Here is a 144179-nt window from a genome sequence, read left to right as displayed (position 1 = left end):
TGGAGAGAGTTAGTACTGAGTGTCCATAGTGTTGCTGCGTACTCCAGTTTTGGTTTTGGTCCTATTAGTGTAACTAATATTTTCTTTAATCATTTCCTCATCCAAGTAGTCAAATCCCACTTTCATTGACCTTAATAGGTTGAAGGTTTCTCCGACTATTTTATTGATATGTTTGTCCGGTGTCATGTCTTTGCTGATCATCACTCCAAGGTCTCTTTCCGAGTTCACTTTTTTGACTTCAAAATTTTTTAATTTCTTTATATTCTATTTTCACTTTTTTCCAAACTCCATTATACTACACTTCTTGATATTGAAGTTCACTTCCCACTTTTGAGTCCATTTCCAGATTTTGCTTAGGTCTAACCGTAACGATTCACAATCCTCCTCTGTTCTTACTTTCTTTGGTATTTTTGCGTCATCTGCGAAGAAATTCATATAACACTCCGCTCCTTCATCCATGTCGTTTGTATATATGGCAAACATGATTGGAGCCAGTACCGAACCTTGCGGGACACCACTTATCATTTCTTCCCAATTCGAGTATTTGTCTCTAATTATTACCCTCATTTTCCTTCCAGTCAGGAAGTCTTCCATCCATTCCAGTGATTTTCCTTTGATGCCACCTATTGGTTCTATTTTTCTTATTAGTTTTTGTGTGTGTGTGTGTGTGTGTGTGTGTGTGTGTGTGTGTGTGTGTGTTTGTGTGTGTGTGAGTGTGTGCGCGCGCGTGTGTGTATACTGTATATATGCACACACACACACACACACACACACACACACACACACACACACACACACACACACTCACACACACACAGAGGCACACAATACACACACAAACACACACACACACACACACACACACACACACACACACACACACACACACACACACACACACACACACACACACACACACACACACACACACACACTCGGTGGCGCGGTTAGTAGAGTCCCAGACTGTCGCTACGGTGGTCCGGGTTCAAATCCTGCCCAGGGCTGAAATGATTTCAGTGTCGCTGCGCTTCGAGTCGTTACTCCAACTCTCCTGGGCGGGGAGTTGGGTGTGTGTGTGCGTGTGAGGTCACAGCATTACCCATAGATCGGTCATACGAGCTCTGAGCTGTCTTCCGGGAGGGAAATAGCTGTCGATCACGAGTCCAACACGTGATCCAAAAGAGCATGGTGAATACACACACACGGTGGCGCGGTTGATAGAGTCCCTGACTGTCACTACGGCGGTCCGGGTTCGAATTCTGCCCAGGGCTGAAATAATTTCAGTATCGCTGCGCTTCGAGTCGTTACTCCAACTCTCGTGGGCGGGGAGTTGTGTGTGTGTGTGCGAGTAAGGTCACAGCATTACCCATAGATCGGTACATGGAGTCAGAAATTTGCCTTACGATGAAAGGCTTAGGCACCTTAACTTACACTCTCTGGAAAGACGCAGAGTGCGGGGTGATCTAATAGAGGTGTTCAAGTGGATCAAAGTCTTTAACAAGGATGATGCAAACCAGGTCATCATATTAAAACAACTAGGCAAGACTCGCAGTAATGGTTTCGAATTGGAGAAATTTAGATTTAAGAAGGAAATGGGCAAGAAATTTGTTTTACTATTAGGGTTGTAAACGAATGGAATTGATTTAGTATACATGTAGTAAGCGCTGAAACTATCAGTTGTTTTAAGAAACGATTAGACAACTATATGGATGGGGATGGCAGGTGGTGATGGGTATGTTGGAGAACTTCTAGAACTCTTCTAGAACGACGCAGTCTACCTACATCTACCTCATCTACCGACTCTCATCCACAAGACGAGTACGCGCATGCATTGCACCACCACGGGCGTACGTCAAGACCTGACGTACACCAAGGGTCAAGTAGTGTCGCGGTCAAGTCTATTGTCCTGAGACTCCAAATTATCGGGGTCATGACCTCGGACGGGCACAGCTGTCACCAAGCCCTTGAATTCCTGCTAACGAAGATATTGCCACTTCGACAATAAATTTCCACAAGGTTATTATTTTCACCAGTCTACATTCGGACACACACACACACACACACACACACACACACACACACACACACACACACACACACTTCAGCGAATGGACGGCTTGGATGACGTTCTGAAGAAAACTGAAGTCTGTGGATCCCAACGCAAAGAGAAGTGCCTATTGTTTTTGCAGGGTGGGGGGGAAATTGCTCGTGGAGTAGTGGGAACGTAGGGAAAGAGGAAAAGGGGAGGGATTACTGAGGGAAATGGAAGGAAATGAGGAGGGAGTAGACTTTGCCCAGCCAGACAAGCGAAAGGTAAACAAAAGACTGAGTGAGGATGACATGTCTAATAAAAATGTAAAGATTAGAAGTATAGAGAGGAGCAATACAGAAGAAAGTGACGAGAATATGTTCCAGGGATTTAAAGAGGGTGGGGGGGACACAACCCCCCCCCCCGACTGATAAGACTAGAGGAGAGAGTTGATAAGGTGATCGAGGACTTGGAACGTAAGTTAGGTAATGTAGACTCCATTTTCCAAAGAATTGAAAGGTTGGAACAACTAGAGAAGGCTAACAGAAACTTAACTGAAGAAATAGAGGACCTAAAAAGACAGTTAGGAAATGTAAAGGAGGAGAATGAGAAATTGAAGAAGAATAGTAATGAAAACAGAGAGAAAATAGCTACAGAAGCTAAAAATTGGAGAATAACTCAAGAAGGGAATAAGGTTTCATTCATTGACATAGTCAAACAGCAATTGAAAGAACATAATGAAGACTCAGTTATTAAAGTGATGAGACAGAAGGAGAATATAGTAAGAGAATTAGCTGACAAAAAGAAATGTATAATTATATTAGGAATGGAAGAGAAACATAACCCAGATAGAACCGCAAGAATCAAGGAGGAAAATGAAAGAGTAAGCAGTTTATTAAAATTAGTCCAGGAAGATGAACCAGAAATTATAAAGGAAATTGAGGAAAAATTCAGACTCGGAAAATATAGTACAGATAAGACCAGACCAATTAAGATTAAATTCAGGTCACAAACAACGGCAGAGAAAATTCTATCCAAGACAGGGAAACTAGCAACAAATGATCAATATAAAAAGGTATTGATATAAAGAGAAATGAATAAGGAGGAAAGAGAGGCAGAAAAGCAGAAAAGAATTGAAGCTAAGGCAAAAAACGAGAACAGAACGGAGTCAGAGAAAGAGAGATTCTATTGGAGAGTAGTGAACATGAAAATAAAGCAGTTCGACATACTAAAGAAAAACATAAGGGAAACAGAGAACACAATGGAAGTGGCAGAAAACTAAGAGTGTCTTACACAAATATAGATGGATTGATAACAGGATTGAATGAAACTGAATGATTATTTGAAAGAAAAAGAACCGGACATAATGGGAATTGTAGAAACAAAATTAAAAGGCCCACTACCACCCAACAGTGTAGGACATGATACATACAATTATTGGATTAGAAACAGAGAGAAAAAGCAAGGGGGTGGAGTTATGTTCCTGACTAAGAAGGATATAAACGTGAAAGGTGTCATATATGGAAAGAATACAGTAGAGATGATTATGATAGAAAGTGGAAGACAGAGATAAGAAGAGCAGAAAATTTGTGATCAATTATGTTGCCTCCGAAAACAGCCTCATGGGAGGAGAGGTGAACATAAAAGTATGTTAGAGGACACAAAGATAGCATTAACTAAAATAATGGGAAGACGGAGGAAGAATAGTTATGATGGGCGACTTTAATTGCCAAAGAAATCTGCTGGGAAGAAATGACAGTAAAGAGTGGTGATGACTCATGGGGAAATGCTCTACTTGAGATGATTACTGACCATTCAATGACACAATGGATACAAGAGAACACTAGGTATAGAAATGAAGAAGAACCATCGAGGCTAGACTTAATAATTACATCTGAACCTAGAATAGTGGACAAGATTGAATATAAAACACCAATAGGTAAAAGTGACCACATATTGATTGAACTGGAACTTAATGAAGAAAAATATATGAAAAGAAATGAACAATATAGAAGAGGAAGAATGATGTATGAAAAAACAAACTTTGATAAAATAAGAGAATTCTTCCAACAAGAAAACTGGGAAGAAATATACAAAGAAGAAACATCAGTGGAAGAGAAATGGAATATTTTGACAAAAATTTACAAAAAAGGAGTGGAAAAGTATGTCCCAAGACAAAAACAAGAAAAAGAATATGTAAAGTGCTGGTACAACAAAAGCTGTAGGGAGTTAAAAGACAAAAGAGACAAAGCCTGGACCAGATGGAAAAAAAGACAGAAGACCTGAAAAATGGAAAATATATACTGGTTATAGAAATGAATATGTACAAAAGTGCAGAGAGGAAAAAAGAAAATATGAAAAAGATGTTATAGAAAAGTGTAAAGATCAACCAAAACTATTCTACAGATTTGTAAACAATAAACTGAAAAACAAACAAGACTTGGAGAAATTAAGACAAGGAGGAGTTGAATACACTGAGGAAATGGAAATGGCAGAAATTATGAACAAACATTTTAAATCAGTGTTTACAAGGGAAAATATACAACCTGAAGAGATTGAGTGGAAGGAAAAAGTCCCCCCTATGGAAGAAATAGAAGTAACAAAGAATGAAATATTGACACACTTGGGTAATTTTGATGTCAGAAAATCGCATGGGCCAGATGAAATAGCAAACTGGATTCTGAAAGAATGCAGGAAATGAACTGGCAGACAAAATACATAGCATAATAAGCAGTTCCTTAAAAGAAGGAAAAGTTCCAGAAGATTGGAAAAAAGCAAATATAGTACCTATATATAAAGGAGGAAATAAAGAAGAACCTACCAACTATAGACCAGTCTCTCTAACAAGTACAATAGCAAAAATATGTGAAAGAATTATCAAGAGTAGATGGGTAAAATATTTGGAAAAAAACAACGTACTAAATCCAAGGCAATTTGGATTCAGACAAGGACGATCATGCGTCACCAATTTAATATGTTTCTATTCAAGGCTAATAGATATAATACAAGAAAGAGATGGATGGGCTGATTGTGCATTTCTAGACCTAAAAAAAGCTTTTGACAAAGTACCACATAAGAAGTTGCTTAAGAAATTAGAATATGAAGGAGGAATACAAGGTAAATTGCTAAATTGGATGGAAGACTTTTTGCAAGAAAGAAAAATGAGAGTAGTGATAAGAGATCAGCACTCAAAATGGAATGAAGTAATAAGCGGTGTCCCGCAGGGAACAGTTCTGGCCCCAATAATGTTTGCTATATATATTAATGATATGGATGAAGGAATTGAAAGCTATATGAGCTTCTTTGCAGATGATGCAAAATTACTGAAAAGAGTGAAAACTGAAGAAGATTGTGAATCACTACAGAGAGATCTAAATAAAGTACAAGAATGGAGTAGGAAGTGGGAGATGGAGTTCAATACAAAAAAGTGTAGTATAATGGAATTTGGAAAAAGCAAAAACAGAATAACAGGATCATATAATTTGGGAGAAGAAGGAATAAAAAGAGTAGAAAATGAGAAGGACCTGGGAGTCATTGTTATGAATAATATGTCACCTGAGAAACATATAAATAAGATTTTTGGAGAAACTTATAATTTAATAAGAACAATCAAAGTGGCATTTACATACCTGGATGAAGAAATGGTGAGGAAAATCCTAATCACCCTGATAAGACCAAGATTGGAATATGCAGCAACGATATGGTCACCAAGTACAAAAAAATGTATAAAAAAACTTGAAAGAATACAAAGAGCAATTACAAAATTGGCACCAACACTCTCAAAACTATCATATGAAGAGAGACTACAAAAACTTAAACTACAGACACTAGAGCAAAGAAGAGAGAGAGGAGATTTGATAGCTATTTACAGAATCATGAAAGGCATAGAAATTACTGATAGAGAGAATCTGATAAAATGGGATGACAGAAATACAAGAGGACACGGAAAGAAAATAAAAAAAGACAGCTATAGAAGAGATTTGAAAAAGAACAGCTTTCCTCACAGAGCAATAGACAGTTGGAACAAGTTAGATGAGAAAGTGGTGTGTGCAAAAACAATACATGAATTTAAAAATAGTTTAGATAAAATGAGATATGAAGACGGGACCCCACGAGCATAGCTCCCCTTCCCGTAAAATACAACTAGGTAAATACAACTACAACTAGGTAAATACACACACACACACACATATATATATATATATATATGTGTGTGTGTGTGTGTGTGTGTGTGTGTGTGTGTGTGTGTGTGTGTGTGTGTTGAAGTACGTAGGACAGAATGAGTGGAAGGGTGGTGAGATAAACACCAGGAACCGTTGGAGTTTTTATTTCTAACGTTTCGTCCTGAAAGGACTTCCTCAGAGTGTGGCCATGAGACTCGTCTCTGCTCCCTCCGTCTTTTCTAGATTGATGTACAAGGTCCTAGAAGGACTCATAGGGAAAACAGTTTTCATTTACTTGGGCGACATAATCATTGCCTCAAAGTCACTCACAGAACACTTTTCCACACTTGAAACTGTCCTCTTAAGGCTAGCCGCGGCAGGTCTCAAACAAAAACTCAAGAAGTGTTCCTTCCCCAAAAGGGAAACACGTTTCCTAGGACACGTCATCAACTCTCAAGGTGTCATCATCACCTCTCAAGACAAAGTTAAGGCTGTACTAGACTTTCCACGCCCTACCTCCACCAAACACGTCAAGTCATTCTTGGATTTATCAGGTTTCTACAGGCGTTTCATTGAGGGCTATGCTCACACTGCAGCCCCATTAACAGCCCTTCTCAATGGATAATCCTTTAACCGGACGCCTGAACACCACACAACTTTCTACAACTTAAAACAAGTTCTCACAACAGCCCCTGTCCTTGCATTTCCAATTTTCTCAAAACCTTTCACACTTTGTACAGATGCTTTCTACAAAAGGACTTGGTGCAGTACTGATGCAACAGTACGAGTAAAAAATCTAGACCGATAGCATAGGCTAGCCGCGCGCTGAACAAACACGAACAAAACTACTCTGTGACTGAAATCGAAGCTCTTGCTGTCATATATGCCCTCAAACACTTTAGAGATATTATACTTGTCTATGAAATACATGTATACACAGACCATCAACCCATTCTCCACCTTTTGAAAGGAAAGAACCTCACTGGAAAACTCGCCAGATGGTTCCTCACCATACAGGAATTCATGCCTACATTCCACTACGTGCAGGGTCATGCAAACACGGTAGCCGATGCCCTTAGTAGACACGTAGCAACTATACGGCAGGTAGCACAGCCGCTTGACATTACACGAGAGTAAAATTTGCTTGACTCTAATAAGTTCTTGGTGTAGTAGTTGCCAACTGGAACAAATTTTAAAGGTTCTTGTTACATAGGCACGTATTACGCTCATCTTATATTTGGAGGGACATTCACTTTAGACATCTTCCAGAGTTAGTTGGTTTTCTATAGACAGTTGTGGTGAAAACGCCTTTTGTTCCATCTACCCAAACGTCTAGAAAGGGAATTTTATCATTGACGCTCCTTTCCACCGTAAAGCGTAGACAAGAATGTTCTTCCATTTTGTTTTTTATGTCATCAAGGTGTTTTTCTCCTTTTACATCTACAAAAATGTCATCTATATAGATATATAGATGACATTTTTGTAGATACAGGAGAAAAACACCTTGATGACATAAAAAACAAAATGGAAGAACATTCTTGTCTACGCTTGTCAAGGTGTTTTTCTCCTTTTACATCTACAAAAATGTCATCTATATAGATATATAGATGACATTTTTGTAGATATAGGAGAAAAACACCTTGATGAGATAAAAAACAAAATGGAAGAACATTCTTGTCTACGCTTTACGGTGGAAAGGAGCGTCAATAATAAAATTCCCTTTCTAGACGTTTGGGTAGATGGAACAAAAGACGTTTTCACCACAACTGTCTATAGAAAACCAACTAACTCTGGAAGATGTCTAAACGGCTCCATTTTGTTTTTTATGTCATCAAGGTGTTTTTCTCCTTCTACATCTACAAAAATGTCATCTATATATCTTAGATATATAGATGACATTTTTGTAGATGTAGGAGAAAAACACCTTGATGACATAAAAAACAAAATGGAAGAACATTCTTGTCTACGCTTTACGGTGGAAAGGAGCGACAATAATAAAATTCCCTTTCTAGACGTTTTGGTAGATGGAACAAAAGGCGTTTTCACCACAACTGTCTATAGAAAACCAACTAACTCTGGAAGATGTCTAAACGGCTCTAGTGAATGTCCCTCCAAATATAAGATGAACGTAATACGTGCCTATGTCACAAAAGCCTTTAAAATTTGTTCCAGTTGGCAACTACTACACCAAGAACTTATTAGAGTCAAGCTATGGGGGAATTAGTTGGTCTGCCTAATATTCCTCAAACAATTCAACATCAACTTAGTTTTCAAAAAATAACAATACTATAAAAAGTAAGATTGTAGTGACGTGATCCATCCTACGACCCGTCACACACTGATCAAATGAATCTTCGGAACTAGCCTTTCCAAGTTCCTGTAGTTGGCAAGCGTAGTTCGCAAGGGTGTCCCTGCCAGCCAGCGGTCAGCCAATCAGGAACTTGGAAAGCTCCTCACGTTTCCGCCAGCCTTCTTTAAAAGGTCGGCGTTTCGCCGAGATGGGCAGAGCAGTACCGACCACCACACACAACAACATCTCCTCGTCCAATCTTCTAGCCGTCCCATCGAGCCTCGCTGTCATCATCTGCTACCGCCTCGCTGACGTTTGGCTCCACGTCCAGCTACAACCATAAGCTCCACTAAGCTATGGCCTTAGTCCGAGCTTCACCTATATTTCTCATGTGACACTTCTAGTGTCGCACCTTGTGGCTAATTACCAAAAGAAAGAGATTAGATATTTTGTGTTGATTTTCATTTGTCCTTCCGTTGTTCCGAACTAAAACTACTACAAAGTGGTGACCCCGGTGAAGGACAACCAGGATTATGGAAAACATACAAGAGAAACTTCCCAGTTTTTCCCGTGACTTGGAGAGCTGGCTAGTTCACACAGAGGCCTATTTAGCCACTCAAGGTAACGTGCCGGACCTCCAAGCCTTCGGCGCGTACATCGCCGCTCTACCAACGGATGTCATCGCCCTTGTCCGTAACGTCGTCTCCTCTCCTCTGCAAGAAGGCAAATGTTCCGCCCTCAAGACTGCCTTACGGAAGCTTTACACCAAGCCCGACGACCAGCTGTACCGAGATATCCAGCATAGTGAACTCGGCGACATCACCCCGTCACAATTATACACCCGTATGGCCGCCCTCAACACCCGGGCAAAGGTGTCATTGCCCAAGGAACTCCTCCGCTCCATTCACCTCTCCAAGATGCCGGACGCCCTCCACTTACACCTGGAAGCTCTAGCCGGCGATAAGGACGACGAACAATACTGCGAAATAGTAGATAGATTGTTCCAACGTCATATCTCGGTACAAGTCCGGTCAGCCAGCAGCTTCCACCTCAGTGACAAACCAGTGCAAAGTGTTCAGTGTAGTGACGACCCAGGTGTTAGTGACAATAGTGCTGTGAGTGAAAACATTCCCGTGTCATATAGTGCCAGTGACCAAAGTGTGCAGCAGCTACGACAGGAAGTGGCCGACATGGAAGACTTTGCTCAACCAGTTTTTAGCCGAGAAGGGAAGCCATCAACCACCACGTAGCCCCGCTCCACGACAGGATACTACCTGCTGGTACCATACCCGCTTCGGAGCCAAGGCGCTCAGATGCACACAACCATGTAGCTGGTCGCAGGGAAACGCCAAACGCGGGGGTCGGTAACCACCCCTACCCCCGCTAACCATACCCACACCCTCCTCTCAGTGCATGATCGCCATTCTGGCCTATCCTTCCTGGTAAACACAGGTTCAGCCGTCAGCATCATACCCCCGACGGAAGAACCCAACCACGGTACACGTTGGCCATCCTACGACCTGCTTGCAGCCAAAGGTACGCCCATCGCAACGTACGGCAGCCACCACAGCGTCCTGGAACTCCACGATGTTAAGTTCCCTTGGACATTCGTTATAGCAGCGGTACAGCAACCCATCCTTGGCTACGACTTCCTCCAGCACTACAATATGGTAGTTAACGCCAAGGACAACTGCTTGTACCACGGCACAACAAGCATACCAGGAACCACCAATAACGCAACTTCCCACCAGATATCGTCACTTCAGCCCGATGGCGATTATGCACGCATCCTGCAGGAGTTTCCCCAGCTAACATCGCCAGACAAGACCAACACCACCACCACCCCTCACAACATCATGCACTACATCCAGACATCTGGACCGCCAGTATAGAGCAAGCCTCGACGACTTTCCCCATAAAAGTTGGCCGCTGCCAAACAGGAGTTCCAAGAACTCCTAGACCAGGACATCATCCAACCATCGGAGAGTGCTTGGGCATCACCACTCCACATGGTTCCCAAGCCAACCCCACCGCCCAACCAATGGCGGGCTTGCGGTGACTACCGTCAACTTAACCGCATCACGAAGCCCGACCGCTACCCCATCCCTCACGCTCAGGACTTCCACTTCAAGCTTCACGGGAAACAGGTCTTCTCTAAGATCGACCTGGTCAGGGCGTTTCATCAAATCCCTGTAGCGCCGGGAGACGTCCAGAAGACAGCCATAGCCACTCCGTTCGGCCTCTTCGAATGGAAGATGATGACCTTTGGCCTCCGGAATGCCGCCCAGACGTTTCAGAGGTTCATAGACCATGCCCTGAGAGACTTCGACTTCATCACCGTTTACATCGACGACATCCTCGTAGCCTCCGATACTCACGACCACGCCAACACCTCCGCCTCCTCTTCCGCCGCCTCCAAGATTATGGCCTCCGGGTACATCCGTCCAAATGTCTCCTCGGAGTTTCATCTCTCGACTTCCTCGGACACCGTATCTCAACGGTAGGCCTGTATCCTCTCCCTCAAAAAATCGACACCATAAAAGACTTCCCACAGCCAACATCCATCAAAATGCTCCGACGATTCCTAGGAATCGTCAATTATTACCATAGATTCGTCCCCGACGCAGCTGCAAAACTCGCTCCCTTGAACGACCTCACCAAGAACCATTCCAAGCGGTCGGTCAAACCTGTGAAGTGGTCTTCCGAAGCGATCCAAGCATTCGGGCAAGTCAAGGCGGCAATCGCTGAGGCCGCCCGTTTGTCCTACCCGGTAGCTCACGCCCCCACATTCCTTACCACCGATGCCTCCTCCTAGCAATTGGCGCCGTCCTCCAATAGAAGACCAACGGCCAGCTCCAGCATATCGCCTTTTTCTCCAAACGTCTGGACCCTCCTCAAATTCGCTACAGCGCCTTTGACAGGGAACTGCTAGCCATAGTCTCGGCCGTCAAGCACTTCCTTTACTTCCTTGAAGGCCGGTCTTTCGTCATCCTTACAGACCACAAGCCACTCGCCCATGCCTAGACAGGGTCTCCGACCATCACTTCTCAAGAGTCTCCCGGCAGCTGTCATTCCTCTCCCAAATTTGATACTCGAATTGAGTATATCAAGGGAGAGGATAACCAGGTGGCCGACGTCTTATCTAGAAATCACCTCCAAAATCCTCCCTGACCACAACATAGACTACTCACGCATCGCCGCGTCTCAGAATAACGACAGTGAACTCCGCCTCCTACGTATGCACGACACCTCATCCTTACAGCTAAGACAGCTTCCTAACAACCCCGTACCATTGTGGTGTGACGTCTCCACAGGCAAACCCCGCCCGTACATCCCCGCCTGCCACCGTAAGGACGTCTTCTCCTCCTTCCATGACCACAGTCATCCGGGCATCCGCGCGACACAACGCCTCATCACGGATCGAGTCGTCTGGCCAGGCATCAACAAGGATGTCAGACAATGGACCCGGACCTGCCTCCCCTGCCAGACGGCCAAGGTTACGCGCCACGTCCACTCACCACTCCAGCGTTTTCCTACACCCACGGCACGTTTCCAGTCAGTCCATGTGGACATTGTGGGCCCCCTTCCGCCTTCTCGTGGCATGCGTTACCTCCTTACGTGTATCGACAGGTACACCAGGTGGCCAGAAGCGATCCCCCTTCCGGATATATCCGCCGAGACGACCGCCCGTGCTTTCCTCTCCGGTTGGGTATCCAGATTCGGCGCACCTCACATCATTGTCACCGATAGGGACCCTCAGTTCGAATCTGACCTATGGTCCAGCCTCCTCAGGTTCCTTGGCACCAAACGCAACCAGACTACCGCTTACCACCCCCAAGCCAATGGACTCGTGGAACGGTTCCACCGCCAACTGAAGGAGTCGCTGAAGGCACAACCCTCATGCGACTGGGTCGACGCCCTTCCCCTGGTGCTTCTCACGATCCGCGTCACACCAAAGGTCGACAACGACATTTCCCCATCTCAGCTACTTTACGCTGAGAACCTTCGCCTCCCTGGGGAAATCGCCACGCCTGCCGTCGGCGATCCTGACCGTCACGCCCTCCTCCAACTTATCAAGGAGACATTCGCCAACACCCGTCCAACCCCTCCTCGCCCACCACAACCTCAACTGGAGCACCTTCCCCCGGCCCTGCCTACAAGTGACTACGTCTTCCTCAGGCGAGACTCCAAACGAACTCCTCTTCAACGCCCATACGATGGCCCCTTCCGAGTCCTCACCAGATCAACAAAACACTTCGTGATCAACCGAGATGCCAAACCGGATCGTGTCTCCATCGACAGGCTCAAGCCGGCCCACCTCCCCACCACTCCCCCTACCAAACCTCCAGGGCCACTGCAATACCTCTTACAACATGGTCCTAATCCCATCCTCACCACCGAACCAAGTCATTCCCCACTCCCGAAAAATTCTCCCCTCCAAACCAATACTCCCCTCCTGCCCCTAACTCCCCACCACCACAGCACCTGCAGCAGCCCCCAAACTCACACAGATCACGCGTACGCAACGGCGAACCCTTATCCTTCTCCTATCCCACAACCACACCCTTCTACAACTGTTCCCGGCACTCCCCAAGATCCTCCCCACCCCACGCCCCCGCTCGACCATGCAATGCAACAATTCTCACCCAACCTTATGTCTCCACAGCTCCATACTCAACCGACCTCACATCACCAGGCCTCCGACCTCGACAACACCACCCTGCACTCGAGTCCCCTCCATCAAGGCCCTCCTCGCCAGACATGCCCCCTGACGGCATGACCACTCGTTTGGGGCGATTGATCCGAAGGCCAGACCGGTTCAAGTACGTCGCGCGCCTCGCTCCCTATCCTCCTCGACGCCCGCTTTCGAAGAGCGGGGGGGGGAGTGGTGTAGTGACGTGATGCATCCTACGACCCGTCACACACTGATCAAATGAATCTTCGGAACTAGCCTTTCCAAGTTCCTGTAGATGGCAAGCGTGGTTCGCAAGGGTGTCCCTGCCAGCCAGCGGTCAGCCAATCAGGAACTTGGAAAGCTCCTCACGTTCCCGCCAGCCTCCCTTAAAAGATCGGCGTTTCGCCGAGATGGGCAGAACAGTACCGACCACCACACACAACAACATCTCCTCGTCCAATCTTCTAGCCGTCCCATCGAGCCTCGCCGTCATCATCTGCTACCGCCTCGCTGACGTTAGGCTCCACGTCCAGCTACAACCATAAGCTCCACTAAGCTGTGGCCTTAGTCCGAGCTTCACCTATATTTCTCATGTGACACTTCTAGTGTCGCACCTTGTGGCTAATTACCAAAAGAAAGAGATTAGATATTTTGTGTTGATTTTCATTTGTCCTGCCATTGTTCCGAACTAAAACTACTACAGTCTGCCTAATATTCTCAAACAATTCAACATCAACTTGGTTTTCAAAAATAACAATACTATAAAAAGTAAGCTCATTAAAAATTCACCTGAAGTAAATGAGGGTTGTGTTTACTCTACTCTATGCCTTAAATGTAACAAATTTTATATCAAACTGGTAAAGACTTAAAAACTAGGATAAATCAGCACAAATATAGTGTAAGGAGTGGGCAAAGTTCCAGTGGCCTTTTTATCCATGTAAGAGACCACAACCATCCTATTGACTGGGATAATTCTAATGTAATAATTTCTTGTAGATCTTGATTAGAAAGAAACATTATCGAATCCAGGCACATTAAGCAAACCTTTGACCATAATATTAAGTTTAGGATTATATAAACTTGATGATTTTATTATTGATAAAATTGTAAATAAAAAAAAAAAAAAAAAAGTTCTCCAAGTGTTACTAGGCCGGGGTGACGTAACGTTATGTGACCAAACGTCCTTAAAGTAAGCATACGTCTCAACCTGAGTATGAAGTATCTTGTGTGTCCTTCCCATGTTCCTAGCTTGTCTACTACTTTATGTACACACACACACACACACACACACTTCAACGAATGGACGGCTTAGAAGACGTTCTGAAGAAAAGTGAAGTCTGTGGATCCCAACGCAAAGAGAAGTGCCTTTTTGTTTTTGCTGGGTGGGGTTAATTTGCTGGTGGGGTTGTGGGATGGTGTGTAACGTGGTGTGGGGGAGGGATTGCTGGGGAAATGGAAGGTAATGAGGTGGTGGAGGAAATGGCCCTGACGGGCCGCCGTAAGGTAGACAAACGACCCCAAGACGAGCTGGATGATGACATGTCTAATAGGAATGTGAAGATTAGAGGTATAGATAGGAGCAATATAGCAGAAAGTGATGAGAATATTTTCAAGGGATTTAAAGAGGGTGGGGGGGACACAACCCCCCCCCCCGACTGACAAGACTAGAAGAGAAGGTCGATAAGGTGATCGAGGACTTGGAGAGTAGGTTAGGTCATATGAACACCATTTTACAAAGGGTTGAAAGATTGGAAGAACTGGAAAAGGCGAATAAAAACTTAACTGATGAAATAGAAGACCTAAAAAGACAGTTAAGAGAGGTAAAGGTGGAGAATGAGGAATTGAAGAAGAATAGTAAAGAAAACAGAGAAACGATAGCTAAAGAAAGTAAAAATTGGAAGAAAACCCAAGAAGGAAATAAGGTTTCATTCACTGACATAGTCAAACAGCAATTGAAAGAACATACTGAAGATTCAGTTATTAAAGTGATGAGACAAAAGGAGAATATAGTAAGGGATTTAGCAGACAAGAAGAAATGTATAATTATATTAGGAATGGAAGAGAAACACAACACAGATAGAACCACAAGAATCAAAGAGGAAAATGAAAAAGTAAGCCAATTACTAGAATCAGTTCAGGAAGATGAACCAGGAATTATGAAACAAATCGAAGAGAAATTTAGACTCGGAAAGTATAGCACAGACAAGACCAGACCAATTAAGATTAAATTCAAGTCACAAACAACGGCAGAGAATATCTTATCCAAAACAGGGAAACTAGCAACAAGTGAACAATACAAAAAGATATGGATAAAAAGAGAAATGAATAAAGAGGAAAGAGAGGAAGAAAAGCAGAAAAGACTGGAAGCCAAGGCAAAAAACGAGAACAGAACGGAGTCAGAGAAAGAGAGATTCTATTGGAGAGTAGTGAACATGAAAATAAAGCAGTTCGACATACAAAAGAAAAACATAAGGGAAACAGAGAACACAATGGAAGTGGCAGAAAACTAAGAGTGTCTTACACAAATATAGATGGATTAATAACAGGATTGAATGAGCTGAATGATTATTTGAAAGAAAAAGAACCGGACATAATGGGAATTGTAGAAACAAAATTAAAAGGCCCACTACCACCCAACAGTGGAGGACATGATGCATACAATTATTGGATTAGAAACAGAGAGAAAAAGCAAGGGGGTGGAGTTATGTTCCTGACTAAGAAGGATATAAACGTGAAAGGTGTCATATATGGAAAGAATACAGTAGAGATGATTATGATAGAAGTGGAAGACAGAGATAAGAAGAGCAGAAAATTTGTGATCAATTATGTGCCTCCGAAAACAGCCTCATGGGAGGAGAGTGAATATAAAAGTATGTTAGAGGACACAAAGATAGCATTAACTAAAATAATGGAAGACGGAGGAAGAATAGTTATGATGGGCGACTTTAATTGCAAAGAAATCTGCTGGGAAGAAATGACAGTAAAGAGTGGTGATGACTCATGGGGAAATGCTCTACTTGAGATGATTACTGACCATTCAATGACACAATGGATACAAGAGAACACTAGGTATAGAAATGAAGAAGAACCATCGAGGCTAGACTTAATAATTACATCTGAACCTAGAATAGTGGACAAGATTGAATATAAAACACCAATAGGTAAAAGTGACCACATATTGATTGAACTGGAACTTAATGAAGAAAAATATATGAAAAGAAATGAACAATATAGAAGAGGAAGAATGATGTATGAAAAAACAAACTTTGATAAAATAAGAGAATTCTTCCAACAAGAAAACTGGGAAGAAATATACAAAGAAGAAACATCAGTGGAAGAGAAATGGAATATTTTGACAAAAATTTACAAAAAAGGAGTGGAAAAGTATGTCCCAAGACAAAAACAAGAAAAAAGAATATGTAAAATGCTGGTACAACAAAAGTTGTAGGGAGTTAAAAGACAAAAGAGACAAAGCCTGGACCAGATGGAAAAAAGACAGAAGACCTGAAAAATGGAAAATATATACTGGTTATAGAAATGAATATGTACAAAAGTGCAGAGAGGAAAAAAGAAAATATGAAAAAGATGTTATAGAAAAGTGTAAAGATCAACCAAAACTATTCTACAGATTTGTAAACAATAAACTGAAAAACAAACAAGACTTGGAGAAATTAAGACAAGGAGGAGTTGAATACACTGAGGAAATGGAAATGGCAGAAATTATGAACAAACATTTTAAATCAGTGTTTACAAGGGAAAATATACAACCTGAAGAGATTGAGTGGAAAGAAAAAGTCCCCCCTATGGAAGAAATAGAAGTAACAAAGAATGAAATATTGACACACTTGGGTAATTTTGATGTCAGAAAATCGCATGGGCCAGATGAAATAGCAAACTGGATTCTGAAAGAATGCAGGAATGAACTGGCAGACAAAATACATAGCATAATAAGCAGTTCCTTAAAAGAAGGAAAAGTTCCAGAAGATTGGAAAAAAGCAAATATAGTACCTATATATAAAGGAGGAAATAAAGAAGAACCTACCAACTATAGACCAGTCTCTCTAACAAGTACAATAGCAAAAATATGTGAAAGAATTATCAAAAGTAGATGGGTAAAATACTTGGAAAAAAACAACGTACTAAATCCAAGGCAATTTGGATTCAGACAAGGACGATCATGCGTCACCAATTTAATATGTTTCTATTCAAGGCTAATAGATATAATACAAGAAAGAGATGGATGGGCTGATTGTGCATTTCTAGACCTAAAAAAAGCTTTTGACAAAGTACCACATAAGAAGTTGCTTAAGAAATTAGAATATGAAGGACCAACACAAGGTAAATTGCTAAATTGGATGGAAGACTTTTTGCAAGAAAGAAAAATGAGAGTAGTGATAAGAGATCAGCACTCAAAATGGAATGAAGTAATAAGCGGTGTCCCGCAGGGAACAGTTCTGGCCCCAATAATGTTTGCTATATATATTAATGATATGGATGAAGGAATTGAAAGCTATATGAGCTTCTTTGCAGATGATGCAAAACTACTGAAAAGAGTGAAAACTGAAGAAGATTGTGAATCACTACAGAGAGATCTAAATAAAGTACAAGAATGGAGTAGGAAGTGGGAGATGGAGTTCAATACAAAAAAGTGTAGTATAATGGAATTTGGAAAAAGCAAAAACAGAATAACAGGATCATATAATTTGGGAGAAGAAGGAATAAAAAAAGTAGAAAAGGAGAAGGACCTGGGAGTCATTGTTATGAATAATATGTCACCTGAGAAACATATAAATAAGATTTTTGGAGAAACTTATAATTTAATAAGAACAATCAAAGTGGCATTTACATACCTGGATGAGGAAATGGTGAGGAAAATCCTAATCACCCTGATAAGACCAAGATTGGAATATGCAGCAACGATATGGTCACCAAGTACAAAAAAATGTATAAAAAAACTTGAAAGAATACAAAGAGCAATCACAAAACTGGCACCAACACTCTCAAAACTATCATATGAAGAGAGACTACAAAAACTTAAACTACAGACACTAGAGCAAAGAAGAGAGAGAGGAGATTTGATAGCTATTTACAGAATCATGAAAGGCATAGAAATTACTGATAGAGAGAATCTGATAAAATGGGATGACAGAAATACAAGAGGACACGGAAAGAAACTAAAAAAAGACAGCTATAGAAGAGATTTGAAAAAGAACAGCTTTCCTCACAGAGTAATAGACAGTTGGAACAAGTTAGATGAGAAAGTGGTGTGTGCAAAAACAATACATGAATTTAAAAATAGTTTAGATAAAATGAGATATGAAGACGGGACCCCACGAGCATAGCTCCCCTTCCCGTAAAATACAACTAGGTAAATACAACTAGGTAAATACACACACACACACTATATATATATATATATATATATATATATATATATATATATATATACATACATATATCAAGGCTTTTTCCCCCTTACATGGGAGGTAGCCAAAAAGGAAAAGGCATAAAATCATTCCCACCCATTCCATCCCTGAATACACTCCACACCCCTCCACCCTCCCTCTTATCTTAGCACCTCCTGGATGACGGGTCATCCCTGCACCTTGTCCACTGCCCTGGGTCAGAAGCAATGTCGCAAGACACAGCATATTCACAGCAAGGCCGCTTCATTAAATCGGCGACCCCCCTCTCTCCGTCCCCCCCATGCATAAAAGGAGAAGACAGGGAGAAATCCCTTTGGGCTGCGTCAAATTTTGCTCACACATACTACCTCACCCCCCCATCCCCCCACCCATTCCACCTCATGCATCACAACATCATCCATATACAACCATTCTCCATTCACCCCTGTCTTCTGTCCTCTCCCGTCCTTCCTCAACAGACATTCCCCTCTTCCCCAAAGCCCCTTTCACCCCATCCATCCACCTCATCCTAGGATGTCCCCTCATGTTCACTCCCTCCACATCTGCCTTCCATACCTCTTTTACTAGTCTTTCTTCACTCATTATTTCCATGTGTCCAAACCATCCTAATATTCTTTCGTCAACCCTGTCTCCCAACTCCCTTTCCACCCCCATTCTTCTCCTCACCTCCTCATTTCTCACACTATCTAGCCTAGTAACCACCATCATACTTCTCAGACACCTCATCTCAAACACATTCAAACTCCTTCTCTCTTCCTCTCTTATGTTCCATGTTTCTACCCCATACAGTGCTGTTGGCACAATCACTCCTTCATACAGTCTCCTCATAGCATCCATTCTCAAATGTCTATTCCTCATTACACTCTTTAATCCACCAAGGCATTTACTTGCTTCTCTTAATCTACATTGTACCTCCACCTCCACTCCACCTTTTCCTGCCACATTTGCACCCAAGTATAAGCTGAGAGGAATTTGGGAGTTGGTGAGGGCTAAAAGGGAAACAGGCTGTAGAAGACATGGTTTTTCAAGGAAGAAGTGACAAAGTTGGTTTTGTGAGATGAGGTTTGGAGGGGAGAGAGGGATAGGTAGTGAATGGTCACAAGCTTTGAGACACCATGATTGATATTGTTTGTTGTGGGAGGTGAACTAATGGATGTCTGAGAATGGACCTATCTTGAATAAGATGTCATAAATGAGGGTTGAATGTGTGGAGTCGACAATTTTCTGAAAGTGAAATATCCATGGCCAGAATGCAGCATGAACTGCCTTGTAGCTTGGGTTGTTGGTCATGTCAGCATATCCAGGGTATATCAGAAATCTTAATTAATATCTCAAGATTGATTACAAAGGCGGAGCATGCTGACATGAGACCTTTTGGCCCATAACAAGGTCGGATGTGGAAAAAAAATGATAATGATAAATAAAAGAAAAATAAATAAAGATTATTATAATATGAATAAGAAATAAGATAAACAGGTAAGTAGTAAATAATGACACAAATAATATAGAATAAATGATGTGGCTGCATGCTTTCAAGATAAGTCTATACTCAAGACTTATATTGTTTGGACTATATAATATAAAAGCACAGCATAAGACAAGCAGGAGCTCAGTTTTGTGACAAATTGTGGTGTTTTCTGTTTTCATTCTGAAAGGTCTTGCACAAAAATAATCAAACAGCACTCCAATTAAATTGCATTATGCTCCATTTTGTGACAAATCTGTTTTGATTCTGTAAAACTGGTCCAATTCGTTATTCTTACGAACCATGAATGGTGTTATGAAGCGGTGAAGGTGGTAGTAGATATTTCAGATATATGGGAATGGGATTGAAAAGGGTAAGTGATTGGCTGGGAGTGGGAGGAGAGCTAGTTATTTGCTAGAGATATTGCTTGTGGAGGGAAAGTGGGGCTATGTCAGGGTTGTGTTAGTCACCATAGCTATTCAACTAGTATATGGATAGGATAGTATGGAAGAGAAATGTGAGGGTAGTTGAAGGGAGTGGCAGGGGAAGCAGCAGTAGTGTTTGCTGGTGGCTGTGCTTGTGACTGGGTCAGAGAGGGTCCAAGGCAGTTAGTGATGAAGCTTGGGAAAGTATGTGAGTGAGAATAGATAAGGCTATTAATAAGGTGTATAGGTATATGGATAAAGTACGGTACAGAAGTTTGGGTCCAGGGTGGAACAAATTTGTTAAGAAAAAATGGTAATGTTGGTGTGATTGGGTTTTGCCGTAAGTTTGGGCAGGTTACATGGCTTTATAGCATTCCACTGCTTGCCATTGGCAGGTAACCATTTTTTTTGTGCTTGCTTAGCTGCAGTAATGACAGGTGAATGTTTGCTCCTGGCCTTGCCTTTATTTCCCCTTTTCCACTTCAGATAGTCAATATGGGGAGTGGGAATTACTTGTCAGAAATTCTTGCCCATATTATAGTTCTAAAGGAGGCAGGGAATCAAATTAGGAAAGGTGGATAGTATGCCCAAGATCATTATATGTGTGTGAGAGTCGGTCAGTTGCACCTAAATAGTGGTGCATATATCTTTACAAGTAGGATGACTATATCCCTAAAAAAGTTGGTGTTTTACAATATTTGGGAAAAGAAACTTAACCCTTGATCCCATTAGATGATAAGTGTCTGCATTGTTTGAAGATGTGGAGGATGATGGGGCAGCAGGGTCAGAACCTGAACCAGAGCTTGTTGATTAACCTGGCTCTGGGGACGAGTTTGAACAAGAGCCTCAAGCTGAACATGAATCAGAATTTGTTGATCAAGAAGTTGAACCAGAACAGGAAAGTGAGCATGAGCAAGAAGAGGAGGAGGAGGAGGAGGAGGAGGAGGAAGAGGAAGAGGAGGAGCCAGAGGAACCAGAACAGGAACAGGAACAAGATGTGAAAGATGTGCCAGCAGAAGTTGAGGAAGAGGAAGAAGAGGTTGTACAGCAAGTGAAAGAAGAACTACAGGATAAGGATATGCCCATGACTGCTGTAAAAGATGAACCTTGTGAAAGGAATGACAAGGAAGGGTTTGAAGAGGCCCCAGTAGAAGGTTTGTTAATTACCGAGATACCTTTCAAGTGACAAGAAAGTTTTGACTTTGTTACCAATGTTATTCATTGTTGCTATACCAATCAATGTTTGCATTTCCATCTTTTAACAGAAATTGACATGAATATGACAATGGGGAATCCATGGATATAAAGGAGGAGCCAGTAGAAGTTAAGGTAGAATCTACTGAAGAGGGGCGTAGGGGTGAAAAACGGGCATCAGAAGGAACAAAAATGACACCTGCAACGAAGAGATCCAGACCAGATGTTGAGTTAGTTTGTGTAGATTGAATTCGAGTTTGACAAGAGCTTGGTAGTACTTGACTGGTGTAAGTTTTTCATGTTTTCCCGTGTTCAGTATCTGGTGGAATACATGTTGCCTATTTGGCTTGAATTGTCACATTTTAATGAGTGACATTATTGCAATTTTCAGATAATTCAGATATGAGTCTCATCATAAGCAAGGAAGATAGATTGTCAGCATATCCTTTAACTGGACAAGGCTTTGGTTATGTGTGGCATGGAGTGAGAGCAACATATGGCTTCACCAAAGGAAAGGTGGTTTATGAAGTGAAAGTGATGGAGCATCTTAGTGTTCCTCATCTGGAAGCTGATGAACAACATCCTCATGTTATTCGAGCAGGCTGGTCAGTTGATGACACGATTAATGCTCGGAGAGGAACCACTTAGTTATGGTTATGGAGGCACTGCAAAAGCTTCAAGCAATCTCAAGTTCAAGGTTAGAGTTTGCTCGATGTCTTACTTGTATTTTAGGTTGGATATCATGCTGTGTTGTATTAATGAAAAGACAATGTTTAGTTTTTCTTTCATTTCAGGATTATGGCATCAAATTTGGAAAGGGTGATGTTGTTGGATGCTTCCTTGATCTGGATGTTCATACATACATACATATACCAAGGCTTCTTCCCTCTTACAAGGGAGGTAGCCAAAAAGGAAAAGGCATAAAATCATTCCCACCCATTCTATCCCTGAATACACTCCACACCCCTCCACCCTCCCTCTTATCTTAGCACCTCCTGGATGACAGGTCATCCCTGCACCTTGTCCACTGCCCTGGGTCAGAAGCAGTGTTGCAAGACACAGCACATGCACAGCAAAGCCGCTTCATTAAATCGGCAACCCCCCCTCTCCGTCCCCTCATGCATAAAAGGAGAAGACAAGGAGAAATCCCTTCAGGCTGCGTCAAATTTTGCTCACACATACTACCTCACCCCCCATCCCCCCACCCATTCCACCTCATGCATCACATCATCATCCATATACAACCATTCTCCATTCACCCGTCTTCTGTCCTCTCCCGTCCTTCCTCAACAGACATTCCCCTCTTCCCCAAAGTCCCTCATCCTAGGATGTCCCCTCATGTTCACTCCCTCCACATCTACCTTCCATACCTCTTTTATTAGTCTTTCTTCACTCATTCTTTCCATGTGTCCAAACCATCCTAATATTCTTCCATCAACCCTATCTCCCAACTCCCTTTCCACCCCTGTTCTCCTCACCTCCTCATTTCTCACTCTATCTAGCCTAGTAACCACCATCATACTTCTCAGACACCTCATCTCAAACACATTCAAACTCCTTCTCTCTTCCTCTCTTATGTTCCATGTTTCTACCCCATACAGTGCTGTTGGCACAATCACTCCTTCATACAGTCTCCTCTTAGCATCCATTCCCAAATGTCTATTCCTCATTACACTCTTTAATCCACCAAGGCATAGCATATGAAATTCGTCATAGAGAAATTGGTGATGCTGCTCTGTTCCCACACATTGTTACCAAGAACTCTTCATTCCAGGTAGGTTTTGGGTGAAAGAAATTGGTTGTTGATAAACTTACTGTTCCAATTTGATTTTAAGAGACATTGTTGTGTTTTTGTTCTTAGGTAAATTTTGGACAAGAAGATCCATGGTTTGAACCATTAACTGGCTATATAGCAATACAAAATGTGCCATTAGAGGAATGGGTACTAGCAACACAGGGACCAGAAAAGCATGAGGATTGTGAGGTAAGATTATTGCATGGTTACTTTTAGATAATGTTTAGGTTTCTTATGTACAGGTGTTACCTGTTCTGTATTAGAAATTTTTTGTATCCATAGGTGATTTAATTTTTATTTATGTTTTCCAGTTTTGTATAACAGGTCTGATACTATTAGTGTTTTTTGTTTACCATATCAGTCTGCAGCAAATCCTCACATACTGTAAGTGTTGAAATGGGTATTATCCTGGAGCTGGTGGCAAAATGTTTGCTACAAACAATACATATTGCTATTGTACAACTGGTGTTCTGTTCATGATAGTGACTCACAGGTGAGCATGATTATAATGTTATGTCATAAAAATCATGACGTGTGTGTGTGTATAAGGCCCCGTCCACACGGAGCATCACGCATCAATGACATGATGCAGTAGTGGTGTTGAAAAATTGACTCTAGCGTCAAGATGGGCTGCATCATTGCAAATCTCACCCTTGTGCGAGCAACTAGATCTCAGTCATCACTTGGCTTTCACGGGAGGAGGATGTCTGCCGATGCTCTACTCTGCCAAGAAACTGCACTGTGGAGTATAGTTGCTGTGTGTGCAGCTAAAAAACTTTTGAAAAAGAAACGTCGGACTTTGTGGTGCAAACAGTGGCTTTCTCGGCAGCCTCTGCAAGGGAGCTTTAATCAAATCTTTTTAGAGCTACAGGCAGAAAATCAGACAGACTTTGAAAATTATACGCAAATGCCATTCCATGCATTTCATGAATTGCTGAAAAAGATACATCCATATATTAGCAAGCAGGACACCGGGATCCGAGACAGCATACCACCTGGTGCTCGTCTTGAAGCAACACTTTGCTTCCTTGCCGCTGGAGGATCCTACACAAGTCTCCAGTATTCCACTAGAATTTCAAAACAAGAGCCTCAGTCTGATCATCCCTGAAACATGTGCAGCCATCTATAATGTCCTTAGGGAGGATTATCTTAAGATAAGTTACAAAGTACAGTGATAGTTTTCATTTCTTTATTATTTTTACATATCACATGAACAATAATTTTTGTTCTTAATAGCTATGTAAAATTGTGCTTTGTATGGCAATATGCTGTAACCTAAATATATACCTTTTCATACCATGAATTTGTCCGAACCTTCTACTCGTAATATCTGATGTTCCCTAGTAAGATCTCCCATGTCACCCATGCTTATAGCATCAAATATTAGCTTATTGGCTAATCTCCGCTGGTCTTCACTCATATTCTTAAGTCCATTATACACTAACTTTGCTACACTGTCTAGATATGGATCTACATCCACATGACTGGGAAGGGATGAGAGTTTACTAAGAGCAATTTCCAAGATTTTATCAGTTTGGTCAACTGCCTTCCTCTTCGTTGAGTCCCACTTGAACTACATGCAGAGAAGTGGGAGGAGGACGGCAAGGGGTTAACTGAAGATGCAGATGTCAAGCTGGGTGCTGGTGATGGGGTGAATGATGAATAATCGTTGGTCTCCTCATTCCTTGGCAGAGTTGCCAATTCACCTATCTGTGGAGATTTTATTTTATTTATTAATAATCTACCCATATGTACAAGGAAAGAACAAAGTTTATTTATTTATTTATTTATTTTACATTTTCTTTACAGATGCCAACAACTCCTGACGAGTGGAAGGCAGTGGCGAAATGCTTTGAAAAGTGGAATTTCCCGCACTGTAGTGGAGAGGTAGATGGGAAACACATCGCAATACGGCCTCCAGAAGAGAGTGGTTCCTACTACTTCAACTACAAGGGTTCGCACAGTATAGTTCTTATGGCTGTAGTGAACGCAAATTACGAGTTCCTCTATGTAGATGTTGGAACAAATGGGAGAGTTTCGGATGGTGGTGTGTGGGCAAACACGAACCTGTGTGCGCGCCTGCAAGAAGGAACAATAGGGCTTCCTGCAGATGAGCAGCTGAGTGACAGCCACAGAATACTGCCATACATCTTCATTGGTGATGATGCCTTCCCACTCGAGACACTTTATGAAACCATATCCTTTAAGCATCAAAATAATGAACAAAATTTTTTTTCCTACAGGCTTTCAAGAGCGCACCGAGTTGTTGAAAATGCATTTGGCATTATGGCAAACAAATTTTGTGTTCTCCTAAGTGCAATAGATTTATCCCCTCAAAAGGTGAAGAAAATCATTCTTGCCTGCACGGCCCTGCACAATTTCTTAAGCAGGGAACACACATCAACCTATACACCAGTGGGTAGCTTCGACAATGAGAATATTGATGATGGAGTAGTAACGCCAGGGGCATGGCGTGATAACAGGCAGCTTCTGCCTTTGGATCGAGTATAGAGACATCCTACAAAAGAGGCAAAAGACATCAGGAAAGTTTATGGACTACTTCAATGAGGAAGGAGCTGTTCCTTGGCAACAATATATGTGTGGAATATACTAGAGAGAGAGATTAAAATATTTCATAGGGATATTTTAATTTGTATACAAATTTTAATTATGCTGATGCACTTATAATAAAATTATGAACTTACTTGTGTGTTTCCTCCGCCATCTAAGTTGTAAAAAGTGGACGCACGTACATGGTCACCCCCCTAGAGAGAGAGAGAGTGAGAGAATAATAATTTGTTTGGCAGATACATCTTTAGTATATGAATTATGGTCATGCTTATGTACACACATTTGAATTATCAACTTACTTGTTGAAGGTTTTCAGTAGTTTCTACATCTAAACTGGAAGTTGAGGCACGTATGATTTCTCCCTCAGCAAGGAAAAGTAAATTATTGAAGCACCACAGCTTTGGAGTATATATACCTTCCGTGCCAGCACCAGACTTCTTTGATGCTTTGATGGCAGTCATTTCCCTGTGAAACTGTGTTTTTAGTGTATGAAGTTTTTTAGTTATGTCTTCATTCTGCACATTACATTTTGTAAAAGAATATAAGTCAGCTTTTAGAGTTTTGATGCTAACACTTTTACTGTTTCTCTTAACACTTTATATTCCAAATGGCTGGGTGCTGCTTCAGTAGCTCAATGAAATGTAATGTAATACTTTTGGTCCACTCGAATGGCTTTGCAGAAGTTGATTGTTCCATTGTCTGAAAATATAAGAAAGAAGCAGAACATGTGTGTCCTTACCCTTCCACTGTCATTGACACACAGGCTCAGCAATTCAAAATCGGTTCGCCCAAATCACTGCTTTCATCACATTGCGATGAACGAAATGTCACAATTTCAATTCATCGCTTCAATACATTGCGCATCAACATGCTCCGTGTGCACATGGCTTAAGTGTTGAAATGGGTATTATCCTGGAGCTGGTGGCAAAATGTTTGCCACAAACAATACATGTTGCTATTTTGCAACTCTGTTCATGATAGTGACTCACGGGTGAGCATGATTATAATGTTATGTCATAAAGATCATGATGTGTGTGTGTGTGTAAGTTTCCCTGCCCAATCATCAACTAAAAATAAATGAAATTGTGAAGGTGTATGTTGCTGGTTCAATTAAAATTTACAGATCAGATTACTAATAATAGATTGGACTCTAGAAAACTTTGACACTAGTTCATCCAATAATACATAAGTTCTAAAAGGCGTTTTTTCCCATTATAAGTAGGGTGTGGTTAAGTCAAAGCATACACCTACCTAGTTAATTCCACACTAATCCAATAGCCATTCATCCCCCCCCCATGCACACACACCACCACCAAATTGTGGATGAAGGGTCATCTGTGTCTTTCACCATACCACTTGGGTCAAAGGTACTGCAGTGTGACATGGTGCTTCCACAGCAGGCCTGAGAATTGGAATTGGTTGATCTCCACTACTTCGTTAGGATCATGTAGATTATGGACAAGACCATACTATTTGACAATGTCATTTCTTCATTTGCACCTCTAAGGTAGATCACACACACACATACACTATAATGGAGTGGAAAAATGTGTATCAAGACAAAAAAAGGGAAAAGCTGTACATTAAGTGCAGGATGGATGGATGTCATGCAGAATGTCTGAAAAAGGGAGATACAATGATGATGGACTGGCTGGTGAGGTTATTTGATGTTTGTTTAAGAGGGTAGAGTGTCTGAAGATTGGAGGAGTGCCTGTATAGTTCAACTTCACAAGGGAAAAGGGGACAAGTGTGGAGTGTAGTAGTTTCAGAGGGATCAGCTTGTTAAGCTTGTTGGGAGGGCTTATGGGAGGGTCTTGATTGAGAGAATTAGGAGATGAACAGAGGGAGTAATTGGTGAGGAAGAGTGTGGGTGTAGGACAGGTAGGGGTTGTGTAGATCAGATTTTTGTGGTAAGACATATGAGAAAGCTATAGGAGAAGGTAAGGATGTGTTTTGGGCTTTTATGGATCTGGAAAAGGCTTACATGGGAGACAGGAAGGCACTTAGGGAGGTACTGCAGATATATGGGATAGGAGGACAGCTGTTATGAGCAGTGAAGAGTTTTTTATGATAGTAGAGCTTGTGGTAAGATTAGAAATGGAGAGAGCGAGTGGTTTGAGGTAAGGGTGGGACTTTATCAGGTATGTGTTATATTGCCCTGGCTGTTCAATTTATACATGGATGGGGTGATGTGAGAGGTAAATGCAAGGGTAGTGGATCAGAGATTGGAGATGGTTAAAGAAAATGGAGAAAAGTGGGAGAAGAATGTTGTTTGCTGACGACTGCTTGTAGTAGGATCAGAGAAGGGATTGAAGTTAGTGACAGAGTTTGGGAAGGTGTGCAAAAGAAGGAAGTTGAAGATAAATGTGGGTAAAAGTAAGGTGATGAGATGTATAAGGGGAGAAAGTGACAGCAGACTGGAAGTGAGTATTAAGGGAGAGACTGGAGGAAGTGGATAGTTTTAGATACTTGGGTACAAATGTGGCAGGAAAGAAGAGTGGAGATGGAGGTAGAATGTAGATTGAGAGAAGTAAATGCCTTGGGGGGGGGATTAAAAAGTGTAAAGAGATGTAGACATCTGGGAATTGATGCTAAGAGGAGATTGTATGGATTGTACCAACAGCACTGTATGGGACAGAAACATGGAACATAAGAGTGGAGTGGTTTGAATGTGAGATGAGGTGCTTGAGAAGTATGATAGGGGTTACGAGGCTGGATAGATCGAGTAAATAGGTGAGGAGAACAGAGTTGGAAGGAGAGTTGGGAGATAGGGTTGATGAAAGAGTATTGGGATGGTTGACACATGGAAAGAATGATTGAAAAAAGACTAGTAAAAGAGGTGTGTAAGGCAGAGGTGGAAGGAGTGAGCATGATGGGGCACCCTAGGATGAGAAGGATGGGATAAAAGTGGCATTGGGAGAGAGGGTATGTTTGTTGAAAAAGGACAGGAGAAGACAAAAGATAGCGGTGAATGGAGAATGGTTGTGTATGGATGATGCTGTGATGCTTGAGGGGGATTGGGTGGGGGATGAGGGAATATGTGTGAGAAACAAATTGATGCAGCCCGAAGGGATTTCTCCCCGTCTTCTCCTTTTCTGGATGAGGGGACAGAGAGGTGGGGTAGCTGATTTAACCCTTTACCACCTGAATTTTACAGGATGAATAAAAAAAATCATGGCACACATTTCTTTATTCATTATAAGGAAATACATCCTGTTGTAATGAAAACTAATGAAACCATTTTATATATGAAATTTTTAAAGGGGACAAATTTGTCTCTTCAGGCACACAGTCCTTTTTTTGACACACTTAAAAAAAAAAAAAAAAAAAAAATGAAACAATGAAAGAAATGCACTTTTGGTGAAGAAATTATGGCACACAGGTGCAAAGACAAACAAAGAAAAAAGTAGTAACATGAAAAAAAAAAGAGTCTGATATCAAACTTATTATTCAAAGTCTCTTGAAAAATCTACTTTGTATGAAAACTAAGGAAACAGTTTCTCTTTGTATCACAGCACAAATGTACATTGCATTTGATGCAGTACATCTGTACTTTGCCATTGCACCCTGGCAGTTTACATTTGGCTCTTTTTGGAGAAACTGCTGGAAAGTGGCCTACAGCATCTCCTCTGATATCAATATTTGGAATAGGCTTTGTTGCCCTTCCACTTTTCTTTTTGGCTCTAAAGGCACTCTCAACAGAAATGCTAGGTCTCCCTCTCTCTTTATGGACAGTTTTTCCAAACATCATCAACGAATTTGCTATCTTGAACTTAAACTCATAAAGAGGAGTCTGCTTTTGTTTACTCAGATTCAAAGCCTCTGCATCACGCCTATACAGCATCCAACTATTTACTACTGTCAGATCTATGAGATGGAAGATGAGCTTATGGTAGTACTTCTTTGATCTGAAAAATGTTCTATAGTAAGCTATCATCTGATCACAGAGATCAACACCACCTATGTAGGTGTTATACTGTTTCACTATATTTGGCCATGGGACTTCAACTTTTTCTTTGACTTTCTTATCATATCTTTGACATTTATTAATATGGGAACTGTCTAAAAATGAGGAAACTAAGTGAACAGATCTTTTGTCCATCCATTTTACTGCTGTTACTTTTACATTGTCACCCTGAGTTTCCCACTCATCATAAGAACCACGACCTTGTGCTGTCAGCTGCTTGTCTGTTTTGAATGTTAGGTTTTGCAGTCTCAAGGGTTGCACAGTGCCACAGCACCATATACCTCTAGAGGCCAAGTGTTCAATGAGAGGCAGACTTGTAAACCAGTTATCTAAGTATAATTTGTGGTTTTTAAAACTAGGAATACTTTCAGCAAGCTGAAGGACTGCATTTGCACAAGGCTTTAGGTCTGGTACATTTACATTATCCACTCGGCTTATCTTTCCAGTGTATGGGAAAAAATCATAAACATAGCCCTTATGGTCAGCCAAGACAAAAAGTTTATATCCCCATTTGTGTATTTTTTTGGGAAGATATTGCTTCAAGCCAGAAATACCCTTGAATGGAACCATTTGCTCATCGACACACAAATGTTCCAACATTGGTGTCTGCCTAAATGAATCTCTTAGCTGATCAATGAGTGACCTTATTTTGAATAACTTATGTGTATCATTATTTGTGGTGTTATCTACTAAATGAAGGATAAATCTTATTTTCTCCCATCTGTCTCTACTCATAATTGATACTACAGTTTCATCCATTCCTGACCAATGCAGCCTAATATCAGGAAGTCTGCCAAGCGACATGCGTTAGCACAAACCTAACCATTGCTCCATGTAATTTTTGTCTATAGCCAGGGGCTTCCTTGGATCTTGCTGTACTGCATAAAGGTTGGACTGCTCTACAAGTAAGTCTATGATGTCAGAACTGATAAAATTCCAAAAATAGTCAATAGGATTTAGCAAAAGCTGGTCCTCCTCATCCATTCTTATGTCAAAAATTAGTACAGTGCTTGGACAGTCCCCCTTGTCTATATGGTTCCAGTAAAGATAACGCTTTTTCTTACATCAACTCTCCATTTGTTCTGGAACTGGTGTTGTAGCAACAATCTCAACCACCACTGGAATCATCAGCCTCATCTTCACTATCATCTTTAAAAAAAAAAATAATAATAATAATATGTATATGTGTGTGTATATATATATATATATATATTTATATAAATTAGAGTGCTATATGTTAGGCTTGTTTAATTTGGGGAAGGTTGGTGTAGTTGATAGCTTTTCTTTAGACTGCTTACTTAGGCTAGGCCAGATTAGTTTTCATATAACTAGATCAGTTTAGAACAGGTTAGTGTTGATGTAGTTAGGCATGATTACTGTAGATGAACTTAGTTTCTGTTAGGTTGATAACAATAATTAGATTGCAAGGCTAGTTTAGGTAAATGAACGAGTAAGTGTGGAGGAGGAATGGGGATGGTTCAAGGAGGGAGTCTTAAAGTGTGCAAGGATGGTGTGTGGAACAAGAAGGACAGGGGGAAATAGAAGAAAGGGTAGTGAATGGTGGGATGAGGAAACAAAGAAGGTTGTAGAAGAGAAGAAGCGAGCATTCACAGATTGGTTACAAAAGAGGACGGGGGAGTCATATGAGACGTACAAAGAAAAGAAAAGAGAAGTAAAGCAAAAGGTAAAGGTTGCAAAGAGGAGAGCAGATGTGAAATGGGGTAGGAGTATGACAGAAAATTTTGAAAGTAATAAAAAGATGTTTTGGAAAGAAATAAAGAGAGGAAGAGGAGGCGAATCAAGTAGAGAAGAAAAGGTAAAAGGTACAGATGGAGAGATGATAATGGAAGAGATGGCAGTAAGGGGAAGATGGGCAGAATATTTTAGGGAGTTGCTAAATGTGAAGGAGGATAGGGAAGGAAAGACAGCTGCAGTGGGAAATGCGAAGAAAATGAGAGTGATGAGTGAGGAGAATGGAGGAGAAATAAGGAAGGATGAGGTGAAGGCAGTTGTAAAGATGATGAAAGCAGGTAAGGCACCTGGTCTGGATGGATGCCATGCAGAATGTCTGAAAAAGGGAGGTTCAGTGATGGTGGACTGGTTGGTGAGGTTATCTAATGTTTGCTGGAGAGAGGGTAGAGTACCGGAGGACTGGAGAAGTGCCTGTATAGTTCCTCTTTACAAGGGAAAAGGGGACAAGTGTGAATGTAGTAGTTTCAGAGGGATTAGCCTGTTAAGTGTAGTAGGGAAGGCTTATGGGAGGATCTTAATTGAGAGGATTAGGAGAGGAACAGGAGTAATTGGTGAGGAACAGTGTGGATTTAGGACAGGTAGAGGTTGTGTAGATCAGATCTTTGTGGTAAGACAGATATGTGAGAAAGCCATAGGAAAGGGGAAGGATGTTTTTTGGGCTTTTATGGATCTGGAAAAGGCTTATGATAGGGTAGACAGAAAGGCACTGTGGGAGGTTATGCAGATTTATGGGATAGGAGGAAAGCTTCTCGGAGCTGTCAAGAGTTTTTATGAGAGTAGTAGAGCTTGTGTCAGGATTAGAAATGGAGAGAGTGAGTGGTTTGAGGTAAAGGTGGGACTTCGTCAAGGATGCGTTATGTCGCCCTGGCTGTTCAACTTATACATGGATGGGGTGGTGCAAGAGGTGAATGCTAGGGTAGTGGGTCAGGGATTGGAGATGGTTAAAGAAAATGGAGAAAAGTGGGAGGTGAGCCAGCTATTGTTTGCGGACGACACTGCGCTTGTGGCAGGGTCAGAGGAGGGATTGAGGAAGCTGGTGGCAGAGTTTGGGAGAGTATGTGATAGAAGAAAGCTAAAGATAAATGTAGGTAAAAGTAAGGTGATGAGATGTACAAGGGGTGAAAGTGGCAGTAGACTGGAAGTGAACATTAAGGGAGAGCGACTGGAGGAAGTGGATAGTTTTAGATACTTGGGTGCAAGTGTAGCAGGAAAAGGTGGAGTGAAGGTGGAGGTAGAATGTAGATTGAGAGAAGTGAGTAAATGCCTTGGTGGATTAAAGAGTGTAATGAGGAATAGACATTTGGGAATGGATGCTAAGAGGAGACTGTATGAAGGAGTGATTGTGCCAACAGCACTGTATGGGGCAGAAACGTGGAACATAAGAGAAGAAGAGAGAAGGAGTTTGAATGTATTTACCTAGTTGTATTTACCTAGTTGTATTTTGCGGGAAGGGGAGCTATGCTCGTGTTGTCCCGCCTTTGTATCTTGCAGTGTCTAGTTTGTTTTTAAACTCATGAATGGTTTTTGCGCATACTATTTCATTGTCCAGTTTGTTCCAAGTGTCCAAAACTCTATGAGGAAAACTGTTTTTCTTCAGTTCTCTTCTATAGCTATGTCTTTTTATTTTCTTTCCATGTCCTCTTGTGTTTCTTTTGTCCCAGTTAAGTAAGTTCTCACTATCGAGTACCTCTGTGCCTTTCATGATTCTGTAGATGGTCAATAGGTCACCTCTCTCTCTTCTTTGCTCCAGTGTCGGTAACTCCAGTTTAGCCAATCTCTCTTCGTATGATAGGTTTGCAAGTGCAGGTGCCATTTTTGTAGCTGCTCTTTGGATTCTTTCTATTTTCTTTATATTCTTTTTGGTACTGGGGGACCACAATGTCGCTGCATACTCTAATCTAGGCCTTATCAATGTAACCAATATTTTTTTCATCATGTCTTCGTCCAAGTATGTAAACGCCACTTTTATTGATCTTAGCAAGTTGTAAGTCTCCCCGACAATTTTGTTAATCTGTATATCATAGGACAAGTCGTTCGTGATAATTACTCCCAAATCTTTTTCGGATCCTACTTTCTTTACTTCTTTGGTTCCAATTGTATATTTTCCTGATATTCTGTTTTTGCTTTTTCCAAACTCCATTATGCTACACTTCTTAGTATTAAAGTCCACTTCCCGTTTCTGACTCCAGTTCCATACCCTATTTAGGTCTTCTTGCAGTGCTTCACAGTCCTCATCAGTTTCTATTTTCCTTAGCAGTTTGGCGTCATCGGCAAAGAAGCTCATGTAGCAGTTCACGTCCTCATCCATGTCATTCATATAGATAGCAAACATTATTGGTGCCAGCACAGATCCTTGCGGTACTCCACTGATCACCTCTTTCCAGTCTGAATATTTTTCTCTGAGCACTACTCTTATCTTTCTACCAGTCAGAAAGTCCTCTATCCATTTTAGTAGGTTTCCCTGTATTCCTCCTATGTGTTCCAGTTTTTTTAGTAGTTTTCTGTGTGGTACTTTGTCAAAGGCTTTTTGCAAGTCTAGGAATGCACAATCAGCCCATCCATTTCTTTCTTGCACTATGTCTATTAGTCTTGAGTAAAAGCATATTAAGTTTGTGGAGCATGATCTTCCTTGTCTGAATCCGAATTGTCTTGGGTTTAATATGTCATTGTCTTCCAGATGTTTTACCCATCTATTCTTGATTATTTTCTCACAAATTTTGGCAATGGTGCTTGTTAGTGAGATGAGGTGTCTGAGAAGTATGATGGTGGTTACTAGGCTAGATAGAGTGAGAAATGAGGAGGTGAGGAGGAGAACAGGGGTGAAAAAGGATTTGGGAGATAGGGTTGATGAAAGAATATTAGGATGGTTTGGACACATGGAAAGAATGAGTGAAGAAAGACTAGTAAAAGAGGTATGGAAGGCAGATGTGGAGGGAGTGAACATGAGGGGACGTCCTAGGATGAGGTGGATGGATGGGGTGAAGGGGGCTTTGGGGAAGAGGGGAATGTCTGTTGAGGAAGGAAGGGAGAGGACAGAAGACAGAGGTGAGTGGAGAATGGTTGTATATGGATGATGATGTGATTGCATGAGGAGGAATGGGCAGGGGGGTGGGGTAGTATGTGTGAGTAAATTTTGACGCAGCCCGAAGGGATTTTCTCCCTGTCCTCTCCTTATATGCAAGGGGGGACGGAGAGGGGGGGTCGCCGATTAAATGAAGCGGCCTTGCTGTGGATGTGCTGTGTCTTGCGACACTGCTTCTGACCCAGGGCGGTGGGCAGGGTGCAGGGATGACCCGTCATCCAGGAGGTGCTCAGATGAGAGGGAGGGTGGGAGGGGTGTGGAGTGTATGTAGGGATGAAATGGGTGGGAGTGTTTTTATGCCTTTCCCTTTTTGGCTACCTCCCTTGTAAGGGGGAAAAAGCCTTGGTATATGTATGTAAGTGAACATACCTGAACCGACATCCAAATTTTGGACATATTCTGGGTTATCATCTTCATCTATGTCACTTGTAGCCAGTGATTCATATTTTGGCTGCCTCCCATAAAACCGTGAAGTTGGATGGGTGTGGGATGGTTGAGATGGAGACGTGACTTGGCTAGCTACATCCTGTATTATTGAGAAGAAACCTATTGCTATACAAATATGGACATATATTCTGTACAAAACAACTGTAGCACCAATAACACATATTTCATTATAATTTTGTAAACCTAGTCTCCTAACCCGACAATTCAGTTTTTTTTTTATAAGATTTCAGCACACTACAACCACAACCACCACCACTGAACTACCAATGGCATACAACATGCTGCACTTTTAACTACAATAAATGGCATTTTAGAATTGTATTTTACGGGAAGGGGAGCTATGCTCGTGGTGTCCCGTCTTCATATCTCATTTTATCTAAACTATTTTTAAATTCATGTATTGTTTTTGCACACACCACTTTCTCATCTAACTTGTTCCAAATGTCTATTACTCTGTGAGGAAAGCTGTTTTTTTTTCATATCTCTTCTATAGCTGTCTTGATTTTCTTTCCGTGTCCTCTTGTATTTCTATCATCCCATTATATTAGACCCTCTCTATCAATAATTTCTATGCCTTTCATGATTCTGTAAATAGTTATCAAATCTCCTCTCTCTCTTCTTTGCTCTAGTGTCTGTAGCTCAAGTTTTTCTAGTCTCTCTTCATATGATAGTTTTGAGAGTGTTGATGCTAATTTTGTAATTGCTCTTTGTATTCTTTCAAGTTTTGTTATATATATTTTTTGTACTTGGTGACCACATCGTTGCTGCATATTTCAATCTTGGTCTTATCAAAGTGATTAGTATTTTCTTTGCCATTTCTTCATCCAGTTATGTAAATGCCACGGTGACATATTATTCATAACAATGACTCCCAGGTTCTTCTCATTTTCAACTTCTTTTATTCCTTCTTCTCCCAATTTATATGATCTTATTATTCTTTTTTTGCTTTATCCAAATTCCATTATACTACACTTTTTAGTGTTGAACTTCATCTCCCACTTCCTACTCCATTTCCATACTTTCTTGAGATCACTCTGCAGTGACTCACAATCTTCTTCCGTGTTTACTTTTTTTAATAGTTTTGCATCATCTGCAAAGAAGCTCATATAACTTTCAATTTCTTCATCCATATCATTAATATATATAGCAAACATTATTGGGGCCAGAACTGTTCCTTGTGGAACACCACTTATTACTTCATCCCATTTTGAGTGTTTGTCTCATATCACTACTCTCATTTTTCTTTCTTGCAAAAAGTCTTCCATCCATTTAAGTAGTTTGCCCTGTATTCCTCCACTTTCTAATTTCTTAAGCAACTTCTTATGTGGTACTTTGTCAAAAGCTTTTTTTAGGTCTAGAAATGCACAATCAGCCCATCCATCTCTTTCTTGTATTATATCTATTAGCCTTGAATAGAAACATATTAAATTGGTGATGCATGATCGTCCTTGTCTGAATCCAAATTGCCTTGGATTTAGTACATTGTTTTTTTCTAAATGCTTTACCCATCTACTTTTGACAATTCTTTCACAAATTTGTGCTATTGTACTTGTTAGAGAGACTGGTCTATAGTTGGTAGGGTTTTCTTTATTTCCCCCTTTATATATAGGTACTACACTTGCTTTTTTCCAATCTTCTGGAACTTTTCCTTCTTTCAAGGAACTGTTTATTATGCTATGTATTATGTCTGCCAGTTCATTCCTGCATTCTTTCAAAATTCAGTATGCTATTTCATCTGGTCCATGCGATTTTCTGACATCAAGATTACTCAAGTGTTTCATTATTTCATTCTTTGTTACTTCTATTTCTTTCATAGGGGGGACTTTCTCTTCCCATTCAATCTCTCCAGGTTGTATGTTCTCCGTTGTAAAAAAAAAAAAAAAAAAGGCATTTTGAAACAAATAACTGTTGTTTCTGTCTTTATTTGGGACATGTAATCCCTACAGAGAGAAATATAATCAAAATTTTACATCCTTCACATATTTTTGCAGTTTGTGCCAAATTTGTCCCATCAGTCCTTTGATCAAAATCATATGTATGAGCCCTTTTAGCAACTTACTTCTTTTTTTCATCAGAGTAACATTTTTTAATCGGAGATATTTAGTTTTATGTTGCATATCCCACAAAGCTCTTATAAATGAAAGAAATGTATCCATGGGTTAACACAATAGTTGCAATATAAAAGGCTTAATGTGTGTGAAATGAAAGAAAACAGTTGGATTGCTTGTTCAGGCACAAATGAACTTGACACTTGGAACATTTCATGGTTGCTTTTCTCTTGCATCCTGGAAATTTGCATCGCTGACAATCAGACGGGAGAGGCCAGTGTCCAACACTATCCATTCGTATGTCCTTTGTTGGCACTGGGGTGACACGTCCCTTTCTCTTCTTGGCTATAAGGCCTTTCTCTACTTCAGATCTACTCTTTCGTGATCTTTTTCTTGTAACATCCTTCCTACATTTGGTCAAGGCTTCTGCAACTTGAGATCTAAATGCTAACCCATCCATCAGCTTCTTTGATGGTATTTCAAGGCTATTCCCATCACGCCTATACAGTAACCAGCTGTTTACAGTGACCATATCCAAAAAATGGAAGAAGAATTTCATGTAATACTTGTTTGATTTGAGCTTGATACGATAGTAGGCAACAAGACCATCCAGCAAGTCTACACCTCCCATGAACTTGTTGTACTCAAGTACGACATTAGGACATGGCACCTCATCATACTGTTTGTCCTTTTTGTTCCATCTCTCCACGATACCGTATGGCTCTCCAGCAGCGTAGGTTGATACAAATGTCACACATTTTGTGTCAAACCACTTCAGAACATCTACTTCCACTCCTTCTACTGTAGCACATTTCTCTTCATAGGTTCCACGTCCAATTTTTCTCATATTCTTGTCATCAGTGAACCTGCAACCCTTTAGTCTGTTCTGTCTGACGATACCTAGTGAATATATTCCCTTTTTGTGTAGCTCTATCACAAGTCTTAGGGATGAGAACCAATTGTCAAAGTAAAGAAGGTGAGACATGTTGATCTGAACTATACTGGCAAGTCTCAGTACAATATTTGAGCTTGCACCGAGGTCTGGCTCATTTGGTGCTGGATCTATTTCCCCTGTATATATCTCAAAATTATGCACTAACCCATTAGTATCACACATCACAAAAATCTTGTAGCCCCATGTTTTTTTTTTTTTGGGGTTATACTGCTTCAGACTGGATTTGCATTTGAATGGCACAATCTGCTCATCAATGCACAACATTTGCTGCTGAGGAATGGCCTGAAACTTTTGGAGCAGTCTATCAACTAGTGGTCTGATTTTGAAAAGTTTGTCCCTATTCTCATCTGTAGGTGCAGGCACGTTTGAGTTATCATTGAAATGCAAGTATTTCTTAATTTCTTCCCATCTTTGCCTTGAGAAGACCTCGGCTATTTGTGGAACCCAACATGCTTTGCTCCAATACATATGCATTCTTGGCAAATGGACAATGGATGTATGTAATACAGTGCCAATGAACTGCTCTAACTCTTCAACTGTGAGATTCAAAGAAATTCCTCGCTGCTGAGTTGAATACAAATTTGACTGATCAACAATCATTTGTAGAAGATCCTCATCAAAAAACTGTTTGAAATACTCTAGTGGGGTTTTCAGGGTTGTAGCTTCAGGTAGTTTTCCTTTCCATTTTGGTACCTCAGTGCTCTTTTGGCCTATATCCACAGTCCTCCAAATAATTGGTCTCTCTTTGATGTCCCTTTTTGATGTCTGTGTGTATTCTTTCTTCAAACTGCTTGTTTCGTTTTCTGTAAAGATAATAAAAATGTAGGTAATTACATCTGCTAATCAAGTGTATCTTATTGCAATATATAGCTGTTACACTATAACTGCATTTACCTTGGTAAACTAATTTTGTTTAGTATGATTAGGTTTTGTAATTCGCTAATATATAATTGGTATTGAATATTTTAAAACACACTAATATATATTGGAATATAAATCATAGCTTACCTGATTCAGACTCATCTGAGGTGTCAGATCCTTGATTTGGTTGGTAAAGTTCACCATCACTAGATTCTTCATCCTCACTTTCATATGGTAGCTCTTGAACTGCAACATCCTTTCCTCTTGTTTTTCGTGAATAGAACATATTAGGCTCCATTTCCTAGAAAAAAATATCATTAGTTACATGTTACTCAGAATCCAAGGTGTATGTGCCATTTACGACCCACGTAAATTTTCAGCACCAATTGCCAGATGACCCAAATATGGCTCATACTAAAAAATCCTTCCATATATCTATGATTTACTGCAAAATAACATGTATTTATATTCCAAGTAATCAGTAACATTTCACAACCTATGAAATATGTTATAAAGACAAGTATCTATTGTAACAAAAGAAATATCAGCAAAAGAAATGCAGACAGAACTTATGTGACTCCTTCACATGCTGAGCCTCACTTTGTTTACTTGTAGTAGATACACGAAAGATCTGTAGATGGCAGTGTTTACAGAAAACGGTAGGACATTACGTGCCACAAATGTCCCACCAGGCAGTTGGTCCATAAATAAATGTTTGGAGCAATAGGGGCAATGAGAATGGTATGTGCCAAATACGGCCCATGAGGCTGTATTTGGTACATACCATCAGCCCATCCATCTCTTTCTTGTATTATATCTATTAGCCTTGAATAGAAACATATTAAATTGGTGATGCATGATCGTCCTTGTCTGAATCCAAATTGCCTTAGATTTAGCACATTTTTTTTTTCTAAATACTTTACCCATCTACTTTTGACAATTCTTTCACATATTTTTGCTATTGTACCTGTTAGAGAGACTGGTCTTTAGTTGGTAGGGTCTTCTTTATTTCCCACTTTATATATAGGTACTATATTTGCTTTTTTCCAATCTTTTGGAACTTTTCCTTCTTTCAAGGAACTGTTTATTATGCTATGTATTTTGTCTGCCAGTTCATTCCTGCATTCTTTCAAAATCCAGTTTGCTATCTCATCTGGTCCATACGATTTTCTGACATCAAGATTACTCAAGTGTTTCATTATTTCATTCTTTGTTACTTCTATTTCTTTCATAGGGGGGACTTTCTCTTCCCATTCAATCTCTCCAGGTTGTATGTTCTCCCTTGTAAACACCGATTTAAAATGCTTGTTCATAATTTCTGCCATTTCTATTTCCTCTGTGTATTCAACTCCTCTTTGTCTTAATTTCTCTAAATCTTGTTTGTTTTTCAGTTTGTTGTTTACAAATATGTAAAATAGTTTTGGATGATCTTTACATTTTTCAATTACCTCTTTTTCATATTTTCTCTTTTCCCCTCAGCACACTTGTACATATTCATTTCTATAACAAGTATATATTTTCCATTTTCAGGTCTTTTGTCTTTCTTCAATTTGGTCCAAGCTTTATCTCTTTTGTCTTTTAACTCCCTACAACTTTTGTTGTACCAGCACTTTACATATTCTTTTTCTTGTTTTTGTCTTGGGACATACTTTTCCACTCCTTTTTTTATAAATTTTTGTCAAACTATTTCATTTCTCTTCTACTGTTGTATCTTCTTTGTGTATTCTTTCCCAGTTTCATTTTGAAAGAATTCTCTTATTTTATAAAAAAAAAAAAAAAAAAAAAAAAATCATACATCAATCTTCCTTTTCTATATTGTTCATTTCTTTTCATGTATTTTTCCTCACTTAGTTCTAGTTCTATCAATATGTGGTCACTTTTACTTATTGGTGCCTGGTATTCTATCTTTTCCACTATTTCAGGTTCTGATGTGATTATTAGGTCTAGTCTCGATGGTTCTTCTTCATTTCTACACCTAGTGTTCTCTTGAATCCATTGTGTCATTGTGTGGTCAATAATCATCTCGAGTGGAACACTTCCCCATGAGTCTTCTCCACCCTTTACTGTCATCTCTTCCCAGCAGACTTCTTTGCAATTAAAGTCACCCATCATAACTATTCTTCCTCCATCTTCCATTATCTTGTTTAATGTTATTCTTGTGTCTTCTAACATACTTTTATGTTCACTCTCTTCCCACGAGGCTGTTTTTGGTTGATTGATTGATTTATGGAATTTTTGGCTCGAAGGCCAAGCGCCGGAGCCGGTAGGCCATTCAGCGCATATTTATCTTATACATAAAAATTCAAGTAAAACAGTTAAAACAATAAACATTCACAAAAACACATCTACAACATACACTCTCAAGCATTCATATACCGTGTCATTCCGTGTCCTCTTGTATTTCTATCATCCCATTTTATCAGATTCTCTCTATCAATAATTTCTAAGCCTTTCATGATTCTGTAAATAGCTATCAAATCTCCTCTCTCTCTTCTTTGCTCTAGTGTCAGTAGTTCAAGTTTTGCTAGTCTCTCTTCATATGATAGTTTTGAGAGTGTTGGTGCCAATTTAGTAATTACTCTTTGTATTCTTTAAATTTTTTTTTTATACATTTTTTTGTACTTGGTGACCATATCGTTTCTGCATATTCCAATCTTGCTCTTATCAGAGTGATTACAATTTTCTTCACCATTTCTTCATCCAGGTATGTAAATGCCACTTTGATTGTTCTTATTAAATTATAAGTTTCTCCAAAAATCTTATTTATATGTTTCTCAGGTGACATATTATTCATAACAATGACTCCCAGGTCCTTCTCATTTTCTACTTTTTTTTATTCTGTATTCTCCCAATTTATATGATCCTGTTATTCTGTTTTTGCTTTTTCCAAATTCCATTATACTACACTTTTTAGTGTTGAACTCCATCTCCCACTTCCTACTCCATTCCTGTACTTTATTTAGATCTCTCTGTAGTGACTCACAATCTTTTTCCGTGTTCACTTTTTTCAACAGTTTTGCATCATCTGCAAAGAAGCTCGTATAACTTTGAATTCCGTCATCCATATCATTAATATATATAGCAAACACTATTGGGGCCAGAACTGTTCCTTGTGGAACACCGCTTATTACTTCATCCCATTTTGAGTGTTTGTCTCATATCACTACTGTCATTTACCTTTCTTGCAAAAAGTCTTCCATCCATTTAAGCAGTTTGTCCTGTATTCCTCCTTCAGTTTCTAATTTCTTAAGCAACTTCTTATGTGGTACTTTGTCAAAAGCTTTTTTTAGGTCCAGAAATACACAATCAGCCCATCCATCTCTTTCTTGTATTATATCTATTAGCCTTGAATAGAAACATATTAAATTGGTGATGCATGATCGTCCTTGTCTGAATCCAAATTGCCTTGGATTTAGCACGTTTTTTTCTAAATATTTTACCCATCTACTTTTGATAATTCTTTCACAAATTTTTGCTATTGTACTTGTTAGAGAGACTGGTCTATAGTTGGTAGGGTCTTCTTTATTTCCCCCTTTATATATAGGTACTACATTTGCTTTTTTACAATCTTCTGGGACTTTTCCTTCTTTCAAGGAACTGTTTATTATGCTATGTATTATGTCTGCCAGTTCATTCCTGCATTCTTTGAAAATCCAGTTTGCTATTTCATCTGGTTCATGCGATTTTCTGACATAAAGATTACTCAAGTGTTTCAATATTTCATTCTTTGTTACTTCTATTTATTTCATGGGGGGGGGACTTTCTCTTTCCATTCGATCTCTTCAGGTTGTATGTTCTCCCTTGTAAACACCTATTTAAAATGCTTGTTCATGATTTCCGCCATTTCAATTTCCTCTGTGTATTCAACTCCTCCTTGTCTTAATTTCTCCAAATCTTGTTTGTTTTTCAGTTTGCTGTTTACAAATCTGTAAAATAGTTTTGGTTGATCATAACATTTTTCTATGATATCTTTTTCATATTTTCTCTTTTCCTCTCTGCACGCTTGTACATATTCATTTCTATAACAAGTATATATTTACCATTTTTCAGGTCTTCTGTCTTTTTTCCATTTGGTCCAAGCTTTGTCTCTTTTGTCTTTTAACTCCCTACAACTTTTGTTGTACCAGCACTTTACATATTCTTTTTCTTGTTTTTGTCTTGGAACATACTTTTCCACTCCTTTTTTTTTTTTTTGTCAAAATATTCCATTTCTCTTCCACTGTTGTTTCTTCTTTGTATATTCCTTCCCATTTTTTTTTTTTTTTTTTAAAGAATTCCCTTATTTCATCAAAGTTTGTTTTTTCATACATCATTCTTCCTTTTCTATATTGTTCATTTCATGTATTTTTCCTCAATTAGTTCCAGTTCAATCAGTATATGGTCACTTTTATTTATTGGTGTTTTATATTCAATCTTTTCCACTATTCTAGGTTCAGATGTGATTATTAGGTCTAGTCTCGATGGTTCTTCATTTCTATACCCAGTGTTCTCATGTATCCACTGTGTCATTGTATGGTCAATAATCATCTCGAGTAGAACATTTCCCCATGAGCCGTCTCCACCCTTTACTGTCATTTCTTCCCAGCAGACTTCTTTGCAATTATAGTCGCCCATCATAACTATTCTTCCTCCATCTTCCATTATCTTATTTAATGTTATCTTTGTGTCCTCTAACATACTTTTATGTTCATTCTCTTCCCACGAGGCTGTTTTTGGAGGCACATAATTTATCACAAACTTTCTGCTTTTCTTATCTCTGTCTTCCACTTCTATCATAATCATCTCTACTGTATTCTTTCCATATGTGAAACTCTTCACGTTTATATCCTTCTTAGTCAGGAACATAACTCCACCCCCTTGCTTTGTCTCTGTTTCTAATCCAATAATTATATGCATCATGTCCTACACTATTGGGTGGTAGTGGACCTTTTAATTTCGTTTCTACAATTTCCATTATGTCTGGTTCTTTTTCCTTCAGATAATCCTTCAGCTCATTCAATCCTGTTATTAATCCATCTATATTTGTGTAAGACACTCTTAGTTTTCTGCCACTTCCATTGTATTCTCTGTTTCCCTTTTGTTTTTCTCAAGTATTTCGAATTTTCTTACTTTCATATTCACTACTCTCCAATAGAATTTCTCTTTTTCTGACTCTGTTCTGTTCTCGTTTTTTCCCTTAGCTTCTTGTCTTTTCATTTTTTCCTCCTCTCTTTCCTCTTTATTCATTTCCCTTTTTATATTGTTCACTTGCTGCTAGTTTCCCTGTTTTTGATAAGATATTCTCTGCCGTAGTTTGTGACCTGAATTTAATCTTAATTGGTCTGGTCTTATCTGTACTATACTTTCAGAGTCTAAACTTCTCTTCAATTTGTTTCATGATTTCAGGTTCATCTTCCTCAACTAATTCTAGTAATCTGCTTACTTTTTCATTTTCCTCATTGATTCTTGTGGTTCTATCTGGGTTGTGTTTCTCTTCCATTCCTAATATAATTATACATTTCTTTCTATCTGCTAAGTCTCTTACTATATTCTCCTTTTGTCTCATCACTTTAATAACTGAGTCTTCAGTTTGTTCTTTCATTTGCTGTTTAATTATGTCAGTAAATGCAACTTTACTGTTTTCTTGGATTGTCTTCCAACCCTTAGCTTCTTTAGCTATAGCCTCTCTGTTTTCTTTATTATTCCTCTTTAATTCTTCATTCTCCTCTTTTACTTCTCTTAACTGTCTTTTTGGTTCTTTTATTTCCTTAGTTAAGTTTTTGTTCACCTTCTCTTGTTCTTCCAATCTTTCAACCCTTTGCGCAATTTTTGACATTCTACCAAACCTACTCTCCCAATGTTCAGTCATTTGTTCAATTTTTTCCTCTAGTCTTGCCAGTCGGGGGAGGTTAGTATCCGCCCCCCCCCTCATTAAATCCATGGAAATTATTATCCTCACCTGCTATTGTGCTGCTCATATCTATGTTTCTAATCTTTACATTTTTGTTAGTCCCTTCATCATCACTAAATTGATCCGGCCCGCATTTGTTTACATGGCGTCTGCCTGCCTGGACCAAGTCCTCTCCTTCATTTCCTTCCATTTCCCTCAGTAATCCCTCCCCTTCTCCTTTTTCCTCACTTTCCCACTACACCACGAGCAATCCCCTTCCCTGCAAATACAATAGGTACTTCCTTTGCATTGAGAGCCACGAAAATTGTGTCCCCCCCACCCTCTTTAAATCCCTGGAAAATATTCTCATCACTTTCTACTGTATTGCTCTTATCTATACTTCTAATCTTTACATTTTTATTAGACATTTCGTCGTCACTCAGTTGGTCGGGGGGCCGTTTTTTGGTGTTTACATTTCGTTTGTCTGCCTGGGCCAAGTCTTCTCCTTCCTCATTTCCTTCCATTTCCCTCAGCAATCCCTCCCCTTCTCTTCTTTCCCTACTTTCCCACTACCCCACGAGCAATTTCCCCCCACCCTGTAAATACAATAGGCACTTCCTTTGCTTTGGGATCCACGAAACTTCACTTTTCTTCAGAGCGTCTTCTATGCTGTCCGTTCGTTGAAGTGTGTGTATTTACCTAGTTGTATAGGTTTACCTAGTTGTATTTTACGGGAAGGGGAGCTATGCTCGTGGGGTCCCGTCTTCATATCTCATTTTATCTAAACTATTTTTAAATTCATGTATTGTTTTTGCACACACCACTTTCTCATCTAACTTGTTCCAACTGTCTATTATTCTGTGAGGAAAGCTGTTCTTTTTCAAATCTCTTCTATAGCTGTCTTTTTTTATTTTCTTTCCGTGTCCTCTAGTATTTCTGTCATCCCATTTTATCAGATTCTCTCTGTCAGTAATTTCTATGCCTTTCATGATTCTGTAAATAGCTATCAAATCTCCTCTCTCTCTTCTTTGCTCTAGTGTCTGTAGTTCAAGTTTTTCTAGTCTCTCTTCATATGATAGTTTTGAGAGTGTTGGTGCCAATTTTGTAATTGCTCTTTGTATTCTTTCAAGTTTTTTTATACTTTTTTTTTTTTTGTACTTGGTGACCATATCGTTGCTGCATATTCCAATCTTGGTCTTATCAGGGTGATTAGGATTTTCTTCACCATTTCTTCATCCAGGTATGTAAATGCAACTTTGATTGTTCTTATTAGATTATAAGTTTCTCCAAAAATCTTATTTATATGTTTCTCAGGTGACATATTATTCATAACAATGACTCCCAGGTCCTTCTCATTTTCTACTTTTTTTATTCCTTCTTCTCCCAAATTATATGCTCCTGTTATTCTGTTTTTGCTTTTTCCAAATTCCATTATACTACACTTTTTTGTATTGAACTCCATCTCCCACTTCCTACTCCATTCTTGTACCTTATTTAGATCTCTCTGTAGTGATTCACAATCTTCTTCAGTTTTCACTCTTTTTAGTAGTTTTGCATCATCTGCAAAGAAGCTCATATAGCTTTCTATTCCTTCATCCATATCATTAATATATATAGCAAACATTATTGGGGCCAGAACTGTTCCCTGCGGAACACCGCTTATTACTTCATCCCATTTTGAGTGCTGGTTTCTTATCACTACTCTCATTTTTCTTTCTTGCAAAAAGTCCTCCATACAATTTAGTAGTTTGCCCTGTATTCCTCCTTCAGTTTCTAATTTCTTAAGCAACTTCTTATGTGGTACTTTGTCAAAAGCTTTCTTTAGATCTAAAAATGCACAGTCCGCCCATCCATCTCTTTCTTGTATTATATCTATTAGCCTTGAATAGAAACATATTAAATTGGTGACACATGATCGTCCTTGTCTGAATCCAAATTGCCTTGGATTTAACACTTTGTTTTTTTTCTAAATATTTTACCCATCTACTTTTGATAATTCTTTCACAAATTTTTGCTATTGTACTTGTTAGAGAGACTGGTCTATAGTTGGTAGGTTCTTCTTTATTTCCTCCTTTGTATATAGGTACTATATTTGCTTTTTTCCAATCTTCTGGAACTTTTCCTTCTTTCAAGGAACTATTTAGTATGCTATGTATTTTGTCTGCCAGTTCATTCCTGCATTCTTTCAGTATCCAGTTTGCTATTTCATCTGGTCCATGCGATTTTCTGACATCAAGATTACTCAAGTGTGTTAATATTTCATTCTTTGTTACTTCTATTTCTTCCATAGGGGGGACTTTCTCTTTCCATTCGTTCTCTTCAGGTTGTATGTTCTCCCTTGTAAACACTGATTTAAAATGTTTGTTCATAATTTCCGCCATTTCCATTTCCTCAGTGTATTCAACTCCTCCTTGTCTTAATTTCTCCAAGTCTTGTTTGTTTTTCAGTTTATTGTTTACAAATCTGTAGAATTGTTTCGGTTGATCTTTACACTTTTCTATGATATCTTTTTCATATTTTCTCTTTTCCTCTCTGCACATTTGTACATATTCATTTCTATAACAGGTATATATTTTCCATTTTTCAGGTCTTCTGTCTTTTTTCCATCTGATCCAGGCTTTGTCTCTTTTGTCTTTTAACTCCCTACAGCTTTTGTTGTACCAGCATTTTACATATTCTTTTTCTTGTTTTTGTCTTGGGACATACTTTTCCACTCCTTTTTTGTAAATTTTTGTCAAAATATTCCATTTCTCTTCTACTGTTGTTTCTTCTTTGTATATTTCTTCCCAGTTTTCCTTTTGAAAGAATTCTCTTATTTTATCAAAGTTTGTTTTTTCATAAATCATTCTTCCTTTTCTGTATTGTTAATTTCTTTTCATATATTTTTCTTCATTAAGTTCCAGTTCAATCAATATGTGGTCACTTTTACTTATTGGTGTTTTATATTCAATTTTGTCCACTATTCTAGGTTCGGATGTAATTACTAGGTCTAGTTTCGATGGCTCTTCTTCATTTCTATACCTAGTGTTCTCCTGTATCCATTGTGTCATTGTATGGTCAGTAACCATCTCGAGTAGAGCGTTTCCCCATGAGCCGTCTCCACCCTTTACTGTCATTTCTTCCCAGCAGATTTCTTTGCAATTAAAGTCGCCCATCATAACTATTTTTCCTCCCTCTTCCATTATCTTGTTTAATGTTATCTTTGTGTCCTCTAACATACTTTTATGTTCACTCTCTTCCCATGAGGCTGTTTTTGGGGGTACATAATTTATCACAAACTTTCTGTTCTTCTTATCTCTGTCTTCTACTTCCATCATTATCATCTCTACTGTATTCTTTCCATATGTGACACCCTTCACGTTTATATCCTTCTTAGTCAGGAACATAACTCCACCCCCTTCCTTTTTCACTCTGTTTCTAATCCAATAATTATATGCATCATGTCCTACACTGTTGGGTGGTAGTGGACCTTTTAATTTTGTTTCTACAATTCCCATTATGTCTGGTTCTTTTTCTTTCAAATAATCATTCAGCTCATTCAATCCTGTTATTAATCCATCTATATTTGTGTAAGACACTCTTAGTTTTCTGCCACTTCCATTGTGTTCTCTGTTTCCCTTTTGTTTTTCTCTTGTATGTCGACTTTCTTTAGTTTCATATTCACTACTCTCCAATAGAATCTCTCTTTTTCTGACTCCGTTCTTATCTCGTTTTTTTCCTTTGCTTCAAGTCTTTTCTGTTTTTCTTTCTCTCTTTCCTCTTTATTCATTTCCCTTTTTATCCATACCTTTTTATATTGTTCACTTGTTGCTAGTTTCCCTGTTTTGGATAAGATATTCTCAGCCGTAGTTTGTGACCTGAATTTAATCTTGATTGGTCTGGTCTTGTCTGTACTATATTTCCCGAGCCTGAATTTCTCTTCGATTTGTTTAATTATTTCTGGTTCATCTTCCTGAACTAATTCTAGTAAATTTCTTACTTTTTCATTTTCCTCTTTGATTCTTGTGGTTCTATCTAGGTTATGTTTCTCTTCCATTCCTAATATAATTATACATTTCTTTTTGTCTGCTAAGTCTCTTACTATATTCTCCTTCTGTCTCATCACTTTAATAACTGAGTTTTCAGTTTGTTCATTCATTTGCTGTCTGATTATGTCAGTGAATGCAACTTTGCTATTTTCTTGAATTTTTTTCCAACCCTCCTTGTTCTCCTTTAAGACTTTATTGTCATCTTTTACTTCTTTTAACTGTTTTTTTTAATTCTTCAATTTCCTTAGTTAAGTTTTTGTTCGCCTTCTCTAGTTCTTCCAATTTTTCAACTCTTCGTATAATATTGTCAACATGACCGAACCTACGCTCCAAGTCCTCGATCATCTTATCGACCTTCTCTTCTAGTCTTGTCAGTCGGGGGGGGGTTTGTGTCCCCCCCACCCTCTTTAAATCCCTGGAAAATATTCTCATCACTTTCTACTGTATTGCTCTTATCTATACTTCTAATCTTTACATTTTTATTAGACATTTCATCGTCGCTCAGCTGATCGGGGGGCCTTTTGTTTACCTTTCGCCTGTCTGCCTGGGCCAAGTCTACTCCTTCCATTTCCCTCAATAATCCCTCCCCCTTTCCTCTTTCCCTACTTTCCTACTACTCCACGAGCAATTTCCCCCCCACCCTGTAAATACAATAGGCACTTCTCTTTGCGTTGGGATCCACAAACTTCAATTCTCTTCAGAACGTCTTCTAAGCCGTCCATTCGTTGAAGTGTGTATTTACCTAGTTGTATTTTACGGGAAGGGGAGCTATGCTCGTGGGGTCCCGTCTTCATATCTCATTTTATCTAAACTATTTTTAAATTCATGTATTGTTTTTGCACACACCACTTTCTCATCTAACTTGTTCCAACTGTCTATTACTCTGTGAGGAAAGCTGTTCTTTTTCAAATCTCTTCTATAGCTGTCTTTTTTTATTTTCTTTCCGTGTCCTCTTGTATTTCTGTCATCCCATTTTATCAGATTCTCTCTATCAGTAATTTCTATGCCTTTCATGATTCTGTAAATAGCTATCAAATCTCCTCTCTCTCTTCTTTGCTCTAGTGTCTGTAGTTTAAGTTTTTGTAGTCTCTCTTCATATGATAGTTTTGAGAGTGTTGGTGCCAGTTTTGTAATTGCTCTTTGTATTCTTTCAAGTTTTTTTATACATTTTTTTGTACTTGGTGACCATATCGTTGCTGCATATTCCAATCTTGGTCTTATCAGGGTGATTAGGATTTTCCTCACCATTTCTTCATCCAGGTATGTAAATGCCACTTTGATTGTTCTTATTAAATTATAAGTTTCTCCAAAAATCTTATTTATATGTTTCTCAGGTGACATATTATTCATAACAATGACTCCCAGGTCCTTCTCATTTTCTACTCTTTTTATTCCTTCTTCTCCCAAATTATATGATCCTGTTATTCTGTTTTTGCTTTTTCCAAATTCCATTATACTACACTTTTTTGTATTGAACTCCATCTCCCACTTCCTACTCCATTCTTGTACTTTATTTAGATCTCTCTGTAGTGATTCACAATCTTCTTCAGTTTTCACTCTTCTCAGTAGTTTTGCATCATCTGCAAAGAAGCTCATATAGCTTTCAATTCCTTCATCCATATCATTAATATATATAGCAAACATTATTGGGGCCAGAACTGTTCCCTGCGGGACACCGCTTATTACTTCATTCCATTTTGAGTGCTGATCTCTTATCACTACTCTCATTTTTCTTTCTTGCAAAAAGTCTTCCATCCAATTTAGCAATTTACCTTGTATTCCTCCTTCATATTCTAATTTCTTAAGCAACTTCTTATGTGGTACTTTGTCAAAAGCTTTTTTTAGGTCTAGAAATGCACAATCAGCCCATCCATCTCTTTCTTGTATTATATCTATTAGCCTTGAATAGAAACATATTAAATTGGTGACGCATGATCGTCCTTGTCTGAATCCAAATTGCCTTGGATTTAGTACGTTGTTTTTTTCCAAGTATTTTACCCATCTACTTTTGATAATTCTTTCACATATTTTTGCTATTGTACTTGTTAGAGAGACTGGTCTATAGTTGGTAGGTTCTTCTTTATTTCCTCCTTTATATATAGGTACTATATTTGCTTTTTTCCAATCTTCTGGAACTTTTCCTTCTTTTAAGGAACTGCTTATTATGCTATGTATTTTGTCTGCCAGTTCATTCCTGCATTCTTTCAGAATCCAGTTTGCTATTTCATCTGGCCCATGCGATTTTCTGACATCAAAATTACCCAAGTGTGTCAATATTTCATTCTTTGTTACTTCTATTTCTTCCATAGGGGGGACTTTTTCCTTCCACTCAATCTCTTCAGGTTGTATATTTTCCCTTGTAAACACTGATTTAAAATGTTTGTTCATAATTTCTGCCATTTCCATTTCCTCAGTGTATTCAACTCCTCCTTGTCTTAATTTCTCCAAGTCTTGTTTGTTTTTCAGTTTATTGTTTACAAATCTGTAGAATAGTTTCGGTTGATCTTTACACTTTTCTATGATATCTTTTTCATATTTTCTCTTTTCCTCTCTGCACATTTGTACATATTCATTTCTATAACAGGTATATATTTTCCATTTTTCAGGTCTTCTGTCTTTTTTCCATCTGGTCCAGGCTTTGTCTCTTTTGTCTTTTAACTCCCTACAGCTTTTGTTGTACCAGCATTTTACATATTCTTTTTCTTGTTTTTGTCTTGGGACATACTTTTCCACTCCTTTTTTGTAAATTTTTGTCAAAATATTCCATTTCTCTTCTACTGTTGTTTCTTCTTTGTATATTTCTTCCCAGTTTTCCTTTTGAAAGAATTCTCTTATTTTATCAAAGTTTGCTTTTTCATACATCATTCTTCCTTTTCTGTATTGTTAATTTCTTTTCATATATTTTTCTTCATTAAGTTCCAGTTCAATCAATATGTGGTCACTTTTACTTATTGGTGTTTTATATTCAATTTTGTCCACTATTCTAGGTTCGGATGTAATTACTAGGTCTAGTTTCGATGGCTCTTCTTCATTTCTATACCCAGTGTTCTCCTGTATCCATTGTGTCATTGTATGGTCAGTAACCATCTCGAGTAGAGCGTTTCCCCATGAGCCGTCTCCACCCTTTACTGTCATTTCTTCCCAGCAGATTTCTTTGCAATTAAAGTCGCCCATCATAACTATTTTTCCTCCCTCTTCCATTATCTTGTTTAATGTTATCTTTGTGTCCTCTAACATACTTTTATGTTCACTCTCTTCCCATGAGGCTGTTTTTTGGGGGCACATAATTTATCACAAACTTTCTGTTCTTCTTATCTCTGTCTTCTACTTCCATCATTATCATCTCTACTGTATTCTTTCCATATGTGACACCCTTCACGTTTATATCCTTCTTAGTCAGGAACATAACTCCACCCCCTTCCTTTTTCACTCTGTTTCTAATCCAATAATTATATGCATCATGTCCTACACTGTTGGGTGGTAGTGGACCTTTTAATTTTGTTTCTACAATTCCCATTATGTCTGGTTCTTTTTCTTTCAAATAATCATTCAGCTCATTCAATCCTGTTATTAATCCATCTATATTTGTGTAAGACACTCTTAGTTTTCTGCCACTTCCATTGTGTTCTCTGTTTCCCTTTTGTTTTTCTCTTGTATGTCGACTTTCTTTAGTTTCATATTCACTACTCTCCAATAGAATCTCTCTTTTTCTGACTCCGTTCTTATCTCGTTTTTTTCCTTTGCTTCAAGTCTTTTCTGTTTTTCTTTCTCTCTTTCCTCTTTATTCATTTCCCTTTTTATCCATACCTTTTTATATTGTTCACTTGTTGCTAGTTTCCCTGTTTTGGATAAGATATTCTCAGCCGTAGTTTGTGACCTGAATTTAATCTTGATTGGTCTGGTCTTGTCTGTACTATATTTCCCGAGCCTGAATTTCTCTTCGATTTGTTTAATTATTTCTGGTTCATCTTCCTGAACTAATTCTAGTAAATTTCTTACTTTTTCATTTTCCTCTTTGATTCTTGTGGTTCTATCTGGGTTATGTTTCTCTTCCATTCCTAATATAATTATACATTTCTTTTTGTCTGCTAAGTCTCTTACTATATTCTCCTTCTGTCTCATCACTTTAATAACTGAGTTTTCAGTTTGTTCATTCATTTGCTGTCTGATTATGTCAGTGAATGCAACTTTGCTATTTTCTTGAATTTTTTTCCAACCCTCCTTGTTCTCCTTTAAGACTTTATTCTCATCTTTTACTTCTTTTAACTGTTTTTTTAATTCTTCAATTTCCTTAGTTAAGTTTTTGTTCGCCTTCTCTAGTTCTTCCAATTTTTCAACTCTTCGTATAATATTGTCAACATGACCGAACCTACGCTCCAAGTCCTCGATCATCTTATCGACCTTCTCTTCTAGTCTTGTCAGTCGGGGGGGGGGTTTGTGTCCCCCCCACCCTCTTTAAATCCCTGGAAAATATTCTCATCACTTTCTACTGTATTGCTCTTATCTATACTTCTAATCTTTACATTTTTATTAGACATTTCATCGTCGCTCAGCTGATCGGGGGGCCTTTTGTTTACCTTTCGCCTGTCTGCCTGGGCCAAGTCTACTCCTTCCATTTCCCTCAATAATCCCTCCCCCTTTCCTCTTTCCCTACTACTCCACGAGCAATTTCCCCCCCACCCTGTAAATACAATAGGCACTTCTCTTTGCGTTGGGATCCACAAACTTCAATTCTCTTCAGAACGTCTTCTAAGCCGTCCATTCGTTGAAGTGTGTGTGTGTGTGTGTGTGTGTGTGTGCGTGCGCATGTGGGGGGGGGGGATGAATGACTATTGGATTAGTGTGGAATTAACTAGGTAGGTGTATGCTTTGACTTAAACACACCCTACTTATAATGGGAAAAAATGCCTTTTAGAACTTATGTATTATTGGATGAACTAGTGTCAAAGTTTTCTAGAGTCCAATCTATTATTAGTAATCTGATCTGTAAATTTTAATTGAACCAGCAACATACACCTTCACAATTTAATTTATTTTTAGTTGATGATTGGGCAGTGAAACTTACACACGCACATGTCATGATCTTCATGACATAATATTATAATCATGCTCACCCGTGAGAAGTGGCGTAGCTAGTGCTTTTGCCGCCGGGGGCTGCTCTCATGTTTGCCGCCCCTTCTCACAAGGAATTCAATAATTCAATATTACAAATGCACATTAACTTCTTAAAGTATATATATATATATGTGTGTATGTGTGTTTGATTGACAGTTGATGTTAATATATCCTTTAAAAGGAATGATTTAATACTAATCATTATTCATTAAGATCTTTATTTCACCATAAACAAATCAAGTATAAAATATAATAAAATATTATATACATGACTTTACATGACATAAATTACAAACAAAAAAATACAATACGTAATTATATATTACATTATGATTCCTTGAATAATTTTAATCAGTTTGAAATTATCACAGCTTTCTACAAAGAAACTTTCTTGCTATTCTGTTAACAAAATCATCAACATTTTTGTCAAATTCAGATTTTAATCACTTTAAAATTGTCACCTCTTTCTACAAAGAAACTTTTTTGCTTTTCTGTTAGCAAAATCATCAATATCCTTGTTAAAATCATATTTTACTCACTTTAAAATTATCACCTCTTTCTTCAAACAAACTTTTCTTGCTTTTCTGTTAGCAAAATCATCAATAACATTTTCAAAATCTATTTCATCTGTAAGTTGTCTTTCTATAGACAATATGGCAAGATTGCACAACCTCAAGGTACTCATAGTAGACCTTAAGTAATTTTTTATTAGTTTTAGTTTAGAAAAACTCCCCTCGCAGGTAACAACACTAATAGCAATTGTGAGGAAAATTCGCAGCATTACTACTATATTTGGAACCGAATTCCCAAGTGTATATTTATCAATAAACAGCAAAAGCTCCAAGGGGCCTTCTTCCCACCTATTTGTTTCACCTTGACTAGTAGCAACTGCAATAAAATGCTGCAGTCTTTTACTTTCAAGCAGGGATTCATCTTTATCAATGTCATTATGATCTAGTTGATTAAGTTTACATTCGTATTGATCATCAATTAGATGTGTTGGGGGTAAGAAAAGCATATTTCTCTGCTAGTTCATGAAGCTGTTTAAATCTCAAATTTATTTCTTGGGTCACACTATCCAGTGAAGAAAACATTTCTCTTTTCAATTCAATATCATATGTTAATCCAACATCTTGTGATCCTTCACCGAATACTTGTTTCTTCTTTCTGGTCCGACGCTGGCGCTCCACGACTATACCTAGATCATCACAAACTTCTTTGGCATAGTTAAATCCATCATTTACTAGTTTTTCTCTGTTCTTAATCAGAAATTCCTCCAATGCCCCGAGTTTTATGTCACAATGTTGCAAGTTAAGTCCTTTGGTTTGGAGGTAGGCCTGCGTGTCATTAATTTCTAAGAGGACAGGTTCCCACAGTCCAAGAAAGCACAGAAAAGGAAATGACTGCAAAGCACCAAGTAGCACACCAGCCTCTGACCTCGTAACTATATTTTCTTCTGCACAAGTTAACTTTTCTAAGACACTTATAATTTCAGAGAAATGTTCCTTCACAACACATACAGCATCTCCCCTTGCACTCCATCTTGTTTCAATTATGCATTTCACGCTTTTACCAGTGGCAAAACAACAAGGCAAAACAGCCGTTAACCTGCATCGCTGGGGCTACAAAGACTCCCCAATGTGCCCATCTTGTCATAACTCACCCCAAGATACAGACCATCTCGTACTGCACTGCCCAATCACAGCAGTGCCTGGGGGTTACCAGACTATCTATGAAGCAAATCAAACATTCATAGACTGGCTAGCAAATACAAAGTTGGAGGTGTAAGAAAGCCATACGATACTACTACTACCAGTGGCAGAAGTTAGAACATCCCAACGATAAGTTGATGATGAAAAATATGTGAAAACACGCTCCACAGTTCCAAAAAATGTAACAGAATTAACTGCAACAGAAGCTGCATGAATTCCTGCTAGATTCAGAGAGTGATTTGTACAAGCAACAAATTCTGCTTTTGGATTAGTTTCCTTATTCGCTTCTGAACACCAGAATGTTGACCAGCCATTACTGCAGCATTATCATATGCCTGCCCTCTGCAATTTTTAATATCAATTCCATTATGTTCTAATTTTTCCGAAATTACAGTTGCAATATTTTCGGCAGTTTTACCTTTTGTTTCAATGAAATCAACAAATGATTCCACAACCTTCACTTGATCTGCATTGATTACAACATAGTGAATAACTTGGCTCATTTGATCTTTATGTGAAGTATCAGGAGTGCTGTCGAATATCATTGAAAAGTACTTGGCCTCTTTTACTTGGTTGATAATTTTGCTTCTTACATTTTCTCCCAAAACCTCTATAAAACCACCATTTGTTAAATCCATCTGCAGAATTAAAAATTGAGTCAGTTCCTTTTGGAAAGATTTTGCAACAAAAACAGTAAAGCGCTTTTTTGGAAGGGGAGTACACCATCCATGATCTTAATATATTTTCACCCTTTGGCAAAGTTTGAAAAAAACACTCATGTGTTAGATGTCTAGTTTGTCCTTTGGTTGATGCACCTTGACGAATTACTTCAGTGACTTCACCAAAAGTAGAATCTATATTTTGAATCTTAGATGCACCTTGACGTACCAGTAAGATCCGTGTGTTACTGTCAATCTTGCTTGGCCATAGACCAAGATCCTTTAAGTCCACTCTGTCCATATCAGGCACATCTAGAATATTTTCTGCCTCATGAGTCTCATGTTCGACATCACTTGTATTTGGCAAATTGCTTGGACTTGAATCGTTTGAATCTGATATTGGTTTGGATTCACAAACGTCTCCAGTTTTAGTAGTAGTTTGGACCGTTTGGTCAATGTTAATAGTAGTTTCTGTAGGTTTGATGTATTTTAATAGTGCCCCTTTATGTGTCTTTATTAATTCTTCTCTTGCTTTTCTCTTTTTTCTAAAAGTTGCGCCACTTTCCTTCACTCGCTTCAACTAGGGAGAGCGAAAATAATAAAATGTTAGTGAATTAAAAGTTGAAGTAATAGGCAAACTTCAATGATAGATCTCTATTTATGATCCATTTAAGCAGCTTTCTTATAATTAGTAAAAGACAAAATTAATGGGAAAGTTAGACTTCAAAGTCTTATGATAAATTACATATACAGGTCTATTTTCTTATGGAAAATTTGAGTTTATTTCATTTAATTGTACTATTATATTATAAATATAAATTTTGTATTGTTCATATATTCTTACCTCTTTATAGAAATGAGAAAGTATAAAAGTAAAACACTTTTAATGGTTTTAAACTATTAATTTCAAATTACTGTCCGCTCTAATAAAAATCACAATGTGTTTGCAGACCTATAGCGCCTTTGTTCATCACAGGTAGATACTGTTACAATGCGAATAGCTTGAGCAAATATTGTTTAGTATGAGCACACAGATTCTAATCTATAGTTAATTTTACCTTATAATACTTCCTCTCAGCTCTCCACTGCACTGTACTGTACACCCCACTGTACTTGATCTGTCTAAAAAAATCTGGCTTTTTGAGAATGTACCCCTCTCAAACAGGGCACGTGGACACTCATCCAATCAAGGATAGGCCGCCTGCTGAGGCGCGTACATAGCTTAGAAATATGGTTTCGCTCCGATCATCGGGGGTCTATTTTCTGTTAACACCACCTAATACAATAGAATACGCTTTATTATAAAAAGTTCTCCATTCAAAATCCTGCAGTTAATTTTTAATTGCCCTCATAATTGCGAACTACTTAATGCAGAATGTGTTCAGCGTCAAGCGCAAGGCTATCTTAAATGAACCAATCACCTCTGTTTTCATTCTTATTTGTAAACATCCACGAGAAGCTCCTAGCTGAAGATTTTAGCGTGTATTTTTGCCCTCATCATCTGGGGCCAACTTTCTGTTAACACCACATAGTACAATAGAACACACTTTATTTATAATAAAAAGTTCTCCATTCAAAATCCTGCAGTTAATTTGTAATTGCCCTCATAAGGCTGTCGAAAGGGAACCAATCACGCTGCCTTCGTTCCTGTATATAATTTGTAAACAAATAAATTCACATCTGTCACGTGTATGCATGCATGCATGCAAGCGCGCACATGTGTGTGTGTGTGTATTTACCTAATTGTATTTTGCGGGATAGGGAGCTATGCTCGTGGTGCCCCGCTTTTATATCTACATCCAGTTTATTCTTAAATTTGTGTATCGTCTTTGCACACACTATTTCTTCTTTCAAATTGTTCCAGACGTCTATTGTTCTGTGTGGGAAACAGCTTCTACTGTCTACATTATAATATTCAATGGTTACTAAACGTAGTTTAGCCGAAAAATTTTTCAGTAGCCTATACATATTAACTTTTCTTTGTACGTCTCATATGACTCCCCTGTCCTCTTTTGTAACCAATCTGTGAATGCTCGCTTCTTCTCTTCTACAACCTTCTTTGTTTCCTCATCCCACCATTCACTACCCTTTCTTCCATTTCCCCCTGTCCTTCTTGTTCCACACACCATCCTTGCACACTTTAAGACTCCCTCCTTGAACCATCCCCATTCCTCCTCCACCCCCATCTCTGCTCTATCCTTTACTCCCTCCCACTCCTCCTTCAGCTTCTTTTCGTACTCCTTCTCCTTTTCCTTTTCATTCAAGGAGTTCACTCTAAGAACCTCCCTACCTTTTGTCCCTTTCCTCCTTCTCCATCTATCCTCCACTCTCAGCTTACCTTCCACCAAAAAATGATCTGATATTCCCCCACCCTCTCCCCTTAGCACATGTACATCCTTAACTCTTCCTATCATAATCCTATTTACCACTACATAATCCATTAGCGCTCTATCTACCACCCTTCCCTCCACCACCCTCTCCCATGTGTACTTATGCTTGACTTTCTTCCGAAACACTGTATTTGCTATCATCAACTCTCTTTCTAGACACATTCCCACCATCAACTCTCCACTACGATTCTTTCCTGGACTTCCACACTTCCCAACCACTCCATCGATTGGACCATTTCCCACCCTAGCATCAAGGTCTCCCAGTACTATTACAAGAAAAGAAAAGAGAAGTAAAGCAAAAGGTAAAGGAGGCAAAGAGGAGAGCAGATGTGAAATGGGGTAGGAGTATGACAGAAAATTTTGAAAGTAATAAAAGATGTTTTGGAAAGAAATTAAGAGAGGAAGAGGAGGCGAATCAAGTAGGGAAGAAAAGGTAAAAGGTACAGATGGAGAGTTGATAATGGAAGAGATGGCAGTGAGGGGAAGATGGGCAGAATATTTTAGGGAGTTGCTGAATGTGAAGGAGGATAGGGAAGGAAAGATAGCTGCAGTGGGAAATGCGAAGAAAATGAGAGTGATGAGTGAGGAGAATGGAGGAGAAATAAGGAAGGATGAGGTGAAGGCAGTAGTAAAGATGATGAAAGCAGGTAAGGCACCTGGTCTGGATGGATGTCATGCAGAATGTCTGAAAAAGGGAGGTTCAGTGATGGTGGACTGGTTGGTGAGGTTATTTAATGTTTGCTGGAGAGAGGGTAGAGTACCGGAGGACTGGAGTAGTGCCTGTATAGTTCCTTTTTACAAGGGAAAAGGGGACAAGTGTGAATGTAGTAATTTCAGAGGGATTAGCCTGTTGAGTGTAGTAGGGAAGGCTTATGGGAGGATCTTAATTGAGAGGATTAGGAGAGGAACAGAAGGAGTAATTGGTGAGGAACAGTGTGGATTTAGGACGGGTAGAGGTTGTGTAGATCAGATCTTTGTGGTAAGACAGATATGTGAGAAAGCTATAGGAAAGGGGAAGGATGTTTTTTGGGCTTTTATGGATCTGGAAAAGGCTTATGATAGGGTAGACAGAAAGGCACTGTGGGAGGTTATGCAGATTTATGGGATAGGAGGAAAGCTTTTGGGAGCTGTCAAGAGTTTTTATGAGAGTAGTAGAGCATGTGTTAGGATTAGAAATGGAGAGAGTGAGTGGTCTGAAGTAAAGGTGGGACTTCGTCAAGGATGCGTTATGTCGCCCTGGCTGTTCAACTTATACATGGATGGGGTGGTGCGAGAGGTGAATGCTAGGGTAGTGAGTCAGGGATTGGAGATGGTTAAAGAAAATGGAGAAAAGTGGGAGGTGAGCCAGCTGTTGTTTGCGGACGACACTGTGCTTGTGGCAGGGTCAGAGGAGGGATTGAGGAAGCTGGTGGCAGAGTTTGGGAGAGTATGTGATAGAAGAAAGCTAAAGATAAATGTGGGTAAAAGTAAGGTGATGAGATGTACAAGGGGTGAAAGTGGCAGTAGACTGGAAGTGAACATTAAGGGAGAGAGACTGGAGGAAGTGGATAGTTTTAGATACTTGGGTGCAAGTGTAGCAGGAAAAGGTGGAGTGAAGGTGGAGGTAGAATGTAGATTGAGAGAAGTGAGTAAATGCCTTGGTGGTTTAAAGAGTGTAATGAGGAATAGACATTTGGGAATGGATGCGAAGAGGAGACTGTATGAAGGAGTGATTGTGCCAGCAGCACTGTATGGGGCAGAAACATGGAACATAAGAGAAGAAGAGAGAAGGAGTTTGAATGTGTTTGAGATGAGGTGTCTGAGAAGTATGGTGGGGGTTACTAGGCTGGATAGAGTGAGAAATGAGGAGGTGAGGAGGAGAACAGGGGTGAAAAAGGATTTGGGAGATAGGGTTGATGAAAGAATATTAGGATGGTTTGGACACATGGAAAGAATGAGTGAAGAAAGACTAGTAAAAGAGGTATGGAAGGCAGATGTGGAGGGAGTGAACATGAGGGGACGTCCTAGGATGAGGTGGATGGATGGGGTGAAGGGGGCTTTGGGGAAGAGGGGAATGTCTGTTGAGGAAGGAAGGGAGAGGACGGAAGACAGAGGTGAGTGGAGAATGGTTGTATATGGATGATGTTGTGACTGCATGAGGAGAAATGGTGGGGGGTGGGGTGGGGTGGTATGTGTGAGTTAATTTTGACGCAGCCCGAAGGGATTTCTCCCCGTCCTCGCCTTATATGCAAAGGGGGACGGAGAGGGGGGTCGCCGATTAAATGAAGCGGCCTTGCTGTGGATGTACTGTGTCTTGCGACACTGCTTCTGACCCAGGGCGGTGGGCAGGGTGCAGGGATGACCCGTCATCCAGGAGGTGCTCAGATGAGAGGAAGGGTGGGAGGGGTGTGGAGTGTATTTAGGGATGAAATGGGTGGGAGTGTTTTTATGCCTTTCCCTTTTTGGCTACCTCCCTTGGAAGGGGGAAAAAGCCTTGGTATATGTATGTATATGTATGTATGTATACATATTAACTTGTAACAGTAGCCTAGTCCAATTTCTGTGCAGAGCATGTTCATTTTCACCCATGTATACCCATCCAATCGGATCAATGTTAACACGCTTGCAAACTGTCATGCTCTATTATGCTTAATAACCAGAGGTGGGCGCACAAACCTTTTTTTGGGTTTCGAATCCAAACCCGAATCTTCGCCGGTTTTGGGTTCCGAACCTCCGAATAGCGAACCCGATTTTCAAAATTTCGGTGCAAACATTTATTCCAAACATTTGTCCGCAAACCTCCGAATCTTTAAAAAATAGCAAAGCGAACCTTAATTCCGATACCTTCCCAACATTTCCAAACCTAAATTTTACTCATTCCGAATCTCCGAATCTAAATTTAAAGCTTTCCAATTAAAAAAAGTGTTTTTTAAGATATCTACATTATTTATTAAACAAATTATTACTAGAAAAACAAATTATTAATACAAGACAGTAAAAAGTAAAAACAAAAGTTCACAAAACAAAACAGTAAAAACATTAAAAAAAAAAAAAAAATTCAGAACATTTCAGTCTTCACTCTTCACAGATTCATTCTAACTTGTCGGCCCTCTCTCTCTCTCCCTCTTAACCAACTTCAAGTTTCCCTTCATGAAGGTCAGGTTCTCAAAGTTCAGATTGGTCAGAGAGGCTTGCTTTGGCCTCAAAATGTCTGAGCCGAAGCTGAAGAGTCGTTCAGCTGAGGCAGATGAGGGCAGGGGAGTGTTATACTTGATGAAACAGTTCACCCAGTGCTGCCTGTGCTCCTTGGGGAAGTTTGCCGGGGAGATCTTCATGATGCTTGTGCCGAGAATGGCGCCCCCAGTGTCTACTTCCTTGCCGACCTCCTCCTCCAGGTTGGCCACCACCACAGGCTCCTCCTCATCCTCAAGAAGGAAGGCAAACTCGTCGTGCTCACTGGTGTGGCTGGCCACAGACTGTGGCCTGGAGGTGGGCTGGCTGGAGGCGGAGGCCACATCCCCCTCCTTGGACCTGATTTGGGTCACAAGGTCCGACACCATCTTGTCCCTCACCAGGTTGTACAAGTCAGGATTTGTCCTGCATATGTACTTGACCATCTTTAGACGAAACCTGGGGTGGAAGGCAGTTGCAAGGAGCTTCTCCTGGTCCTCAAACATGTGTTGAAACCTGAAAAGATTAAGATATGAGTTAATTTAATTATTGATTAATGATTATTAATTTTTTTTTTTCATTTCAATTACTATAAAATATTATATTTTATTATTTATATATGAAGGAGTGATTGTGCCAACAGCACTGTATGGGGCAGAAACGTGGAACATAAGAGAAGAAGAGAGAAGGAGTTTGAATGTGTTTGAGATGAGGTGTCTGAGAAGTATGGTGGGGGTTACTAGGCTGGATAGAGTGAGAAATGAGGAGGTGAGGAGGAGAACAGGGGTGAAAAAGGATTTGGGAGATAGGATTGATGAAAGAATATTAGGATGGTTTGGACACATGGAAAGAATGAGTGAAGAAAGACTAGTAAAAGAGGTATGGAAGGCAGATGTGGAGGGAGTGAACATGAGGGGACGTCCTAGGATGAGGTGGATGGATGGGGTGAAGGGGGCTTTGGGGAAGAGGGGAATGTCTGTTGAGGAAGGAAGGGAGAGGACGGAAGACAGAGGTGAGTGGAGAATGGTTGTATATGGATGATGTTGTGACTGCATGAGGAGGAATGGGCGGGGGGGTGGGGGGTGGGGTAGTATGTGTGAGTAAATTTTTGACGCAGCCCAAAGGGATTTCTCCCCGTCCTCGCCTTATATGCAAAGGGGGACGGAGAGGGGGGGTCGCCGATTAAATGAAGCGGCCTTGCTGTGGATGTACTGTGTCTTGCGACACTGCTTCTGACCCAGGGCGGTGGGCAGGGTGCAGGGATGACCCGTCATCCAGGAGGTGCTCAGATGAGAGGAAGGGTGGGAGGGGTGTGGAGGGTATTTAGGGATGAAATGGGTGGGAGTGTTTTTATGCCTTTCCCTTTTTGGCTACCTCCCTTGGAAGGGGGAAAAAGCCTTGGTATATGTATGTATGTATTATTTATATAATTATATCATATTATTATTATTATATTAAAATATTAAAAATATCTACCTTTCAGTGAAGCCCTTTTTGTCTCTTCCATGGTGCTCCTGTGTCCCCAGGAGGTAGGTGACGAGGGGCTTGGCATGCTTAATGCTGTTGTCGTCCCTAAGCAGGTTCAAGCTCTGGAGCACCATCAAGTTGGGAAGGAAGTTCCCCATGTAGGCATGCTGGTCTGACTGCATTTTGTCCAAAGCATTGGCAACTGGGGCCATAACTTTAACGTACTCGGCGATGACCTCGTTGTCCTTGTCAACAAAGGCGGGGATCGGGTTGGGGCGCATGCTGGTACAGAGATCATTGATCTTTTTACGGGTGTCCAGGTCCTGTAGCAGGCCAGAAAGCATCTTATAGCTGTCATAGCTGGAGTTCCACCTCGTCGCGCCAGGGACTTTTTTGCCGATAGCATCCTTTATCTCGTTGGCTGCGACAGTTCGGCGGCCCTGGGCATTCCACAAAGACTGTGCCTTGGCAGCCGACCTTCTGAAGATATTCCTGCCACCATGGTTCCATAGTGGGAACTTGAAAAAAGATAGAGTGAGAAATGAGGAGGTGAGGAGGAGAACAGGGGTGAAAAAGGATTTGGGAGAGAGGGTTGATGAAAGAATATTAGGATGGTTTGGACACATGGAAAGAATGAGTGAAGAAAGACTAGTAAAAGAGGTATGGAAGGCAGATGTGGAGGGAGTGAACATGAGGGGACGTCCTAGGATGAGGTGGATGGATGGGGTGAAGGGGGCTTTGGGGAAGAGGGGAATGTCTGTTGAGGAAGGAAGGGAGAGGACGGAAGACAGAGGTGAGTGGAGAATGGTTGTATATGGATGATGTTGTGACTGCATGAGGAGGAATGGGCGGGGGGGGTGGGGTAGTATGTGTGAGTAAATTTTGACGCAGCCCGAAGGGATTTCTCCCCGTCCTCTCCTTATATGCAAAGGGGGACGGAGAGGGGGGGTCGCCGATTAAATGAAGCGGCCTTGCTGTGGATGTACTGTGTCTTGCGACACTGCTTCTGACCCAGGGCGGTGGGCGGGGTGCAGGGATGACCCGTCATCCAGGAGGTGCTCAGATGAGAGGAAGGGTGGGAGGGGTGTGGAGTGTATTTGGGGATGAAATGGGTGGGAGTGTTTTTATGCCTTTCCCTTTTTGGCTACCTCCCTTGGAAGGGGGAAAAAGCCTTGGTATATGTATGTATGTATGTATGTATATTTTATTACAATTCACAAATTAAAAAATAATAAATAATAATTTACATCTTTTTAGTTTTTACCAAAAGAACAATAAATTATTAATTTATTAAATTTAAAAAAATAAAATTATTATACTCACTTTGGAAACATCCTAAGACGCCAGGAGGTTCAGTGTGTGTGCACCGCACCTCTGGTGTTTAGGCAGGCTAACCTTGGCTTCGTCAGCCTGGTCCAGGGCCTCCTCCATAAATATGACCTGAGGCTCGTCAGCCAGCTCTTCGTCAGGCTTGTCCTCGCCAGGTTGTATGACGATGTCCTCTTGTGCAAAGTTGACAAATGCACTTACATAGTTTGTGCCATTGTCTGTGGTTGTGCAGAGAATCTTGCTGCTGATGCTGAAGTCCTCATGCAGCTTGCTCAAGGACCTCGCCAAGTACTCGGCTGTCTGGCTCTCCTTCACCTCCTTCATGCCCAAGACTGCAGTCATCCTCTCCAGGGTGGCCTTGTCCAACCACGAGACTGTGGAGCCTATGAAGGCCCGGTTGTGGCTCGACCAGCTGTCGGCAGTGGTGGCCAGGTAGTCCTGCTTGGACATGATCTGGGTGAGCTCATTTTTGGCCCTGGCGCTCATATGCTTGATGTCGTCGCCAAGCTTTTTCCTGGACGGCAGCTTGAACTGAGGGTTCAGGTAGTTGAGGAAGGCCCTGAGCGCCTCTGACTCTGTTGTTATGGTGGGCAGCATGTCGCGGATAATCCACTGAAACATAAAAAAGATGTGTGAGTATTTGAAGTTAAATTTTTGTTATAAATTATTTTTATTTATTAAAGTTAATTAATTCATTAAATTATTTTCATACTAAAACAGTAGAAATTTTAAAAGTAAAACTTACCTCATAAAACAGGTCAAGGGCCTTCTGCTGGTCAAACCTCTCAGCCATAGCCTCCTCAATACAGCCCTGCCTGAGGCTTTTGGCATCCCGACCACCACCAGAAGCAGAGCGGCCACGTTTGCTGCTGCCATCTAAGGCTGCTTTTAAGGCAGGACTATCTAAAGGGTGCTTGGTGGCATAATGCTTCTTTAAGTTGCTGTTGGTGTCATTCTGAAGCTTCAGCCTCGCAGTGCAATTTTTCTTGGCGCAGAGGGCAAACCCGGCGTCCCTGCCGACACCACACTTGAAGAAGGACTTGAGAATGTCCCAGTTTGGTCGTCTTCGTTTTTTTCGAATTTTTCCCGGGATACGGAGGTTCGGATTCGCGAAAAAAAGACGTTCCGAACCCGGAAGTCCGAATCTTTTTTGATGTCGGTCCGAATCCGAACCTCCGAACCCAAATCCGGGATGTTGCCGGTCCGAACAAATCCGCGGATAAAGGTTCGCGAACATTTGTTCGGAACGCCCACCTCTGTTAATAACGTAGAAAAAACTGACATCTATGAGAGACTGATTAACGTAATTTTATATCAATCATACAAGGACCAAAAATGCCGCCCCTCAAAAAGTGCCACCTGGGGCGGACCGCCCCTACCGTGTGTTGGCATGGTGTGTAGTATAAAATTATCTTATGTTGTATTGTTTTATTATTTATTGCGATTGTGTGTGTAACATGTCGTACAGTCGTGTTGGTGTGTTGCGTGTTTGGGGAGTTGTGTATTTCCCCCTTTTTGTGAAGTTGGAGTATAAGTTATTATTCATTGTTTTATTATTTATTGTATTCATATTTACATTATGTATAAAAATAACTTGTATGAGATATTGCAAATGCGATGGACGTTCTTTTGCCCCGTGTAAAGCGGTGATTGTGACTAGTATTGAGCAGCCTTGTGGCATGTGCACCGGTGCACGCATTAGTTTGTCCGTGTTGTAAACAAATATATTAATTCTTAAAAGCTGTAATTTCGTACTCATTTAGCCACCCAATACAACCGCCCCCCCCTTAGCTACGCCACTGCCCGTGAGTCACTATCATGAACAGAACACCAGTTGTACAATAGCAATATGTATTGTTTGTGGCAAACATTTTGCCACCAGCTCCAGGATAATCCCCATTTCAACACTTACAGTATGTGTGGATTTGCTGCAGACTAATATGGTAAACAAAAAACACTAATAGTGTCAGACCTGTTATACAAAACTGGAAAACATAAAAATTAAATCATCTATGGATACAAACAATTTCTAATACAGAACAGGTAACACCTGTACATAAGAAACCTAAACATTATCTAAAAGTAACCATGCAATAATCTTACCTCACAATCCTCACGCTTTTCTGGTCCCTGCGTTGCTAGTACCCGTTCCTCTAATGGCACTTTTTGTATTGCTATATAGCCAGTTAATGGTTCAAACCATGGATCTTCTTGTCCAAAATTTACCTAAGAACAAAAACACAACAATGTCTCTTAAAATCAAATTGGAACAGTAAGTTTATTAACAACCAATTTCATTCACCCAAAACCTACCTGGAATGAAGAGTTCTTGGTAACAATGTGTGGGAACAGAGCAGCATCACCAATTTCTCTATGACGAATTTCATATGCTATGCCTTGATGTTCACCATTAACTGTGAATGAAATAACTGCTGGTTGAACATCCAGATCAAGGAAGCATCCAACAACATCACCCTTTCCAAATTTTATGCCATAATCCTGAAATGAAAGAAAAATTAAACATTGTCTTTTCATTAATACAACACAGCATGATATCCAACCTAAAATACAAGTAAGACATCAAGCAAACTCTAACCTTGAACTTGAGATTGCTTGAAGCTTTTGCAGTGCCTCCATAACCATAACTAAGTGGTTCCTCTCCAAGCATTAATCCAGTGTCATCAACTGACCAGCCTGCTCGAATAACATGAGGATGTTGTTCATCAGCTTCCAGATGAGGAACACTAAGATGCTCCATCACTTTCACTTCATAAAACACCTTTCCTTTGGTGAAGCCATATGTTGCTCTCACTCCATGCCACACATAACCAAAGCCTTGTCCAGTTAAAGGATATGCTGACAATCTGTCTTCCTTGCTTATGATGAGACTCATATCTGAATTATCTGAAAATTGCAATAATGTCACTCATTAAAATGTGACGATTCAAGCCAAATGGGCAACATGTATTCCACAAGATACTGAACATGGGAAAACATGAAAAACTTACACCAGTCAAGTACTACCAAGCTCTTGTCAAACTCGAATTCATTTTCTACACAAACTAACTCAACATCTGGTCTGGATCTCTTCGCTGCAGGTGTCATTTTTGTCCCTTCTGATGCCAGTTTTTCACCCCTACGCCCCTCTTCAGTAGGTTCTACCTTAACTTCTACTGGCTCCTCCTTTATATCCATGGATTCCCCATTGTCATATTCATGTTTAATTTCTGTTAGAAGATGGAAATGCAAACACTGATTGGTATAGCAACAATGAATAACATTGGTAACAAAGTCAAAACTTTCTTGTCACTTGAAAGGTATCTCGGTAATTAACAAACCTTCTACTGGGGCCTCTTCAAACCCTTCCTTGTCATTCCTTTCACAAGGTTCATCTTTTACAGCAGTCATGGGCACATCCTCATCCTGTAGTTCTTCTTTCACTTGCTGTGCAACCTCTTCTTCCTCTTCCTCAACTTCTGCTGGCACATCTTTCACATCTTGTTCTTGTTCCTGTTCTGGTTCCTCTGGCTCCTCCTCATCTTGCTCAGGCTCATTTTCCTGTTCTGGTTCAACCTCTTGATCAACAAATTCTGATTCATGTTCAGCTTGAGGCTCTTGTTCAAAGTCGTCTCCAGAGCCAGGTTCATCAACGAGCTCTGGTTCAGGTTCTGACCCTGCTGCCCCATCATCCTCCACATCTTCAACAAGACTTGTTTCACCACCTGTAAGTTTGAAAACAATGCAGTCACTTACATCTAATGGCATCAAGGGTCAATCTTCTTTTCCCAAATATTGTAAAGCACCAACTTTTTTTAGGGATATAGTTATCACACTTGTAAAGATATATGGACCACTATTTAGGAGACTGTATGAAGGAGTGATTGTGCCAACAGCACTGTATGGAGCAGAAACATGGAACATGAGAGAGGAAGAGAGAAGGAACTTGAATGTGTTTGAGATGAAGTGTCTGAGAAGTATGATGGGGGTTACTAGGCTAGATAGAGTGAGAAGTGAGGAAGTGAGGAGGAGAACAGGGGTGGAAAGGGAGCTGGGAGATAGGGTGGATGAAAGAGTATTAGGATGGTTTGGACACATGGAAAGAATGAGTGAAGAAAGACTAGTAAAGGAGGTATGGAAGGCAGATGTGGAGGGAGTGAACATGAGGGGACGTCCTAGGATGAGATGGATGGATGGGGTGAAGGGGGCTTTGGGGAAGAGGGGAATGTCTGTTGAGGAAGGATGGGAGAGGACAGAAGACAGGGGTGAATGGAGAATGGTTGTATATGGAAAATGTTGTGATGCATGAGGTGGATTGGACGGGGGAATGGGGGTGAGGTAGTGTGTGTGAGCAAAAAATTTTGACGCAGCCCGAAGGGATTTCTCCCCGTCCTCTCCTTTATATGGGGGAACGGAGAGGGGGGGTCGCCGATTTAATGAAGCGGCCTTGCTGTGGATGTGCTGTGTCCTGCGACACTGCTTCTGACCCAGGGCAGTGGACAGGGTGCAGGGATGACCCGTCATCTAGGAGGTGCTAAGATGGGAGGGAGGGTAGAGGGGTGTGGAGTGTTTTCGGGGATGAAATGGGTGGGAATGTTTTTGTGCCTTGTCCTTTTTGGCTACCCCCCTGGTAAGGGGGAAAAAAGCCTTGGTATATGTATGTATGTATTTAGGTGTAACTGACCGACTCTCACACACACACATAATGATCTTGGGTATACCATCCACCTTCCCTAATTTGATTCCCTGCCTCCTTTAGAAATATGGGCAAGAATTTCTGACAAATAATTCCCACTCCCCATATTGACTGAAGTGGAAAAGGGGAAATAAAGGCAAGGCTAGGAGCAAACATTCACCTGTTATTACTGCAGCTAAGCAAGCACAAAGAAATGGTTAGATGCCAATGGCAAGCAGTGGAATGCCATAAAGCCATGTAACCCGCCCAAACTTATGGCAAAACCCAATCACCCCAACATTACTATTTTTTCTAACAAATTTGTTCCACACTGGACCCAAACTTCTGTACTGTACTTTATTCATATACTTATACACCATTAACAGCCTTACCTATTCTCACTCACATACTTTCCCAAGCTTCATCACTTACTGCCTTGGACCCTCTCTGACCCAGTCACAAGCACAGCCACCAGCAAACACTACTGGTTCCCCTGCCACTCCCTTCAACTACCTTCACATTTCTCTTCCATACTATCCTATCCATATACTAGTTGAACAGCTATGGTGACTAACACAACCCTGGCATAGCCCCACTTTCCCTCCACAAGCAATGTCTCTAGCAAATAACTAGCTCTCCTCCCACTTCCAGCCAATCACTCACCCTTTTCAATCCCATTCCCAAGTATCTGAAATATCTACTGACCACAACTCCTTCCGCTTCTTTACTACCACCACCTTCACCTCTTCATAACACCATTCATGGTTCGTAAGAATAGCAAATTGGACCAGTTTTAGAGAATCAAAACAGATTTGTCACAAAATGGAGCATAATGCAATTTAATTGGAGTGCTGTTTGATTATTTTTGTGCAAGACTTGTCAGAATGAAAACAGAAAATACCACAATTTGTCACAAAACTGAACCCCTACTTGTCTTATGCTGTGTTTTTATATATAGTCAAAACAATTTAAGTCTTGAGTATAGACTTATCTTGAAAGCATGCAGCCACATCACTTATTTTATATTATTTGTTATTATTTGCTTGATTTTCATTTATTATTAGTTATGTCAATTTATTATTAATTACTACTTACCTGTTTATTTTAATTCTTATTTAAATTATAATAATCTTTATTTATTTTTCTTTTATTTATCATTATCATTTTTTTCCGCATCTGACCTTGTTATGGGCCAAAAGGTCTCCTGTCAGCATGCTCTGCCTTTGTAATCCTTTGTAACCAATCTTGAGATATTAATTAAGATTTCTGATATACCCTGGATATGCTGACATGACCAACAACCCAAGCTACAAGGCAGTTCGTGCTGCATTCTGGCCATGGCTATTTCACTTTCAAAAAATTGTCAACCCCACACATTCAACCCTCTTTTATCACATCTTATTCAAGAGAGGTCCATCCTCAGACATCCATCAGTTCACCTCCCACAACAAACAATATCAATCATGGTGTCTCAAAGCTTGTGACCATTCACTACCTACCATTTCTTCCTTGAAAAACCCTGTTTCCCTTTTAGCCCTCACCGACTCCCAAATTCCTCTCAGCTTCTCCTGGTGTTCTCTCTTTATTCTACTTGATCAATCTTACTCTCATCACCTCTACCTCCCTCCCCTTTTCTCCTTAACCACTTCCATACGGTGACGCCTACGTAGGCGTCATGAGGAGCAAGTGGGTACGCGATGATGCTGAGGTCGGCGTCTTGATTATATTTATTGTAGTCGTACCTGCATGACCCTCATTCTCTCTAAACTGGCTTCATCATATTTTCTATGGTTATCAAAATTCACGGGGGAAAGAGAACGAGTGATTGAGCAGACTTTATTTTTTATAATGCGATTACTATGACGCAACATCGCATGTCTGGCAGCTAATGCTGCCAGACGTGTGATGTGCCCCAGTGTGAAGAGGTTAAATAAACTTCCTCCACTCTCAAGACAATTTCTACTAAAACATTACCTGACACTCCCCAACTATCTCCCCTGAAACTATGTACATCCTGAACTCTCCAAATCCTCCATTTGGGTACCATTACATAATCAATGCCCTAGCAAAATAGTGGTGGTATTGGGGGGAGGAGGAGGAGAAGGAGGAGAAGAAAACATTGGCAACCTATACTGACTATTTGACAGTAAGGCAACTTTTCTTCTAGCTTCGCCATGCAAATATTTCTCATTATCGAGCTTCCCTTCTTTCTTCATAAACCCTAATTGTTCCCATGTATACCAGTAACAACTCTTCCTTCTTATTTTACCTGGCATATCTTTCAAATATTTTACAAATATTCCTTTCTTCACAAATTCAAAGTGTTCCCCCACCCAACTCCGGTTCCCATTTGGAGTTTTGTATTGACTATTTTCACTAGATTCTTTCAATGACTTCCAGCAATTTCATGAAAAAAGTATCTCCACTGTGTGTATACTGTGTATGGTAGGATATGCCTTTTGTTATTTAAAAATTACTAAATAAAACAAATAAATAGAAGAAAAAAAGTTGAGCCTCACAGTACTGATACAGTTGCTTTATCACTTCAGGATCCCTGTGGTGGGGGAAAAGGGATCACATGAAGAATTGTCACTCCAATCTTTGTCAGGGTGACAATTCTTCATGTGTGCCATCCTGTGTTTATGATTCTTCAGTTGTACAAGTTGATAACAATAAGCATAACCATCATTCAACCTAGCCTAACAGCATACTGGGGTGACGATTCTTCATGTGGGCATTCTGGGGTGACAATTCTTTATGTGACCCAAGAATTCTACCTCATTTCCTATTTGCATTGTAATTGGGAAAATTTCAAAGAACAACAGCAAAAGTAACCCCAACATGACAGACAAACCATACAATGAAACAAAAAAAGTGGGCCTACCATCTAAAGAAGACCAGAGAAAGAGATGACCCGATTCTGGTTTTTAGAACCCTAAAAGTTTTAGGCAAATTCAGAGATGTTCTCTGGCAATAGAACCTCAAGATACACAAGTCAGGTGAACAACATAAATGACAATATAAATTAGGAGAAAGTATGATAAATGGTTAGTGCCTTGGGGGATTAAAAAATGTAATGTGAAATAGACATTGGGGGATGGATGAATGAAGGGGCAATTGTGCCAACGGCACTGTATGGGGCAGTGAAGAAGTGTGAGATGAAATGTCCAAGAAATATGATAGAGGTTACAAGGTTGGATACCGTGTGAAATTAGGTGAGAAGGAGAGTGGGGGGTAGAAAAGGATTGAAAGTGTTGGGATGGTTTGGACACATGGAAAGAACAAGTGAAGATTAGGGAAAGAAGTGGAGGAGATAGATGGATGGGGTAAAATGGGCATTGAGCAGGAGGGGGATATCTGTTGAGAAAGGAAGGGAGAAGACAGGGGCACATAGAGAATGGATGTGTATGGATGAAAGTGGGGGACATGGGGATGGAGTGATTATGTGTGAACAATGTTTTGACATGGTCTGAAGGGATTTCTCCCCATCTTCAAAGTTCCTGCAGGAGGGGACAGGGTGATTTACCAATTAAATGAAGCAAGCCTTGCTGTGGATATGCTGCATTGCTTCCGACCCAGGGCAATGGGCAAGAGACATGGATGCACAAGCTATATATACCAAGCTTTGTATATTTTGTACAAACAGTAGGCCCTCATTTTTTTTTTACTTTGGATCTTTTTGGGTTTATAAAACAGGATGGGAGATGGGATTAGGAGTCCTGCTACCTGTAGTCCCAAAGGGGACATTCCTAAAAAAAAATTAAAGGCATAAAGAGGGTCTGGGAGTTATCCAACAAGTACCCTAAGGCTTGGGTCTTTAATGTGCGTGGATGTGGTACAGATGAGAGTAAAGGGGAAGAGATAGGCAGTATGTTTGCAAGAAGATAGACATGCTGGCTTTGTGTGAAACTAAAATGAAAGGGAAGGGCGAGTGTGAGTTTGGGAGTGTAGCTGGGAGGTACTCAGGAGTGAAGAGGAGACGAGGGAGAGAAGGGGTGGCTATACCAGTAAGTGTGTATTGGAGTGGAAGGAGGTTTCATCAAGGTTGATGTAGATGAAGGTGAAGCTGGGAAGGGAGATTTGGGTTTTTGTAAGTGCATATGGGCCTGGTAGTGAGAAGAGTGTAGAGGAAAGGGAGGCTTTTTGGGTAGATATGAGTACATAGAGGGATTAGGGAGAAATGTCAATGTAGTTGTATTGGGACACCTTAATGCTAGGGTAAGAAACCAACCAATAGATGGAGTGATTGGGAAGTATGGAGTTCCAGGTAAAAATTGTAGCGGAGAATTGATGTGGAGATGTGTCTTGAAAGAGATGATGATAGCAAATACAGTGTTTAGGAAGAAAGTCAAGCATAAGTACACATGGGAGAGGATGGTGGATGGAAGGGTGACAGATAGTGTTAATGGACTATATTGGTGACCAGGAGTATGGTAGGAAGAGTTAAGGATGTACATGTTCTAAGGGGAGAGACTGGGGGAATATCAGATCATTTTCTGGTGGAAGGTAAAATGAGAGTGGAGAATAGGTGGAGAAAGAGGAAAAGGGCAGAAGACAGGGGGGTTACTTATAGTGAACTGCTTAAATGAGAAAGAAATGGAGAAAGAGTATAAGAAGAAGCTGAGAGAGGAGTGGGAGGGAGTGATGATAGAGTAGGAGGAATGGGGGTGGTTCAAAGAGGGAGTCATAAGGTGTGCATAGACGGTGTGTAGAACAAGGAGGATGGGAGGAAATAGAAGGAAGAGTAGTGAGTGGTGGGATGAGGAAGTAAAGAAGGGTGTAGAAGAAAAGCAAGCATTTACAGATTGGCTACAAATAAGAATGAGGGAATCATATGAGAGGTACAAAATATAGAGAAGTTAAGCATAAGACAAAGGAAGCAAAGAGGAGAGCAGATGTGAAATGGGTAAGAGTATGACAGAACATTTTGAAAGTAATAAAAAGATGTTCCGGAAAGGAATTAAAAGAGGAAGAGGAGGCGAATCAAGAAGAGAAGAAAAGGTAAAAGGTCCAGATGGAGAGATGATAATGGTAGAGAGGGCAGTGAGAGGAAGGTAGGCAGAGTATTTTAGGGAGTTCCTAAATGTGAAGGAGGATAGGGAGGGAAAGATAGTTGCAGTGGGAAGCACTAAGAAAATGACCGTGATGAGTGAGGAAAATGGAGGAGAAATAGGGAAATATGAATTGAAAGCAGCTATTAAGATGATGAGAGCAGGTAAGGCACTTGGGTTGGATGGATGCCATGCAGAATGTCTGAAGAAAGGAGGTACAGTTATGGTGGACTGGCTGGTGAGGTTATTTAATGTTTGTTTAAGAGAGGGTAGAGTGCTGGTGGACTGGACGAGTGCCTGCATGCTTCTGCTTTACAAGGGAAAGGGGGACAAGTGTGAGTGTAGTACTTTCAGAGGGATCAGCTTGTTGAGTGTAGTTGGGAAGGCTTATGGGGTCTTGATTGAGAGGATTAGGAGAGGAACAGAGGGAGTAATTGGTGAGGAACAGTGTGGATTTAGGACAGGTAGGGGTTGCGTAGATCAGATCTTTGTGGTAAGACATATGTGAGAAAGCTATAGAAAAAGGTAAGGATGTTACTTGAGCTTCTATGGATCTGGAAAAGATTTACAACAGGGTAGATAGGATGGTTCTGTGGGAGGTACTACAGATATATGGGATAGGAGGAAAGCTGTTAAGAGCAATCAAGAGTTTTTACGATAGTAGTAAGGCTTGTGTTAGGATTAGAAATGGAGAGTGAATGGTTTGAGGTAAAGGTGGGATGTGTTATGTCGCCCTGGCTGTTCAATCTATACATGGATGGGGTGGTGCGAGAGGTGAATGCAAGGGTAGTGGGTCAGGGGTTGGTGATGGTTCAAGAAAATGAAGAAAAGTGGGAATAAGCCAGTTGTTTGCTGACGACACTGCGCTTGTAGCAGGATCAGAGGAGGGATTAAGGAAGTTAGTGACAGAGTTTGAGAAGGTGTGTGAAAGAAGGAAGCTGAAGATAAATGTGGGCAAAAGTAAGGTGATGAGATGTACAAGGGGAGAGAGTGACAGCAGCACATCCACAGCAAGGCTGCTTCATTTAATCGGCAACCCACCTCTCTGTCCCCTCATGCAAAAAAGGAGATGGGGAGAAATCCCTTCAAGCTCCATAAAAATATCATTCACACATACCCCTTAACCCCTTCCATCCCCCACCCACTTCCTAACATGCATCACAGCATAATCCATACAGAAACTTCTCCACTCCTATTTTCTCCCTTCCTTAATACCCCTTTTACCCATCTATCCATCTCATCTTTGGTCACCCTCTCATGTTCACTCCCTCCACCTCCGCCTTCCACACCTCTTTACTTTCTTCACTTATTTTTTCATGTGTCTATACAATTCCAATACTCTTACAACCCCATCTCCCAACTCCATTTCCACCCCCCACTCTCCTCCCCACCTCCTCGTTTCTCACACTATCCAGCCTAGTACCCCTACCATACTTCTCAGACATTTCATCTCAAACACATTTAAACTCTTCTTCTCATGTTCCATGTTATCTCAAACTACTTGTCCTGTGATAAACAAATAAACAAAGTTGTCAAAGAATCCTATATCTTGCCAAGATCAATAAAAGTGGCATTTACTTATTTAAAAAAAAAAAAAAAAAAAAAAAAAAAAAAAAAAATTAGTCACACTGATAAGGCCTAGATTAGAATATGCGGCGACATTATGGTCACCCAGTGCCAAAAAAGAATATAAAGAAAATAGAAAGAATCCAGAGAGCAGACACAAAAATGGCTCCTGCACTTTCAAAATTGTCTTATGAGAAGAGACTGGCTAAATTGGAGTTACCGACTCTGGAGCAAAGAAGAGAGAGGGGCGACCTACTGACCATCTATAGAATCATGAAGGGCACAGAAATACTCTATAGAGAGGACTTGTTAACCACTACACTACGGGCCAAAATATCGCGGGCAGCATTAACTGCCAGACGTATGATGTTGCGTCACAATACTCGCATTATAAAAAATAAAGTCACTGCTGTATCGATCGTTCTCTCTTTCACCCATGAATTTTGATAACCATAGAAAATTTGATGAAGCCAGTTTACAGAGTATGGGGGTCACGCAGGTACAACTACAATAAATATAATCAAGACGCAGACATCGGCATCCTCGCATACTCACTTGCTCCTCATGACGCCTACGTAGGCGTCACCATATGAAAGGGGTTAAACTGGGACAAGAGAAACACAAGGACATGGGAAGAAACTCAAAAAACGTAGTTATAGAAGAGATCTGAAGAACAATTTTCCACAGAGAGGTGGACACTTGGAACAAACTGGATGAAAAAATTGTCTGTGTACAAACCATTCATGAATTTAAGAGCAAACTAGACACTGCGAGATACAAAGGTGGAACACCACGAGCATAGCTCCCCTTCCTGTAAAATACAACTAGGTAAATACAATCTCCTCTTGGCATCCATTCCCAAATGTCTTTTCTTATTACACTCATTGATCCCCCAAGGCATTTACTTGCTTCTCTCAATCTACATTCTACCTCCACTCCTCCCTTTACTGCCACATTCACCTCAAAGTATCTAAAGCTATCCACTTCCTCCAGTCTCTCTCCTATAATACTCGCTTCCAATTTGCTGCCATCCTCTCTCCTTGTACATCTTGCTTTTACCCACATTTATCTTCAACTCCCTTTCACACACACCTTCCCAAACTTCATCATTAACTTTCATAATCCCTCCTCTGATCCTGCTACAAGCAGTGTCATCAGCAAACAACTTCTGGCTTATTTCAAATTCTTCATTTTCTTTAACCCCTTCCATACAATGACTCCTACGTAGGCATCATGAGGCACAAGTGGGTACATGAGGATGCCAGTGTTGGTGTTTTCATATTCATTTTGTAGTTATAGCTGAGTGACACCCATATTCAGTAAACTGGCTTGATCATATTTTCTGTGATTATTAATATTCAGAGTGAAAGAATAAGTGATACAGTTGTAACTATATTTTCTAACATGAGTATTGCAATGCATCATCAAATCATTGCACATTAGGCAGCTGATGCTACCCATAAGAATTTTACCTACATTGAAGAGGTTAACTATCTCCAATCCTGGTCCCAACTTTGCATTTACCTACCACATCACCCCTTCCATGTTTAAATTGAACAGCCATGGCAAAATGACATCCCTGGCAAAGTCTCACCTTTACTTCATACCACTCACTGTCCATTTCAAATTCTAACACAAGCTCTACTACTCTTATTAGAAATATCATTTGTCTTTATTTAGTCAGGAACATTAGCAAAAATACTCAAATTTTGTGATGATTATAAAGATACTTCGCAATGCTTAAAGCCTTCTCTAAACAAATGAAGTAGAATAAGATCACGTATCTATAACTTATATTGATATTGTGTGCTATATATAATGGAAAAAATCAACCATTTAAATGGGAGTTAGATATATTTTTGATAAACAAAAAAGTAGGAATTTTTCCCACTAGGTGAGGAAAACTGGGTCACCCACTTTTTTGTCAACCCTGACCCATACACCACCATTTCCTCCCATTTACCTTAGTTCCTCTTGGATGATGGGTCATTCCTGTATCTCAACCACTTTCCTGAGTCAGCAAGCATTCCAGTATTCATAATTTAGTTAAAATTTCACCCACCCCAATCACAGGATCAGAAACCCTGTCTTACAATTCCACATGTTAACTTGATACTGACCTACTATAAATAATTTGTTTTCAGATATACTCAACACTGGCTGGAGATTGTCGGAAAAAAATTATTGAGCAAAAACATTAAAATCAAACAAATCTGACATTCTGTGGCATAAATTACCCTAATCAATCTATTCCCAACCCATGTCATGTTGAAAAGTTCACAAACAAGTCTTGTTTATTTCTAAAGGGCAACATTTTTCTAAGAAATTCTAAAAACAATATCACTACAAGTAGATTATAACTGTGACAAAGGGCAGCACACATACATCAAGTGGACACATGAAATTTGTATCATGAATACCATGAAGCTTCAGAATAACTTCCTTCAAGACCAATCAGTGAAGTTCCCATTAACATTATTAGTTCTGCTCATACTTCTAATTAAGAAATTGTGCAAATCATACTCAAACTTGAAACCTTGCTACTGGAGATCAAACAATTTCAACAATATGGCAAAACTGGTTAAAAAGATTGCAAACAGCAAAACCTATCTATGAAATTAAGGTTGCCAGACAAGTGAGACCCAACCCAAAGGGCTCCTATCATCTCTACAGAACAAAAAATAAGGAAAGGATAGGCCCAATTCAAAATGACTAAAATGTCATGATAGAATCAAAGGAAAAAATCAGGGAGGCTTTTAACAAATATTTTCTCTCAGTGCTTACTAAGGAGAGGTTAGATAAGGTACCTCACTGCAATCCAATTTTCAGTGGGAATGAAGAAAGTAGACTAATATCAGTATTAGTAAGGTTAAGTAGTCAAGCAGATTGAAAGGCTTGAAGCTACAAAATCCCTGGGTACAGGGTGCTTAAGAGAGTAAATTTGAAATCTGCAACAAATTAATAGAAATATTTAACAAGTCTGTAGATTGGGTTTGTGCCTATTGCTTGGAGGCAGGAAAATTTTCCAGTTTTCAAAAAGGGAGATGAATAGTCTATATGCAACTACATTGGACACCAAATTAGGTCAGGAGACGACATTGAGATTCTGCAGGATGATCTTTAACTGTTCATGTGGTTGGTAAAATGGGAAATGGTCCTCAATATATCAAAGTGCAGCATGTTAAATATAGCCTACACAACCCCAAAAATATATATAACTTAGATAACATGTTTTTAGAAAAAAACTGAGTACAAGATCGACTTGGGAGTTCTAGCGAATCCTGACCTTAAATCCAGGAAACAATGTATTAGTGCCTGGAATAAAGCTAACTGAACATTTGGTTTCATTGCAAAGACAATTTTGAATAGGAGTGCTGAGGTAATTATCAAACTATCTAGTGTTGGTTAGACACATCCTTGACTACGCGGTATAGTTTTGGTCTTCCTATTAGGGAATGCACATCAATTCACTAGAGTCAGTGCAGAGGACCAAAAAGATACATGGGCTCAAATTTACCTTACGAAGAGAGGCTTAGGCACCTTAACCTAATCTCTGGAAAGATGCTGAGTGCAGGGTGATGTAATACGTGTTTAAGGGGATCAAAGGCTATAACAAGGGTGACACAAACAAGGTCATCATATAAAGACAATAGGGCAGGGCTCACAATAATGGATTTAAATTGGATAAATTTAGATTTAAGGAAATAGGCAAGAATTGATTTACTAATAGGGTGGTCAACAAATGGAAGAGACTTAGTACCATGTAGCGAGCACTGAAACTATCAGTTGTTTTAAAAAATGGTTAGACAAATTTATGGATGGGGATGACAGGTGGTAATGGACATGGAACTTCCTAGTGTAGGCCTCACGGTCTCTTGCAATCTCCTTCATTCTTATGTTCTAGGTGCACATTTGCTGGCCCCATTTAACGGTATCTGGTCGTTTTGGTACATGGTGAGTTCACTACCAACCATTTCGCTACATTGTTCCAGTTGTTTTGCTACAATGTTCAGACCATTTTGCTACACTTTTTTAGCATTCGTGATCTGAATGTGATAAAAAATACAATGTATGCAGGTTTATAAAGAAACTTTGTAGACGACAGAAGAAAAATATGCCCAATGGGGCAATTTAGTAAGATAATTTTTTTTTTATCAGGCCTTGTTTTATGCAATCATTCATTTCACTACATTTTCTTTTTTTAGCAATTGAGATCCGAATATGATAAAACAATATGAAGTGTGCAGGTTTTTAAAGTAAATTTGTAGGTGATAAGAAAAATTTGCCTAATGAGGTCATTTGGCGAGATAAAATTGTTTTTATTGGGCCTTGTTTTATGCAATTGTCAGGTAGATAATTATAAAACAGTGACTTATGCACATTATCAGAGCTGGGCGCATTACTTGGTACATTCCGCCAGTGTAGTATGTGGCCTACGAAATTTTTCTTTGGTATAGTATGTGGCCAACCGGACTTCTATTTCGATATGAACCATTGAAAATCCATTAACTTGGTACATGATATGTCCATCCAAACCAGAGCATATGTCTTTTCTTTGCAATAAAGTTAATTTGTACCCACCGGTAAAACCTGACCCTAAACTGGTCGAATATGAGCTAGACACCGTTGGCATTCTGAGCATTCTATGATCATTTCCTGGCCATGTTGGTACTAGGTCTCGTACTTTACCATAACAATATGTTCATTTCGAATAAAAGAAAAATTAATTAAAAATTAAGAATTATCCCTCCCAGTATTAAATTACTTTAGGTCCCCCAAATTCCAACTGAATTAAAGATTAGAAAATTTCATTTTCGAATGCCCGTTCATTTCACACACATGACATATAAAGTAGAATGTCATGTGCATAAGTCACCTATAATCATCTGCCAGATAATGTGCCTGAGAATTGCATAAAACAAGGCCCGATAAAAACCATTTTATCTACCACCAAATCGCCTCATTAGACAAATTTTTCTTCTGTCACCTGCACATCTCGTATTTTTTTATATTTGGATCTCATACATACATACATATACCAAGGCTTTTTCCCCCTTACTAGGGAGGTAGCCAAAAAGAAAAAGGCATAAAATCATTCCCACCCATTCCATCCCTGAAAACACTCCACACCCCTCCACCCTCACTCCCATCTTAGCACCTCCTAGATGACGGGTCATCCCTGCACCTTGTCCACTGCCCTGGGTCAGAAGCAGTGTCGCAAGACACAGCACATCCACAGCAAGGCCGCTTCATTAAATCGGCGACCCCCCCTATAAAGGAGAGGACAGGGAGAAATCCCTTTGGGCTGCGTCAAAATTTTACTCACACACACTACCTCACCCCCCCATCTGTTCCACCTCATGCATCACAACATCTTCCATATACAACCATTCTCCATTCACCCCTGTCTTCTGTCCTCTCCCATCCTTCCTCAACAGACATTCCCCTCTTCCCCAAAGCCCCCTTCACCCTATCCATCCATCTCATCCTAGGACGTCCCCTCATGTTCACTCCCTCCACATCTGCCTTCCATACCTACTTTACTAGTCTTTCTTCACTCTTTCTTTCCATGTGTCCAAACCATCCTAATACTCTTTCATCAACCCTATCTCCCAACTCCCTTTCCACCCCTGTTCTCCTCCTCACCTCCTCATTTCTCACTCTATCTAGCCTAGTAACCCCCATCATACTTCTCAGACACTTCATCTCAAACACATTCAAGCTCCTTCTCTCTTCCTCTCTTATGTTCCATGTTTCCGCCCCATACAGTGCTGTTGGCACAATCACTCCTTCATATAGTCTCCTCTTAGCATCCATTCCCAAATTTCTATTCCTCATTACACTTTTTAATCCACCAAGGCATTTACTCGCTTCTCTCAATCTACATTCTACCTCCACCATTTCCTGCCACATTTGCACCCAAGTATCTAAAACTATCCACTTCTTCCAGTCGCTCTCCCTTAATGCTCACTTCCAGATTACTGCCACTTTCACCCCTTGTACATCTCATCACCTTACTTTTACCCACATTTATCTTTAGCTTTCTTCTATCACATACTCTCCCAAACTCTGTCACCAGCTTTCTCAATCCCTCCTCCAATCTTGCCACAAGCGCAGTGTCATCCGCAAACAACAGCTGGCTCACCTCCCACTTTTCTCCATTTTCTTTAACCATCTCCAATCCCTGACCCACTACCCTTGCATTTAACTCTTGCACCACCCCATCCATGTATAAGTTGAACAGCCAGGGTGACATAACGCATCCTTGACGAAGTCCTACCTTTACCTTAAACCACTCACTCTCTCCATTTCTAATCCTGACACAAGCTCTACTACTCTCATAAAAACTCTTGACAGCTCCTAGAAGCTTTCCTCCTATCCCGTATATCCGCATAACCTCCCACAGTGCCTTTCTGTCTACCCTGTCGTAAGACTTTTCCAGATCCATAAAGGCCCAAAAAACATCCTTCCACTTTCCTATAGCTTTCTCACATATCTGTATTACCACAAAAATCTGATCTACACAACCTCTACCTGTCCTAAATCCACACTGTTCCTCACCAATTACTCCCTCTGTTCCTCTCCTAATCCTCTCAATTAAGATCCTCCCATAAGCCTTCCCAACTACACTTAACAAGCTAATCCCTCTGAAACTACTACATTCACACTTGTCCCCCTTTCCCTTGTAAAGTGGAACTATACAGGCACTCCTCCAGTCCTCCGGCACTCTACCTTCTCTCCAGCAAACATTAAATAACCTCACCAGCCAGTCCACCATCACTGTACCTCCTTTTTTAAGACATTCTGCATGGCATCCATCCAGACCAGGTGCCTTACCTGCTTTCATCATCTTAACTGCTGCCTTCACTTCATCCTTCCTTATTTCTCTTCCATTTTCCTCACTCATCACTCTCATTTTCTTAGCATTTCCCACTGCAGCTATCTTTCCCTCCCTATCCTCCTTCACATTTAGCAACTCCCTAAAATATTCTGCCCATCTTCCCCTTACTGCCTTCTCCTCCATTATCATCTCTCCATCTGCACCTTTTACCTTTTCTTCTCTACTTGATTCGCCTCCTCTTCCTCTCTTAATTTCTTTCCAAAACATCTTTTTATTACTTTCAAAATTTTCTGTCATACTCTTACCCCATGTTACATCTGCTCTCCTCTTTTCCTCCTTTACCTTTTTCTTTACTTCTCTTTTCTTTTCTTTGTACGTCTCATATGACTCCCTAGTCCTATTTTGTAACCAATCTGTGTAAGCTCGCTTCTCTTCTACAACCTTCTCCATTTCCTCATCCCACCATTCACTACCCTTCCTTCTATTTCCTCCTGTCCTTCTTGTTCCACACACCATCTTTGCACACTTTGTGACTCCCTCCTTGAACCATCCCCATTCCTCCTCCACACCTACCTCTACTCTATCCTTCACTCCCTCCCACTCCTCCTTCAGCTTCTTCTTGTATTCCTTCTCCTTTTCCTCTTCATTTAAAGAGTTCACTCTAAGCACCTCCCTACCTTTTGTCCCTTTCCTCTTTCTCCATCTATCCTCCACTCTCAACTTACCTTCCACCAGAAAATGATCTGATATTCCCCCACCCTCTCCCCTTAGCACATGTACATCCTTAACTCTTCCTATCATAATCCTATTTACCACTACATAGTCCATTAAAGCTCTACCACCCTTCCATCCACCACCCTCTCCCATGTGTACTTATGCTTGACTTTCTTCCGAAACACTGTATTTGCTATCATCAACTCTCTTTCTAGACACATTTCCACCATCAACTCTCCACTACAATTTTTTCCTGGAACTCCACATTTCCCAACCACTCCATCAATTGGATCCTTTCCTATCCTAGCATTAAGGTCTCCCAGTACTATTACATTTACACTTCTCCCTAAACCCTCTATGCACTCATTTAAATCTATCCAAAAGGCCTCCCTTCCTTCTACACTCTTCTCACTGCCAGGCCCATATGCACTTACAAAATCCCATATCTCCTTTCCCAGTTTCACCTTCATCGATATTATCCTTGAGGAAACCTCCTTCCACTCCACTACACGTTTACCTATTTCTTCACTTACTAGTATAGCCACCCCTTCCCTCCCTTGCCCTCTCTTCACTCCTGATGACCTCCCACTTACACTCCCAAACTTATAATCGCCTTCCCTTTCAGCTTAGTTTCACTCAAAGCCAACACATCCATCTTTCTTCTCACAAACATACTATCTCTTCCCTTTTACTCTCATCTGTACCACATCCATGCACATTAAAAGACCCAAACCTTAGGGTGCTGGTCCGAGAACTTCCAGACCCTCTTATGCCTTTGCTTTTACTTTTACGAATGTGCCCTGTGGGGCTACAAGGAGAAGGATGCCTAGTCCCAATCCCCGTCCCTTTATCTCATCTCTTACGATCCAAGTGCAAATACTTGGTGGCAGTATTCTTTTCCCCCACCACAGGGAATATATGGATCTCAAATGGAGGAATAAAAAAAAAAGAATAATTGTAGAGAAATGACCAACTACATAAAAAAGGCACAATATAAACGTCCAAAACAATGTAGCAAAATGACCGAACAATACTGCAAAATGGTTGGTATAGAACTGGCCAAACACCCTGTAACCCCATCAACCACTTTAGTATGATGATGCCTACATAGGCATCAGGGAGTACGAGTGAGTACACAAGGATGCTGTATTGGGATGGTTTGGACTCATGGAAGGAATGAGTGAAGAAAGATCAGTAAGAGGTGTGGAAGGCAAAGGTGGAAGGAGTGAACACAAGGGGGCAATTGAAGACGAGATGGATGGATGGGGTAAAAGGGGCACTGAGAGAGGGGAATGTCTGTTGAGGAAGGACAGGAGAGGACAGAAGATAGGGGTGAACTGAGAATGGTTGTGTATGGATGATGCTGTGGTTCATGCAGGGGAGTGGGCGGAGGATGGAGGGTGAGGGAGTAGTGAAAAATAAATTGACACAGCCTAAAGGGATTTCTCCCTGTCTTCTCCATTTCTGCAAGAGAGGGGGGGTCACCAATTTAACCCGTAAAGTCTGATAAGCCACCGGAGTGGCTTTACTGGGGAAGACCGATAAGCCACCGGAGTGACACGATGTTCACGGACGTACCACAAATGCGCTGTCATTGATATCCCTGTGAAAATTGGTAGTGTTGCAGACCTATCCCTCCCCCCTACCCCTGGCTCTGTAGCCTGCCACTCAGGCAAGCACAGTCAGTGTGAGCCTCGCTTTCGAAGGGTACATTACGCAACCTATTGCGCTCCAAAAAAAGCGTTAAAAGTGCTGTCTAACCATATCCGCTGACCTTATTATTGCTTATAATGGCTCCCCCAACTAAAAGGAGGCTTATGTATAGCAGTGAGAGTGAGGAGGAGGTCTACACTCTCATTTCACTCACCTTTTTATATAAAGTGATATCGAGAGCTATGAAATAAGCCATTGTAAATATAATACAACACTATATAAAATAATGAAAAAGAAAGAAAATGTCATAACAATGACAAATAATAATACAGTAGACCCTCGTTTTACGCGGATTTTTTATGCGCGGTTTTGAATTTACGCGGATTTTTGGGTTTTTTGGTTTTTGTATATATATATATATATATATATATATATATATATATATATATATATATATATATATATATATATATATATATATATATATGAGACTGACACATCCATGGTGAGGGCAATTGCGGCGCAGAATGGCATCGACAGTGTTATGGCGCCCTACAAAGCCGTTTTGCAGGATATGAAAAAGCGCCGAGTACAATTGCCCATCACCATGTTTTTACAGAAACGTGGTGGTCCAGCTAATTCTGATGCCGAGTCCGACTAGACTGCTACCTAGACTACTACCCCTTCTACATATATTCATTTCATGCACTGTTTTTTCTTGTTCTTTTGTTTGTATTGTATTGTTTTCCTATTTTTCTATTGTATTATTTTGTTCAATATGGCAATTCATTGTGGAAATAAAATTATTAGGGTTCTAATGATTGTTTTGGTATATCTCCTTCAGTGGCGGAATTTTACGCGGATTTTCGTTTTACGTGGGGGTTTCCGGTCCCTAACCCCCGCGTAAAACGAGGGTCTACTGTACATACATATACCAAGGCTTTTTCCCCCTTTCAAGGGAGGTAGCCAAAAAGGGAAAGGCATAAAAACACTCCCACCACCAACAAAAAACAAATAATAATAATAAGTTTAGGAAAGACCGCTAATAGTGATATTGAGAGCTGTGAAATAAAGCATTATAAATATAATAAAACACCGTATAAAATAATGAAAAAGAAAGAAAATGTCATTACAATAATAAATAATAATAATGTGGCAAAAGAGCATGAATGAATGTTGCATAGTGTGCCTGAATGGTTGGTATGGACGTGACGTGATTTGTAACGCTCGAGTGATGCGTGAGTCAAAGCGAAAGCAATGGGTAGCAAGGGTATGCGTGGGGGGACGCTAGGGGGGGGAGGTCCCAGCGTCACCCGCCATACCTTGCATAGCAGCAGAGTAAGCCTAGTACTGGTGCTGAACACACATGTAAAATCCTCATATTCGTTAGAATAAAGTAAAGAAAGTGACACTCCTGCCTTTCTTGACCCGGACAATTGTAGGCGTGAGCTTCTGTCTTTCACTCATAACACCATGATCACGCCCATGTGCAATGGAAAAAGGTGAGTGAAATGAGACGAGAGAGAGAGTGAATCTGTAACAATAATGTTACGTTATTCACTCTCTTTCACTTCACTCACCTTTTTCCTTCACGTGGGCATAATCATTTATGTCACGAGTGATGAACAGAAGCTCACGCATACAATTGTCTGGGTCAGGGAAAGGCAGGAGTGTCACTTTCTTCATTTTATTCTGGCTAACGAATATGAGGATTTTACACGTGTGTTCAACACCGGTTCTAGGCTTACTCTGCTGCTATGCGAGGTATGGTGGGCGACGCTGGGACCCCCCCCCCTGGCGTCCCCCCACGCATACCCTCGCTCCCCATTGCTTTCGCTTCGACTCAAGCATCACTCACACATTACAAATCACGTCATGTCCATACCAACCATCCAGGCACACTATGCAACATTCATTCATGCTCTTTTGCCACAATAATAATAATAAGTTTAGGAAAGACCGATAAGCGTAGTTTTAGTATTGTGCGTAAGTGATGCGTATGTGCGTATATTCAATATTATGGTGTTTCCTACTGCTTCCTGCATTATTGTATGATAAGATTGAAGTATTTATAAGCTATACAAAGCGTTTCCACTGTCATAATCATAATACAGTGCCAATAACTTATAATACTAAATGAACTCGCATACCCGATGCCAAAAACATATCCCCCCACGTCCCGTCCTCCCTCTCCTTCCCTCCACTGCGATTGTCGGCGAACGCCACATTTATAACTTCGAAGAATTATTGTGGCCAAACCAAGGTGAGTAGGACCTTACTATTTTATGGGGACCTGCGGGTGGGTAGTATAAGGCATTTAAGCAAAACCGGTAAGATTGACCAGGATGGCCAGATATTCAGTTTTAAAAGGGGTCTTTTGAGACCTAATTGCATACAGGACAGGTTAATGAAGCTGCCTTGCTGTGGATGTGCTGTGTCTTGCAACACTGCTTCAGACCCAGGGCAGTGGGCAAGATCCAGGGATGTCACATCATCCAGAGCCAAGAAAAGAGGGAGGGAAGGGGGTGGATAAGTGTGGATTATGTGGGGATGGAATGGGTGGGAGTTGTTATGCCTTTGTTTTTGACTACCTCCCTTGTAAGGGAGGAAGAAAGGGATCTGGGGGTCATGGTGGATCAGCGGCTGCAATTCTCAAGCCATATTCAAGCACAGGTCAGCAAGGCCAAAAGAGTGCTTGGAGCAATCAAAGACTTTTACGGCCATGGACAAAACTGCCTTCCTCCACCTGTACGTAAGCCTAGTTCACCCTCACCTGGAGTATGCCTCGGTAATTCAGTCCCCAAAGCTGAAAAGAGACAAGGATGCACTTGAAAGAGTACAGAGACAGGCAACAAGATTGGTTACAGGACTGTCTCACTTATCCTACTCAGAGCGACTTGCTAGTACTCAACTCCCAACACTCAAGTTTAGAAGGCATAGAGCAGACCTTATACAAGCTTTCAAGATTATGAAGAACATTGATCAGGTAGACTACAGGAGGGAATGCAACAGCTATGGAAGAGCGATGTTCAAGCCAACACTTACCGGTAGTACAGCAACCAGAGGTCACAACTTAAAGCTACAATTACAACACCAAACTAGCAACAGAAAAACCTTCCTACCAGCAAGAATTACAGAACCATGGAACAAGCTGAGCCAAGAAAACATTAGTGTAAAAACCGTAGAATCTTTTAAAAGTAAAATAGCAAAAGAATTGTCTACTAGGGAACACCTCTACAAGTACAACTTTTCCTGCCGACTTCTTGATGCTTAGGGGCTGCAACCTGCACACTAGCATCACTACAGTGTCCAACCTTGGTATGTGGTCTTTACCCTTTGGGGTACCTAATGGCCAATAATAAAAGTAATTACTTAAGGTAATTACTATGTATGGAATGGTTAGGTTAGGTCAGGTTATACAAGGTATTGGGGTATTTGTGAAAATTCCTTTCTCCTGATCACAGCAATTTGTACGTTTTTTTTTTTAGCATATTACAATTCCAACAACTTTTGACTCACAGTAGATACCCTGGATGAGGCATTTATCTAACCTGTACATCCAGCTCAAAACTCTCTGCTACTTTTGTGACAGCAATAAAGTGCTTCCCGCAAATTAATATTAAGGGATATTGAAAAAAATCATTCCTACAACCTTCCAGCTACCTGCCTGGGAAATGCCATTTCTAATGTAAGCATGCATTGGGCCATCTAAGAGTCTGTTTAGGAAATAACCCTGAATATGTAGGCTAGCTTAGGTAGGGTCAAATTTCCTTGAATAAAATTAATCTCTCTAATATGAGAAATTCTAGCATGCAGCATTGGATGCCTAATGTAAAAGGATTCAATGATGCACCACAATACTTGTGTTATAAGAGTCACTACTGATTTAATCATTCTTTCACTGAGTAATAATAAAGGGTCACCTGAGGAATTGTCATCCCAGAACATCCACCTGAAGAATCATCACCCCAGGACAGCCCACCTGAAGAACAGTCACCCCAACCAACAATACCTGAAGAATCATCACCCCAGGACAGCCCACCTGAAGAACAGTCACCCCAATCAACAATACCTGAAGAACAGTCACCCCAACCAACAATACCTGAAGAACAGTCACCCCCAACCAACAATACCTGAAGAATCACCATCTCAGTTGAGTTAGGTTAAGCTTGGTCATGTTAGGTTTGGTTTAGTTAAGTTAGGCTCTTAGGTTAGGTTAGGAATAGTCACCCCAGGATAGCCCACCTGAAGAATTATCACCCAGCTGAAGTTTGGGGAGACAATTCTTCAGCTGGTCCATAATAAACACAGAAAACACAATTAAGCCAGTTCTCAGAATTCGGGGGTCACCCAACTACATCTACAAAATATAATCAAAACACCAACATGGCCATCCTTGTATACCCACTCATGCCTCATGACGCCTACGTAAGTGATCATATGGAAAAGGTTAGGAATGGGGAGAGAAAAAAAAAGTTGAGCACACCTACATGATATAGAAATAGAAAATTAATGATCTATTTTGTAAATTATAATATATACATACACCAAGGCTTTTTCCCCCTTACAAGGGAGGTAACCAAAAAGAAAAAGGCATAAAATCATTCCCACCCATTCCATCCCTAAATACACTCCACTCCCCTCCACCCTCCCTCCCATCTTAGCACCTCCTGGATGATGGGTCATCCCTGCACCTTGTCCACTGCCCTGGGTCAGAGACAGTGTCGCAAGGCACTTATTATCAAATTATAATAGATCAACGTAATATGCTATTTTCTTGGCGGAAATAAATATGGTACCAAAAAAGTTGCTAAAACATATTTTTAACAAAGTCACAACAGTCAAATGATACGCCATGTTTGTTTTCATAGGTGCTGAGTTCGAAGAAATGAAAGGATGATAAATTAGTCTATTCTAACCTAACCTATGTAACCTAAAATTTAGAAATTCGAAAGACCCTCCAGGTCGTCGTCACGGACACTGACGGCCTGGGCCCGTATACACAAAACTTGTTAGCACTAACAAATAGCTGTTAAGGGTAACAAATTCCTGTTAAGGCTAACATTTAGCTGTTAAGCACTAACACTGGATACAGAAAACTTGTTAGGCCTTAAAAGTACTGTTTAGGTAAAAGTGCTGTGGAGGACTATTAAGCTCTTAGCAAATTCCTGTCAGTAGAGAAGATGGCGGAGCAACAACAACAACCACAAAGACGACAGCGAGTATATCGACAGCTACGGGACATATTTAACGAGTACAATGACGACGAACTCATCAAACGCTTCAGGATGAACCGTGCTGGTATAATAACTGGCTGATTTAGTGAAGGACAAACTTCAATTCCGAACAGAATGGAATCGACCACTGAGTCCTCAGAAAATGTGGCAATTACCCTAAGATATTTGGCCTCAGGTAAAATGCAGCAGTGCAGCAGTGACGACTTTGGGACCTCGCAAGCAACAATCAGCCGTGTCATTACTCAGACAATTGATGCATTGTCAGAACCAGATATTGTAACTCAATTTGTAAAATTCCCATTGACTTGCCAAGAAGTGCAAGTGAAACAAGCAGAGTTCATGGAAGACTATAGGTTTCCTGGTGTTGTGGGTACTATAGATGGCACATACATTATTACTGTGGCTCCCAGTGTCGATGCACATTTATATGTAAATAGAAAACAATACCACAGCATCAACATGCAAGTCGTATTCGATGCCAAGTATAGGATGCTTGATGCTTTGGCAAGGTGGCCTGGCTCAGTACATGATGCCAGGATATTGGACGAGTCTGGCTTGAAGGCACTTTTTGAACAAAATTATGTCCCAGCTGGATGCTACCTTCTAGGAGACAGTAGCTATCCTTGCAATGAGTGGTTGCTGACGCCTTATCTAAACCCCCATTTATAATTATTTATTTCTCCATAATCACGTTGACCAAGAGGAGTGTTTCCTCTTGTGACCAGTTTGGCTTCCTTTTATTTTTCTGTGGTTCTTCTGCCATGTCTATATCCTCTAAAGTAATTGTTGAGTCTTCTGTAGGAAGATTTGTCTGTGGCGCGGCCGCCTGTACAATGCGCCTTCATTCAAAAATATCTGTCGTTGGTTAATAAGTACTCCTAAAAAAAACATACATATGATATTTATGTGCTATCATGATACTCTATTAATAAATTTTGAGCAACTGCATTAATAACACTGTTTTATGTGTGCAATTTTTAATAATATGTCCATTTACATGTTCATAAGCTGCTAACTTCAGCATTGTTTAGCGAGACTTGACAAACAACTGTTTACTAGCTAACATTTGTTAGTTAAGCATTGGTGCATAACTTTTAGTGATTTTCTGTTAGCTAGCAGATATTGTTAAGGCTAACAAAATAGTTTTGTGTATACGGCCCCTGATTATTACTATACCTCAGGCAATTAACAGACGATGGCAGAACCCCATGTTCTCTCAAAGCCCAAGGAAACCCTATTGTCTTTGTTACAGCGCTTATTAACATCACCTGGAGTTGGAGAGCACCCGGTCCACAATGTAAAAGCCATCGTCTGATAGTGATTGGAATCACACATTACGTTCATGTATTATAATTTACAAAATTAATATTTAATTTCCTAATGCTATATCATGTAGGTGTGCAAAACTAAAATAATACCCAGTATTTTCTAGTATCAATGTAATACAGAAAGTTGCTAAAATCTATAAACAAAGTTGCGTAGACCCCTTTTGACGCCATCTTTTTTTTATGAATTCGGAGGTCAGAAACGACAACAGCCTGATGACCTCTAGAATTACAGGCACCACATTACTAAAAGCAGATTAGGTTAGGTTACATGGGCAGGTTTGGGTGGGTGGGTAGGTAGGTTACATCAGAATATACAAATTTAGCATACTTTAATTTCTTCGACCTCTGCCTCTACCAAAACAACCATAGTACCTCAAGTAGTCAAAGTGGCTACATTCATTTATAAATAGCTTTCAGCAACTTTACTATTGATTTATGTCAAGAATAACGTATATTACGTTGATGTATTATAATTCACAAAATTATTCAATTTTTTATTACTATATTACATAAGTGTGCACTTCTATGAGTGCTGAAACTATCAGTTGTTTTAAGAAATGGTTAGACTACTTTTTGGATGGGGATGACAGGTGGTGATGGATATGGAGCTGCCTAGTCACCTAGTGTATGCCTTATGGTCTCTTGCATTCTCCTTCATTCTTCTGTTCAAAAAATTTACCATAAAGACCAAATCATGTTACTTTGCATGTGTAACAGGTAAGACTGAAAATATTTCCATGTACATACATACACATACCAAGGCTTTTTCCCCCTTACAAGGGAAGTAGCCAAAAAGGAAAAGGCATAAAATCATTCCCACCCATTCCATCCCTGAATACACTCCACACCCCTCCACCCTCCCTCTTATCTTAGCACCTCCTGGATGACGGGTCATCCCTGCACCTTGTCCACTTCCCTGGGTCAGAAGCAGTGTCGCAAGACACAGCACATCCACAGCAAGGCCGCTTCATTAAATCGGCAACCCCCCTCTCCGTCCCCCCATGCATAAAAGAAGACGGGGAGAATTCCCTTCAGGCTACGTCAAATTTTGCTCACACATACTACCTCACCCCCCATCCCCCTGCCCATTGCACCCCATGCATCACATCATCATCCATATACAACCATGTAAATCAATATAAATATACTAACAACTTAAGGACATGACTTTAGCTGCACAGTACCCTCTTGGCGATCACACTACTTAGCGACAACTAGCAAGAACCAGCAACAACTAACAAGAACTACCATCAACTGCATTAATTAAACCGACAACCAATATTTTTGGGCATAAAATGGATCTTGCAATGATTTATAATGTAATCGAACCTAATTTGATGCGATATACAGGACCTAAATTTAATTTATTTGCCAATGAATTAGCGTCAACTAATCTCAGTTGACGCTGGGGGTCTCACTAATCGCCGACCAAACCCAAACAATGACGGTTTTTGCTCAAATGCACAATTTTATATAAAAATAAATTAGCTTATGGTTGCATTATTTGACCTATTTTCTTTAGAATGTATGATTTCCATGTAATTTGGTTAAAGAAAAGTTACGTTTTTATCCTCTGCAAAATTACCAGCCACAGCTACGAATACCATCCGATTCACAAATAACCGACCAAACCTGAACAAGGACGATTTTTGCTGAAATGCACGATTTTACATAAAAGATTAGCATATGGTTGTATTATTTGATCTATTTTCTTTAAAATGTGCGATTTCCATGTAATATGATCAAAGAGAAGTTGTTTTTATCCTCTGCAAAATTACCATAACTTCTCTTTAATCAAATTACATGAAAATCACACATTTTAAAGAAAATAGTTCAAATAATTCAACCATATACAGTCTATTACACTAATAACACAATAGAAACTTAATAGAGTGAAGTTTGATCCATACCACCAGTGATCATAGATGGCGGGCTGGACGGTAATTTTGCAGAGGATAAAAACGTAACTTTTCTTTGGTCAGCACAGGGGTTGGTGTAAGTTACCAACTCGCAATGGTTAGGTGGTTTACATCCTGATGAGGCTCACTTCCTTCTAGAAAAGCCTTTTTAACACGTCATCCGAAACTAATCCTTGAAATAAAGTAAAACATGCAAGACAAGATATACATGCAAAATAATGGATGAAAGCCATTGTGCAGCAAAATTACAAGAGAGAACCTAAGAGAAAATTTATTAATCATATTTATTTTGTTTTTATTTTGTGTTGACACTGAATGCCAATTTATCTTCACTTTTTCTTCAATTCAATAGTTGAGTTGATAGTTATTACTGAATTCTCATCAATTTTCGCAGTACCACTGACAGCGAGATGACACCGAGTTCACATTACCTTTCCACGCTCAACAATCATCAGTTGAGATGACACTAATTACTGAATTCACATCACTTTTCGCAATACACAATGATTTTTGCATCATCAGTTCATCATAAGCTAATAAAAGCTAAAAAAAATCTATGCGACTTTTAATTTACAATAATCTTAAAAATTAATTAAATATTGCCTACTAAAAAGATTACATAAATCGTGGATCTCATGAATAAAATATCTTTTTGGTGTATTGACTAAATTGAAAGACAATAACTTGTAGAACGCAAGGTGTGGACGTTTTGACCTACATTTGTGGACGTTCCAACTCGTATGTGTGGACGTTCTGACTCGTATGTGCGGACGTTCTGTCTCATAGGTGTGGACGTTTTGACCGGTTACCCTTGGCAGCAACGAATATTTTAGTCAACAAATATCCGTACAGTAAGAAATGTGACAATATGAAAATAGTATGGGAATCAATATGAACATGTATTCAGGTCCTGGCTATTTTGATGTGGACAAATTTCATAAATCGTGCAAATGGTAGTTCTAGGCATAGTTCCAGGTTATGGACAGGTGTAATTGATTGGAAATGAGATTTTCATTGCCCATTAGTGCAACTGAAAGTGAATTGAATAGACAGTTTCCATTTCCAGTTACTTTCACGGGAACCCTGACAATGCTGTTTTCATTTCTGCCGTACATTTCCATGACTTCCTTTGCCGCCCGGTCAACTTCCAAGTTGCCATCACCTTCGAATACTGCAAACGACTTGGTGAAATTCAGTGGTGGTGCATGCTTCAGCAGTATTTCTTCCCGTCGCCAGGACTGCATTACCAACTCCTTCTTTTCCACCCATGATAGCTGACCTTCATCGCCTGGATCTAAGTGGCTCAGTGACAGTCTAAAACAGAATGTTCCAGATGTGAAAGACGCACAGTACGCCCGGCAGCAGTATTCTGGCTCAATATCACCCAGTGCCCTGAACTCATCAACAGTTAGGTCCTCGCACCGTCGGTGATTCCACTGTCTACAAGATATGCAGAAGATCGCCTCTGCGCCAGCTTCCATTCCACAAATGCCGCAAGCCCAGCAAGTTCATTTGTGTGGGCGTCCCGCTTCATGTACATTCGCTCTCTTGGCACGACTTGCCATAATACTATCTGTCAACCCTTAATTTCCACCGATCGCTCAATACTTAACTGATCTCGCCCCTTCAGATCACCTTCGCCACTTATCGCCAAACAATCAACTAATGATCTCAGCCCAAAAGATCGCAAATAGCCGTCGTTCGCTACAGATCGCCCTGTCGCTTGGTTGCAGTTGAGAGACTGGATACCTGACCTTGAATACATACATACACATACCAAGGCTTTTCCCCCCTTACAAGGGAAGTAGCCAAAAAGGAAAAGGCATAAAATCATTCCCACCCATTCCATCCCTGAATACACTCCACACCCCTCCACCCTCCCTCTTATCTTATCTTAGCACCTCCTGGATGACGGGTCATCCCTGCACCTTGTCCACTGCCCTGGGTCAGAAGCAGTGTCGCAAGACACAGCACATCCACAGCAAGGCCACTTCATTAAATCGGCGACCCCCCCTCTCCGTCCCCCATTGCATAAAAGGAGAGGACGGGGAGAAATCCCTTCGGGCTGCGTCAAATTTTGCTCACACATACTACCTCACCCCCCATCCCCCCGCCCATTCCACCTCATGCAATCACAACATCATCCATTCACCCGTCTTCTGTCCTCTCCCGTCCTTCCTCAACAGACATTCCCCTCTTCCCCAAAGCCCCCTTCACCCCATCCATCCACCTCATCCTAGGACGTCCCCTCATGTTCACTCCCTCCACTTGAATACACGAAGTATATATAGGCCAACACCATGATTGTCGCTACTTTTGATAGTAATTAATTGCTGTCACAGACACTGACTGGAAAGCTGAATTCTAGTCACCTGACATGGCACTATTTGATCATCGTTCAATCCTTCCTTAAGAGTAAAAAAAAATCAAAATCAAAATGCAAACGACTTGGTGAAATTCAGTGGTGGTGCATGCTTCAGCAGTATTTCTTCCCGTCGCCAGGACTGCATTACCAACTCCTTCTTTTCCACCCATGATAGCTGACCTTCATCGCCTGGATCTAAGTGGCTCAGTGACAGTCTAAAACAGAATGTTCCAGATGTGAAAGACGCACAGTACGCCCGGCAGCAGTATTCTGGCTCAATATCACCCAGTGCCCTGAACTCATCAACAGTTAGGTCCTCGCACCGTCGGTGATTCCACTGTCTACAAGATATGCAGAAGATCGCCTCTGCGCCAGCTTCCATTCCACAAATGCCGCAAGCCCAGCAAGTTCATTTGTGTGGGCGTCCCGCTTCATGTACATTCGCTCTCTTGGCACGACTTGCCATAATACTATCTGTCAACCCTTAATTTCCACCGATCGCTCAATACTTAACTGATCTCACCCCTTCAGATCACCTTCGCCACTTATCGCCAAACAATCAACTAATGATCTCAGCCCAAAAGATCGCAAATAGCCGTCGTTCGCTCTGTCGCTTGGTTGCAGTTGAGAGACTGGATACCTGACCTTGAATACATACATACACATACCAAGGCTTTTCCCCCCTTACAAGGGAAGTAGCCAAAAAGGAAAAGGCATAAAATCATTTCCACCCATTCCATCCCTGAATACACTCCACACCCCTCCACCCTCCCTCTTATCTTAGCACCTCCTGGATGACGGGTCATCCCTGCACCTTGTCCACTGCCCTGGGTCAGAAGCAGTGTCACAAGACACAGCACATCCACAGCAAGGCCGCTTCATTAAATCGGCGACCCCCCCTCTCCGTCCCCCCATTGCATAAAAGGAGAGGACGGGGAGAAATCCCTTCGGGCTGCGTCAAATTTTGCTCACACATACTACCTCACCCCCCATCCCCCCGCCCATTCCACCTCATGCAATCACAACATCATCCATTCACTCCTGTCTTCTGTCCTCTCCCGTCCTTCCTCAACAGACATTCCCCTCTTCCCCAAAGCCCCCTTCACCCCATCCATCCACCTCATCCTAGGACGTCCCCTCATGTTCACTCCCTCCACTTGAATACACGAAGTATATATAGGCCAACACCATGATTGTCACTACTTTTGATAGTAATTAATTGCTGTCACAGACACTGACTGGAAAGCTGAATTCTAGTCACCTGACATGGCACTATTTGATCATCGTTCAATCCTTCCTTAAGAGTAAAAAAAAATCAAAATCAAAATGCAAACGACTTGGTGAAATTCAGTGGTGGTGCATGCTTCAGCAGTATTTCTTCCCGTCGCCAGGACTGCATTACCAACTCCTTCTTTTCCACCCATGATAGCTGACCTTCATCGCCTGGATCTAAGTGGCTCAGTGACAGTCTAAAACAGAATGTTCCAGATGTGAAAGACGCACAGTACGCCCGGCAGCAGTATTCTGGCTCAATATCACCCAGTGCCCTGAACTCATCAACAGTTAGGTCCTCGCACCGTCGGTGATTCCACTGTCTACAAGATATGCAGAAGATCGCCTCTGCGCCAGCTTCCATTCCACAAATGCCGCAAGCCCAGCAAGTTCATTTGTGTGGGCGTCCCGCTTCATGTACATTCGCTCTCTTGGCACGACTTGCCATAATACTATCTGTCAACCCTTAATTTCCACCGATCGCTCAATACTTAACTGATCTCACCCCTTCAGATCACCTTCGCCACTTATCGCCAAACAATCAACTAATGATCTCAGCCCAAAAGATCGCAAATAGCCGTCGTTCGCTCTGTCGCTTGGTTGCAGTTGAGAGACTGGATACCTGACCTTGAATACATACATACACATACCAAGGCTTTTCCCCCCTTACAAGGGAAGTAGCCAAAAAGGAAAAGGCATAAAATCATTTCCACCCATTCCATCCCTGAATACACTCCACACCCCTCCACCCTCCCTCTTATCTTAGCACCTCCTGGATGACGGGTCATCCCTGCACCTTGTCCACTGCCCTGGGTCAGAAGCAGTGTCACAAGACACAGCACATCCACAGCAAGGCCGCTTCATTAAATCGGCGACCCCCCCTCTCCGTCCCCCCATTGCATAAAAGGAGAGGACGGGGAGAAATCCCTTCGGGCTGCGTCAAATTTTGCTCACACATACTACCTCACCCCCCATCCCCCCGCCCATTCCACCTCATGCAATCACAACATCATCCATTCACCCGTCTTCTGTCCTCTCCCGTCCTTCCTCAACAGACATTCCCCTCTTCCCCAAAGCCCCCTTCACCCCATCCATCCACCTCATCCTAGGACGTCCCCTCATGTTCACTCCCTCCACTTGAATACACGAAGTATATATAGGCCAACACCATGATTGTCACTACTTTTGATAGTAATTAATTGCTGTCACAGACACTGACTGGAAAGCTGAATTCTAGTCACCTGACATGGCACTATTTGATCATCGTTCAATCCTTCCTTAAGAGTAAAAAAAATCAAAATCAAAATGACACTAATTGAATGCTTAGTTAAGGAACTAATTACAACTGAAATCTGAACTTCACTCAATATTTGCCTGATGATCAAAATGGTGCCGTTTTAGGACAAATAAAATAGTTTAGTTTAGCATCAGTAAAATTGTAAAAATTTGAGTAGGGATTTTATATATATTTTAATTTATTTTGGTAAGCATCAGTGTCAACTTCAATGGTCACCACAATGCCCTACTGTCAATTCTCACTCTTATAGCACATGGCTAAACTTAGAAGCGAAAAATTATGAATTACTTCCATTTCACAGCAAATTAAGTTTACTGAATTTTCCGCCCTCTGTTACGAATTACAAATCTTTATTCACCTTATAACTACAATGTTTTATTAGTATACAGAATAAAGACATAAAATAGGGAATAAAATAACAAAAACAAAAAAGACAACACTAAAAAATTCGGTTGCTGCCAAAGGTAACCGGTCAAAAAGTCCACATCATCCACAACTACGAGTCAGAACATCCACAAATGTAGGTCAAAACGTCCACATCTTGCGTTCTACAAGTTATTGTCTTTAAATTTTTTTTTTTTAATTATTTTAATAATATATTTTCTTTCAATATTAAGTAAATAATAATAGCAACATTTGGAGGACTGGCCAAAACGTCCTACCCTGCAGAGTTCTGGCCGAAACGTCTGTGGCTGAAACATCCTACATTTGATGCGCTTCCATGCTGCATGCTCACTAATGATGTTGAACTTCTAGGCTGGGTTTTTCAAAACAAAATTTTGCACTATCTTGGCGTTAAATATATCTTGACATTAAACATCATGGTAACACAGAGCGTTACCATGACATTTAACATCAAAATAAACTAACGCCAGAATTAGTTTTTTGAACAACCCAACCCTAGACTCCTTGTTATAATATGTTATCAATGTTAGGCAACTTTTTGTGCAATAATTACACTACCTTCATCCACACATGAAAGTTGTATAATTTCAATTTAGATAATTTGTTTCATAAATTTCATTTTCACACAGTATGTGGAAAAAATATTGTTACTTGAAATGATATATAAGTAATTTTTAACATTCTTTTAATAATATATTCTCTTTCAATGAAAACAATGATAGCAACATTTGGAGGACTACTATTATTATTTATCTATTATTGAAAGAAAATATATTATCAAAAGAATAATATGTCACCGGCGATTTCAGTCCAGAAAAACCCTGAGCCGAAATCACCCGACATCATTTGAACTCCGTGTCATCTCGCTGTCAGTGGTACTGAGAAAATTGATGAGAATTCAGTAATAACTATCAACTCAACTATTGAATTGAAGAAAAAGTGAAGATAAATTGGCAATCAGTGTCAACACAAAATAAATATGATTAATAAATTTCCTCTTAGGGTCTCTCTTGTAATTTTGCTGCGCAATACCTTTCATCCATTCTATTGTACATATATCTTGTCTTGCATGTTTTACTTTATTTCAAGGATTAGTTTCGAATGACGTGTTAAAAAGGCTTTTCTAGAAGGAAGTGAGCCTCATCCTAACCATTGCAAGTTGGTAATTTACACCAAATTAAACTTAGGTCTTGTATATCACATCAAATTAGGTTTGAATACATCATAAATCATTGCAAGATACATTTTATGCCCAAAAATATTAGTTGTCAGTTTAATTAATGCAGCTGACACCAGTTCTTGTTAGTTGTCGCTGGTTCTTGCTAGTTGTCGCTAAGTAGTGCGACCCCCCTCTTGGATGTAAATTAATATACCACTACTTTATTACGACCAATACCAACTAATCTCGTGTTTTGTGGGTCTCTTCTAGTATTCCCTCAGTTAGGCCTCCAAAAAATTAACAGAGCATTATGTCTAAACTTCATCAAAATCAAATGTGTAAACAGATTTAGAGCTCTACTCCAAAATTAGCATACTCAAACTTAACTTGCCTTGGCATGCAGTCTTACTTTCATATTCACAATGCTTAGTAGTCTTCTTTAAATTCTAAAGCTAGATTTTCTGGCATAGCAACACATCTACTAAACATACTATGTTACTTGTCCCTTGACCTTGTCTGCAACTACGTATTACTACAGATTCCCTACATCCATACCAATGTTTAGGTCCCTAAAGTTTCCAGGATGGCTACATTTAAAATAATTACCATTATGTTTCACATACAACTGTGAAAACATACTCATTCCGAAACTTAAAAAAAATAATCAACAATTCAGTTTACAACTATCATTATCATACTATGACCTATGTAACTATCTTATTCCGCCTTCTTCAGCGGCAGGTGGCCATTCCTTCTTTTGTGGCAATCTGAAACCATAGTTCCCTCAGAACTCAATTACCACCAGGAGTTGTTCAAAGCCAATTTTAGCAATGCAATGTAATATATTCTAGAAAATAGTAGTACACAAACCCATGCCTTACGCTGCTTCAGCTTCCAGTGCCTCGCGCTATCTTTCAACAAGCACCGCCTTGTTTCCTTTACTGTCTAAATTTCTAGCTTGTAGCTCTGCTACCTTTAACTTACTTGGATCCATAATTTCACTCATTGTGGCTATATTGCACTGTTATATTTTCCCTCGCGTCCAACAACAATACCTATGTATGCTACATTTCGTCTTACCGCGTCTTTCCTCCTCATTGTTTACCATAAACCATAATCAGGGTTGCCAGATGTAAACTGCCGAAAGTCGCGAGCTGCAGGACTAAAAGTCGCAAATTTCTGACAAAAGTAGCCCAATATATAAGTATACACACACACACATATACATACATATATATATATACATATATATATGTGTGTGTGTGTGTGTTTACCTAGTTGTACCTAGTTGTATTTGACGGGAAGGGGAGCTATGCTCGTGGGGTCCCGTCTTCATATTACATTTTATCTAAACTATTTTTAAATTCATGTATTGTTTTTGCACACACCACTTTCTCATCTAACTTGTTCCAACTGTCTATTACTCTGTGAGGAAAGCTGTTCTTTTTCAAATCTCTTCTATAGCTCTTTTTTTATTTTCTTTCCGTGTCCTCTTGTATTTCTGTCATCCCATTCAGTGGCGGATCCAGGATAAAAATTTGGGGGGGGCTAACATGAATTCCTTCCTCTGAGTAGTCTGATGTACCAGAAGTCTGAGGTATACTTAACTTAATAATGTTTTTCAGATGTTTCTGTATTTTTGACATATATAATAGAATGTATATTCGTTTTATATTGTTACACGCTTGTGCTAGTCAGTGATAAAGCACTGGCACGCGTATACTCTCGCATAGAGAGAAATTATTTCAGGATCCGTGTGTAGTGTTAGTGCACTTGGACTCATGGAAGTAATAAAAAATAAAAGTAGCTTTAAAAACAGAAATACAAACAAAAACGTGTATGAACTTCTGAACCTGTTAATAAAAGTATCTAAATTACATAATAACACACAACATTGTTTATGGGATCTCACACGAACATCAACCTCCTATTTTTTTGGGCAAATACATTGATTACACTGGCTATTTCAATATTGATTTCATTGTGAACGCCGAGTAGCGCCAGGCCGTTGAGGCGATCTTGACTCGTAGTATTACTAGTAGGTCTTCAGTCGCTTCAGGGTTGAAAATGAACGCTCGGCCTCTGCGTTCGAGACTGGGGGCGTGATCAAAACTCCGAGGAGCTTGGCCAGGTTCGGATACATTCGGGTCTGGGCGTGGGCAAGGGCATCTCCAATGGATTCGAACTTCATTGTTGTTGAATACCAACGCTCTGCTTCCGCCTTCACGAGGCTCAAGGTCTCGATGTCAGCCTCATAAACCTTTGCCGCTTCCAGTACAGCAGCAACATCTCCGTCAGCGCTGCTGAGCAGATTCTTGATATTGAAGCCAACAGGAATAATATCATTCCCGAACCGGGTCTGCAGCTCAGTCAATACATGGTCGAGGAATGGGACATATACAGATCTTCGGTAATACTCCTCAGCTGTCTGGAAGGGTAATTCCCTCGCTGCGTTTGACGCTTGCAAACTCGAGGTACAGGAATGGTGTCGTGTGATGAACCAATCTCCTGGACGAACCCCTCTGCCTTCTTGAAGATGTCCTGGAAGCTGGTCAGTGCACCTTCCCGAGTCTTGTTTAGATGTGTCACCACATCACCAATTCTAGCGTACGCTGAGACTAGATCGACCATAGGGGACTGCAAGGCTCGGCTAGGCTCCACAGTGTGAGCTAGCACAGACTCAGCGACGGCAAGACCAATCAGAAAGGGCCATCGTCACGGTGTCCTCTGAGGGGGACCATGTTGCGACCACAAAAAAGAACGCTCTCGATTACCGGAACGAGTAAAAGACGGTTTTTCGCAACGCGTTCCTGCCTCGTTGTGGCAAAGATTGCGTCGATGGCCCTCGACGGGTCACGCACGGTGTCGAGAAAGGCCTCCATACGGGTCATGGCAGCGGCATGGTAGCTATGCTGGTTGTGGTTTGCCAAAACCTCTAGGGCCTTCTTGTACTTGGACATAGGCTCCAAAACGAGGGCTCCGAGCCTAGTCTGGCCTCCAGTCCCGGCTGTGTCACTGGCGAAAAGCACACAAGCCACGCAGTATCCTCCGTTCTTCAAAACTGAATATTTGAGTCACGGGTATGTCGAGCACCAGGTAGGCTGGAACCGCCTCTTTTGACCGCCTTCGTAGCTGAATGGAAGAGCCTCGATAACTGGGACTTTCTGGTGGATGATGACCACCTTCTCTGCATCTGTTCCCTTCTTCCCCACGAAATCAGCAATGTCAAGTCGAGGCTCTTGAGAAGCTGCCACTGCAACTGTGCCGTCTTCACGTGACGAGTGGGGGACTTCGGCAGTCTTGGCTTCCTCCAGAACTTGCCTCTGTGGTGGCATTATCCATCTGCACACATTCAGGTCGTCGCTTGAAAAATGCAGTGATCTTGGCGGGTTCCCCTGCTCGCTTCATTTCACCTGACCTGCCAGCCTGGCAGGAGCAAAAAACAAATATCTGACACAGGCTTATTTTCATAGAAGAATTCTGCCACAAACATAATCTCAAGTAAGGTCTCTGGTAAAAATTATAGAAGTAAATGGAAGAACATTGTGGAGAACTGCTAGATTAAATTAAATATCATTTGGGAAAATACATGGCAATCTCGATATCAAGTTAAAGTAATAATTTTCTTTTATAGAAAGATGTTCCACTATTCAATTTCCCTTTGGGTTATTAAACAATTGCAAGAGATATTATAAACGAATAAATAATAGTTTACCTGCTTACTCGAGTAGATGCTTACACCTCAACGGTTAACTGCAACTGTGCATTATACTTGTCACCACAATGATTTCGCCAATTGTTTGATAACTACATTTAATGAAGAAATTACTAAATTAACGACTAAAATAACATCAAGAAGAAAGATACCAATCAAACCTTGAATAACAACTAACTTATTGAAATGCATCAATTTAAAAAATAAACTTTATAAAAAATACATTAAGTGCAACTCTGAACTTAATAAACACAATTTTATCAGATATCGTAATGTTCTCAACTCATCAATTAAATCGGCTTGCAAGCAATGCTATCTCAAAAAACTTGAAGAAAATTCATCGGTTCTGAAGAAACTCTGGTCAATACTTCTTGAAGTAATTAATAAAAAGAGAAGTAATAATACTCCCAATTTGTTAATTCACAATAACAGGCAGGTAACTGAGAAATATGAGATCGCTGACATGTTTAATAACTTTTTCTGTTCAATTAGTAGTTTATTGGCTGATAAGCTGCCAAATGACCCAGGAAACCCACTTCAGTATATAACTCCAGTCTCATCACAATTTAGTCTAATAAAACCATCAACTCATGATATTTAGCGTATTATAAATAATCTTAAAAATAAGTCCAATGGCTATGACTGCCTTAATACAAAGATCCTTAAAGTTGCTGCTCCCAAAATTATTCATTTACTCATGCATTTAATCACTGTGTGCTTTCAACAGAGTTGTTTTCCTAATGTCCTAAAAATTGCTGTAGTACACCCGATCCATAAAGATGGGCCCACATCAAACGTATCAAATTTTCGTCCGATTTCGATCCTTCCGGTATTGTCTTAAGTACTTCAAACCGTTATTCTTGAGCAATTGGTAGATTACCTTGAGTACCATGCGATCATTTTCGATAATCAATTTGGATTCCGTGAAAACCACTCACCATATATGCCTGTTGCTCTCTTACAAGAATATATTGCAACTCGACTATCTAATAAAAAATATGTGCCGAAGTTTTTCTAGACATTAAAAAGGCTTTTGACACAGTTGATCATAGTATTCTATTGATGAAAATGGCTGAGTACGGAATAAGAGACTTTGAACTTCAGATGTTTCAATCATATTTATCTAATCGTAATCAAGTTGTCTTATTTAACGGTGTTAAATCGAGATTAATGGGTGTAAGTATGGGGGTTCCTCAAGGTAGTACTCTAGGTCCTATTTTGTTTTTTATTTACATTATCGATATCTATAAAGCCTGTGGTATTCCTGAATACTTACTGTTTGCAAATGATACTACTTGATTGATTGTTTCAACTTGATTGCTTCAACAACACAAAACAATCATATAGGTGACAAAATAGGTATGCTAAACGGCCAACGAACGTGGTATATCTCCAGTGGCGGCGCCAGAGGGGGGCTTGGGGGGGCTTTAGCAGCACGCTTTAGCCCCCCCCAAAAAGTGGCCAGCCCCCTTATTAGCCCCCCCCCCAACTGAAATGAGCAAATTGAAAATTTAAAACACTCATTGAAATAATTTTATTAAGTGGAATTTTTAATTGCCAGGGCTAAAGATTTGTCAGCCATCAGTGCTAGCCCTACCATTAACCCCCTCCCCTTCTGAAATGAGGATAACATATGTGTATTATCATATTATAGACCCAAAAAAAAAAATTTGCTCAGCCCCCCCTTAGCCTCACCAACTAAAAATTCCTGGCGCCGCCGCTGTATATCTCCTTTCTATCCCTTTTCAGCGCAACTGAGACACAACCCTGGCAACTCTACAACACGCGCAGCACAAAACAGATAAATGGAATTAAACAAATGCCAAACACAGCACAATTCCGCCCAAATACCGCACACATGCTGTCAGTTTATTTAACCCCCGGACCTGGCAAAACATCAGAAAGTACTAAAATCGATTAAATGACACCCTTACAATGATTCATGGAAGAACAAATTGGGGGGGGGGGCTTCAGCCCCCTCAGCCCCACCCCCCTAGATCCGCGCCTGACAGTGTTGTATAAAGTTCTTAGGATCGTGTACCCAAAGAAAGTGCCTGGGTTAGCTCAAGATCTAAGAATATAAGGTCTAACCACTTCCGACCGAATTTCGAGGGAGTTGGCGCAGCGGGCCCGTGAACGTCACCTGGCTGTTCAAAGTGGGGTTTGCGGGCCCTATAGCTGTCAGTTGAAGCTGGCGCGTCGTTCGGGAATGTTGTTACATTCGCTCGCACCGCTCCACGCAATTAGTTATATACTGACAAATATTATATAAAATATATATATATAAAATATTATAGTTCCTGTCTATATATATGAATATATATGATATATAATATATATATATATAAAATATTATAGTTCCTGTCTTCCTTGGCGTTTCACAGTTTTCTTCAGTGTTTCACAAAGAGAAAACGGACCCAGCCTAATGACGTCAGAAGCTGCGCACAATAATTCAAACGGTCAGACCTGTATATTTAGACCTTGGGTTAGCTAGCACACGTTGGTCGTCCCGTTTGGAGGCAATCATTGTTATCCCTGATCAATGGGACTCCCTAAAACTGCATTTTGAACTGTGCGAAACAAGTGAGCGTTGCTACACAGCAAAACAACTAATCCAAGCATACAATGATCCTCATAATAAGTTGTACCTTTTATATTTTCGGAAAGTACTTAAGGAGGTGGTGAGAGTCAACACACTTTTCCAAGGGCAAAATGTTGAGGTAGCTAAACTTACTGAAGACCTGATCGATATGTATCCTAATATTCTGCATATGGTGGTAGAATCAGGTCACTTATCAAAATGTACCAAAGAAGATCTCCCTTCTTTAAAATTTCAGATTTATATTTTGCCGTTGAATGTTATCAATTTTGGTTATGAATTCAACACATTTGCAGACTCTTGTACCACCGATAAACAGTTGATTAACGTCAAAGAGAAATGTGAAGAGTTTGTACTTGAGTTGAGTAATCAAGTGCAGCTGCGCCTGCCAGATAATGTTGACACCCTACTTCTTTTATAGAAATTGCATCCTCGTGTAGCCACTTCTCAAATCAAGGGTTCTATTGCAACTATTGCCTCCAGGTACAGATCTATAGTCAGAGATATAGATGAACTAGAAAATGAATGGGGTGTACTTAACCTTGAGCAATGGCCAAAATCATGTTTGGAAAGCAGTGTTGCATTTTGGGCAGAGGTATATGAAAAACTAGATTCTGCAGGTAACCGGAAGTTCCCTAATATTTCTGCCTTCGCCTTGGCGTTATTTTCTTTGCCTTTCTCAAATGCAAATGTTGAAAGGGTATTTTCGGTTATGAACATCGTGCACTCAAAAGTAAGGAACAAATTTAGTGTACGATCTGTTGAGGCTATTTTGCAAATTAGGTGTGGCTCGTCTCTTCAGGTTTTATCTGTGTTGACTTTATTCCCACTGAAGACATGTTAAAGAACTTTTTTGCTAAGGCTGAAGAAAAAACACGAGAAAATCAAGACATTGTTTATTTGGAAGTAGACATAAAATGAAATTGTATTTTGAAAACCATTTTTTTAATCATTTCAATGCAGTTTTAGAAGAAATAATTAAAACTTAAATTCAATGTAAAAGACAATTCTTTATTTTTATTCTGAATTATATCTTTCATACAAAAGTAAACTTTAAATTACTGTAACTTCCAACCTGCTTACCATTATTTTTGTGTAGAATTTTATTAAATATATGTTGCAATGAACTTATTTGTGTTTATAATAATTCCTTCTTTTTTGTGGGAAAAATGTGGGAATTCAGATTTCCTTGTGGGAATTTTGTGGAAAAAAAAACTCACTCATTTGTGGGAACTGGCATAGATCACAGTGGCCAGACGTCGGCAGCCCTTGGCAGCAGACAGACGATACTCACACGAACACAGTCAATCTCGCTATAGTCAGCGCAAGGAGAAATGACCGATAAGGCGGGGCTAGGAGATTTCCCGGTGTTGCCACATATGGGCATCCATGGCGAGAACGTGCGTGTGGATGCAATGTTTTCTGAATGCAGTGTGAGGGGGGCGGGGCTAGAGATTAGATGTAGCGGCACCGTCGCTCTTTCATACACATGTGCCATATCTACACTTAAAGAAACGAAACCTTTGTATAGAAAACATTGCTTTGATTTTTACCTCAGTGGTGGTGTGTGGCAAAAAATTATAATATAATCATATGAGGCAACATTATAAAATTATAAAATAGATTTATATAATAAAATAAAATTATAAAATGATTATATGTGGCACCACAGGGGAACTCCCAGTGCTCCGCCCTACTCTCTAGAGTTGACCTGTAATCGTAATCCAACTTTACGTTGGATAGCTTTGCCTTGGCAGTTACACTGCCACCCACTTCTGGGCATTTCCCAGCACTTTTTCCTATTCGCCATTTCCATATCTCCGTAGCTCTCCGGGATCTGCACGAGCCCTTGTTGGCTCGTGAGACTTCTTCGTCGTCCGGCCCGGCGAAATCTAGAAACATTCTATTGTAGTTTAGAAGTAGTATAGACCCCGTACCCACTGGGCACATAGTGGTCCTACTACGCGGCTGTCACCAGTCGCCAAAGGAAACTGTGTGACCCCGTTATATTATATTCTTTTGCTCTGCTGAGCACATTTTTCTGTGTACCAGGGGGCTCGTCCCCCCACTCCAACGCGCAGGATGGAGTCCTCAACTCCATCCCTGCAAACTAGGAAGACTTCCCCTGACGACCCTAATATCGACTCGGACAAGGCTAGACATGTTTTTCTACATTCCGACCAAACCCGATTAGCTGACCTCAATCCATTTATGCTTAAGAAATGTCTGTCTCAATTTACCAATGATATTAGCCAAGTTAAAAAACTTAGACGCGGAGACCTCCAAGTTACCACCAACTCTGGGAAAGCTACACGCGATTTTCTCAAGGCCAGGAAGTTTCATTCCTTCGATGTTGTTGCATCCCTCCCTAGGTCACTCAACTCCTGCAGAGGAGTAAACCACTGCAGAGATTTGATGACCATGGAAGAATGTGGCATCCTCGATGAAATGAAATCTGAAGGAATATTAGATGTTAAATTCATAACGCGACTGGACCACGTCAAAATTGGATACATTCATGTCCCAACACGACCATATGTCCCTAACCCGTTACGCTGCAACAAATGCTTCAAATATGGTCACCTTGCCAAATTCTGCAGCAAACAATCAGTCGTATGCGGTAAGTGTGCAGGCGAACATCCTACGGATGCTTGCTCTACTAACGTGTTTCAATGTGTTAACTGTCCCTCCAATAACAACCATGCATCCACCTTCCGAGACTGTCCCACTTTCAAGATAGAAAAACAAATTTGTACCGAAAAAGCAACTTGTGGCATATTCTTTTCACGAAGCAAGGAAGCGTGTGATGGAAAGACTAGTTACCCCAACTAGTACCTCCGGAGCAACTTCCTATGCTTCGGCAGTAAAGAAAACTTTTAGAACCATTGAAACTCAAACAGAGAGCAAACACTCCAACAAGGAAAAAGATCAACGCCCAACTACCAAGCAAACTCACTCGCACCTTCCTTCCCCGGCCATCCCAGAGCTTCCCAAGCGTGTGCTTACACGTACGGAAGAGGATGTCCACATGGAGACCTCCGTTTCCAATAAGCGACTTTTAAGTCCCATTTCTACCCCAGAACGAAAATCCGGGGCTAAACACACCTCTGCCACTAAGGCAAAGAAAGGAAGAAACCGAAGCAGAAAAAAAAAAAAATAAATAAATAATAATAATAATAATAATGAAAATAATCCAGTGGAATTGCCGAGGTGTTAGAAAGTAAATGACCTTGTAATTTTCAACTCCCTAAACAACCCCTCAGTAATATGTCTACAGGAAACACTCCTTAAGCCCAGTGTAGAGTTTTCACTCAAAAACTTTACCATATATAGGAAGGGCAGGTTAGCGCCTGGAGGGGGGGAGGGTCGCAGTTACAGTCAGCGACTGCCTTCCCCAAGTGGAATTACCACTATCCACTAACTTGGAGGCAGTCGCAGTGAAAACAAAACTGCAAAACAAATTCGTCACCATCTGCTCCATCTACCTACCTCCCGACCCTCAATTCCCACTAAGGGAGGTAAACAACTTGATCAGACAACTACCCCACCACAAACTCTTGGTGGGGGACTTCAACTCCCACCATCACATGTGGGGTAGCAACAACATATCTCCTCGAGGGGAGCAGATGGAAGAGGTGCTAAATACCAACAACCTGGTCCTCCTAAACACTGGCAGTCCCACTCGTGTAGACAATACTAGGGGTTCCTTTTCATGCATTGATTTATCCATATCATCTCCTGCGTTGTCTGACATATTCCAATGGAGCACGCATGACGACACCATGCTTAGCGATCATTTCCCAGTAATCCTAAAAATAGGGGGTGACCACGCTACGGCTACTCCAGCCTACGGAGACAACCCACCCCCTCCCTGTCCCAAATTTAACATCAAAAAAGCCAACTGGGAAATGTATCGCACAACCACCAACGTCAACATCACAGGGGATAATATGGATAACAAGATATCAAATTTATCAAACTCCATTTTGAATTCAGCTCTTAAGCATATACCAAAAACCCCATTGCACCGAACTTTATTACTTTTAAAAAGACGCAAGCAGAGGCCCGTAGAACCATCAAACAGGCCAAACGAAAGTCTTGGCGTGATTACATCTCCACAATAAACGCAAACACTCCTCTAACACAAATCTGGTCAGCCGTTCGAAAAATCGACGGCAAATATACCCCTAACATCAAGACCCTGACCATTGGAAACACGTTTGTAGATGCTCCCGACATCGCAAACACAATCGCAGACACGTTCACGCAAACATGCAACACGAATAACTATTCTCCAACCTTTTTACAACACAAAGACGGGAAGCAGAACTACTGATCTTCCATACACAGACACACCATGACTATAACACCCCCTTCCAACTACACGAGCTTGAACAAGCCTTAAGCTCGTGTAGAGGAACCTCTGCTGGCCCAGATGGGATTAGGTATGAGATGCTGCAACATTTGAATTCAATTTCACTGAAAAAATTACTAGAAATATACAACGCAATTTGGATTAGTCAAGAATTCCCAAAAACATGGAGACATGCCCACGTCATACCTATTCTCAAAAAGGGGAAGGACCCAAAGAGTCCTTCTTCTTATCGCCCTATAGCGCTTACCAACTGCTTATGCAAAGTATTAGAACGTATGGCCAATAACAGATTAAAATTCATCCTAGAGTCCCAAAATTTAATAGTTCCTGCCCAATGTGGTTTCAGGAAAAATAGAAGTAGTCTTGACCATTTGGTCAACTTAGAACAAGATATCCTCTCTTCTTTCGAGAGGAAAGAATACCTTGTTGCTTGATTTTTAGATTTAGAAAGAGCCTACGACATGTCATGGCGACGTGGTATCCTCGAAAAACTCTATGCACTTGGCCTTAGAGGGAATCTCCCTATTTTCATTCAATTTTTTTTTAAAAGAACGAACTTTTTCGGTTAAAAATCAAAACTATTATTCAACAGTACGCACACAAGAAAATGGCGTACCACAGGGAAGTGTGTTAAGTTCCACTTTATTTATGTTGCTCATAAACGATATTCTACCCGCTCCACCTCGGAACCTTAAGGGTTGATTCACACTATCGGTCCGGTCGCGCTCCACTCCCGCTCCGCTCTCGGTCCGGTCCAATATTGTCTCATTAATTTCAATGGAAGCATTCACACTGGAGCTCTCGCTCCAGTTTCGCTCCGGTCACGGTTCCGTCAAAATATATTTTTACTGGAGCGAGACCGGAGTATGACTGGACCGTGAGCGCCAGTGTGAACTCAGTTGCCACGGTCCTGCTCCTCCTGCTCCACTCCAGTCGAGATTCAGCCTTCATATAAGCAAGTAGTGTTACCTTCTGTCCTACCAAACCATGGATAATCCAAAGGAAACACCACAATGGGATCATGAGAAAGTTAGAAAAATGATAAAAATATATTTTCTTTTTATTTATCACTGATACAATGACAATGCGTACAGCGAGGATATTCATAAGCACCAAGTGAATGAAATATAACCTACAAAACTTACTTTAATTTTGTGGATTTAGATGAAATGCTAATAGAATTAGTCAAAAGGTAAACCAGAGCTGTATGACCTGACTTCGCTGCACTACAGTGATAATGTTTGCATACTTATCATATTGCCAAGGTACTGAGAGAAAAAAATACACATTATTAACCGAAGAAAGAAATTCCATATGTATAATAACAACCTATTATCCACTGCGGAAATGCATCTCCTTAGCTCACTCAACAAATATTCCTACTCAAGTTTGTTTGTCTACTTATATTTTATCATTTTGCCAAGGCATTGAACCAGCTGGGGAGCTGAAATAATCTTTCAGTGTTTCTCTCGCGCCAAAAGCCTCCTTTGTAGCATTTCCCCCTCTTCCTCTCATTGGACGTACTGTGTTTGATGGAGGCATGACAACAGTATCTGGTAATGCAACAGCATTTGGGTGTATCAGATTGTGAAGTATGCATGCTGTTGTAATGATTGCATTAGCGTTAGAAGGCATAGCTTTAAGTTTCCTTAAATATATTCTGAAGGTTTGCACTAGAATACCAAATGTGCACTCAACTATCCTCCTGGCTCTAGATAATCTATAATTAAAAATCCTCTTCTCTACCTTATGTTCAGTCTGTGAACCTGGGTAGGGCCTCATCAAATTTCTCTTCAGCGGGAAAGCCTCATCTCCCACTATAACGTATGGTGCAAGCACATCAGTGCCAGGAAGTGCAGCATCTTCTTGTACATTTCAAGTCATCCTCAATTTTGGATAGTATTTTCTCAAATGTTCCTTTGTTCATTCTGAAATAGCTGTGGAATTTACTCTCATCATCAATAAGACAAGCATACAGAGTATGAAATTCTCCTTCAGTCTTCCTATCTTGCAACATAGGATGAACCCACAATCTCTTTCTTTTTCTATTTTTTTTTCTTCTTCTTCATCAAGTGCAATAGCGATTATTGCCAACTCGGCGTCAGAAAAGTCACACATCCTTCGTAACTGATGGTAAGACTTCTACTGGTGTCGAGGGAGGGGGGGTGACGGGAACGAGAGCGGACCGATAGTGTGAATACCTCAGAACCGAGAGCGGAGCGCGACCGGACCGATAGTGTGAATCAACCCTGAATACCTCAGAACCGGAGCGGAGCGAGAGTGGAGCGCGACCGGACCGATAGTGTGAATCAACCCTAAATACTCATTATACGCTGACGACGTCGGAATCTGGCATTCTTCACCGAACGCCGTTTTCCGGCTCTCGCGTACAACTGGCCCTGGACTCGCTCCAGGACTGGTCTGACAAATGGGGATTTAAGTTTTCGGAATTAAAGTCAACAGTAATTGTATTTTCACGCAGAGCCCAGGCAGAAATAAACCTGGAATTACATGGTAATCCCATTCCAGTACAAAATTCAACCTTTTTCCTTGGCCTGAAACTGGACTCCAGGCTAAACTGGAAGGCCCGTGTAAAATATCTAGTTGATGCGTGCAACAAGAGAATTAATTTGCTACGTAAACTAACGGGCACAAATTGGGGAGCAGATAGGAAATCCCTGCTAATTATTTATAAGTCCCTAATTAGATCTAAATTAGACTATGGGTGTCAGATTTATGGTTCGGCAACACCAACCACGTTACAACCCCTGAACATCATCCAAAACAAAGGCCTAAGAATAGCACTTACAGCGTTAAGCTGCACAAGAATCGAGAGGCTGGAGGTTGAAGCAAATGTACCCCCCACCCCCTCCACTACAGGCGCGAACACCTCACACTCCGATACGCCGCCAAAGTGCTTCGCAACCAACGACATCCCTGCAAGCAAACGGTAAACCAGCACGAACACTTCACCAACTCCAGCCTAAATCCCCTTTCCATCAGGATCCGATTCTTGTGCGAGCAGTATTCAGTGCCACTGTGGTCAATAGAAAAGATGGAACATACGTACCCACCGCCGTGGAAAAGCATCGCCCTGAACGTCAGTACCAACCAGGACCTCAGGAAGAAATCGTCTTCCATAGAAGAACTACAACAGAAGACTCTAGAAATTATTAACAAGTACAATGACTACAGGGCACTGTACACGGATGACTCCAAGTGCGGCCACACAACTGGGACAGGGTTGTACAGCAACAAAACCCGGATGATGTTCAGGTTGCCGGACCATACGAGCATATTTATCGCAGAACTCTTCGGCATATACAAAGCCATAGAAAATGCTCATTCTGACACACATAGTAACTTCGTCATATTCACAGACTCTTTGAGCGCACTGCAAGCAATTAAGATAGGTAACCATATGGAGAGTTTTCTCCTGTGCAAAATCATTAGCACATTGTCGACGACCAACAAGTCCATTATTCTCTCTTGGGTTCCCAGCCACATTGGGATCTCCGGGAATGAGAAAGCGACCTTAGCTAAACCAGCCTTAGAAAAAGACTCTTATTACAGACATACCCCTGGACGTAGGAACCTTCAATTCCATACTAAGGAAACAATTACACGCCCACTGGCAACTCCAGTGGAACAACCTTCACATCTTGCACAAACAAAAGGAATACATAACAGACTGGTCGACATTATACAGAAACAACAGACAGGAGGAAATCGCCATAGCAAGACTGAGGATGAACTCGACCCGCCTCACCCACTTAAACCCATACATAAACGGCGTATTTCCTCCCCAATGCAACACCTGCAACACTATACTATCCATAAGACACATACTCCTACACTGCTCAAGATACAACACACAGCGCCAAGTGCTTATACAACACTGCAAACTTAAAAAAATCCAACTAAGCACTTCAAATCTTTTGACCGATGACAGTTTACTTATTGACAAAGTAGTATTTTATTTGCGCACAACAGGACTATTGTGGAAATTATAATGGTAGATTAAAAAGGATCGCAGGTTCACACCAGGCTTAATGACCTCATTATAGGTCGATAGCCCTAAAGATAAAAAAAAAAAAAAAAAAAAATCAGTGGCAACACTGGGTAAGGAGGAAAGAGCGGGAAGATGCGTTGTAACATACATAGGTATTGTTGGTGGACGTGAGGGGAAATATAACAGTGCAATATAGCTACAATGAGTGAAATTATGGATCCAAGCAAGTTAAAGGTAGTAGAACTGAGAGCAGAGCTACAAGCTAGAAATTTAGACAGTAAAGGAAACAAGCCGGTGCTTGTTGAAAGATTGCGCAAGGCACTGGCAGCTGAAGCAGCAGAAGGTATGGGTTTGTGTAGGTACGAGCACAAAAAAAAATAAATAATAATAACCCTTAAATTATTGTTGCATATGAAAGACAACTTTATTAGAAACAAAATGCTTATTAAGTTTTTGAAATAGCTTAAGAAGGGAGATACGATTTTTTGAATTATTTTTTTAGCCCGCATTTTGGGCTAGACTTTACCAAAACAAAATGTTAGAATAAGGGCGGTCTCACTAAACGCCGACCAAAGTCGACCAACGCCGACCAAAACCACACAATGACGGTTTTTGCTCAAATGCATAATCTATATATAAAAAATAGTATATGGTTGCATTATTTGACCCATTTTCTTTAAAATGTGTGAGTTCCATGTAAAATGATCAAAGAGAAGTTACGTTTTTATCCTCTGCAAAATTACCAACCGGCAACCAACGCCGACCAAACTCAAACAATGACGGCTTGTGCTCAAATTACAAAAACGTAACTCCTCTTTGATAATTTTACATGGAAATCACACATTTTAAAGAAAATAGGTCAAATAATGCAACCATTTGCTATTCTTTATATATAAATTATGCATCTGAGCAAAAACCGTCATTGTGTGGTTTTGGTCGGCTTTGGTCGACGTGGTCGGCGGTTGGTGATTTTGCAGAGGATAAAAACGTAACTTCTCTTTGATGATTTTACATGGAAATCACATATTTTAAAGAAAATAGGTCAAATAATGGAACCATATGCTAATTTTTATTTAAAATTATTAATTTGAATAAAAGCCGTCATTGTTTGGGTTTGGTCGGTGTTGGTTGCCGGTTGGTAATTTTGCAGAGGATAAAAACGTAACTTCTCTTTGATCATTTTACATGGAGATAACACATTTTAAAGAAAATAGGTCAAATAATGCAATCACATGCTATTTTTTATATATAAATTATGCATTTGAGCAAAAACCGTCATTGTGTGGTTTTGGTCGGCTTTGGTCGACTTTGGTCGGCGTTTAGTGAGACCCGAATAAGGGTAAAGACTACCATAACAAAATGTTAGAATTAAGGGTAAAGATTTCGGTAAAGAAATACACATTAACTGTAAACCACTGGTCCAATTTTATTAAAATTCGGAATACCTGGGCTTTATGGATCAACAAATCACATGAGCATGTCAAAAACAATGTGAGACATCTCCATCATACCATATTTGCCTTTTCATGGCAACCATGAAGTTGTCAATTTTCAGATTATCATCAATAAAATCCAAACCACTAGTCCAATTGACATGCAACTTGGCATGGGAAGGTTTTATGGGTCAATAAATCACTTGAGCATGTCAACAGCATTGCAGGACCTTTTTCTTATACCATTCATACTAACACCTATCATGTTGCCATGGCAACTGTTGTCAATTAAGAAATAAAGTCCAAACAGCTGGCCCAATTGACATGCAACTTGGCATGTGGAGGTTTTATGGGTCAACAAATCACCTTGCAGGGCCTTCTTATACCATTCTTACTAACACCTATCATGTTGCCATGGCAACTGTTGTCAATTTAGAAATAATCTATAAAATCCAAACCGCTGGCCCAATTGACATGCAACTTGGCATGTGAAAGTTTTATGGGTTAACAAATCACCTGAGCATGTCTTTAATATTGCAGGACCTTCTTCTTATACCATTCTTACTAACACCTATCATGTTGTCATGGCAACTGCTGTCAATTTAGAAATAATCTATAAAATCCGAACTGCTGGCCCAATTGACATGCAACTTGACATATGAAGGTTTTATGGGTCAACAAATCACCTGAGCATGTCAACAGCATTACAGGACCTTCTTCTTATACCATTCTTACTAACACCTATCATGTTGCCATGGCAATTGTTTTCAATTTAGAAATAATCAATAAAATCAAACCGCTGGTCCAATTGACATACAACTTGGCATGTGATTTATTGTCGTGCTCAATAAATCACCTGAGCACGACAATAACATTGCAGAACCTTCTTCTTATAGCATTCTTACTAACACCTATTATGTTGCCATGGCAACTGTTGTCAATTTAGAAATAATAAAATCCAAACCGCTGGCCCAATTGACATGCAACTTGGCATGTGAATATTTTCATAAAGCCCGATTCTTCAAAAGCAAACAAATATTCACTGATTCAAACGCAAATTTGATTATCAACCTCGGCATATTAGTTTTCAGAGTAAAAACATCAAGGTAAGGCATCAATAAGATATTATTTTAATGTAAGAATTTTTTTTAACCTATTTTCTCCCGGTTATGAGCAGCTCAAGATCGTTATACACTTGGTGATTTGATGACCCAAAAACCTTCACATGCCTAGTTGCATGTCAATTGGACCAGTGGCTTGGATTTTATTGATTATTTCTAAATTGACAACAGTAACCATGGCAACATGATAGGTGTTAGTAAGAATGGTATAAGAAGAAGGTCCTGCAATGTTAATGACATGCTCAGGTGATTTGTTCACCCATAAAACCTTCACATGCCAAATTGCATGTCAATTGGGCCAGTGGTTTGGATTTTATTGATTATAATTATTTCTAAATTGACAACCTATAATGTTGTCATGGCAACTGTTGTCAATTTAAAAGTAATCAATAAAATCCAAACCACTGGCCCAATTGACATGCAACCTGGTTGATTGATTGATTAATGGAATTTTTGGCTTGAAGGCCAAACGCCGGAGCCGATAGGCCATTCAGCGCACATGCAAAATGGCATGTGAAGATTTTTGGGTCATTTTTTGACCAAGTACCCAATGATCTTGAGCTGCTCATATACGGGAGAAAAAAGGTTAAAACACAAGTTTGTTACATTATAATAGTATATTATTGATGTCTTACCTTAATATTTTTACTCGAAAACTAATTTGCCGAGGTTGATAACCAAATTTGCGTTTGAATCGGTGAATATTTATTTGCTTTTGAAGAATCGGGCATACAATTGCACAACAACAAGATAATTTGAATATCCTGCGCATACGCTGAACGCTCAAAGCATTCAAACTAAGCCAAACAAAATCCAACGGGACGCAAAATATGGCGGTGTAAACATTACATGCGCAACTGTAGCGCCGCGCTTGTTTTCACGCATACCTAGTTTGTGTACTACTATTTTCTAAAAGATATTACATTGCATTGCTAAAATTAGCTTTGAACAATTCCTGGTGGTAATTGAATTTTGAGGGAACTATGGTTTCAGATTGTATTTGCCACAAAAGAAGGAATGGCCACCTGCCGCTGAAGAAGGCGGAATAAGAAAGTTACATAGTTGTAAACTGAATTGTTGATTATTTTTTTTAAGTTTCGGAATGAGTATGTTTTCACAGTTGTGTGTGAAACATAATGGTAATTATTTTAAATGTAGCCATCCTGGAAACTTTGGGGACCTAAACATTGGTATGGATGTAGGGAATCTGTAGTAATACGTAGTTGCAGACAAGGGACAAGTATGTTTAGTAGATGTGTTACTATGCCAGAAAATCTAGCTTTAGTCTAAATTTAAAAAAGACTACTAAGCATTGTAAATATAAACAAAGACTGCACGCCAAGGCGAGTTAAGTTTGAGTACTTAAAAATGCTATTTTGGAGTAGAGCTCTAAATCTGTTTACACATTTGATTTTGATGAAGTTTAGACATAATGCTCTGTTGATTTTTTGGGGGCAGAACTGAGGGAATACTAGAAGGGACCCACAAAACACGAGATTAGTTGGTATTGGTCATAATAAAGTAGTGGTTAATCCTAAATGCGGTATATTAATTTACATCCAAGAGGGTACTGTGCAGCTAAAGTCATGTACTTAAGTTGTTAGTATATATTGATTTACATGGAAATATTTTTAGTCCTACCTGTTACACATGCAAAGTAACATGACTTAGTCTTTATGGTAAATTTTTTGAACAGAAGAATGAAGGAGACTGCAAGAGACCGTAAGGCATACACTAGGTGACTAGGCAGCTCCATATCCATCACCCCCTGTCATCCCCATCCAAAAAGTTGTCTAACCATTTCTTAAAACAACTGATAGTTTCAGCACTCATGGAAGTGCACACCTATGCAATATAGTAATAAGAACAACTGATAGTTTCAGCGCTCATAGAAGTGCACACCCATGCAATATAATATAGTAATAAGAAATTGAATAAGTTTGTAAATTATAATGCATCATTGTAATATACGTTGTTCTTGACAAATCAATAGTAAACAGTTGCTGAAAGCTATTTATAAATGAATGTAGCCACTTTGACTACTTTAGATGCCATGGTTGTTTTGGTAGCGGCAGAGATTGAAGAAATTAAAGTATGCTAAATTTGCTAAATTTGTATATTCTGATGTAACCTACCCACCCACCGAAACCAGCCCATGTAACCTAACCTAATCTGCTTTTAGTAATGTGATTCCTGTAATTCTAGAGGTCATCAGGCTGTTGTCGTTTCTGACCTCCGAATTTATCAAAGCAAAGATGGTGTCAAAAGGAGTCTATGCAACTTTGTTTATAGATTTTAGCAACTGTTTCTGTTTTTGATTTCTGTATTACATTGATATTAGAAAATACTGGGTATTATTTTAGTTTTGCACACCTACATGATATAGCATTAGGAAATTAAATATTAATTTTGTAAATTATAATACATGAATGTAATGTGGGATTCCAATCACTATCAGACGATGGCTTTTACATTGTGGACCGGGTGTTCTTCAACTCCAGGTGATGTTAAACTCTTCACTCCGGGGCACATCGCACGTCTGGCAGCATTGGCTGCCCGACGTGCAATGTTGCATCATAATAATCGCATTTACTTAGTTACTTAGTTTACTTAGTAGAATTTAGAGGGTTTTCCTCATAGCTGTGATGGTCCACCGCTACTTCCAGTCCGAGAATCTTCTTTTTGTAGGTTGATCTGGTCTGGAATGAAATTTGAGGCTGCCCTGCAATGAGCTGTATATCCAGGTACAGGAGGCTCGTCTGCCAGTGACTTCAGATATTTATCTAGGTGTTGTTTAAAGTTTGTGACTGGACAGTTTTTTATCTCTCTTATATGTTTTGGTAGGCTATTGAAGATTCTGGGACCATTATATGTGAAGCTGGAGGCCAATAGGGTCCTGATTCTGTCTGTGGCAGATGTAGGCAGTGTTTTCTTTTCACACATGTGACCATTTCTGCTATTGTGTATTCCTAGTAAAGGCAATGGAGTCAGGTCAGGTACCTGTTTCTCCAGTATTTTCCACATATATATGGCCCGTTATCTCTCTCTTCTTCTTTGTTGAGAGTATAGGCCTAGTTATAAAGCATTATAAAAAATAAAGTCAGTGCTCAATCATTCATTCTCTTTCACCCGTGAATTTTGATAACCATAGCAAATATGATGAAGCCAGTTTAGAGAGAATGGAGGTTACGTAGGTACGACTACAATAAATATAATCAAGACGCCGATGTCAGCATCATCGCGCACCCACTTGCTCCTCATGACGCCTACGTAGGCGTCACCGTATGGAAGTGGTTAATAAGCACTGTAACAAAGACAATAGGGCTTCCTTGGACTTTGAGAGAACACGTGGTTCTGCCATAGTCTGTTAATTACTTGAGGTATAGTAATAATCAGGCCATCAGCATCCGTGATGACAACCTGGATGGTCTTTAGAATTTGATGTACCGAATTTCTAAATGTTAGGTTACATAGGTTAGGTTAGAATAGCCTAATTTATCATCCTTTCATTTCTTCGACCTCAGCACCTATGAAAACAAACATGGCGTATCATTTGACTGTTGCGACTTTGTTTAAAAATATGTTTTAGCAAGTTTTTTGGTACCATATTTATTTCTGCCAAGAAAATAACATATCACGTTGATCTATTATAATTTAATAATAAGTGCCTTGCGACACTGCCTCTGACCCAGGGCTGTGGACAAGATGCAGGGATGACCCATCATCCAGGAGATGCTAAGATGGGAGGGAGGGTGGAGGGGAGTGGAATGTATTTAGGGATGGAATGGGTTGGAATGATTTTATGCCTTTTTCTTTTTGGCTACCTCCCTTGTAAGGGGGAAAAAGCCTTGGTGTATGTATATATTATAATTTACAAAATTGATAATTAATTTTCTATTTCTATATCACGTAGGTGTGCTCAACTTTTTTTGTTTTTTGTTTTTGTTTTCTCCCCATTCCTAACCTTTTCCATATAATCACCTACGTAGGCATCATGAGGCATGAGTGGGTATACAAGGATGGTCATGTTGGTGTTTTGATTATATTTTGTAGATGTAGTTAGGTGACCCCCAAATTCTGTGAACTGGCTTAATTGTGTTTTCTGTGTTTATTATGGACCACCTGAAGAATTGTTTCCCCAAACTTCAGCTGGGTGATAATTCTTCAGGTGGGCTATCCTGGGGTGACTATTTCTAACCTAACCTAAGAGCCTAACTTAACTAAACCAAACCTAACATGACCAAGCTTAACCTAACTCAACTGAGATGGTGATTCTTCAGGTATTGTTGGTTGGGGGTGACTGTTCTTCAGGTATTGTTGGTTGGGGTGACTGTTCTTCAGGTGGGCTGTCCTGGGGTGATGATTCTTCAGGTATTGTTGGTTGGGGTGACTGTTCTTCAGGTGGGCTGTCCTGGGGTGATAATTCTTCAGGGGGATGTTCTGGGATGATAATTCTTCTGGTGACCCTTTATTATTACTCAGTGAAAGAATGATTAAATCAATAGTGACTTTTATAACACCAAGTATTGTGATGCATCATCGAATCTTTTTACATTAAGCATCCAATGCTGCATGCTAGAATTTCTCATATTAGGGAGATTAATTTTATTCAAGGAAATTTGACCCTACCTAAGCTAGCCTACATATTATATTCAGGGTTATTTCCTAAACAGACTCTTAGATGGCCCAATGCATGCTTGCATTAGAAATGGCATTTCCCAGGCAGGTAGCTGGAAGGTTGTAGGAATGATTTTTTTCAATATCCCTTAATATTAATTTGTGGGAAGTACTTTATTGCTGCCACGAAAGTAGTAGAGAGTTTTGAGCTGGATGTACAGGCCAAATAAATGCCTCATCCAGGATATCTACTGTGAGTCAAAAGTTGTTGGAATTGTAATATGTTAAAAAAAACGTACAAAATGCTGTGATCGGGAGAAAGGAATTTTCACAAATACCCCAATACCTTGTATAACCTGACTTAACCTAACCATTCCATACATAGTAATTACCTCTAGTAATTACTTTTATTATTGGCCATTAGGTACCCCAAAGGGTAATGACCACATACTAAGGTTGGACGCTGTAGTGGTGCTAGTGTGCAGGTTGCAGCCCCTAAGCATCAAGAAGTCGGCATGAAAAGATGTACTTGTAGAGGTGTTCTCTAGTAGACAATTCTTTTGCTATTTTACTTTTAGAAGATTCTACGGTTTTTACACTAATGTTTTCTTGGCTCAGCTTGTACCATGGTTCTGTAATTCTTGCAGGTAGGAAAGTTTTTCTGTAGCTAGTTTGGTGTTGTAATTGTAGCTTTAAGTTGTGACCTCTGGTTGCTGTACTACCGGTAAGTGTTGGCTTGAACATCGCTCTTCCACAGCTGTTGCATTCCCTCCTGTAGTCTACCTGATCAATGTTCTTCATAATCTTGAAAGCTTGTATAAGGTCTGCTCTATGCCTTCTAAATTTGAGTGTTGGGAGTTGAAGACTAGCAAGTTGCTCTGAGTAGGATAAGTGAGACAGTCCTGTAACCAATCTTGTTGCCTGTCTCTGTACTCTTTCAAGTGCATCCTTGTCTCTTTTCAGCTTTGGGGACCGAATTACCGAGGCATACTCCAGGTGAGGGCGAACTAGGCTTTTGTACAGGTGGAGGAAGGCAGTTTTGTCCATGGCCGTAAAAGTGTGTTTGATTGCTCCAAGTACTCTTTTGGCCTTGCTGACCTGTGCTTGAATATGGCTTGAGAATTGCAGCCGCTGATCCACCATGACCCCCAGATCCCTTTCTTCCTCCCTTACAAGGAAGGTAGTCAAAAACAAAGGCATAACAACTCCCACCCATTCCATCCCCACATACTCCACACCTATCCAACCCCTTCCCTCCCTCTTTTCTTGGCTCTGGATGATGGGACATCCCTGGATCTTGCCCACTGCCCTGGGTCAAAAGCAGTGTTGCAAGACACAGCACATCCACAGCAAAGCCGCTTCATTAAATTGGTGACCCCCCCCCTTATGCAGAAATGGAGAAGACAGGGAGAAATCCCTTCAGGCTGTGTCAATTTATTTTTCACTACTCCCTCACCCTCCATCCTCCACCCACTCCCCTGCATGGACCATAGCATCATCCATACACAACCATTCTCAGTTCACCCCTATCTTCTGTCCTCTCCTGTCCTTCCTCAACAGACGTTCCCCTCTCTCAGTGCCTCTTTTACCCCATCCATCCATCTCGTCTTCAATTGCCCCCTTGTGTTCACTCCTTCCACCTCTGCCTTCCACACCTCTTACTGATCTTTCTTCATTCATTCCTTCCATGTGTCCAAACCATCCCAATACAGCATCCTTGTGTACTCACTCGTGCTTCATGATGTCTATATAGGCATCATCATCATACTTAAGTGGTTGATGGGGTTACAGGGTGTTTGCCCAGTTCTATACCAACCATTTTGCAGCATTGTTCGGTCATTTTGCTACATTGTTTTGGTCTTTTTTATTGTGCCTTTTTTTATGCAATTGGTCATTTCTCTATTTTTTTTTTCTCTCCATTTGAGATCCAAATATGATAAAAAAAAAAAAAAAATACGATGTGTGCAGGTGACAGAAGAAAAATTTGTCTGAGGTGATTTGGCGGTAGATAAAGTGGTTTTTATCGGGCCTTGTTTTATGCAATTGTCAGGCACATTATCTGGCAGATGATTATAGGTGACTTATGCACATGACATTCTACTTTATATGTCATGTGCCTGATATGAATGGGCATTCCAAAAATGAAATTTTCTAATCTTTAATTCAGTTGGAATTTGGGGGACCTAAAGTAATTTAAAACTGGGATGGATCATTCTTAATTTTTAATTCATTATTCTTTTATTCGAAATGAACATATTGTTATAGTAAAGTACGAGACCTAGGAAATGATCATAGAATGGTCAGAATGCCAACGGCGTCTAGCTCATATTCGACCAGTTTAGGGTCAGGTTTTACTGGTGGATACAAATTAACTTTTTATTGCAAAGAAAAGACATATGCTCTGGTTTGGATGGAGATATTATGTACCAAGTTAATGGATTTTCAATGGTTCATACCAAAATAGAAGTCCGGTTGGCCACATACTATACCAAAGAAAAATTTCGTAGGCCACATACTACACCAGCGGAATGTACCGAGTAACGCACCCAGCTCTGATAATGTGCATAAGTCACTGTTTTATAATTATCTACCTGACAATTGCATAAAACAAGGCCCGATAAAAACAATTTTATCTCGCCAATTCACCTCATTAGGCAAATTCTTCTTGTCACCTAAAAGGTACTTTAAAGACCTGCACACTTCATATTGTTTTATCATATTCGGATGTCCATTGCTAAAAAAAAATGTTGTGAAATGACTGCATAAAACAAGGCCTGATAAAATTTTTTTTTATCTTACTAAATTGCTTCATTAGGCATATTTTTCTGTTGTCAACAAATTTTCTTTATAAACCTGCATACATTGTATTTTTTATCACATTCAGATCACAAATGCTAAAAAAGTGCAGCAAAACGGTCTAGACATTGTAGCAAAACAACTGGAACAATGTAGCAAAATCGTTGGTAGTGAACTGGCCATGTGCCAAAACGACCAGATACCGTTAAATGGGGCCACCAAATGTGCACCTAGAACATAAGAATGAAGGAGACTGCAAGAGACCGTGAGGCCTACACTAGGAAGTTCCATGTCCATTACCACCTGTCATCCCCATCCATAAATTTGTCTAACCATTTTTTAAAACAATTGATAGTTTCAGTGTTCACTACATGGTTACTAAGTCTCTTCCATTTGTTGACCACCCTATTAGTAAATCAGTTCTTGCCTATTTCCTTAAATCTAAATTTGTCCAATTTAAATCCATTATTGTGAGCCCTGCCCTATTGTCTTCATATGATGACCTTGTTTGTGTCACCCTTGTTATAGCCATTGATCCCCTTAAAAACGTATTACATCACCCTGCACTCAGCATCTTTCCAGAGATTCTATGTTAAGGTGCCTAAGCCTCTCTTCGTAAGGTAAATTTGAGCCCATGTATCTTTTTGGTCCTCTGTACTGATTCTAGTGAATTGATGTCCATTCCCTAATAGGAAGACCAAAACTGTACCGCATAGTCAAGGATGGGTCTAACTAATGCTAGATAGTTTGATAATTACCTCTGCACTCCTATTCAAAATTGTCTTTGCAATGAAACCAAATGTTCAGTTAGCTTTATTCCAGGCTGTCATACCCTAAGCTCTGTTTTTGAGTTGTTACATCAAACTCTAAAAAAGAGTTTGAGTAGTTCCTGCAATCCAGAGTCTCGGAGAAGAATTGCCTCTTTATAGATACATCCACTACACCATGATAAAGAAAGAAGATGTACAAAATCACTAAAATATTTACTGACTCAACTAGTGAGAATATCTATTACTTACAAGTACCACTTGCAGAGGGCGGGTGCGGAGATTGCAGCGTGGGTGCCTGCACTCCCGATTTATACTCCAACCGCACAACACAGGTGCCACTGCCCAAGTGCCAACTTATCTTAATACACATTTTCCTATCCCTATCCACCCAACTCCACACATCCGTTACTTCCTTTATTTATGCATGAAGAGGGTTCACAATAATTCCCTAGCTTATACCTTAACCTACAAGTCAATGAGGTAGAAAAGGAGGGGGGGCACTAATTCGCCTTCTTCTTCTTGATTAATGCGCCCCTTAACCTCAGCTGGCGGGCGGCGTCGGTTTCGTACCACTCTGCCGCTTGCCTACGAGAGCTTTCGCGCGCGTTCTAGGTCAACGGTCCTAGCGGACAAGGAGTCATTGTTCCACCAGGCCCCTTCGATACAGGCCCGATACTTTTGCACACATTAATCACCGCGTAGCACTGCCGTACACAAGGAGTCCATTGTTCATTCTTACCCTCATAGGGCTATGGTGGTCAAGAGAGGGGACGCTGTCTTCGCAACTGTCAGACTTACGCTGCTCCATATTTGGGTCCATGTTATAGGTCACACCGGGGGGTTGCACAACACAGTGTAACTATGCACAAGGAATGAATATGTCACATCACGAGTATGGATCCAGTGTGACGTGACACAGGCACTAATACATTGTTTCCTGGATTTAAGGTCAGGACTCGCTAGAACTCCCAAGTCTCTCTTGTACTCAGTTTTCTCTAAAAACATGTTATCTAAGCTATATCTATTTTTGGGGTTGTGTAGCCTATGTTTAACATACTGCACTTTGATATATTGAGGACCATTTCCCATTTTACCAACCACATGAACAGTTTAAGGGGACCCCCCCACCCAATTTTTTTTTTTTCTGAAGGATCTTGCTGATTTTTTCTTTGTGATATCTAGGTCTGAGGAAACCTTCACATCTTGAGTTTTATTCAGATCTGACCAGTAGTGTTTTATCTTTTAATAAAAAACGTAAAAAATACCATATTTTGGGGCTTCTTTCAAATCCTATCTCCTCTTACAATTTTTATTCAATGTCTTCCATTTTACAGCAAAAGAATCTTCTACATATATACATATATAAAAAACAAAATAGAAAGTTTTTTTTTATATCTTTGTTTAACGCCGAGGGAAAAAAATATAAAAACAATTATCGAAAAAAATGCCAAATTTTGACTTTGACACGTTGTTAAAAGTTTTCCATTTAACATATGCAAAAAAAAATCTATTTCATTTATTGTCATTTATCTAGCTATTAATAGAGACCTCATATGCAAAAATCGGTTGAAAATTGAGGGAGGAGATAGACTTTGTGTATCAAAAACTTACATTTTTCAGAAACGAGTGTTAAAGTTTTTTTTTCCTTAGTTTGACCTCTTAAGACCCATTGAAAACAGGTTCCATTGTATTTTCATGATGATTTTGCATCTTTCAAGTAACTCAGGCACTTTGTACCTTCCTACAGTGTAGGATATTATTCACTCAAAGTGAGGGTCTCATAAGGCGCCACCTCACTCTTTGTCGCAAAGTTTGAGTTCTTGTTCTAGAATGACCCAGCAAGGTAGTCTGATTGCTGGAATTCAGCTCTCTTTCTTTTCTTGGGTTTCCTTTCTGGTGTTGGAACAGGCTCTTGCTGCATCAGGGACATCACTGAGGTTTGAGACTCTAAACCCAAGGGGTTGCAACAAGGAGGCATCCTTGTAGCCACTTGTTAGAAAACAGTTGTTTGCGTAGAGACAATGTGTCTGATATAGGTGTAGAGGACAGAGGATCAGGTGCTGAGGATGTGGATGTAGATGGAAGGGAGAGAGCTGCTGGAGGGAGTACTAGTGGTGGTGGCGGAGGTGGTGATAACAAAGTTGATGCTGGGGTTCTTTCTTTCTCCCCTTGAGTTGCTAATGTAGACGTTCTTATCTTCTGTAAGTGTGCCTTATGTTTGGATAGCTTAGGCATGGCTAATATCTTCAAATATCTCTTCACTGAAAAAAAGATGCGAATTTCACATGGCAAATTAGTGAACGCGGCAAGCTAGCGTGTACATGTCCTTTACTTTGTAAGGCTCAGGCCAATGCCAGTCGTGCAGGCTGAACTTCCTCACACCACATACTCATGTGCATGCCGGATGTAAGAGAAAACTTTATGAGTGCATCAAACGCAAAACAATAGAGTAAAATATGGTCAAAACGTATGTAAACAATGGTCGTGTGCAGCATGTGGCTGCCAGGGGGAGGGATGGTAGGCCCTTTAAACCCTTTAAAAATGGCAGTACGATAAAAACACTTTACCAGCATCTAGAGCAGGATCCCTACTACGTATTTATGCAATAATTTTTTTTTTTCTTAAATCTGGGGGTGGGGGTTCCCCTTAAGATCATCCTGCAGAATCTCAGTGTTGTCTCCTGACCTAATTTGGTGTCCAATGCAGTTGCATATAGACTATTCATCTCCCTTTTTGAAAACTGGAAAATTTTCCTGCCTCCAAGCAATAGGCACAAACCCAATCTACAGACTTGTTAAATATTTCTGTTAACTTGTTACAGATTTCAAATTAACACTCTTTAAGCACCCTGCACCCAGGGATTTTGTAGCTTCGAGCCTTTCAATCTGCTTGACTACTTAACCTTGCTAATACTGATATTAGTCTACTTTCTTCATTCCCACTGAAAATTGGATTGCAGTCAGGTACCTTATCTAACCTCTCCTTAGTAAGCACTGAGAGAAAATATTTGTTGAAAGCCTCCCTGATTTTTTCCTTTGATTCTATCATGACATTTTAGTCATTTTGAATTGGGCTATCCTTTCCTTAATTTTTTGTTCTGTAGAGATGATAGGAGCCCTTTGGGTTGGGTCTCACTTGTCTGGCAACCTTAATTTCGTAGTTAGGTTTGGCTGTGCTTGTGGCAGGATCGGAGGAGGGATTGAGGAAGTTGGTGGCAGAGTTTGGGAGAGTATGTGATAGAAGAAAGCTAAAGATAAATGTGGGTAAAAGTAAGGTGATGAGATGTACAAGGGGTGAAAGTGGCAGTAGACTGGAAGTGAGCATTAAGGGAGAGCGACTGGAGGAAGTGGATAGTTTTAGATACTTGGGTGCAAATGTGGCAGGAAAAGGAGTGAAGGTGGAGGTAGAATGTAGATTGAGAGAAGCGAGTAAATGCCTTGGTGGATTAAAGAGTGTAATGAGGAATAGACATTTGGGAATGGATGCTAAGAGGAGACTGTATGAAGGAGTGATTATGCCAACACACTGTATGGGGCAGAAACATGGAACATAAGAGAAGAAGAAAGAAGGAGATTGTGTTTGAGATGAGGTGTCTGAGAAGTATGATGGGGGTTACTAGGCTAGATAGAGTGAGAAATGAGGAGGTGAGGAGGAGAACAGGGCTGCAAAGGGAGCTGGGAGATAGGGTTGATGAAAGAATATTAGGATGGTTTGGACACATGGAAAGAATGAGTGAAGAAAGACTAGTAAAAGAAGTATGGAAGGCAGATGTGGAGAGAGTGAACATGAGGGGATGTCCTAGGATGAGGTGGATGGATGGGGTGAAGGGGGCTTTGGGGAAGAGGGGAATGTCTGTTGAGGAAGGACGGGAGAGGACAGAAGACAGGGATGAATGGAGAATGGTTGTATATGGATGATGTTGTGATTGCATGAGGTGGAATGGGCGAGGGGATGTATAGATTGCCAATGTTTTCTTCATCATCTTCTATGTCTCCTCCTCCTCCTCCTCCTCCTCCTCCCAATACCACCACTATTTGCTAGGGCATTGATTATATAATGGTACCCAAATGGAGGATTTGAAGAGTTCAGGATGTTCATAGTTTCAGGGGAGATAGTTGGGGAGTGTCAAGTAATGTTTTAGAAGAAAGTGTCTTGAGAGTGGAGGAAGTTTAGTTAAGGAGAAAAGGGGAGGGAGGTAGAGGTGATGAGAGTAAGATTGATCAAATAGAATAAAGAGAGAACACCAGGAGAAGCTGAGAGGAATTTGAGAGTTGGTGAGGGCTAAAAGGGAAACAGGGTTTTTCAAGGAAGAAGTGACAAAGTTGGTTTGTGAGATGAGGTTTGGAGGGGAGAGAGGGATAGGTAGTGAATGGTCACAAGCTTTGAGACACCATGATTGATATTGTTTGTTGTGGGAGGTGAACTAATGGATGTCTGAGGATGGACCTATCTTGAATAAGATGTGATAAAAGAGGGTTGAATGTGTGGGGTTGACAATTTTTTGAAAGTGAAATATCCATGGCCAGAATGCAGCACGAACTGCCTTGTAGCTTGGGTTGTTGGTCATGTCAGCATATCAAGGGTATATCAGAAATCTTAATTAATATCTCAAGATTGGTTACAAAGGATTACAAAGGCAGAGCATGCTGACAGGAGACCTTTTGGCCCATAACAAGGTCGGATGTGGAAAAAAAATGATAATGATAAATAAAAGAAAAATAAATAAAGATTATTATAATTCAAATAAATAAAATAAACAGGTAGGTAAGTAGTAATTAATAATTGACATTAATAATAAATGAAAATCAAGCAAATAATAACAAATAATATAAAATAAGTGATGTGGCTGCATGCTTTCAAGATAAGTTTATACTCAAGACTTAAATTGTTTTGACTATACAGTATATAAAAGCATAGCATAAGACAAGTAGGGGTTCAGTTTTGTGACAAATTGTGGTATTTTCTGTTTTCATTCTGTCAGGTCTTGCACAAAAATAATCAAACAGCACTCCAATTGAATTGCATTATGCTCCATTTCATGACAAATCTGTTTTGATTCTCTAAAACTGGTCCAATTTGCTATTCTTACGAACCATGAATGGCGTTATGAAGAGGTGAAGGTGGTGGTAGTAAAGAAGTGGAAGGAGTTGTGGTCAGTAGATATTTCAGATATTTGGGAATGGGATTGAAAATGGTGAGTGATTGGCTGGAAGTGGGAGGAGAGCTAGTTATTTGCTAGAGACATTGCTTGTGGAGGGAAAGTGGGGCTATGCCAGGGTTGTGTTAGTCACTATAGCTGTTCAACTAGTACATGGTTAGGATAGTATGGAATAGAAATGTGAAGGTAGTTGTAGGGAGTGGCAGGTGAACCAGTAGTGTCTGCTGGTGGCTGTGCTTGTGACTGGGTCAGAGAGGGTCCAAGGAAGTAAGTGATGAAGCTTGGGAAAGTATGTGAGTGAGAATAGGTAAGGCTATTAATAAGGTGTAATGGTATATGAATAAAGTACAGTACAGAAGTTTGGGTCCAGGGTGGAAGAAATTTGTTAACCACTTCCATACGGTGATGCTTACGTAGGTGGCATGAGGAGCAAGTGGGTACTCGATGATGCCGACGTTGGCATCTTGATTATACAGACGCTCCTCTACTTATGTTCATTTGTTTTACGTTTTTTCGATTTTACGTTTGAACTGACTGTAAAAAAAAAATTGTAATTTTTTTGAGTGAATTTTTTAGTTTAGCGCGCTCTCCGTAGTTTAAGCGATACTTACGCATGATGCTGCATCCATTGTTTACATGGCACAAACGACAGACTGAATGTGCCTTGCCTCATCCTCCTCCCCCTCCCCCTCCTCCTCCAGCAGCTCAATTTATGTTGCTTGAATTTAATTTATTTGAAATTAATGTTATCATTTTACAGTGTTATGTGTATAATTAATGATTTAGGGGTGTTTTATAAGATACGGTAATAGAATTTACAGATGTATGGTACAGTAACAACTTACATTCATTTTCAACTTACGTTCGGCCGTTCAGAACGTAACTAAAACGTAAGTCGTGGAGCGTTTGTATTTATTGTAGTTGTACCTATGTAACCTGTATTCTCTCTAAACTGGCTTCATCAATTTTCTATGGTTATCAAAATATACAGGTGAAAGAGAACGAACGGTTGAGCACTGACTTTATTTTTTATAATGTGATTATTATGATGCAACATCACACATCGGGCAGTTAATGCTGCCAGACGTGCGATGTGCCCCGGAGTGAAGAGGTTAAGAAAAAATGGTAATGTTGGTGTGATTGGGTTTTGCCGTAAGTTTGGGTGGGTTACATGGATTTATGGCATTCCACTGCTTGCCATTGGCAGCTAATCATTTCTTTGTGCTTGCTTAGCTGCAGTAATAACAGGTGAATGTTTGCTCCTAGCCTTGCCTTTAATTCCCCTTTTCCACTTCAGATAGTCAATATGGGGAGTGGGAATTACTTGTCAGAAATTCTTGCCCATATTATAGTTCTAAAGGAGGCAGGGAATCAAATTAGGGAAGGTGGATGGTATACCCAAGATCATTATGTGTGTGTGTGAGTTTGTCAGTTACACCTAAATAGTGGTCCATATATCTTTACAAGTGTGATAACTATATCCCTAAAAAAAGTTGGTGCTTTACAATATTTGGGAAAAGAAACTTGACCCTTGATGCCATTAGATGATAAGTGACTGCATTGTTTTCAAACTTACAGGTGGTGAAACAAGTCTTGTTGAAGATGTGGAGGATGATGGGCCAGCAGGGTCAGAACCTGAACCAGAGCTCGTTGATGAACCTGGCTCTGGAGATGAGTTTGAACAAGAGCCTCAAGCTGAACATGAATCAGAATTTGTTGATCAAGAGGTTGAACCAGAACAGGAAAGTGAGCCTGAGGAAGAAGAGGACGAGGAGGAAGAGGAGCTAGAGGAACCAGAACAGGAACAGGAACAAGAACAAGATGTGAAAGATGTGCCAGCAGAAGTTGAGGAAGAGGAAGAAGAGGTTGCACAACAAGTGAAAGAAGAACTACAGGATGAGGATGTGCCCATGACTGCAGTAAAAGATGAACCTTGGGAAAGGAATGACAAGGAAGGGTTTGAAGAGGCCCCAGTAAAAGGTTTGTTAATTACCGAGATACCTTTCAAGTGACAACAAAGTTTTGACTTTGTTACCAATGTTATTCATTGTTGCTATACCAATCAGTGTTTGCATTTCCATCTTTTAACAGAAATTAAATGTGAATATGACAATTGGGAATACATCGATATAAAGGAGGAGCCATTAGAAGTTAAGGTACAATCTACCGAAGAGGTGCGTAGGGGTGAAAAACGGGCATCTGAAGGAACAAAAATGACACCAGCAAAGAGATCCAGACCAGATGTTGAGTTAGTTCGTGTAGAAAATGAATTCGAGTTTGACAAGAGCTTGGTAGTACTTGACTGGTGTAAGTTTTTCATGTTTTCCCGTGTTCAGTATCTTGTGGATTACATGTTGTCTATTTGGCTTGAATTGTCACCTTTTATTGAGTGACATTATTGTAATTTTCAGATAATTCAGATATGAGTCTCATCATAAACAAGGAAGACAGATTGTCAGCATATCCTTTAACTGGACAAGGCTTTGGTTATGTGTGGCATGGAGTGAAAGCAACATATGGCTTCACCAAAGGAAAGGTGTTTTATGAAGTGAAAGTGATGGAGCATCTAAGTGTTCCTCATCTGGAAGCTGATGAACAACATCCTCATGTTATTCGAGCAGGCTGGTCAGTTAATGACACTGGATTAATGCTTGGAGAGGAACCACTTAGTTATGGTTATGGAGGCACTGCAAAAGCTTCAAGCAATCTCAAGTTCAAGGTTAGAGTTTGCTTGATGTCTTGCTTGTATTTTAGGTTGGATATCATGCTGTGTTGTATTAATGAAAAGACAATGTTTAATTTTTCTTTCATTTCAGGATTATGGCATAAAATTTGGAAAGGGTGATGTTGTTGGATGCTTCCTTGATCTGGATGTTCAACCAGCAGTTATTTCATTCACAGTTAATGGTGAACATCAAGGCATAGCATACGAAATTCGTCATAGAGGAATTGGTGAGGCTGCTCTGTTCCCACACATTGTTACCAAGAACTCTTCATTCCAGGTAGGTTTTGGGTGAAAGAAATTGGTTGTTGATAAACGTACTGTTCCAATTTGATTTTAAGAGACATTGTTGTGTTTTTGTTCCTAGGTAAATTTTGGACAAGAAGATCCATGGTTTGAACCATTAACTGGCTATATAGCAATACAAAAAGTGCCATTAGAGGAACGGGTACTAGCAACGCAGGGACCAGAAAAGCGTGAGGATTGTGAGGTAAGATTATTGCATGGTTACTTTTAGATAATGTTTAGGTTTCTTATGTACAGGTGTTACCTGTTCTGTATTAGAATTTTTTTGTATCCATAGGTGATTTTTTTTTTTACAGTTTTGTATAACAGGTCTGACACTATTAGTGTTTTTTGTTTACCATATCAGTCTGTAGCAAATCCACACATACTGTAAGTGTTGAAATGGGTATTATCCTGGAGCTGGTGGCAAAATGTTTGCCACAAATAATACATAATGCTAATGTACAACTGGTGTTTTGTTCATGATAGTGACTCACAGGTGAGCATGATTATAATGTTATGTCATAAAGATCATGACGTGCATTTACCTAGTTGTATTTACCTAGTTGTATTTTACGGGAAGGGGAGCTATGCTCATGGGGTCCCGTCTTCATATCTCATTTTATCTAAACTATTTTTAAATTCATGTATTGTTTTTGCACACACCACTTTCTCATCTAACTTGTTCCAACTGTCTATTACTCTGTGAGGAAAGCTGTTCTTTTTCAAATCTCTTCTATAGCTGTCTTTTTTTATTTTCTTTCCGTGTCCTCTAGTATTTCTGTCATCCCATTTTATCAGATTCTCTCTGTCAGTAATTTCTATGCCTTTCATGATTCTGTAAATAGCTATCAAATCTCCTCTCTCTCTTCTTTGCTCTAGTGTCTGTAGTTCAAGTTTTTCTAGTCTCTCTTCATATGATAGTTTTGAGAGTGTTGGCGCCAATTTTGTAATTGCTCTTTGTATTCTTTCAAGTTTTTTTATACATTTTTTTGTACTTGGTGACCATATCATTGCTGCATATTCCAATCTTGGTCTTATCAGGGTGATTAGGATTTTCTTCACCATTTCTTCATCCAGGTATGTAAATGCAACTTTGATTGTTCTTATTAGATTATAAGTTTCTCCAAAAATCTTATTTATATGTTTCTCAGGTGACATATTATTCATAACAATGACTCCCAGGTCCTTCTCATTTTCTACTTTTTTTATTCCTTCTTCTCCCAATTTATATGCTCCTGTTCTTTTGTTTTTGCTTTTTCCAAATTCCATTATACTACACTTTTTTGTATTGAACTCCATCTCCCACTTCCTACTCCATTCTTGTACTTTATTTAGATCTCTCTGTAGTGATTCACAATCTTCATCAGTTTTCACTCTTTTCAGTAGTTTTGCATCATCTGCAAAGAAGCTCATATAGCTTTCTATTCCTTCATCCATATCATTAATATATATAGCAAACATTATTGGGGCCAGAACTGTTCCCTGCGGAACACCGCTTATTACTTCATCCCATTTTGAGTGCTGGTTTCTTATCACTACTCTCATTTTTCTTTCTTGCAAAAAGTCCTCCATCCAATTTAGTAGTTTGCCCTGTATTCCTCCTTCAGTTTCTAATTTCTTAAGCAACTTCTTATGTGGTACTTTGTCAAAAGCTTTCTTTAGATCTAAAAATGCACAGTCCGCCCATCCATCTTTCTTGTATTATATCTATTAGCCTTGAATAGAAACATATTAAATTGGTGACGCATGATCGTCCTTGTCTGAATCCAAATTGCCTTGGATTTAACACTTTATTTTTTTTCTAAATATTTTACCCATCCACTTTTGATAATTCTCTCACAAATTTTTGCTATTGTACTTGTTAGAGAGACTGGTCTATAGTTTGTAGGTTCTTCTTTATTTCCTCCTTTATATATAGGTACTATATTTGCTTTTTTCCAATCTTCTGGAACTTTTCCTTCTTTCAAGGAACTGCTTATTATGCTATGTATTTTGTCTGCCAGTTCATTCCTGCATTCTTTCAGTATCCAGTTTGCTATTTCATCTGGTCCATGCGATTTTCTGACATCAAGATTACTCAAGTGTGTTAATATTTCATTCTTTGTTACTTCTATTTCTTCCATAGGGGGGACTTTCTCTTTCCAATCGTTCTCTTCAGGTTGTATGTTCTCTCTTGTAAACACTGATTTAAAATGTTTGTTCATAATTTCCGCCATTTCCATTTCCTCAGTGTATTCAACTCCCTCCTGTCTTAATTTCTCCAAGTCTTGTTTGTTTTTCAGTTTATTGTTTACAAATCTGTAGAATAGTTTTGGTTGATCTTTACACTTTTCTATGATATCTTTTTCATATTTTCTCTTTTCCTCTCTGCACATTTGTACATATTCATTTCTATAACAGGTATATATTTTCCATTTTTCAGTTCTGTCTTTTTTCCATCTGGTCCAGGCTTTGTCTCTTTTGTTTTTTAACCCGTTGTGTACGACCGACGTAATATTACGTCACCTAAAAGGTTACCGCTGTGACGATCGACGTAATGATCCGTCGCGTAAGTGGCTTTCATTTGTTGCTATGTAACTTTTGAAATACCCGCCCCCTGAGCTTCTACCGGGTGTCACGTGATAGAGGAGTGATGGATCTTCCCAGGGAAGGAGCCTGATTGAGTTGCCAGTTTCCTAAACTGGTTCAATTTTACGGTAAACATGGAGGATGTATTTTCCGCGCCTCAGAATAAAAAGCCGAACGAGCGACGATTGACGTAATAATCCGTCACGTTTTAAAATACGAAATTAGCAAGAGTTATGACTTGTTTGGGTAAAATATGAATAGTATGGCACATTGGCATGTGTTATACCCACGCACAGTGGGTATAAAAAGCTCTTCTTCCACCTCCTCGACGTTGTGTTATACAACTCCAACGTTTTATTTGCACAGCTGACGGGGGAGAAGGAGAGGCGGTATGACTTCTGCATTGAGTTGGCAAGAGAGCTTGTAATTACGTACAAGCCAGCTGTCGTCAGGAGGCCACTGCCCCCACCAGGCCCTAGTAGGGCGCCCCAGCCTGCCCGCCTCACTGAACGTCACTTCCCTTCGCCTGTACCACCTACAGCAGCGAAGGCGAACGCCTCCAGGAGATGCCACGTCTGCAGCAGTAGTACAAGGCGGGCTCACAAGAGGAAGGAGTCCCGCTATCAGTGTAGCGAGTGTGATGTCGGGCTGTGTATACACCCGTGCTTCACAGAGTACCACACTATAGAAATGTTTTAGTGTGTAAATGAGTTGATTTAGTCCATAAACAGAATTTTTTTTTCACCTACCCCGTCGTCTCATAGGTTGCTCCCTACCACCAAAATACGCCAAGGTGACTTGTCTATTGATGTTTTTCTTACTATTTAGACCCAAATGAGTTGATTTAGCCCATAAACAGAGAAAAAAAAATTTTCACCTACCCCGTCGTCTCTGGCGTGACATTTTATTTTACCGCGATCGGCCGCAACGGGTTAACTCCCTACAGTTTTTGTTGTACCAGCATTTTACATATTCTTTTTCTTGTTTTTGTCTTGGGACATACTTTTCCACTCCTTTTTTGTAAATTTTTGTCAAAATATTCCATTTCTCTTCTACTGCTGTTTCTTCTTTGTATATTTCTTCCCAGTTTTCCTTTTGAAAGAATTCTCTTATTTTATCAAAGTTTGTTTTTTCATACATCATTCTTCCTTTTCTGTATTGTTCATTTCTTTTCATATATTTTTCTTCAATAAGTTCCAGTTCAATCAATATGTGGTCACTTTTACTTATTGGTGTTTTATATTCAATTTTGTCCACTATTCTGGGTTCGGATGTAATTACTAGGTCTAGTCTCGATGGGTCTTCTTCATTTCTATACCTAGTGTTCTCCTGTATCCATTGTGTCATTGTATGGTCAGTAACTATCTCAAGTAGAGCGTTTCCCCATGAGCCGTCTCCACCCTTTACTGTCATTTCTTCCCAGCAGATTTCTTTGCAATTAAAGTCGCCCATCATAACTATTTTTCCTCCCTCTTCCATTATCTTGTTTAATGTTATCTTTGTGTCCTCTAACATACTTTTATGTTCACTCTCTTCCCATGAGGCTGTTTTTGGGGGCACATAATTTATCACAAACTTTCTGTTCTTCATATCTCTGTCTTCTACTTCCATCATTATCATCTCTACTGTATTCTTTCCATATGTGACACCCTTCACGTTTATATCCTTCTTAGTCAGGAACATAACTCCACCTCCTTCCTTTTTCACTCTGTTTCTAATCCAATAATTATATGCATCATGTCCTACACTGTTGGGTGGTAGTGGACCTTTTAATTTTGTTTCTACAATTCCCATTATGTCTGGTTCTTTTTCTTTCAAATAATCATTCAGCTCATTCAATCCTGTTATTAATCCATCTATATTTGTGTAAGACACTCTTAGTTTTCTGCCACTTCCATTGTGTTCTCTGTTTCCCTTTTGTTTTTCTCTTGTATGTCGACTTTCTTTAGTTTCATATTCACTACTCTCCAATAGAATCTCTCTTTTTCTGACTCCGTTCTTATCTCGTTTTTTTTCCTTTGCTTTAAGTCTTTTCTGTTTTTCTTCCTCTCTTTCCTCTTTATTCATTTCCCTTTTTATCCATACCTTTTTATATTGTTCACTTGTTGCTAGTTTCCCTGTTTTGGATAAGATATTCTCAGCCGTAGTTTTTTGACCTGAATTTAATCTTAATTGGTCTGGTCTTGTCTGTACTATATTTCCCTAGCCTGAATTTCTCTTTGATTTGTTTCATTATTTCTGGTTCATCTTCCTGAACTAATTCTAGTAAATTTCTTACTTTTTCATTTTCCTCTTTGATTCTTGTGGTTCTATCTGGGTTATGTTTCTCTTCCATTCCTAATATAATTATACATTTCTTTTTGTCTGCTAAGTCTCTTACTATATTCTCCTTCTGTCTCATCACTTTAATAACTGAGTTTTCAGTTTGTTCATTCATTTGCTGTCTGATTATGTCAGTGAATGCTACTTTGCTATTTTCTTGAATTTTTTCCAACCCTCCTTGTTCTCCTTATTATTCTCCTTTAAGACTTTATTCTCATCTTTTACTTCCCTCAACTGTTTCTTTAATTCTTCAATTTCCTTAGTTAAGTTTTTGTTCGCCTTCTCTAGTTCTTCCAATTTTTCAACTCTCCGTATAATTTTGTTAACATGACCGAACCTACGCTCCAAGTCCTCGATCATCTTATCGAGCTTCTCTTCCTGATAGTCTTGTCAGTCGGGGGGGGTTTGTGTCCCCCCCACCCTCTTTAAATCCCTGGAAAATATTCTCATCACTTTCTACTGTATTGCTCTTATCTATGCTTCTAATCTTTACATTTTTATTAGACATTTCATCGTCGCTCAGCTGATCGGGGGGTCTTTTGTTTACCTTTAACCTGTCTGTCTGGGCCAAGTCTACTCCCTCCTCATTTCCTTCCATTTCCCTCAGTAATCCCTCCCCTTTTCCTCTTTCCCTACTTTCCCACTACTCCACGAGCAATTTCCCCCCCACCCTGTAAAAACAATAGGCACTTCTCTTTGCGTTGGGATCCACAGACTTCAATTTTCTTCAGAACGTCTTCTAAGCCGTCCATTCGTTGGAGTGTGTGTGTGTGTAAGTGTCACTGCCCAATCATCAACTAAAAATAAATGAAATTGTGAAGGTGTATGTTGTTGGTTCAATTAAAATTTACAGATCAGATTACTAACAATAGATTGGACTCTAGAAAACTTTGACAATAGTTCATCCAATAATACATAAGTTCTAAAAGGCCTTTCTTTTCCATTATAAGTAGGATGTGGTTAGGTCAAAGCATACACCTACCTAGTTAACCCGCTAAGACCGACAGGCCTTAAATAGGGCTGCATCGCAAACGTCCGACAGGCCTTAAATGGGGCAGCTACTTTCAGCGCTAATAAAAACCGCGCTAAAATTGGTAGCACTGCTATATTTGGCCATGACGTAGTCCTATGGTAGTACTGTAGGCTAGCAGGAAGTAAACTGCTCTCGCCAGCCAGTGTGCCGCAAACTTTTGTGAGAGGCGTGCGCATCGTGTCACGGCGAGAATTTTTACGTATTTACTTATTTACGAAACTATTATTTACAACTATGGCTCCTGGTGCTAAGAGGAAGCTAAATTTTAGTGATAAACAAAGTGGGGCAAGACGCAAAGTGCACAGGTTGGAGGTAGATCCCGACCCCGCTATTGTGACAACATCATCACCCACGCCTTCTACATCATCCAGGCGTGGTGCAACCACAGCTGCAGCATCTGGTGGTGACCATAAACGTGCCAGGGTGCCAAAAACGGCATCAACAACCCCTGTTGTTTGTGCACGAGGTCGGGCAAAGCGGGGTTCTATGAAGCCAAGCGTGACCATTCACGCACGACGTACCACCGCCACCACCACCACCACCACCGCTGCCGCCACTACCACCGCCACAACCACCACCCAGTCCACATCTACTGCTGTTTCTGTGCCCTCTGACCCTTCTATTGATACTGCGGGTGTTTCTACGCCTCGTTCTTTTTATGGTAGAAAGAAAGGAGGGGTAAAACTAGAAGGTAAAGGGAAGGCTATACCAGGCCGTTCATGTAGAATCAACCTCGAATACTCTGCATAATGCGCTAAAGTCATTCTGTTCAATGAATGATCTGAAACAAATTATCACAGAACCCACCAGAGTATGTGCCACTGCTAATTCTGTTATTGATCTTATTTTGGTATCAGATGTTCAGAAAATATGTTCTAGTGGAGTAATTGATATTGGTTTGAGTGACCATAGAGCAACGTATTGTATCAGGAAAGTTTCCAAACAACAATTCAATCAGCATAAAACCATAAAAGTTCGTTCTCTTAAGCATTACAGCAAGGAATTGTTCTGCGAAAGGTTGTCCGCGGTTAACTGGTTTTCAGTCGTCAATTGTCCAGATGTTGATCAAGCTTGGAATAATTTTAAAGCACTGTTCTTGGGGGTATTAGACAATTTAGCTCCAGTAAAATCAATCAGAATAAAACAACGTTCCGAGCCATGGTTTTCTGGTGACATTTTGAAAATGATCAACAGGAGAGATAAGGCTTTAAAAGAGTATAAGAAAACAAAAGATCATTCTGTTTTTGCTATGTATAAGAAGTTATGGAACGAGGTTCAGGTTATGGTAGACAGAGCTAAGGTAGGATATTACAAAGATTCTCTCCAAACCAACAAAAACAATCCCAAAAAACTATGGCAAACAATCAAACAGTTAGGTTCTTCCAAAAATCCAAAATCCAAAAGTAGTAACATTGGTCTTAATGGGATCGTTACTTTCGACAAAGTAGCAGTGGCTCAAAAATTTAACTCCTTTTTCACCACCATTGCTACCACCCTCGTAAATAATTTACCAGTACCTTCAGGTCATTTTGGTCAAGAACACATTAATAATTATTATTGGAATCAGGGTGTATCCTATGACACCTTTGCTCTGTCTACGGTTGCTAATGTAGATGTGTATAAAATGTTGAAGACTGTTAACAGGTCTAAGGCTACCGGACTAGACAATATTCCAGCCAGATTTGTGAATGACTCAGCTGAGCAGATTACTCCCTGTATCACCCACATAATCAATACTTCGATTCAACAGGGCAAAGTTCCCAAAGATTTTAAATTAGCAAAAGTTACTCCTTTGTACAAGAAGGGCAGCAAAACAGATTGCGGTAACTATAGGCCAGTCTCAGTGCTCGGTATTATATCGAAGGTCTTGGAAAGAGTTGTTTATAACCAGGTTTATGAATACATTCAAAGCAATAACTTGTTCTATGATTTACAGTCAGGCTTTCGAAAATCATATTCTACTGATGCATGTTTGATCAATTTGACTGATTACATCAAAGGTGAAATTGACAGAGGTAATTACTGTGGAATGGTTATGCTAGATCTCCAGAAAGCCTTTGATACTGTAAATCATGATATTCTATTATTCAAACTACAAGCGTTAGGCTTCAAATCAGATGTTGTTAATTGGATGAGGTCTTATCTAACAGGTCGACAACAGATTGTGAATGTAAATGGTTCAACATCAAAAGCATCAAAAATAACATGTGGTGTCCCACAGGGTAGCATTTTAGGTCCGCTGTTGTTTCTTTTGTATGTGAATGACATGAAAGCTGCTGTGAACTGTAAACTGCTGTTGTATGCCGATGATTCAGCCTTACTAGTTTCTGGCAAAGATGTAAATAGGATTGAGACGTTACTCAGTGAAGAGTTATTGAATGTCAGCAACTGGTTGTTGGATAACAAATTGTCTCTACATCTAGGTAAAACAGAATCCATTCTCTTTGGCTCCAATCAAAAACTCAAAAATGCTCCCAACTTCAATATCCAATGTAATGATACTAGTATTCAACCTAGGTCTGTTGTCAAATATCTTGGAACAGAAATTGATCAAAATGTGTCGGGAGAAGTTATGGCACAAAAAATAATTAAAAGGGTCAGCTCCAGAACAAAATTTTTGGCAAGAATACAAAAATACCTAGATGTAGAGACAATGAAGTTACTAGCCTCGGCCCTGGTTCAGTGTCATATTGACTATGCTTGTTCTTCCTGGTATAGCAACCTATCTAAAAAATCTAAGAGTAATCTTCAAATATGTCAAAACAAACTAATCAGGACCGTTTTAAAAATTCATCCACGTACTCATCTAGATTATACACATTTTAAACTGTTAAATTGGTTACCTGTTGAGAAACGTGTTGCTCAGTTAAAGCTTAATCATGTTCACCAAATTGTGAACGACTCTTGTCCCAGTTATTTGTCAGATACGTTTACACTTGTCAGAAATGCTCGTTCCCTGAGAACTCGTTCTAGTAGGTCATCTGTCATTGTACCTAGGTTTAATAGTTCGTTAGGGAAAAGTACTTTCAAATACACTGGTGCTACTGCTTGGAACTCTTTACCGACCAACATTCAATCAATTGTATCTAAAAGTAGTTTTAAAAAATCAGTTAAATGTTATCTTTTAGACACTGTTCTCTCTGAAGAAAATAGTTTATATGTTTAATTTACACTTCTTATAATCCTAATTTACACTTCGTATAACCTAGCTTTTCTATGATAATCCTTTCCTAATTGTAATATGAGGACCACAGTGGAAATAAGTCTTTTGACTTTCTGTGCCATCCTCGGATGTACAATTATATATACTGTGTATAATAATGAGTCTTGTATGTATTGTACTTATTGTATGTATGATTGTATCCAAATAAAATTCAATTCAATTCAATTCAATTCCCCCCCCCGCAGCCTTCCCCGCGCTCACTCATCGCCCAGGCTGACCTCAGCACCAGCAAGCCAACCACCTCACCCTCCAAGCTTGCCAATATCCTTTTCCCCGATGATGATGATGATGATGATGAAGATGATGATTTTGGTGAAGTGGAGTTACGTAAGTCAGGGTGGGTAAGAGATAGAGATAGTGGTGATGAGGGTGATCATGAGGACAGCCATGCAGGCTACCTGCCTATCTCTGATGATGATGATGATGAGGAGGAGGAGGAGGAGGAGGAGGATGCCGCACAAGTTCCACGAGCAAGACTACATTCCACTCTATACAGAGAGTTTGATTGGTCCCCAGGAGCAGATTTCGTCCCACAGGTTCATGACTTCACTGCTGCTCAGTCAGGACTTACTGGAGCCTGGCCCTGTGGCCCTGAAGCTACTGAAGTAGACTTCTTTCATGCCTTCTTCGATGATGGCATTCTTGATCTCCTTGTTGACGAAACAAACAAGTACTATCAGTGGGTCAAGAACGAGACATTAGTTATCAGCCCAAGGAGCAGCTTCATGTTTTGGCAGGATGTTACTGTTGATGAAATAAGGGTTTTCTTGGCCCTGACTCTTCTGATGCCCCTCATCAAAAAACACCTGTTGAGAGATTACTGGAAGCGAGACCCCCTGATTCCAACCCCTATCTTCAACAAATTCATGACCAGGGACCGCTACCTGATGATAGTGTCCTTTCTGCACTTCACAGACAACAGAACCCCAGACAAACACGACCCAATTTGGAAGGTTAGGCCAGTCATCACACGCCTCACAGAAAACTTCCAAAAATATTTCTACCCCTTCAGGAAGATAGTTATTGACGAGAGTCTGATGCTTTTCAAGGGTCGTTTGGCCTTAAAAAAATACATCCCATCGAA

The 144179-nt window shown here is 40.1% G+C and overlaps 2 protein-coding genes and 1 pseudogene across 5 annotated transcripts; all 3 read right to left on the bottom strand.

Moving 5' to 3' along the window:
- Positions 1-24642: 24642 nt before the first annotated feature.
- Positions 24643-26733, bottom strand: LOC143022128 (uncharacterized; annotated as a pseudogene).
- Positions 26734-31076: 4343 nt separating this feature from the next.
- Positions 31077-101532, bottom strand: LOC143022126 (uncharacterized). 4 transcript variants are annotated; one of them, XM_076180144.1, is made up of 11 exons: positions 101328-101404; positions 88135-88167; positions 68203-68586; positions 67873-68091; positions 67461-67768; positions 67178-67363; positions 66968-67090; positions 39293-39446; positions 38978-39087; positions 35204-35360; positions 31077-31149 (listed from the first exon to the last, which is right to left on the bottom strand). In XM_076180144.1, the coding sequence occupies exons 1-11, from the start codon at positions 101347-101349 to the stop codon at positions 31109-31111; spliced, it is 1737 nt and encodes a 578-aa protein (XP_076036259.1). In that variant the 5' UTR covers positions 101350-101404; the 3' UTR covers positions 31077-31108. The 4 variants fall into 4 exon arrangements, with proteins under 4 accessions (XP_076036259.1, XP_076036256.1, XP_076036257.1 ...); XM_076180141.1 differs by lacking the exons at positions 31077-31149; positions 35204-35360 and having other exon boundaries at positions 37184-39087; positions 101328-101416; XM_076180142.1 differs by lacking the exons at positions 31077-31149; positions 35204-35360; positions 88135-88167; positions 101328-101404 and adding an exon at positions 101424-101532 and having other exon boundaries at positions 37184-39087.
- Positions 61146-66101, bottom strand: LOC143021834 (uncharacterized). Its single transcript, XM_076179603.1, has 4 exons — positions 65610-66101; positions 64931-65182; positions 63545-64053; positions 61146-62584 (listed from the first exon to the last, which is right to left on the bottom strand). Exons 1-4 carry the CDS (start codon positions 66099-66101, stop codon positions 61993-61995), a joined length of 1845 nt encoding a protein of 614 aa, XP_076035718.1. The 3' UTR covers positions 61146-61992.
- Positions 101533-144179: the final 42647 nt, after the last annotated feature.

The sequence above is a fragment of the Oratosquilla oratoria genome, chromosome 43, assembly GCF_046742065.1.
Source record: "Oratosquilla oratoria isolate Oo_2021 chromosome 43, ASM4674206v1, whole genome shotgun sequence".
Taxonomy (NCBI): Eukaryota; Metazoa; Arthropoda; class Malacostraca; order Stomatopoda; family Squillidae; genus Oratosquilla; species Oratosquilla oratoria.
Note: the sequence above shows the minus strand (reverse complement) of the source record. Positions and strands in the feature narration are given on the sequence as shown.

Bases quoted from the DNA above. Each gene is read 5' to 3' on its own strand.
- LOC143022126 (XM_076180141.1), bottom strand. From the start codon at position 101,349: ATGAGTGAAATTATGGATCCAA. The intron at 88,168-101,327 runs GTAAGTTAAAGG...GTCTCTTTTCAG, and splicing joins GAGTGAAATTATGGATCCAA to CTTTGGGGACTGAATTACCG. The intron at 39,088-39,292 runs GTAAGCTATGAT...TTATCTTTACAG, and splicing joins CTCAGATGAGTCTGAATCAG to AAAACGAAACAAGCAGTTTG.
- LOC143021834 (XM_076179603.1), bottom strand. From the start codon at position 66,101: ATGTTCGCGAACCTTTATCCGCGGATTTGTTCGGACCGGCAACATCCC. The intron at 65,183-65,609 runs GTAAGTTTTACT...TTGGGCATGAAG, and splicing joins CCCTTGACCTGTTTTATGAG to GAGGTGAAGGAGAGCCAGAC. The intron at 64,054-64,930 runs GTTAGCCTGCCT...TCTTTTTTCAAG, and splicing joins ACCAGGCTGACGAAGCCAAG to TTCCCACTATGGAACCATGG.